General features: G+C 49.2%; 4 protein-coding genes and 1 non-coding gene across 12 annotated transcripts in view; 3 read left to right on the top strand and 2 right to left on the bottom strand.

Annotated features, from left to right (window-relative positions):
* FAM186B (family with sequence similarity 186 member B) overlaps positions 1-12,068 on the bottom strand; it is a 16,936-nt gene extending 4,868 nt beyond the window's left edge. The window contains exons 1-5 of the mRNA XM_061206663.1: positions 11,973-12,068; positions 10,928-11,153; positions 5,867-6,049; positions 2,081-3,734; positions 1,403-1,595 (exon numbers count right to left, since the gene is read on the bottom strand). Of these exons, the coding sequence (XP_061062646.1) occupies positions 1,403-1,595; positions 2,081-3,734; positions 5,867-6,049; positions 10,928-11,153; positions 11,973-12,068 (2,352 nt within the window). The remainder of the gene's footprint in view (positions 1-1,402; positions 1,596-2,080; positions 3,735-5,866; positions 6,050-10,927; positions 11,154-11,972) is intronic.
* On the top strand, positions 8,534-9,416 carry LOC133100652 (large ribosomal subunit protein eL6). The gene has a single exon (XM_061204997.1). It carries the CDS (start codon positions 8,534-8,536, stop codon positions 9,296-9,298), a length of 765 nt encoding a protein of 254 aa, XP_061060980.1. The 3' UTR covers positions 9,299-9,416.
* Positions 12,069-20,619: 8,551 nt separating the features above from the next.
* Positions 20,620-41,129, top strand: PRPF40B (pre-mRNA processing factor 40 homolog B). 4 transcript variants are annotated; one of them, XM_061206580.1, is made up of 26 exons: positions 20,643-20,699; positions 26,722-26,802; positions 27,702-27,845; positions 28,156-28,221; positions 28,911-28,938; positions 29,163-29,188; positions 29,325-29,435; positions 29,724-29,796; positions 29,926-29,950; positions 30,182-30,382; positions 30,611-30,740; positions 30,824-30,888; positions 31,428-31,592; positions 31,692-31,800; positions 32,172-32,322; positions 33,040-33,173; positions 33,843-33,957; positions 34,106-34,197; positions 38,374-38,490; positions 38,718-38,855; positions 39,064-39,159; positions 39,409-39,495; positions 39,712-39,889; positions 40,141-40,202; positions 40,316-40,459; positions 40,561-41,129. In XM_061206580.1, exons 1-26 carry the CDS (start codon positions 20,697-20,699, stop codon positions 40,651-40,653), a joined length of 2,634 nt encoding a protein of 877 aa, XP_061062563.1. In that variant the 5' UTR covers positions 20,643-20,696; the 3' UTR covers positions 40,654-41,129. The 4 variants fall into 4 exon arrangements, with proteins under 4 accessions (XP_061062564.1, XP_061062563.1, XP_061062561.1 ...); XM_061206578.1 differs by having other exon boundaries at positions 29,724-29,844; XM_061206579.1 differs by having other exon boundaries at positions 29,724-29,844; positions 40,284-40,459.
* Positions 41,130-41,417: 288 nt separating this feature from the next.
* On the bottom strand, positions 41,418-96,363 carry FMNL3 (formin like 3). 5 transcript variants are annotated; one of them, XM_061206429.1, is made up of 27 exons: positions 96,001-96,363; positions 62,914-62,997; positions 60,801-60,881; positions 60,448-60,524; positions 57,192-57,275; positions 54,275-54,427; positions 52,951-53,059; positions 52,685-52,761; positions 52,249-52,342; positions 51,091-51,165; positions 50,400-50,510; positions 49,951-50,100; positions 49,415-49,516; positions 48,145-48,424; positions 47,622-47,690; positions 47,408-47,532; positions 47,006-47,208; positions 45,993-46,227; positions 45,786-45,854; positions 45,578-45,658; positions 45,344-45,473; positions 44,564-44,724; positions 44,146-44,247; positions 43,692-43,784; positions 43,279-43,402; positions 43,028-43,144; positions 42,253-42,339 (listed from the first exon to the last, which is right to left on the bottom strand). In XM_061206429.1, exons 1-26 carry the CDS (start codon positions 96,124-96,126, stop codon positions 43,053-43,055), a joined length of 3,087 nt encoding a protein of 1,028 aa, XP_061062412.1. In that variant the 5' UTR covers positions 96,127-96,363; the 3' UTR covers positions 42,253-42,339; positions 43,028-43,052. The 5 variants fall into 5 exon arrangements, with proteins under 5 accessions (XP_061062413.1, XP_061062416.1, XP_061062412.1 ...); XM_061206431.1 differs by having other exon boundaries at positions 49,951-50,097; XM_061206430.1 differs by lacking the exon at positions 43,028-43,144 and having other exon boundaries at positions 41,418-42,339.
* On the top strand, positions 90,298-90,401 carry LOC133101792 (U6 spliceosomal RNA). Its single transcript, XR_009702691.1, has one exon. It is a non-coding gene; the product is annotated as a U6 spliceosomal RNA (small nuclear RNA).
* Positions 96,364-102,634: the final 6,271 nt, after the last annotated feature.

The raw sequence follows: 102,634 nt of genomic DNA, 5'->3' as shown, positions 1-102,634 counted from the left end.
CCCTCCAAGCCATCAGCTAGCCTCCTGTGGACCATGTCAGCACTCGTTGCTTTTCTGACCCTGGTAGCAGGGGAAAGAGTAGAGGAAACTGAAGGCAGACCTTAGAGAATAAAAATAGGTCAAACCCAATGGATTAGGACTCCGAATGACTTTGGACTCTCAACAGCAACACCAAAACCTAGAAGGCAATGAATGAGCAGTGCCTTCAAAATTGTGAGGGAAAATGAATTCTAACCTAGACTTCTGTATCCAGGCAAACTGTCAATTAAGAGTCAAGGGTAAGGGGACTTTCCTGGTGGTGCAGTGGTTAAGAATCTGCCTGCTGGGCTTCCCTGGTGGCGCAGTGGTTGAGAATCTGCCTGCCAATGCAGGGGACACGGGTTTGAGCCCTGGTCTGGGAGGATCCCACATGCCGCAGAGCAACTAGGCCCGTGAGCCACAACTACTGAGCCTGCGCGTCTGGAGCCTGTGCTCCGCAACAAGAGAGGCCGCAATAGTGAGAGGCCTGTGCACCGCGATGAAGAGTGGCCCCCGCTTGCCGCAACTAGAGAAAGCCCTTGCACAGAAACGAAGACCCAACGCAGCCAAAAATAAATAAATAAAAAAATAAAAATAAATTTAAATTACACTATTAAAAAATAAAAAAAAAAAAGAATCCACCTGCCAATGCAGGGGACACAGGTTCAAGCCCTGGTCTGGGAAGATCCCACATGCCGCGGAGCAACTAAGCCCATGCACCACAACTACTGAAGCCCACGTGCCTAGAGCCCGTGCTCCATAACAAGAGAAGCCACCACAATGAGAAGCCCGCGCACCGCGACGAAGAGCAGTCCCCGCTCGCTGCTACTAGAGAAAGCCCGTGCACAGCAACGAAGACCCAATGCAGCCAAAAAGAAAAAAAAAAGTTCTACCTCGTAACAACAAAAACAAAGCACATTAAAAAAAAAAAAAAAGAGAGAAAGTAGGGGAGCTGTCCCCAGAGAGAAGCAAAGGGAGTCGCCAGCACGAGGGTGAAGAAGACAGCTGTGACCAAGCCTGGAGAGCAACCAGATCAGACAAGAGCAGGACAGGGAGACCCACAGGGGAGGGAGAATCTGAGCACAGAGTCGGGACTGCAGGCTCCAACTACCTCCCCTCCAGAAGAAGCTTTCTTGTCCAGCTCCTTTAGAGGGTCCCTCCCTCTCTTGCTCTCCCCATATATGGAGATTGGAAAACTGGCCTTCCTTACACTCAGGCTGTCTCCTGCCTTCCCCTCTTCCTGGTTCAGAGGCTTTAATCTGCTCTCTTATTTCCCAACTGCTCCCCCGTGCCCAGGTACACCCCACAGCCCCATGGCTCCACCCTGGCCCCATCCCTGCTGGCTGTGCTGACCCCTGAGAAGGTCGCCGGGTGGGAGGCCCACCTTGGGGAACATGGTCACCATGCTGCTCAGGCACTCTCGGCGCTTCTCCTCCAGGTCCTTCTGCTTGTCTGTCCAGGCCTGCAGCTGGAGGTTCTGCAGGCGGTCGATGTTTTCCAGGAAGAAGTAGAGGTTCTGGTCCTTGTAGGCAGCCCCAGCTTCTCGCACAACTTGTACGTGGTTGATCACTTCTTGTCTGGGAAGAGAAGGAAGTGATTTAGTGGGTGAAGGAGCCTCCTCCTGCCCCCAACTCTCTGTTAACCGAGATGACTCTGTGTCTGTGAGAGCTGGGGAAAACAGGGAGCAGAGAAGCAGGAGGTGATGTCAGGTGAGGAGGCTCGGGCTGGGCTGGAAACAGGAATAGAAAGTAAGGCAAATGGGGGAGTGTGTTAGGCGGGTTACGGACAGGGCAGTAGGAAGACAGGAAAAAAGGCTTACAGGAAAACTCACTAGAGGGAGAGCAGTGTGTAAGTGCTTGACCTCCCACACCTTCAGGGCTGCCCAAGGCTCCGAGGTCAGGTGTCCTTCGCAGGTACCCTCCCTCAGGGGAACCTTGTCCAGGCCTGGGGTGATTCTCCCCATCCCACTTGCCCCACGCTCCTCCTTTCTCACTGGGTTCTGGCTCTGCCCATATATTGCAGCGGTGTGGGTGGGTGCGGGTGGGTGCCAGGGAGGACCTACCGGAGGCTCTGGAAATGTCTGTAGAGGATGTACTTATGGCACAGGCACCACAGCTTGAGCGCGTTCGGCTCCACGGCGGTGGTGGTGAGCTCCCGCACCTTGTTGCGCAGGTGGTGGGGCAGCCCCAGCTGATCCTCCTCAGTCAGGAGCCGCAGGTTCTTCCTCTGGGCCTCCACGTCCATGTGGTATACCTTCTCCTTCAGAGTTACTGGGGATATATGCAAAGGGGGCTGGGTCACCTTTCGGAGGGATGTCCCCATGACAGGAAGGGAGGCCGTCTTCTTGGGCTTTGTGGGAACACAGCGAGCCCGTGGTTTCTGAGTAAACTCGGCAGAACTCATGGTCCTCTGGTTTCTGGGGGCAGGCTGCTGGGTCTTAGGGGACCTGGGCAAGTGTGGCCTCCTGCCTTGGTAAGCAGATTGGGCCCGGCTTGGGGGAGGAGCCAGTGATGCCTCCTCCAAGTCCCTCCATCGACTGGTGGGCATGAAGCCCATTCTCTCCACGTCCTCTCCTGTCTGCTCCGGCCCCCTCCACGGGCCCCCGTGCTCCTGGTCCAATCTCTGCTGCCGCCCGCTTGCTGCCTCCCCCTGCTGCCACTGCCGCCGCTTCTCCCGCTCCAGCAGGGCCCACTTCTCTTGCCACTGCAGCCACATCTCCTCCTCCTCCAGCCACTGCTGCCTTCGCCTCTCCCAGCTGAGTTCCTCTTCCCAGTGCTCTGGCTTGCTCTCCAAGGCCACCTTCCTAGAGCTCTCTGGGGACAGCTCCTTCTGAAAATGGGACTTCATCTGGAGTCCTTCCTTCTCCTGGGTCACTTCCTGGAAGAAGTCCTTCTGGTCTTTGACTTTGTGGCCTGGGCTTTCTGCTGACGGTCTTTCCCATTTCTTAGGAAACTTGTGATCCATGGAGGATGGCAACACAGGCTGAAGATTTTCAGTGTCCTTGCTGCTGTACACATCTGCAATCCTTGAATGCATGGTCATGGTGGAAAGTGGTTGACATGTGGAAGGCCTAGCACTACTATCCCAGGCCATGGCCAGGGGACTTGGGGAGAGTGGTGAAAACTGCTCCTCCTTCTTGGGTTCCTGTTGGGTTTCCTCTATGACTGTTTCTTTCTTTGGGAGGGCCTCTTTCGTGGCAGGGGCTGGGGAGTCAACCAAGGTCTTGACTGAGTATTCTGCCTGACCTCTAGCAGACTGAGCCTTCTTCAGCTGGAACTCTAAAGCATGCTTCATCAGGAGAAGGTCATGGTACTTTCCCCCTAGAATTTCTACCTGCTTTAGAAGGGCATCTCTCTTACTCTTGAGGACTTGGAGGGACTTCTGGAAGTACAGCCTCTGGCTGCTGAGTTCTTTGGTCATCTCTATTTTCAGGTGCCTGTATTTGGCCTCCAGGCTTCTGTTCTCCTTGTGCTGGAGCATCAAGGCCTTGTTGAGGTTCTCGACCACAGCAGACATGTACCTGATGGCCCGAACCTCCCCCTGGTTGAACATCGTGGAGTCCAGGAGTTCCTGCAGCATGAACTTCACCTCGGAGACCCTAATGCAGGTAGTGTGCTTGTCCTGGAGCATCTGTTCTGGGCTCAGTGGCTGAGGGCAGGATATCACTTTCTGTGGGCTTTGTTCCTGCCAGCCCTGCCAGAAGGTGCGTTTGGACACTAGGAGAGGTGGAGAGAACAGAGGCAATAAACTCGCATGGATCCAAGGATTATACTGATTCTCCATACCCTGCTTAGCCAAATTCCTATCCAACCTTCTTAGGGCTTTGGCAATAAGGAGCTGGGGCATTATATGAGGCCAGGGGAGATACTGTCAGGAGAGATCTCTGCTGGGCTCAGAGCTTGCTCAGAGCTTACCTGTCAGGGTCTGTCAGCTCCACAGCACCTGCAGGACCCAGAGGGGTCTGGACCTATTCGATCCAGTTCAACCCAATTCAACACACTCCTGATCCTCCATATTTCCCTGGAGTAGAGTGATTTTTCTAATCATGCTACTTCCCAGTCTCAATATCTCTGTTTGGCTACCCATTGCCAACTATCTAAATTCTGGAAGCCCATCTGGCACTTAGACTCTAGATCACCTGCGAAGTTGTATTTCCCTTTCCTGTTACCACTGGACTGTGTTTGTAGAGAATTTATCACATGGTCCTGCAATGGTTCACATTCTTTTATAATGACTAATGTCTTTTTCCATTTTGGGGCTCATGAACTCCTTTGATACTTTGATGAGAGCAGGAAAATGTACATAAACACCAATTGTGCACTTTGTGTTCAAACCCATTCATATGCAGACTTCAGCTCCTCAGGGATGGTCCATGGTCATAGTTGTATCCCCTTGGATCTACCATGTGTAGAGCTGCTGGAGTGATTATCTTGGAGCATCCATTCATTTCTCATTCAGTGAACATCACTGGCAGACAAAACACTGGCTAACTTTGGATGAGGGGCTAAAGGAAATATGGAAATTAAATGACACTGAAATCAAGCTAGCATTTAGCTAATACTGTCAGGCCACATGCTCTAACGGTTCAGAGCATGGATTCTAGAGTCAGATAACTCGGGCTTGAATCCCATCCTTACCACTTGCTTTAGGCAAGTTTCCTAACTTCTCAGCACCTCTATTTCTGAAAAATGGGGATAATCATAGTATTTACTTCATGGGACGTAAGTAGATTATGCATGTTTAGTACCAAGCACTGTACCAGGCACCTAGAAAGTGCTCAATAACTAATCCCTAAAAAAATGAGTAAGACACAGCCTTTGCCCTCCAGAAATTTATAACCTAGCAAGGAAATAAATCAAGTAAACAAATAACTATATTTCAAGACATAATATGACAAGGATAGTAGGAGAGATTGTCTCCTTCTCCTCCACCTTTCCTTGCTTCCTCCCTCTCCCAGCTATCGACCTTGCTTGACTGGTAAGGAACCTGGCCATGAAAATCAATGGTAAAATGATAATGTTAGCTCTTGTTTATTAAGCCCTGAGTGTGTGTTCTAAGCACGGTGCCAGATGCCTCACACCACGTGGAACCCTGTAAAGTAGGCAATGCTCTCCTCACTTTGCATATGAGGAAAGTGAGGTTCAGAGAGATGAAGTAACTTGCCCAAAGTCACACAGCTAGAAATTGGGATTCAAACTCAGGTTTGTCTGACTCCGAAGCCCACGCTCTTGAGTAAGATTAAGAAGCCAGAAAACCTATGCGTGGGGCCTAGGTTTGCCACAGGCTTTCCTTGTGGATCCTTCTCTTCTCTGAGCTTCAATGTTCTCATCTACAAAATGTGGCAGTTAGATAATCTCAGGCCCCTTCTAGTGCTGAGAGGAGTAATATTTCAAGGTTGAGTCATGTTGTTGACTGGCTACTTCTGGAGTAGCCACAATCGAGAAGGTTCTAGAAGGGCCTCCAGATGAGTCTCACCAGACTTCTTGGCTCTGCATCTGGGTTTGGTTTAAGGAAAGGATGTTCCTCTAGCTCTAGCTATAAACTCCACCCTTTCTGACCTTCCAGCCTTGTTCCCCAGAACCTGCACGAGGCTGCAGCTCCAGGGAGCACCAACGAGGACCTGTCTCCACATCACACCTTCCTTCAGCCCTGAGGGACAGCCCAGAACTGCTCACTTCTCAGCTTGGGTCCACCACCCCAACCTCTTACTACTGACCATCCATCTCAGCTAAAGCTTTTGTTATGGAGGAGAATCAGAAAGACTCCCATAGACCCTGGTGTGTGACTTCTTTCCTTGAGATGGCATCCACCCCACCCAGCTCCCCTGCCAGGTGCTCCTGGAACCTACTTTGTGCCCCTTTCCTTTGTCCTTCAATGAGAGTGGAGCAGAGGGAAATGAGAGACTCGATGCCTCCTTTGGTGGCGATGAGGGAGAGAGGTAACACCTTCTCCATCACCTCGATCCATTCATCCAGGGCTTCCTCTTCCTCCTCACTCTTCCTGTTCCTGATCTCGTAGGTCAGACTGTCACCTGGAGAGAGAGTGGGAGATGCAGGCTGAGAATAGTCTGTCCTCTAGGGAGCCCCAAATAGCCCTATAGCACAGGGGTTACACCAGCAGGCTTTGAGGTTGGATTGGTTTAAACCTCTTGTTAGCTGTATGATGTTGAGCAAGTCACTTATTCCCCTGAGCCTTAGTATCCTTGCCAAAAAAGGGTTGGGTATGGATTAAATGAGATAATACAAGTGAAATGATTAACATGAGACCTGCCATGTAGAAAATATGCATAGACATAAAACAGCACTGTTGTACTACAAGGCCAGGAATGTGCCTATCTTGTTATTGCTCTATCCTCATTGCCTAGTCCAATATCTGGACAATTAAATGAATTAACTGCAGTCAACAGCCCTGCTTAGTTCTTGGGGGCAGCTGAAGGACCACTGAACCGAGAGCTCCTCAGGGGCAGGGCAGTGTGAGTAGGGGTAGGGCATATCCCTATACCATCTTCCTCCAACACTGCAGCATCCACCATACCTCACACCAGACTGAGGTCTCCTGATTGGATAACTCTGATCTTAACAGGGGTAGCATCTGACTCCAGGGCTGCATGCAGCTGGTCCACACCCAAATGGCTATACCAGTTGCTTACAGCTGGCATCAGTGCTGTTTGGCTCAGTATCCATTCAGTACTTTGAATATCACCCTTGAGTCCCTCTATAAAACAGCTAGTGTGCTCCACAAAAAACAATTAGAACTAATAAACAAATTCAATAAAGTTACAGGATCCAAAATCAACACATAAAAGTCAGTTGCATTTCTACATGCTAACAATTAACTATCCAAAAAAGAAATAAAGAAAACAATCCCATTTACAATAGCATCAAACCAATAAAATACTTAGGAATAAATTTAACAAGGGAGGTGAAGGATCTCTACAGTGAAAACCATAAGACATTAATGAAAGAAATTAAAGAAGACACGTGTAAATGGAAAGATAACCCATGTTCATGGATCAGAAGAATTAATATTGTTAAAATGTCTATACTACCCAAAGTCATCCATAGAGTCAGTGCAATACCTATCAAAATCTCAATGGCATTTTCCACAGAACTAGGAAGAACAATCCTGAAATTCATACGGAACCACAAAAGACCCCAAATAGCCAAAGCATTCTTGAGAAAGAAAAACAAAGCTGGAGGCATCACACTACCTGATTTTAAGCTATATTACAAAGCTATAGTAAACAAAACACTATAGCACTGGCATATAAACGGACACATAGATAAATGGGCCAGAATCAAGAGCTCAGAAATAAACCCATGCATATATGGTCAGCTAATATTTGACAAGGGAGCCAAGAACACTCAATGGGGAAAGGATAATCTCTTCAATAAGTGGTGCTGGTAAACCTGTACATTTACATGCAAAAAAATGAAATTGGACTCCTATCTTATACCACTCACAAAAATTAACTCTAAATTAATTAAAAACTTAAATACAAGTCCAGAAACCATAAAACTCCTAAAAGAAAACATAGGGGAAAAGCTTCTTGATATTGGTCTTGGCAATGATTTTTTTGGGATATGACACCAAAAGCAAAGGCAACAAAAGCAAAAATAAATAAGTGGAACTACATCAAATTAAAAAGTTTCTGCACAGTAAAAGAAATGATCATCAAAGTGAAAAGCCTCAACCTACAGAACGGGAGAAAATACATGCAAACCATGTATTTAATAAGGAGTTAATATCCAAAATCTATAAGGAACTCACACAACTTAATAGCAAAAAAACAAATAATCCGATTAAAAAATGGGCAAAGGATATGAATAGACATTTTTCTAAAGAAGATATACAAATGGCCAACAGGTATATGAAAAGGTGTTCAACATCACTAATCATCAGGGAAATGCAAATCAAAGCCACAACGAGATAGTACCTCAGACCTGTTGGGATGGCTATTATGTATAAAAGACGAGATAACAAGCAATGGTGAGGACCTGAAGAAAAGGGGACCCTTGTGCACTGTTGGTGGGAATGTAAATTGGTATAACCATTTTGGAAACCAGTATGGAGGTTCCTCAAAAAATTAAAACTAGAATTACCATATAGTCTAGCAATCCCACTTCTGGGTATATATCCATAGGAAACAAAATCACTGTCTCCAAGAGATTTCTGCATGCCCATGTTCACTGAAGCATTATTTACAACAGTCAAGACATGGAAACAACCTAAGTGTCAGTCAGTGGATGAATGGATAGAGAAAATGTAGTATATATAATGAAATACAGATAGATAGTCCCCAACTTATGATGGTTTAACTTATGATTTATTGACTTTACAATGATGCGAAAGTGATACACATTCAGTAGAAGTCATACTTCGAATTTTCAATTTTGATCTTTTCCCATGCTAGTGATATATGGTACAATACTCTCTCATGATGCTAGGCAGTAACAGTAAGCTACAGCTCTAAGTGGCCACAAAATCACAGGGGTACTTTTTCCCATCTTGCAAGATGGCGGGTGAAAAGGCTGAGAAGCCAGATACTAAGGAGAAAAAACCTGAAGCCAAGAAGGCTGATGCTGGTGGCAAGGCTAAAAAGGTGAAGCAGGTTAAGAAGGGGAAGCCCCACTGCAGCCGAAACCCTGTCCTGGTCAGAGGAATTGGCAGATATTCCCGATCGGCTATGTATTCCAGAAAGGCCTTGTACAAGAGGAAGTATTCAGCAGCTAAATCCAAGGTTGAAAAGAAAAAGAAGGTGAAGGTTCTTGCTACTGTCACAAAACCAGTTGATGGTGACAAGAATGGTGGTACCCGGGTGGTTAAACTTCGCAAAATGCCTAGGTATTATCCTACTGAAGATGTGCCTCGAAAGCTGTTGAGTCACGGCAAAAAACCCTTCAGTAAGCATGTGAGAAAACTGCGCGCTAGCATCACTCCTGGGACCATTCTGATTATCCTCACTGGGCGCCACAGAGGCAAGAGGGTCATTTTCCTGAAGCAGCTGAGCAGTGGCTTGCTACTTGTGACTGGGCCTCTGTCCCTCAATCGAGTTCCTCTGCGGAGAACACACCAGAAATTTGTCATTGCCACTTCCACCAAAATTGATATCAGTGGTGTGAAAATCCCAGAACATCTCACTGATGCTTATTTCAAGAAGAAGAAACTGCGTAAGCCCAGGCACCAGGAAGGTGAGATCTTTGACACAGAGAGAGAGAAATACGAGATTACAGAGCAGCGGAAGGTTGATCAGAAAGCTGTGGACTCACAAATTCTGTGAAGAATCAAAGCTGTTCCTCAGCTCCAGGGCTACCTCCGCTCTGTGTTTGCTCTTACAAACGGAATTTATCCTCACAAAGTAGTGTTCTAAACTTCTTACAAAGAACCTAATTAAATAATTCCGGTCCAAAAAAAAAAAAAAAAAAATCACAGGGGTAAACAACGGATACACTTACAACCATCTGTATACATACAGCCATTCTGTTTTTCACTTTCAGTATAGTCTTCAATAAATTACATGAGATATTAAATACTTTATTATAAAATAGGCTTTGTGTTAGATGTTCTTGCCCAACTGTAGGCTAATGCAAGTGTTCTGAACACATTTAAGGTAGGCTAGGCTAAGCTGTGATGTTTGGTAGGTTAGGTGTATTAAACACATTTTCAATTTACGGTATTTTCAACTTATGATAGGGTTATTGGGACATAACCCCATCATAAGCTAAGGAAGATCTATATTATTAAGTCATAACACAGAAGGAAATCCTGCCATTTGCAACAACATGAATGGACCCTGAGGGTATTACACTAAGTGAAATAAGTCAGACAGAGAAAGAAAGACAAATACTGTACGATCTCACTTATATGTGGAATCTCAAAAAAGTTGAACTCACAGAAACAGAGAGTAAATTGGTGGTTATCAGAGGCTGGGAGGTGAGAGAAATGGGGAAATGTTGGTCAAAGGGTACAAACTTTCAATTATAAGATGAATAAGTTCTGGAGATCTAATGTACAGCATGGTGACTACAGTTAATAATACTGTATTGTATACAGGCATACCTCATTTTATTGCGCTTTGCTTTATTGTTGTTTACAAATACTGCATTTTTTAAAAATTGAAAGTTTGTGCAAACCCTGCATTGTCAGATGATGGTTAGCACTTTTTAGCGATAAAGTATATTTAATGTACATTGTTTTCTTAGACATAATGCTATTGCACACTTAACAGACTACAGTAGAGTATAAGTATAACTTTTACATGTACTGGGAAGCCAAAAAATTCACATGATTCACTTTATTGTGGTGGTCCAGAACTGAACCTGCAATATCCAAGGTATGCCTATATTTGAAATTTGCTAAGAGAGTAGATCTTAAATATTCTCACCACACACACAACAAAGGGTGACTATGTGAGGTGATATGTTATTGTGATAATCATTTCACTATATACATATATATGTTTATATATAAAATAATCACATGTACACTTTAAATTTACACAATGTTGTTTGTCAATTATATCTCAATAAAGCTGGAAAAATAAAAAATAAAACAGCTAGTGTGAGTTTGCATTTAGGTTCTACCTTACTAAAAAATGAGATGTAATAATGAACCCATGACTTAGGCTTCATCACATATGCACCTAATATCACAATCTACTATGTTTTGGACAATGACATGTTTGCCTCTCTAGGGAATAGAGGTGATATGCTACGACATGAGTGGGACAATGTTTCACTGGAGAGGCGCTGCGATGTGTCTTTTGCGCCTTCTGCACCCACCACCCTGCACTCCCCTCCCAGCAAATGCCGACCTAGGGTAGGGGAAAGGAGGAGGCTGAGTGAGCTGGGACCAGTGTCCTGGGGGGAAGGCACCCGCCCTCAGGACTGCACCCACCCTGCAAACTCACCCCAGTCACCTAGCCAGTGGAGAATTTCATACAAGTGCTTCTCTTTAGTCTTAGCATCATTGGAGAATGAGGAAATTTTCTCCAGCAAGATGAATCTCTTCTTGCCCTTTTGCTCTGTCTGGTGAGATTTTGCCTTTTTTTTGAAATCATATCCTAATTCTTCCTGGAAGCGGTTGATGACACAGTTGACATTGTCCAAGATGTCTGAGAGCTGGGAAGAAATATCCTATATAGGAGGCAGCAGATTGTAGTGTTTTGGGGTGTGGACTCTGGCGCCAGATGCCATGTCCTAGTAGTGTGACCTTAGACAGTCAGTTAATTTCTTGGGGCCTCAGTTTTCTTATTTGTAAAGTGGAGATAATTATAGTACCTCTGTCACGGGGTTTTTGTAAAGATTAAATGAACCAGTATTTGTAAAGCACTTAGAACAGCGCGTGGCACATAAAATAAGTGTTAGCTCTAATTACTGTCATTTTGATTATTAAGACCAGCTCAGGGAGAGAATACTAAAAATCCACAGCGAACATTTCTTCAGAATTTCAGAATTTGCTGGGGACTTCTGGACATCTCTCCTCACAAGGATCCAGAGGCCACAGACTAGAAAAATGAGGCCCCAAGAAACCCTCAGGATCAGAGGCTCCCGTTAAAAAAATGCACAGAGGCTCATGTGCAGGGTGATTTGAATCTTTGGCCATTTCCCTGTGAGTTTCTAGGGCTCAGCTTGGGGCACTCTGACAGGTTGCCAAGAACAGACCCCAATCATGAACTCTGGGCCCCTCCTCCTGCCCTGGTAGGACCCACCACGATGTGTCTCAGGGACAACCTAGGGCTTCCCTGTGGGCTGTCTGCTTCCTGGGCCCATCCCTGCCTCGGGGGCGGTTTGATTCCAGCTCACCCTCCACTAATCTGTCCACAAACCCAGCTTGCTGAGGATCCCAGGACCCCTGAGGGCCCAGAGCTGGAATCTTACCCAAATCTGGGCTCAGTCCCCAGCCTCCACGTCAGACCCCAACAGAAGGGTGACACCCTCATCTCAAGGGGTTACCTCCTGAGCCCGAGTTAGTTGGGCAGCCTCAATTCTTGAGATGATGGCTTTCACCGACGCAGGGGTCACCAACAGTGGGGGTTCGTCTTTCCCCATTTGTGATCACTCTGTCAATCACAAAGATGTCCTGTGTCTCTGGTACAGGGGCCTGGACACACGATGTTGGCTGCTTGGGGGTTAAGGACTCCAGGGCAGCTCCTGAGTACCCTCTTCCTAGCCACAGCTCCCTGTAACTGCCAGACATCACGTTCCAACTGACCTTCTTTTCTCCAGTGACATCATCAGGTTGATTGGAAGAATGACTCCCTGTCATCTATCTGCTTGATTATCTAGCTTTTTAATCCATCACCTAATATATATTAACTTGACCTGTTGCTTTTTAAAACTCATTAAATGTTATGCTCCCAAACTAAATATCAACGGCTAAAAGTAGGAAACAGCAATTAGAAAAAGTTCGTTTCCCAAAGAACTTTTAATTTAAAAAAAATTACAGCCAATCAATAACTAATGGGAATATATTTCAATTTGCACCAGGGGTCAGGGCTTAACCAACACTGTCACTGAAGGTAATCATCAGTGCCAGAGGCCTTTTTAAAACAAATGATTAAAATGGACATCATTGTATGCGCAGGACTAGAACTTTGCCTGGTATATAGTAGGCACTTAATAAACATTTGTTGAATTAATGAATATGTAAGTAAAAATACATATATGTGCAAATTATTCTTCCATGTTACTGAAACATTTAACAGATAAGGAATTAAACATTATAAGTTCAGTTCTTAGCAGTGCCATAGCCACTTAACAACTTGTCACCTGACACCCACCTGTCTTTTACATACTATCATTCATTCACTTATTCAAAGTTAATTCTTTCATTGCCTCATTTACTCAACGAACACTTATTGGTGACGTTCTATGTTCCAGGCATGGGCCTAGATGCTAGAAATACAAAAAAGAGTGAGACCTAGTTCTGTCTTTGAGGCAGTCACACCCTGGTTTATGGATATCTGTCTATCTATACATCTGGCACTGGATGGTCCTTTAATCCCTTATGATTTCAGAGCATGTTGTAGGTTACAAATAACTTATTTATCCTTACAAACATGTAGAGCCAGCTGAGGCTCAGAGTTATGAGACTTATCTAAAGTTACAGAGCTGGGAAGTACAGAGTCAGGACTTCAACCTGCTTTTCTGATTCCCAATCTGGGGTCCTTTCCCCTTTTTTCCCTTTCTCTCCCTCCGCACTTCTTCTTTCTTTTACACATAATCATACTGATAATTAGATCACAAATAGGTACTTCCCTGGTGGTCCAGTGGTTAAATCTGCCTTCCAATGCAGGGAATGTGGGTTCAATCCCTGGGCAGGGAACTAAGATGCCACATGCCGCGGGACATCTAAGCTGGCGAGCTCTAGAGCCCACGTACCACAACTAGAGAGCCCGCGTACCGCAATTACTGAGCCCGCGCACTCTGGAGCCTGTGTGCCACAACTAGAGAGAAGCCCGTGCACCACAACGAAGAGCCTGTGTGCCGCAACAAAAGATCCCACATGCCGCAGCTAAGACCTGATGCAGCCAAATAAATAAATTTTTTAAAACTCATACATTTATTTAAAAAATTAGATCACAAATAAATGATCTAAACAAGCCAATTAAAAGATAGATTATAAGATTCAATTAAGAAAAACCCAATACTCAACTATGTTCTGTCTACAAGAAACACACTTTAAATAAAAAGATACATATACATTAAAAGATGGAAAGAAATAAACCATGCTAATACTAATCAAAAGAAAGCTAGAGTGGCTATATTAATTTCAGATTTTAGAACAAGAAAGATTAGCAAAGATAAAAAGGGAGGGATATTCCATAATGATAAAGGTGTTAACTAATAAAGGTGACATAATCTTATATATATATATGAACCTAATAACATAGCTTCGAAATACATGAAGTGAAAAACTTATAGAAGTGAAAGGAGAAATGGATAAATCCACAATTAGAGTTAGAGATTTCAACACTTTTCTTTCAGGAATTGGAAAAAGTAGGAAAAAAAAAAAAAGTAAGGATATAGAGGTTTTGAAAAACACTATCAACCAGCTTGACTCAATAGACATTTATAGAACATCTCACCCAACAACAGCAGGATGCATTATTTCTAAATGCATATGGAATAATAATCTGGACCATAAAACAAATATCAATAAACTTAAGAAGATTAGAATCATATAAAATATGTTCTCTGATCACAACGGAATTAAACTATAAGTCAATAATTGAGAGATATCTGGGAAAATTCCCAAATATTTGTAAATTAAACAACACATTTCTATATAATCCATGAATCAAAGCAGAAATGACAAGGAAAATTATGAAATTTTGAACTGAGTGAAAATGAAAACATGACATATCAAGATTTGTAGGATGCTGCCAAAGCAGTGCTTAGAGGAAGAAACTAGATAAGGAAGAACAGAGAAACTCAAGCAGAAGGAAATAATACGGTTAAGAATAAAATAAATAAAACAGAAAACAAACAAAAATGGAGAAAAATCAATGCAATTACCAAAACCCGGTTTTTTGAAAAGATTAATAAATTGATAAAGCTCTAGCCAGCTTTTACCAGGGGAAAAAAAAGAGAAGACACAATTTACAAACATCAGGAATAACAAGGGGACACCATTACAGACTCTACAGTGGGAATAATAAGAGAGTATTATGAAAAACCGTTATGCCAATAAACTTGGTGAATTAGACAAATTCCTTTAATAAATACAATCTATTAAAGCTCAATAAAAAAGAAAACCTGGGGCTTCCCTGGTGGCGCAGTGGTTGAGAATCTGTCTGCCAATGCAGGAGACACGGGTTCGAGCCCTGGTCTGGGAAGATCCCACATGCCGCAGAGCAACTAGGCCTGTGAGCCACAATTACTGAGCCTGCTCATCTGGAGCCTGTGCTCCGCAACAAGAGAGGCCACGATAGTGAGAGGCCCGCGCACCGCGATGAAGAGTGGCCCCCACTTGCCGCAACTGGAGAAAGCCCTCGCACAGAAACGAAGACCCAACACAGCCAGAAATATAAAAATAAATAAATTTTAAAAATTGAAAAAAAAAAAAGAAAACCTGAAAAGCCCTCAATCAACTAAAGATATTAAATTAATAATTAAAAACCTTTCCTTCAAGGAAACTCCAGCCCCAGACAGCTTTATTGGTAAATTTTTTGCCAAACATTTAAGGAAAACATAATACAACTCTACATAAACTCTTTGAGAAAACTGAACAGTATGGAACACTTCTCAAATCATTTTATTCGGTTAGCATTACCTTGCTACAAAAACCAGACAAAATATTACAAGAAAAACACAGACATAACATAGACATAAAAGAAAATAAAATGGAAGCTGCTGACAGGAAAAAAAATTATCTGCAAAACATGTATTTGATAAAGGACTTGTATCCAGAATATATAAAGAACCACTATAACTCCATTACAAGAAGGAAAACAATCCAATTTTTAAATGGGTAGAGGATTTGAATAGACACATCACTAAAGAAGATATTCAAATGGTAAATTAGCACATGAAAAGATTCTCAACGTCATTAGGGAAACAAAACCACGATTTTTTTTTTTTAATAAATTTATTTATTTTATTTATTTATTTTTGGCTGTGTTGGGTCTTCGTTTCTGTGCGCAGGCTTTCTCTAGTTGCGGCGAGCGGGGACTACTCTTCATCGCGGTGCGCGGGCTTCTCATTGTCGCGGCCTCTCTTGTTGTGGAGCACAGGCTCTACACGCGCAGGCTCAGTAGTTGTGGCTCACGGGCTTAGCTGCTCCGTGGCATGTGAGATCTTCCCAGACCAGGGCTCGAACCCGTGTCCTCTGCATTGGCAGGCAGATTCTTGGCAGTCCCTCCAAGACTGTGGAGGGATTGTGGGCAGACAGTGCAAGGGGCTGGAAGTTAGGAGGGTATAAGGAAATAACTCTCTTTTCTCAGGTGGTAAGTCTTCTCTATTTTCCTTCCCTTTACCCTTGGGGCTGGGATGCTCCCTCCTCCAAGCCCCTCTCCCATGCAGTTCAGGCCAGTAGCAGCACCTTCACCACAGTTCAAGGGTCACACTAGTTGATCACTAGCCCAGAAGAGATGTTTCTAAACCTTTTTTTAAAAAGCAGCTAATCCCCTTTTGCAAGCAAAGCCTTCTGTAGAACCTCACTATCTAAAACAGATAAAAGCAATGTCTTATTAGAATACATTTGTAAGTTCAACTTCATGATATCTCTGTATTATAAAATCATTCGATGTCAACAAGCTTGTTTTGACAAACCCAAAAATTTGATATGTAGGACATTTGAGTGTATATATTTTTAAACTACTGTTTTAAAAATATTTAAAATAATTTTAAAGTTTCTGGGTAAAAATGGTAGATTGAACACACGTATCTAATTTTGTTCTACTAAAAATATACTAAAACTATAGCAAAGGGATTTTTTTAAGGCATAAGTGCACAAAGACATGGAAACAGGAGAGGAGACGAGCAAAATACTTTAGGAAGCTGTTAAGCATATGGATGAGTGGTTGCTGACAGACTAGAGAAGGATGAATCCTAAGGCAGAAGTGGGGCAACCATACGGCAAATGGAATTAGTTGTGCCAGATTGCTGACCACCCCAAGAAGGAAGGCCTAAAGATGTGACATCAGAGGTTCCCTGCAGTGAAGCTCTTGGAGACAAGCCCCACCCATGTACCTCAGCCCACAGAGCACAAACACTTCTCACTGGGATTTTGGTAACCCATCCTTAAATGTGAGCCGACAACCAGGGATTATAAGACCTTCAAGCAAAGAATCTAACATGAAAGAGATCAAAACCACAGAAAAAGAAATTTAGAGAAAACAGTGATTATGCAAGAGAAGAAAACTTAAACCATCATTAATAGTGTCAGAGATAAGCTATTGCAACTTTGAAACAAAATAAGATGCTATAAAAAGGAATAGCTGGAGAACAAAAATAAAGTGAGAGTAATAAAAGTCTTTAAAATATTGAAAAACTCAGTAGAAGAATAGGAAGATAAACGTTGAGGACATCTCCCAAAGACAAAGTAAAAAAGATGAAAAGTAGGAGAGAAAAACAAGAAATGAGAAGGACCAGTCCAGCAGATCCATCATCTGAATTATAGGAGTTCCAAAAAAGAAATAAGAAAGAAAATGGAAGCGAAGAAATCACTAATGGGATGATTCAAGATTATTTCCCAGAAGTTAGGGGCACTCAGTGCCCAGCACTACAAATAGCTTCTCTAAGACATATCACTGCCATTTTAGAACACTGGAGACAAGGAGAGGTTCAGAGAGGGGGAAAAGTCACTTACAAAGGATAAGGAGTTAAAAGAGTTCAGACATCTCAAGAGCAATGACCAAAGCTAGAAGGTCATGTTGCAATGCCGTCATAATTCCAAAGAAATTCAAGTCCCAGCGAAACAATGGATCGTGTCAGAATAGAATAATGGTAATGTCAAACATGCAAAGTTTGAAAACAATTTACCTCCTCCTTTCTGAGGAAGCTTCTGGAAGATGGTCTCCTCCAAAAAGAGGGAATAAGTCAAGAAAGAGAAAGATATGGAAACTGGCAAATAAAAGATCCAGCAAAGGAGAAAGGCAAAGAAAATGCCCAGCGATGAGAAAGGAGATAGTAGGTTGCAGATGTGTGTGTTGGGGGGGGGGATAAACTCAGACTGGTGTTGGTCAGAAGTCTCTAGCAGAGATGTCCTCAAGAAGATGAAGTTGATAGAATATCTCCTGTGTCTAGATATTCTGAGAAGGGATTTAGGCAACTGGGGGAAGATTTTGAGATAAATACATAGAAAACTAAACAAATGAAAAACCAAGGTAATTATTAATTCCAGGAAAAATAAAAAGTGCAGGAAAGGAAGAATAATCAAAGTTTTCTACATGGCTCAACTCTGAATAGCATATGCAGTCACAGTGTTGTGAGAACTGAAAATTGAACTAACAAAAAGGAGCAAATTAAATTTGGTAGATAGGAGATGAGAATAAGGTATAAGCACTGGGAAGAGAGGCAGGGAAGAGTTCAATCCTCAAATCTGCCCCTATTACTTGTGAGGGCTGGGGCAGACTACAGATGGAGACTCTCATACACTACATATCTTAATGTTACAAATTAAGGTAACACACTGTTAAATAAAATACCTCTAAACCAACTTCACAAAAATACTTTCATAAGGACCTACCTAAAAGGCCAGGTTCTAAATTAGAATTTTTGGACTCCCCAGAGTTCTACAGTAGAAAATAGCAGCCCCTAGCCCCTGGCTCTTGCCTGACCCCATTCCTTTCTGCCCTTGCTTCTGTCCTGCAATGAGCGAGCCTTACACAGGGTCCTGTGGACACCCCAGCTTGTGCTCACTCCTCTTGCTGTGCATAGCTGCCCCTTGGCTACCCCTCAGGCCTAGGGATGCCCACACTATCAGCAAGGTCTCCCTGGGGAGGAAAGATCCAAGGAAGAAGCTGGTGCAGGCCCAGGAAGCAAGCTGGGCAGGGAATTCCAGGGTCCCAGGTATTCAGAATATCACCTATAAGGTGGGAAGTGGGCTTTGGATGGACATATCCCCTCGGACTCCTCACCCCGAGGGGAGGGACACAGCTGGAGGAGGGCCAGAGATATGAAGGTAAATGCCAAAAGAAACAGTTGAAAAGAGCTGAATATGGCTGCCTCCCAGGAGGGAGAGAGAATGGAGGCAGGGCTCTTCTGTTTTTCTTAACAAATCTTATATAATTATTTGATTCTTTAAAATAATTATATAAGATTTAAATATAGACACACAGGTGTCTATGTGTTCTAAAAAATACCTCATTAAAAAAAGAAAAACTGGGCTTCCCTGGTGGCACGGTGGTTAAGATCTGTCTGCCAATGCAGGGGATGTGGGTTTGAGCCCTGGTCCAGGAAGATCCCACATGCCGCGAGGCAACTAAGCCCATGCGCCACAACTACTGAGCCTGCGCTCTAGAGCCTGTGAGCCATAACTACTGAGCCCACGTGCCGCAACTACTGAAGCCCGCGCGGCTAGAGCCCATGCTCCACAACGAGAAGCCACCGCAATGAGAAGCCCGCGCACTGCGACGAAGAGTAGCCCCCGCTCGCCACAAATAGAGAAAGCCCACGCACAGCAACGAAGACCCAACACAGCCAAAAATAAAAATAAATAAGTAAATTTTAAAAAAAAACTGTAAAAATAAAATGTGACTGATAAGTTTATGGAACTTCTGAACCACTTCTGCTGTGCCTAGAGGTCTCAATAATAATGTTCGAAAACAACAGGACTAGGCCCTCATTTGAGGCCATCTAGGTATTACAATGAAAACCAGATGAAGTTTGGGAATTCCCTGGTGGTCCAGCGGTTAGGACTCCACCCTTCCACTACAGGCGGCATGGGTTCCATCCCTGGTTGGGGAGCTAAGATCCCCCCAAGTCACACGGCGCTGCCAAAATCAAAAACAAAACACCCACATGAAGTTTCTCTCTACGGCGGCCCCAAGAATGAGTCTCTCTTCCTTTCCTCCCATTTGTCACCTTTAGTTTAGGACTTCTACTTCGTGTTGGTTGTTTTCCTACCTCTCCCCTGCTAGACTCTAAGCGCCCTGGAATTGGACCCAGGTGAGACTTCTTTGTATCTTCAGGACCTAGCACAGTACCAAGCACGGAGCACAGGCTCAATTAAGTGTTGATAAATAAAGGAAAAAAGAAACACCTTTACCCGGGCCTTGGACAGAAGGTGCTCGACCTTTCTGCACCCGTATGCCTGGAGCTCTATAAGTTACTAGCCCTGAGACGTTCAGCAGTCATTAAATAGCTTTAGGTTATAATTCCCTTACCTATACAACATAACATTTATCTCACATCTTTATTCCTAAAATAAATTGGGCCCCTCGCCTCACGATTTCACAGCTTGGTGGGAGCCAAATCTCAAAAGAAGTAACTTTGGGGTCACGTAAGAAGCACTTGTACGCCGCACAAGGGCAGGAGTTTCCCGGGATCTGTCTGCTTTTTTTCCCCACTGCTATTTGCCCAGTGCCTGGAACACTTCCTGGCACATAACAGGTGCTCAGTAGTTGCTGAATGAGTGAATTAGTTAAAGTGCTAAAAATAACTACGCATCGAACCAAAACAACGCTCTGTGAAGTGCAAAGATATCCCTACATTCGGAATGAATACTTGGGTCCAGCCTCTGGTCCTGGGAGCGAGCGCGTGGGATCCAGCCGCTCCGCGCGCCCTTGCAGTCGAGCCGCGAAGGCGGAGAAGCGGCGGGAAGAGGTCTGGAGGCGGCCGGCGGGAAGGGTGGGAAGGGCGGGAAGGCAGGAGAGTCCCGGGCGCGCGCTGAGGGGTCGGGACCCAAGCTCAGGCCGCGAACCGCAGCCTAGCGTCGGCCCTCCGGCCGTCACTCACAGCGCGGAGCGGGCGTGCCCCGCGCCCCGCCCCCGGTAGGCGGACCCCGGACCAGGAGGCGCAGGGGCGGGGCCTTGCTCTCCGCGCCGGGGGCGGGGCCGGGCCGGGGCTCTCTGGGCCGGTGGAGGACCCGGCTGGTCGGCGGGAGCGACCGGAGCCCCGGCCACCAGGGCGTGCGACCCCCACTGGCCCCGCCTTCCCGGCTGCGGCCGGCCAATCAGAGCGGCTTTTACTGGTGGGTGGGCCGAGCCGGCCCAGCTGCTCGGAGGCTCTGGCATGGTAACGTCCCCGCGCGGGTGTGGAGGGGCCCGGGTCGGTCCCACAGCGCCCCCGGCGGCCCGGGCCGGGGCCGGGGGGACGGGGAGGCCGCCGGGGGTACCCGGGACCCCGGGGCAGAGCTAGGGGAATGAGGGGTTAGGGAGAGAAGCCAGGGACGGGGGAGGGGGCGGGGATTTGGGGGAGAAGGGGCGGGGGAGGCCATGATGGAGGATGGCGGAGGGTGGGGGTGTTGAGGGGAACTAGGGTTGCGGGACTGGGTGAGGAGGAGGAAGGGATGATGCGAAGAGTGCGTTTGTGGAAAAAGGTCGAGAAAGAAGAGGGGGCGAGAGATGTGGGAACCGGTGGACTAGGGGAAAGCTGGGGGCCACAGTTTCCCCTCCTGGAATATTTGGCGTGCGACATGCCCCTTACCCAGACTCAGTGCTTGAACCCTTTGGAAGCCCTGGGTGCCCCATAAGATCTCTTGGAGACCCCCTCTTTCATTTCCCCGCATTGTCTCCTGAGGTGAGGAGGGGGCATTGTTTCCTGAGGAAAGAGAGGCTTCCGGCCCCCACGCAGTGCTGGACAGTCCAAGAAATGGGAGAGCAGAGGCCTCTTGGTCCCAATCCTGGCTCTGCCGTCAACAAACTCTGTAACAGCTCTGTGTGACCTTGGGCAAGTCACTACCTTTCTTTGGACCTCAGATTTACTATCGATTAAAAAAAAAAAAAAAAAAAAAAGGAAGATGCATGGGAATGATATCCCAGATCTCTTTCTGCTCCAAAATGGGGTGGTTCTTGAGAGAGTTCAGGAGAATGGGTTCTAGGATGTGGGGAAGCAAAAGAAAGGAGGACGAAGATGGAGGCTAGGCCTTCAGCTGGGGCTGCAGAAAATCCCCAGGGATGTGGGGGGATGGTAGGCACAAAGCATGGCTGGGGCAGGCTAGCCAGCGCCTCTGGAATCCTGTTGGAGGGATGGAAGAACTCTCAGTAGAGGAGGGGTTGAGACCTAACCCAAGAAAGATGAAGACCAAAAGTAACATTCTGTTCATCAGAAGGAGAGTGATGAGATGGCAGGATCAGAGAGAAGCAATGGAAGATATTTTCTAGTATCTTTGGGGAACAGGAGGAATAATGAGGCTGGTACAGGGGAGTGGGAACTAGAATGGTCTCGAAAACAGGGAGGGAGAGGCTGGTGCTGTTTGGGGCAGCTGAAGAAGGGCAGCAGGTAGATATTAGAGCACAGGGTAATCAGCTGGTCTCTCAGCCTCCATGATACTTTTCTTTTTGATGATGGCTACCTCTTTCTGAGAGGTGTGCCTCCCAGCCTTCATTTTCCAGCACAAATCCCTTCAGGGAGTGAGTCAGACCTGGCCAACCTTGGGATCCCCTGGCTGTCTCAGGATTTCAGGATTGTGTGAGGACTGGGGTAAAAAAGAAAAGAGGGGAATGAATTTGAATGTGAGAAATACCTGTGGCACTATCATCCTTGCTGGGAGGCCGCTTTGTGGAGTAGTTGAAAGGACAGGCTTTGGGGTCAGACTGCTTGGATTCCAAACTTGCCTCTGCCATTTAATCTCTTGGAACCTTGGTCAAGTTACTTGATCTCTCTGAACCTCAGTTTCTTTATCTGTAAAATGGGGATAATAACCTCTAATATAGTTGCAAGGATTAAATGAGTGTTTGGCATGGTATCTGGCTCATAATAAGCACTCAGTAAATGTTATTTTTCCCTCTTTCCATTCTCTTCCTTCTGTCTCTCCAGTCTTCTCCTTTTGTTTTTTCTTCTGAATCTTCAGTTCTGAGATGCCCCTCGGATGTGGAGGCTGAGAAAAAACTGATTGTATCTGTCGGGGCTGGGGGTGGGGGGGGTGGGAAAAAAAAAAAAAATCCTTCAACTGGCCCAGGTGAACACGATGATCAGATGATCAGTTATCTCTTCACTGTCTGTCCCCAGCCTACAAATGTGTTTTTGTTCCAGGGAAGACACATGATCTGCTTCTCTTTCAGCCCCCTTTCCTATATCCCTCTCTCACACAAGTTACGTCTTCAGATTCTCACACAGAAGTATAATAAGACCTGAAGTTGTATAGGCACTGCAGCAAGTGAGATAGGGGTAGGGGTGTTTCAGGAAAGAAAGCATACACGTTGCACAGGGGAGGCTTAGGGAAGGGAGGGCTTTGGAAGTTCCATAGTAATTTATGTTCATTCCATTGCTGTGTCCTCTCTGGGGAACTGTCCAAAACAGGCTAGTGTCTGGATCCTGGCCAGGGGTCTCCATTCCAAGTTAAAGATGGTCATATACAGTTAGTTCTTAAAATTGTTTGGGTTTTCCCGTGCCAGTATTTGGTTCTAGTTCACTTTCCTCAGCCACACAGAGCTCTGCCAAACTGCCTCTCTCTCACATCACGGTCAGCTTTTACCCAGAGAATTTATACAAATATACCTGGGTACATGTGCACACACATACACATATGTCTGTTTTAGGATATTCCAGTATGCAAAAATAAGTTTAGGGGTGAGTCTGCATCTTGTCACAGCACTTTGTGTGCAGGGCCCTGACTAGACACTTCAGAGGAGGCTTAAAAGGAGAAAACACAATCCCTAAATGTAGGGAAATCCCCACCTGAGTAGGGAGACAGGCAGTCCCATGTGAAACACCCAGCAGACATCCGCAGAGTAGCATGTCACTCTGTGCAAAGTAGTGTAGCATTTATCCTGAGGGGACACAGGTAGGAGTGTGTGTATGTGTGGAGGATAGTCATAAAGGTAACCTGAAGGAGGTGACTATTGGATCATCTTGAACAAAATAAGAGACAAAGAATAAAAGAAACACATGGAGTAATCTAACAGTTTCTGTGCAAAGAGGAGGAGGGGAGCCATTGAGTCAGGGTGAGCCAAGGAGAGTGTGGGATGGGTCTTGTTTAAAGGCTTTGAATGAGATGAGATGAGAGATTCTGTAGGGTGGGCAATAGGGACCCACCACTGGTTTTCAAGCAAGAAAATGTTGGAACCTTCCTGGTTTAACCACATGGGTCTCAGGGGATATGCTAGAGTGAAGAAAACAGACCTGCTTCCTGTGGTAAGGACTGTGCTTTTAAGGGAGTAGGGCTAGAGGGCAGATTGGATCCAGCCCTGGGACCAATTAATCCCCCTTAGTTTTTTATCTGAAAAAAGAGGACTGCCTAGGGTGGTTGCCAGCGTCCTCTCCAGCTCTGACATTCTGTGTTCCCTGAATAACTGCTAGACCTTAAGATGGCTTTGTTTTGTGGGACTTGCCAAGACCAGTCAGTAAGTCAAGAAATAATAGCACATACTGTGTGCCAATAGGGGGTGGTGAGGAAAATACAACGGGCATAGGATATTGGAGTAAGCAAAACCAGAGGCCCTGCCCCTTAGAGTTTTCAGCCTAGTGGAGGTGTCAGATACTTCATTGATTCTAAGACTCACATTTTAACATTTCTGAAGTCAAGATGCATCTTAAAATCAGTGGAGTATCATAATTTAATTGGCAGCATTTGTTTTTTATTAGTGCCACATAAAATAAGAATACAATCAGAATTGTACAAATAACTGTAAAATTCCAGTGGATAATTGCTGAAGGGGGAGGTAACATGGTGTCTGAGTGTGTAAAAGAGGGCTCTGACTAGTCTGCTGGGTTGGAGAAAGGCATTCCTGAAGAAATGATGACTGCCAGATGTGAAGGATATGTAGGCGAGTTGTGTGGGGTTGGAAGGAAGCTTGCCCCAGGCAGAGGTGGATGTCTGAGGTGGGAGGATTGAGAGAAGGAGCTCAGCATGGGTGAAGTAGGCAAGGCAGTTGGGGAGCCAATGTGCCACAGCCTCCCAGACCCATTAAAGGGTTTTAAGCAGGGGAGTAACGTGCGTGGCCTGAGGTTGGAGTGGGTGTCTGGAGACCAGTCAAGAGGCCACTGAAGTAGGTCAGATGAAAAAAGAGGGTGGTAGGGGTGAAGGAGGAAACGGAGAGAAATAGGTGGATTCAAGAAATCTTTAGGAGGTAAAATTAACAGGACTTACTGATGTAGTGACAAGAAAGAAGGAGGTGTGGTGAGTGACTCACAGATTTCTGTCTTGGACAACTGTATAAATGGTGGCACCAGTCTCTGAGATGGGTGACCCTGGAGCCTGGGAGGACCCAAAGATGGTTATGTAGCATCTGGGAGGTTAGAGAGGATCCTAAGGCAGCTTGGGTGGGAAAGCGTGGCACAGAGAATTAGATTTCCTCCCGTGTTGATTGGTTTCTGACTTCCACGTGGAAGAAAGTTTCAGGGGGCAAGAGCAGGTCTGAATACAGGGCTTAGAGTATGTGAACCCTGAGAAAAGGTGATCCAAATTGGAGTAGTTTGAGTTACCCTTCTCTTCTTAGGACAAGATGGGTGGGAAGAGAGGAAGGACAGATATTGATAAAAGTAGAGATTAGAAGCATTTTTAAATGCTGAGCCTTCATACCATAGGGATAATTGGGAAAGTAGGGAAATTGGGCAGCAGTGAGCCGGCTCCCACCTTTCTATGGGACTCCTCCCTACCACCCCCCACCTTCCAAGCAAAGAGGAGGAAGGGCAGAGCCTTTTAGCTGCATCTCTGTGCCCTAGTTTACTTTAAAAAATTTTTTGAAAGGGTAAATATAGTCATATTCAAAGTTACAAAAGGGCAAACAGAATTCTCCTTTCCACCTGTGTCCCCATTCTCATTTCTTGTGTGTCATCTTTTGTCTCCCATTTTTATACAAGTAATAAAACTTTGCTGCACTTTGCTTTTTTTTCCCCCCACTTGTTTATGTATCTTAGAGATTATTCCCTATCAAGACAATGAGCCTCTTCATTCTTTTTTATGACTGCATAGTATTCCATTTTATGTTTGTGTAAAATTCCACAGTTCCTTGCTGATATTTACGCTATTATAGTCTTCTGGTTTTACAAATAATGTGGATCTGAAAACCTTGTACACACATGTAGGGCTATATCTATAGGATGAATTTTTAGAATCGGAAGGTTCTATATGAAGAGGATTTGTTCCTTCATTTGTTCATTCATTCACTTAATATTTGTTGAGTACCCATTATGTGCCAGACACTGTGGCAGATACCAGGAATCCAGCTTTCAACAAGTCAGATACGATCTCTGCCCTCATGGAATGTTATTATTCTCTGGTAAGGGGAAACATATCCAAGCAAACATAATAATTACAAAATTGTATATGTAAGGAAACTAAAAAGGGGATCAGAATAAATTGGAAGTGCTTTAAATGGAGTCAGGAAGGCTTTTTAGAGCATGTGATATTTAGGCTGAGAACTAAGTGGGGTGATGTGGCTAGCCATTAGGTGTAGGATAGGGAGACCTAGGCTGTTCAAAGCTTCATGCACTGGGACATGAGCTCAGAATCTGTAGGGGAGGTGATGGCCACTGAGTGGGGGTGCTGGGGAGTAAAGCTAAAGAGAAGAGGGAGGGAATGGGAATGGAAGATATCAGAGTGAGTGAGTGACTAAAGATGAGGCCAATTAGGGGAGGGGGCTGGTAGTAAAGAGAGTTAGGGAAACTAGTACTTAGGAAGGACTAGTGACTATGTTTAGAGACCTTTGGGTTGAGTCTCTGTACTGGGTGAATTCAGGTAGGCGAACAGGAAAGAAGCCACTTCCTCCCTGAGTACTTTGGGAATGAGAGACCTCTGTTTGCCTGGTTTAAGGGAAGCACAGCCTTGCCCACAGGCAGGAGGGTGGGGGAAAAGCCTTGGGAAGAGCCCATCTGTGCCTGTAGTAGAGCCTCCTCCATCTTTTCTTGGCTTTGGCAAAGTGGAAACTTCCAAAATAAAGATGACATTGAAGGAGCTCAGCCAGCTGGCTCTGAGCTAGCAGAAGAGAGAGCAGAGCTACCCAGGGCTCAGAGCTGGGGGCGGGCAGGAAAATGGGCTTGGAGACCCTTCCTCTGAACTTTTGCTCGTTTTTCATCCTCACCCCTCTGCTTCCCTTCTGCAAAAGCCCATCTCTTTGCCCATCCTGGGTCCTATGACTTTTCTCTCCCTCAACAGTCGGTTCCCGATTCTGGTCCCCGGCCCCCAGCAGCGCCTGCCCCCTTCCCACCGGGGCCCCCCATGATGCCACCACCCTTCGTAAGTTTTATGTCTTTCCCTGGGCTTGGCTTTTCCAGCCTGCACCCCCAACTCCCTAGTCCCTAGCACTGCTGCATCGCCAGTATGGTTTTTGTGTAATGCCCCCTTCTGTTGCCCTTGGATGAGGGATGGTTTTGCTTGGGCATCCGGGTGGGAGGAGCTGCTTTTAAGCTCTCAGTCCATAAAGTTGACAGTTCTCCCTTTGTCTTTTTGTCCTTGGGACACACAGGGGCTGGGGAAAGGAGAAGTGGATGGGAAAAGACCCCTTTAGTGTGAGGGCAGGGTGGGGCTGTCTTTCTCTTTCACTGCTCCTTGTCTATATTCTTTTTTTTTTTTTTTTTTTTTTTTGGCCGTGCCTCACGGCTTGTGGGATCTCAGTTTCCCGACCAGGGATTGAACCCGCACCCTCAGCAGTGAAAGTGCCGAGTCCTAACCACTGGATTGTCAGGGAATTCCCCTTGTCTGTATTCTTTATACAAAAAAGTAAGGCCGGAATAGCAACTGGTGGTCATCAAACTTGGGAAAAAGAGGTAGGAGGCAGGGGACTGGGGGATTTGGGACTGGACACCTGCCTCTGGCCCTGCATCTGAAAGGCCTCTTTGGGGACAGTCATTGAAGCAGTGGAGCCTTCCAGTTGCAGTCTGGTGGCAGTTCCACCTCCCTTTTCCCTCTCCCTTCCCTGCCTCAAGAAGCTGCGTGCTTCCTGTTATACCCAGAGGGACCCCCTGTTATCAGTCTCAGTGGTGAGGAGGGCGGCGGTTTCATGCCTCTCAAACCGAAACCTTGGAATTGTCTCAGAGCCAGGGTGGAGGGTTGGGGTGGGAGCCGAGTGGCTCTTTCCTGACAGGTGCAAAGCAGTGTCTTCTCTGCTCAGGATCTCTTCCTTTCCTCATTTTCAGATGCCTCCTCCAGGAATCCCCCCACCTTTTCCTCCAATGGGGCTCCCCCCGATGAGTCAGAGACCACCGGCCATCCCCCCCATGCCACCTGGCATCATGCCCCCAATGCTTCCACCAATAGGGGCGCCACCACCACTCACACAGGTAATCCTCTCCCCTGTACCAGGGCCTCAGAAAACCCTTGTCATTTTAGTTGCGGGTAGAGGTGAGAGTGGATATCTGGATTTGAGAAGCTGGGGTGGGGAGGGAGGGAACGTGGGGCCAGGCCCGGGTGGATTTGTCTGCTGAATGGCTGGAGGACACTCTGAGGCTCAGCTAAGAGCCCAGAGCCTGGGGATTGCCTGCAGAGGTGCCCATGTGAGGGTCACAGCCCCGACAGGATCTCTCAGAACCCTTCACAGCCTGTGCTTACCTTCACCTCGGTAGCTGGTTTTTGTCTTCTTTGTATCCATAGATACCAGGAATGGTACCACCCATGATGCCAGGAATGCTGATGCCAGCGGTGCCCGTCACCGCAGCGGTAAGCACTGGGGGACAGGAAGTAGGTTCTGCCCTGCAGCCCAGTGGGCCTGACTTGGAGAACAGGGACATGGCTTCCATTCTTTCCCTCTTCTCATCGCATCCGCCCTCGGCCCAGCTGCACTCCCCACACTGAGTCCTCCTCTCCAGTCCAGCCATGTACTCAGCTCTTCTAGTTTCTCACTCTTCCCCAAAGCCACGTACATTCTCTCTTTTTACTCCCCCTGCTATGCCCAGCTCCCATAAGGAAACACACTCATGCCAGACACTGCTTACCCTCACAGAGTTAGCACTGTGGACACTTGAATACAATTTCGTCTTCATCTTCTGTGTCTCTGGAGGAAGCAGCAGTACCTGGGGATCTCTCTGTACCTTCTTATGCTGTTGTTCAGTGTAGTAGAGTCTGGGTAGGATGTGGCATTTGGTATTCACTGTGGAAAAGATGGGCCACGGAGGTTTACTCAACAAAATACTCTCACTTGAAAACGAAGAAAGGAGCTGCTGTGCAGTTTCCCTCTGGGGTCTTAGAGCCATGGCCCCAGAGGGCAGGGGAAGCCTGTTAGGGAGCAGAGATCCCTGGGAGCAGGATACTTGGATCCTGGCCTGGCCTGCTTCTTCATCCCCCATGGCCTGGGTCTTGGGGGCCACTGGGCTTGGCCCCAACCCTTCCCCCTCCTCTTTCTTCGGCAGACGGCTCCAGGTGCGGACACCGCCAGCTGTGAGTCTTCTGGGGGTCTGTTCCCCCCAGGCTCGGAGGTTGGGGGGTAGAGGGGACCATGGACTAGAGCCCACCCCGGATCATGCCTGTTGGGATGCCAGGGATCCTGGGATGTTGATGGGACCAGGGGATATTTATTGGGGATGGAATAAGGGAGGAATAGATGGGGATCAGATAGGGGTTGGAGCAAGGACTTAATATGTTTCCTTTGGCTTCTTTTCTAGCTGCTGTGGCTGGGACGGGCCCTCCGGTGAGTTCTTTCAGCTCAGGGGTCTCTGGGTAGAAAGGCTGAAAAGGGGTGCTAATCGTTAAATTTTTGGGGTGAGGAGAAGAAGCTTTGGGAAAGGGGCCTTGACCACCATTCTGTGCACCCTCCCCTCCCCCAGAGGGCCCTGTGGAGTGAGCATGTGGCCCCTGATGGGCGCATCTACTACTACAATGCTGACGACAAGCAGTCCGTGTGGGAGAAGCCCAGCGTGCTCAAGTCCAAGGCAGAGGTCCTGAGTGGGGCTTTCTGTCCCTTCCTTTCAGCTGCCCTGACCCTTCCACGTCCTTGGCTTCCCCTGAGTCTCTAACCATACACGTGGTTCCTCTGATCCCAAGATTCCTGACCATTCCCCGACCTCCCTAGGATCTCAGGAAGTCCACCTTCCCCCATGTTGAGCCAGGCCAGGTGGTCGCTAGACACTCCTGTGTCCCCTACTCACTGGGTCCCCTTAGCTCCCCCAACTGTGGCTGGAAGGTATGCCCAGCCCACTGATGTTCCCTGGCCCATCCTCTTACAGCTCCTGCTATCCCAGTGTCCCTGGAAAGAGTACAAGTCGGACACAGGCAAACCTTACTACTATAACAACCAGAGTAAGGAGTCCCGCTGGACCCGGCCCAAGGACCTGGATGACCTGGAGGGTGAGGAGGGGGTGGGCCCAGGCAGGGGCTCTGGGTGTGGCCCTTGCTACCCTATAACCATGTTATCCTTTCCTGTTGCAGCTCTAGTCAAACAAGAGGCTGCAGGGTGAGTGACTTGCCCACCTTGCCTACCTATCCACCCGTACCTGGGGCCACCTAAGGGGTGGGAGTGGCCTCTCCCCATGATCCCTACTCTGTGGGAGGAAGAGCCAGCTCTCAGTCTCCTTGTGGAGTGGTCTGCTCTGGCCCCAGTCCTTCACAGGATAGAAAGACCAGCCAGCCCCTGACCACCTCTATCCCTGCTCTACTGGACACTGCCCTTCCGGCTCACCTGCAGGAAACGACAGCAGCCACGGACACTACAGCCTCAGCCTCCTCAGCCACAGCCTGACCCCCCACCTGTGCCGCCTGGCCCCACCTTGGTGCCCACGGGCCTCCTAGAACCTGAGCCAGGTGGGAGTGAAGATTGCGATGTGTCAGAGGCTGCCCAGCCCCTGGAGCAGGGGTTCCTGCAGCAGCCAGAGGAGGGCCCCAGCAGGTGAGGGCTGCCCCCCATGGCATTCCAGACGCTGGCCTCAGGCTCCCAGCTGGGTTCAACCCTTGACCTCTGCCAGGTTTCTCGGGAAGGGTGTGAAGATCTGGGCATGACCTCTGAGGAGCAGAAAATGGCTTCCCTGGGGAGCAAGGGGGAGTGTCCTGATCACGCAGGGCACTGAAAGCTATAGGGACTGGGGGACACTGTGGCTGAGTCCCCTTTGCCCCCCAGTTCTGCTGGACAGCATCAGCCACCACAGCAGGAGGAAGAGGAATCGAAGCCAGAACCGGAGAGGTCTGGCCTCAGTTGGAGCAATCGGGAGAAGGCAAAGCAGGCCTTCAAGGAGCTGCTGAGGGATAAGGTGCTGAGAGTGGGGCTCCCAGGGTAGGCCTGGAGGGGGCAAGAGATGGGCAGGCCCCATGACCCCCGCCTGCTCCATTCCAGGCTGTCCCCTCCAATGCTTCGTGGGAACAGGCCATGAAGATGGTGGTCACCGACCCCCGTTACAGGTAGGTCTGGGCAGGCCCTCCAGACCTTGTTCATGGGGGCAGCTGAGCCAGGGATTCCCCAGGAAACCCCAAGGGGGCCAGAGTGAGGAGAGTGATAGATTGGTGAGTGTGCTGGGAAAGAGAAGCTGGAGAGCCTCCAGGAGAAGGAGGGGAAAGGGATCTGACATGAGACATTCAATAAATGCTTGTTGAATTGAATTGATTTGAATTGAATTAATTGGGGAAACAGGGGGCTGGATAGGGCAGGGGCCTGACTGCAACTTGAGAACCCCAAAGCAAAAGGGCCCAGTGTTAGCAGTGTCTTAGAGCCCCGTCTTGTCCCCTCACTGCTTCTTACCCCTCCCCACATCCCAGAGACCTACCTGTCTTGCCGCCCTGTGCCCTTGGAGCCCCTGCAGCCTGCTGTGCCCATGCATGGACACCTCAGTTAGTTCTATGAGACCTGTCCCCAGTGTGCCATGACCCTGCTTTGTGGGCTGTGCAGTGTGGTTCAGGCTGACTCCTCTGTCCCCATCCCACTCCCACCCTGTCCACCCCAGTGCCTTGCCCAAACTGAGTGAGAAAAAGCAGGCATTCAATGCCTACAAGGCGCAGCGGGAGAAGGAGGAGAAGGAAGAGGCCCGGCTAAAAGCCAAGGAGGCCAAGCAGACCTTGCAGCATTTCTTGGAGCAGCATGAGCGCATGACCTCCACCACCCGCTACCGGTCAGGGGGCCGGGCTGGGGTGGGGCCTGGGAACCCTGAGAACCCGCGGGCCCAGTCTCTGTTCTCTGCCTGCCTACTCACAGCCCATATGCTCCACAGGCGGGCAGAACAGACCTTTGGGGAGCTGGAGGTCTGGGCTGTGGTCCCCGAGAGGGATCGAAAAGAGGTTTATGATGATGTCCTTTTCTTCCTGGCCAAGAAGGAGAAGGTAACAGTCACTGGGCTGGATCCATCAGTCACAGTCTCATCTAAGACCTTCCATGTCTTTGCTTCCTTGTGGACCCAGCCATTCACTTCTCGCTGCCCCAGGGTCCCAGCTCCTTACTCAGAAGCTGGTGTGGCACTTACACATCCCCCATTTATGCTTTGGGCCTACATCTCTGGGTGTGGGAGGACAGGAAGGTCTCTGAGGGCTTGGTGTGTAACCTGTTTCCTTCCCCTTTCCGGGGACATGAAGGCCTCGAGTCTGGCCATCCCAGAGTCCCCAAGCTGCCTGCCTTTCCCCAGGTGTTCCTCTGCCCAGGCCCACTTGAGTAGCTCTGGCCTGCCCTGCCTCACCCTGACCCTGTGGCTCCCTAGGAACAGGCCAAGCAGCTCCGGCGCCGCAACATCCAGGCCCTGAAGAGCATCCTGGATGGGATGAGTAGCGTCAACTTCCAAACCACATGGTCCCAGGCCCAGCAGTACCTCATGGATAACCCCAGCTTTGCTCAGGACCATCAGCTGCAGAGTAAGCCTGGGTCTCCACTCCTTCCTGTCCCTTCCCTTTTCCTCACTGACCCCCAGCACCAGCCTCAAACCACTCCCCTGCACCTCCTGCCCTCCTGGATATCTAGGAGTCCCCAGCACTTACTCAGTCCAGAACCTCTCTGGACTCTGGAGATCCCAGAATGCTTCAGGACACCTCCTTTCTCCCTCCAGGGTCCACTGTTGACCTGGACAATGTGTGTCCTTGGGGGAAGAGCACTGGGGTAGGAATCAGAAGACTTGGAGATGATTTTTATAGCTCATGTGAATATGGTCTTAAATTGCTTGGTAGGGTGGGCCTTAAGTGGTCACACATGTTGCAATAAGCTGCTGTTGGCCTATCATCACAGGCAGTATCTTCAGATATTCACCTTCTGAAGCTGTATCAAAGCCTGATTGATTCCCAGTCCCATAAAAAATAAAATCTCAGATCCTGAGATAACTGTTTTCGTATGATGACTTCTAGTAACCAAATTCACAAGAGCTGAATACTTCTAATTTTTTCTCATATAATCAAGGAACCCTCCTCAAGAACCATCATTCCAATAGCCTCTCCTGCAGAGTCCCCTGCTCCCCTAACCCCACCACCCTGGGTGTCCCCAACACCTACAGGGGCAGCGTCTTTGAAGCACTGGGGGTTCTGGGTCCTAGAGGGTGTCCTGCTGGTGCGGTGCCCACTGAGCCTCCTCCCTGTGGTTAGACATGGACAAGGAAGATGCGCTGATCTGCTTTGAGGAGCACATCCGTGCTTTGGAGAGGGAGGAGGAGGAGGAGCGGGAGAGGGCCCGGCTTCGGGAGCGGCGCCAGCAGCGCAAGAACCGGGAGGCCTTTCAGGTATCTTTGCTGCCCTCTGGATCAGAGCTCAGCTCTGCCCCAGACCGTCACCTCTTCACCCGTGCCCTGCCTCCTCTCGGCCAGTCCCACTGCTTTCTCTATGCCCAGCCCTGTCCCAGCTCCACAAGGCCTCTCTGTGCCTGCACTTTTGCTCCCGCTGTGTCCCCTCAACCTTGGGCTGTGCTCCTCTAGGGAGACTAGACGTATGCACCACCCAGAAACTGCCAGCAGAGAGCGCCCTACAAGCATGGCTCGCCAGCTAGGCCAAGTTTATTTCCCTTCACTGGGGAGCCAGACAGGCATAGCTAGCTTGTCCCCCAGCTTGGAGGTGGCATTGGTGTTGGTAGTGGTGGGGGTTACTTGGCTGTAACACATTTGGGAAGTTGAAACCAAGTCATGGGAAGATAATGCTGCAGGCAAGTTTCCGCTTCTTTGCCTCCCGGTCCGGCTCATTTTCATTTTAAGTCTGTCCCCTTCTGTTTTACACTCTCTGCTTTCACATTGCTCTCTGCCTCCCCATCTGTATCTCTTCATCTCTGCCTCTTGCCTGCATTTCCTCGGTCTGGGTTGTCCCTGCCTCTCTCTGCCAGCTCTTGTCTTCTTCCCCAGTCTTTGGCTCTGCCTCCCTCCCTTTCTCACTCTCCCTGTAACTGGCCTCTCCCTGCTTAGACCTTCCTGGATGAGCTGCACGAGACAGGGCAGCTGCACTCTATGTCCACCTGGATGGAGCTGTACCCAGCGGTCAGCACTGATGTCCGCTTTGCCAACATGCTGGGCCAGCCGGGTAAGGCAGCCGGGCTCCCCCTCCTCTGGCCTGGCTTTCTGCCCTGCCAGCCTCTCTGCACTCCCACTCCCTGGTCCTGTCCTCAACCCCACCCTCAAGCCTTGGGAAGCTGCCGCCCGCCAGGCCCCCCTCCCTCCCTTCCCCGCAGGCTCCACCCCTCTGGACTTATTCAAGTTCTATGTGGAGGAGTTGAAGGCACGATTCCATGATGAGAAGAAGATCATTAAGGACATCCTTAAGGTGAGGGAAGCCTGGGCCTATGGATGGAGGCAGGCTGGGTGCAGGGCAAGCTTCCAGGACAGAACTCCCCAGTAAGGCCTGTTTTGTGGGAGCATTGCAGCTCAGTTCAGGAGATAGCTACTGTGATCCTTTACTGTGCGCTGGGGACACACAAATGAATAAGATACAATTTCTGCCCATAAGGAGCTCATGGTCTAGTAGGAAGATAGACATGACAATGGCTATACAGAGGGGCAAGTGTTACTACAGAGAATGGAAAGAATTGCCATTTGAACTGCACCTCTAAGAACGAGTAGGTGGAGGAGGGTGGAGGTCCTGGGCGTAGGGTACCACAGGAGCAAAGAGGAGCAAGAAGCACAGCTAATCATAAACTCGTAGCCCACAGAAATGTTCCTTCTGCCTGTACAGAGTTTTAGAAAAATTTGAAATTTGATGCTAACATTTTAAAATCAAGAGATTACAATTAAAATCTGGATCTTCAGCGTCTCTTGGAAATTTGGATTATCTAGCAGCACTAGGCTGGTTTTGTGAGGCATTCAGTGGACTTGAGCTGAGATGCCACTGCCTTTTAGAAGGGGCCTGTCCTCCTTATCTATCCTCACTCCTCCCTATCACCTCCGTGATGTGGGAGCTAATTCACCTGCCATTTCCTATCGCACGTGCACGTTGGAGAATTCTCAATATCCATGTCTATCAAAGGGGGAAAAGTGAGTGATGGACTAAGAGAGCCCCATGTTTCAGAAAAAGATAACAAAGAGAAGCATGTTTCTTTGTGGAGGTGAAGACCATTCTCATGGGTTTGAGAGGGCAGTGTGGATAGTGGTTAGGAGCAAGACTGTGAAGGCAGACTGCAGGGGTAAAAGTCCAGCTTAACCACTTACAAATTATGTGACCTTGAGCAGATTACTTAATCTTTCTGAGCATGTTTCCTTGTCTGAAAAATGGGGAGTATTCCTTCAGACTTCACCTGATTACCAAGGGGAGCAACTTGGTACCTGAGGTGGAGAGGGTCTGAGAATAAAGCGAGGAATGTCCCACTGCACACACATTTCTTTAAAGTCCTGTGTCTTGCCTTAAAAATTCATGCAGGTGTTGCATTTTAATACCATAATACTTCTCTGTTAATATAAACTTAATATTTTAAAATTACTTACCATTAGGTAAGACGTATCATATTGTCCTGTGGCTTCCTCTGTTTCTCTGGAACCACATGCCCCAGTTGGGAAGGAGAGCCCTGCCTGTAAAATTCCTTGAATGCTAAAATAAGGAATTTGGATTTTTATCTTGTAAGTAATGGGGAGCTGGGAATGATGTGATCAGCTGATGTCTTGGAAAAGCCCAGGTGGTTGTGTAGAGCAGCGCTTGCAGCCAGAGCGCTTGTATGCTTAGGGATAGGCGTGGTAGGAGGACAGGACTCGAAGCCTCAGGATACTAGAAGTGGTAGTGGCCAGTGATCAAGATAAATTCTGAGCTTGAGTCATCCTCTTCTGACTCACCCCCAGACCGCTTTCCTGCTGTTGGGGCCATTTGCTAGAAAAATCCGGGCAGCATGGACTCAAGGCAGGGTTCGAAGCATGGGGGGTGAGTAGGGAGACCAGGCAGGAGCTGCTGCAGTGATCTAGGTGGGAGTGAGCTCGGCGGGGGCAGTGGGGATGGCCAGTGAGCAGAACTGTGATGTTCCAGTAGTTTCTGAAACTCCCTAGGTCTCCTCAGAGGGGCCTTGGGACAAGCCGGAGGGGGTGGGGGAGTGGGGGGCACTTTATGCTCCTTCCTCTATTTTCAAGTGTAACAGCTTGTTTCTCTTTGATACATCGAGGTTCTGCATAAGATTTTTATGGAAAAAAATGTTTCTGCTGTTAAAAGAGAAAGAAAGTTTAAAACCAGTAGGCTAGAGTCACGCAGAAGTAGAATTGACGGATTTTTTTGTGAAACTGAGGGAAGGAAGGAGTGAGTCGGAGATGTCAGGAGTGGATCGATGGCACCATTGGTAAGGATTAAGCAGGAAGAACAGGGCTGGAGAAAATAGGAATTCCACTTCTGGAATTATTCTCAAAAGCAACCTGGGGCAGGGAGGAATAAAGCACGTACCAAATTTTAAATAGGATAATTATATAAAGTAGAAATATCTAATCCAAGGAGAGCTAAATTTTATTGGACTCTTAACTTTTAGCCACAGAGCGGCCGGTACTGCTGACAGGCCTGTGGGAGTCCTATCCTTGCTGAGTCCTGTGTCTCCACACCTCCTGAGAAAGAATCTTCTTTAGACAGTTCCTCCTTCCTCTTTCCCGTTTTGGGCTCCTGCCTATGGAAGGCAGATGAACCCAGGGCTCCCTGAGACCACCTACCAACCAGGCAGACTGTGATGGTACCTCGCATCCCATAGGGTAGTGCAGAGTCCTGGATTTGGAGTAGCTGAAAGACAGAAGATCTGGGCCTGAGAGATCCATGGGAGTAGGGTGGGGGGCTCCCAGGAAATGAATTCTCTTGGGATCTGCTGAATTTGAAGTGTCGGCGAAATATCCAGTCTAGTATGGGTCTGAAAATCAGGAGAGAGGCGGGGAATGAGATTGCGAGGGACAGTGTAGATTGAAAAGACTAACTGCAAGTCTCAGGGGAACAAGCATATGCAAGAGAGGTGGTAAAAGAGGTCAGAGACAGGAGGGGACCCTGGAGAGGGGAGCACTGAAGAAGTGAACAGAGGACGAGAAGAGTGGGGAACAAGAAGGGGTCCTTGGAGTTGACTCTTGGGACATGAGCAACCTCTAGGAGAGCAGTGTCCATGAAGAGGGCAGAGTGAGTGCAGCACAGGCTTTAGAGTTGGGTAACTCCTGGCTGTTTATTGGTTGAGACCTCTGCAAGTTATATAATGTCTCTGAGCCTCAGTTTCCTAATCTGTAAAATGGGGATGATACACGTGCAAGGTCGTGAAATTAAATAACATTTGTAGTGTCTTGCTTATAGTAGGCTTAACAAATGTTTGTTCTCCTATGCCCTGCATTTAGAGATTTTGAAACAAAGGGAAAGAAGCAGAGGTTGTTAGCTTGAGGAAGGTGAGAGCAGGGTGGAAAGGGTGTTCCAGGTTAGGTGAGCTGTGTACTTGACGGAAGGAGCCAGTGAAGAGGTGAGACTGAAGCTTGCAGTTCCCTAAGCGAGAGAGATTGGTGTGTTTGAGGAGAAGGGCTGGAGAGCATGGGTTGAGGAAGTCCTCTTGGAAGAAGCAAGAAGAGTGCACCTCTGCCATCAGCAGGAAGGCCGGGGCAAGTTCAAGCTGAGTGGAGGAAGAGGGAGGGAACCTGGGCCCGTGCCCCAGACCTCGCACGCCAGTGGCTCCGCTTTCCACTGAGTCAATCTTGGGCCAAGTGAGAGAACTCCGAAGCCTCTGCTTCACTGGGGTGTTTTGAGGCTTAGGTGAGGAGCACAGCGCCAGGTCTGTGTGTGGTGTTTTTAATAGTGTTTCAGGAGTTGTACACCTGATGGCCTCTATTTTTCCCGTGGATGAAGTGATCTGTGTGGGTGTAGTGCTCAAAAGTAGGGGCTTTGTTGTTAGAAAGACCTGAGGTAGAATTCTCGTTCAGCCGTATATTAGCCCTGAAGACCTTGGGCAATTGCTCTAGTTCCTCCACACCTTGGTTTCTTCTTCTGCATAAAATTAGGATACTAGGACTTGTGCTTAAATTCAGATACATGCGGATTAAGTGAGATAGTGTGTGTGAAACACTCAGCACGGTACCTGGTACCTAGTAAGCACTCAATAAATATAGCCAAAGGGTGGGACCTGCAGATGCTGGAATGCAAGGAACTTACTGAGCAGCAGGAGGACCCAGCAGGGGCTCAAGCTTTAAGCCAAAGGGACAAAGAATTAATTGTGAGAAACACAGGCATCAATCACACAGGGAACACACACACCCTGCACACCCGCCCCTGTGATCCAACCCCAAACCCCCGCCTCCAGTTCCCTGTGACAACCAAGCCAAGGGTGGGCATGGGAGTCTTAATTATCAGATGGTGAGGACTTGGACGACTTGGTCTCCAAGTGCATCCCGTTCCTGTGGATCCCTTCCGGGGGAGGGGGCTACTTGAGCATCCTATAGTCTGACCCTTGCCTGCCCTGGAGGCCAGCCAGCTTCAGGTTCAGGCCTGTGGTGCCCCCTGCTTCATGCGCTGCTGTGCCCACAGGACCGGGGCTTCTGCGTGGAGGTGAACACAGCCTTTGAGGACTTCGCCCACGTCATAAGCTTTGACAAGAGGGCTGCTGCGCTGGATGCAGGCAACATCAAGCTGACTTTCAATAGTGTGAGGGGCCGCGTGGGGTGGGGCTGTAGCCAGGGCTCCGTTCTCGAACTCGTCCCTCACTCTTGTTCCGTGCCTTCTCACTCACTGCCCCAGTGTGACTCTCCCCCCAGTTCAGGGAGTGATAGTAGGAGCCCAGGCTCCAACTTCCCACCTTTTAAGGTATGTCTGGGTGAGTCGGGGCGCCCACCCTCCTGGGTGACGCTGTTCTGTGTCCTGTCTGCCCTCAGCTGCTGGAGAAAGCAGAGGCACGGGAGAGAGAGCGGGAGAAGGAGGAGGCACGAAGGCTGCGGCGCAGAGAAGCTGCCTTTCGAAGCATGCTGAGGCAGGCTGTGCCTGCTGTGGAGCTGGGCACTGCCTGGGAAGAGGTCAGGACTGCAGCCTGGCACCAAACACCACCCCCTCAGTCCTGAGGGCAGCGGTGCTTCTCCACCACCGGGGGCCCACCCCAGTCATAGCACAGCTCGGGGCCAGCTTCGGCTCCCTTCCTTCCTCTGCCCCAGCCCTGCCCTGTGCTCATGGCGGCATCCATGCTGTGCTGGGGCTGGTCTGATCAGCAGTGCTCTCCTGTTCAAGGTCCGTGAGCGCTTTGTGTGCGACTCAGCCTTTGAGCAGATCACCCTGGAGTCGGAGCGGATCCGGCTCTTCCGGGAGTTCCTGCAGGTACTGGAGGTGAGGCAGAGCTTCTTGTCCTCTGCATCTGCCCCAGGCTCTTGAACACCTGAGGCTAGCTTAACAGAAGCCTCGGTAACCTCTTATCACCAGGGCTCTCCTTTCCCGGACAACTAAGGAAGGGGAGGTCTTAGGGTACCCTGGATAGACCTAAGGCCCTAGCCTCAGAAGAGGAGGCAAAACCGTATTGTAGAATGCAGGGTCCTTCCTGGGGCTAACCTTCCTCACCGCTCCCTCTGCCTCCACCAGACTGAATGCCAGCACCTCCACAGCAAAGGCCGGAAACATGGCAGAAAGGGCAAGAAGCACCATCACAAGCGTTCCCACTCGCCCTCAGTGAGTTGGCGGGTAGAAAGGATGTGGGGTGAGGCTGGATTGTCTGGGGGAAATAAGAGCCACTTTTCTTGCTTTTCCCCTACATCACCTCCCCTGGAGGAAGATTTGAGGATTCCTTTGGCCCTGGATTCTCCTCTCTGTCCCCAGTTCCCATACTTGAGGGCCTCTGGAGCCCAGGTAACCTCTGTGCTGACACGTATCTGCCGATCTCCCCAGGGCTCTGAGTCAGAAGATGAGGAGCTGCCCCCACCATCTCTCCGGCCCCCCAGGCGGAGGCGGCAGAACCCCTCGGAGTCAGGCTCTGAGCCCTCTTCCTCACTTGATTCTGTTGAAAGTGGGGGTGCTGCCCTTGGGGGACGGGGTTCCCCATCCTCCCGCCTTCTCCTTGGATCAGGTAAGCTGTTGGGAGCTGAAGAGGAGGCCTTCGGGGAGCCCCACCCTCTGAGGGTAGAGTGGATTGGGAGGGCTGCACCTGTCGGAGAGTAAGGAGAACTTCCCGTCCCTGCCCAGGCAGGAAACGGAGAGAAGGAAGGAAAACCGGACTGAGACTTCCTCAGACAGGTCCCTGTCTGTGAAGAATGAGCAGAGAAAAGGATGAGGCCTCCCTTCTCCCATGGGACTTAGTGGGGATTTTTCTGCCTCCAGATCATGGCCTTCGGAAAGTCAAGAAACCAAAGAAGAGAACTAAGAAGAGAAGACACAAGTCGGTGCGTAGAGAAGGAACTTCCGTCCAAGGCCCTGCTATTTTATGAGATGTCTTCACCCGCCTCCTGGGCTGTTCTCCACAGGAACTGAGGAGGCGGGCTCTGGGCTCTTACAGAACAGTCCTGAGAGCGAGACAGACCCTGAGGAGAAAGCGGGCAAGGAGAGTGATGAGAAAGAACCAGAGCAGGACAAGGACAGGGACCTCCGGCGGGCAGAGCTCCCTAACCGCTCCGCAGGCTTTGGAATCAAGAAGGAGAAGGTGAGAGGCAGGCACCCGGCCCCAGCCCAGTCAGCGCTGTGCCCAGGCCTCGGCAGCCCTCGGGGGGAAGCTGTGGGTGAGCTGTGCCTTTGCTCCACCAGACGGGCTGGGACACGTCAGAAAGCGAGCTGAGCGAGGGTGAGCTGGAAAGACGGCGGCGGACGCTCCTGCAGCAGCTGGATGACCACCAGTGACCTGATGAGGCACCGTGCCTCGGGTCTGTGTGAGGCTGTGGCCTAGTTTACCCTCGCTGTCTGCCCCAGACTTCTTCCTTAGTTGAGTCTGTGTCCGCTTTTCCTCAAGTAGCCCCAACCCCAACACACCATCGCCAGCACCTCCCAAGGCTGCTCGCGGTGTTCAAGGGTCCTCCCAGCTTCCCGGACAGCTAGTGCGGTCCTTGCCCTCAGCCCCAGACCAGCGATTGGTGGTGAATGCCATGTGGGTGGGTGGTGCCAGTAGATAAAATGTGAGAAGGGGCCCCCAGGAAGAGTGACAGGCTGGTGGACACAGCCTGGGTGGCAGAGGGTGGGGACCTTACCCTCTAGCATCAGTACCTGCTCCCGCCTGCCCGGGCCCTTGGGGCACCACCACTCCTTCCTCCAGCCCCGGGGCCCAGTGTATGTGTGTTTCGTTTTGGTTTTGTTTTTGTTTTTTAAATAACAATATTTATAACGTCGCCAGTGGCTCTTTTGTCTTCTCCATGTGCTTGCACTGGGGCCGGCTGGGGCCGGACAGGTGCCCGCATGGCCAGCAGGGGGCACTGGTGCCTCACGGCAGGCCTGCCTCCCTTTGTGTGGCTGGAGCCCATCTAGCCAAGGTTCTCCTTCTCCAGGCTTCCGCACTCACCTCCCCCAAGCGTGGCAGCTCTGCCCAGCCTCCTTTCTATCCCCGTGGCTTGGGTCAGCCTAAACGGCCAGCTTAGCCCCCCACACTCAGAAAGAGGAGACAGAGTCAGGCCTGGTATTTCAAGCCTTTGTTGAGAGAAGGAAAGTCTGGAGTTTATGTACAAGAGAGAAGGAAGTGGTACATGTACAAAAAGGAGTGGGCCCCTGTATTCCCTCCCAGGGGCCGAGAAGAAACCGGCAGGGGACGGAGAAAATAGCTAAGACCGACATGACCCCGCCCCTGCCAACAAAACCTAGCTGAGGGAAGGAGGTGAGGACGTTCTTGGCACACCCTTTCTCTAGGCAGAGAAAACTAGTCCTCTGCCCACCTCGGCATGGATAGTCAGCCTAGAACGCAAAGGGCCAAGGGCAGGGAGCATGGCGTCTCTCCTCTCCCCTTATCACTAGGGCACACGGCCCAGGCTTAGGAGAGCCTTGCTCCTGGTAAAAGACGATCTGAGACTGGCAGGGCCTCAGGGCTCCCTAAGCTTGGATACTTCTAGATCGCAGCTGACCATCGGGATGCAAAAAGTAAGGGGGAAAAAAGAAGGGAAAATTGCTTTCTCCTCTCGTCCCTCTGGCTCTAGTGATGGTGGGCCTAGGTGCCCATACATAGCCTAAAGCTGGAAATGGTTTTCTCCAGCCCTGAGCTGACCCTTGAGGAAATAATGATGTTGAAGACCTTGGGAGCAAAGTGCAGTACTGGAGGCACCAGGGAAGTGCCAGGCCCTGAAAGACCTAGTGCCCACAGTGGCGGCAGGCAAGATGCAGCTTTGAGAGCTAGGGTGGACACTGGGTTGAGAGCAGCATAGCCCTCTGCTGGGCCCTTGGCCAGTTCCAGGGCTTCAGGTCCACTGGTTGGACTTGAAGGACTCAGGGTTGAAGTGCTTCTGCCTCCAAGAAGGTCTTAGTGGGGGCCTGGAGCCCGAGGCGGGCCAGCGGGCGGTGCGGCACTCCTGGCTTGGTGGCAAACGACAAGGGGCTGGTGGTGGAGGCCTGTAGGGGAAACAGAGGCCTGTGAACAGGCAGGGAGGCTGGGCCAGGCCCACCTTCTGAGGGCCTAGCCACACAGGCAGGCCCAGCGAAGAGCCAGCCGTGAGGTCGATGAGGGAGAAGATTAAAGAGAGACTGGAGGGGATGGTCAGGGAGATTTCTGGGGTGGGCTCTGCACGTTCAGAAGATCAGGTGGGGGTACTAGAGGCCACTGGGGAGTGACAGAAACAAGGTGGACTCAGCAAGATCTAGAAGCTAGGAAGAGACCCCAGGCAGTTTGGATATAAGGAAACAGGTCAAGGGTCATCTGATGCCCCTGGGCAGAAGCCACTGCCAGAGCTCTTACAGGAGGCAAGGACAAATGATACCTGGGCCCAGGACCAGAGACTCTGCCTCAGTGATCAGCGGCGGCACGCCTGGTCCTGCCTGTTTTGGCAACTCCCTACCCCTTGGGTCTTAGTTGAAGCCAGACAGCATTAGTGGGAGAGAGAACCACTTCCCTGAGGGCACATGCAGGGGATAAGCCATGCTTCTCAGAGCATGGGGCATGCAAGGGAAGGAGTATGTGTCCCCATCGCCACGAGGCTGCCAGAGAATGGTTCCAAGTCATGCAGGAGAGGAGGCACCTGTGGGACCCAGCAGGAGTCCTGGGAGGTGGGCATGCAGAGAGGGCAGCTGTGGTGCCCAGTACCTGTCAAGGGCCCCAGCCTTGGGGGTTAACAGTTTGACTCATCATGATGGGCTGCATCACAGAAGAAGCGTGAGCCCCGCTTGGCAGTACGGGCCGTGAAAGGGACACTCTTCAGCACTGTGGCCCAGGAGAGAGACACAGTGGTCAGGCCCCATGGGGGTGGGGTGGGAGGAGGAGGGCCCAAAGGGCTATGGTTGGGGTTTGGGAGCTGGGACCAGTGGCCAGGCACCAGGGACGGAAAAGGGCCCCACCTGTGATGATGTCCTCAATGGTACCATCCTTCCCCTCGTAAACAGGCCGGTGCTCCTTGGCCTGGCGCCGCCTCAACTCTGCAATTAGCTCCTGCTGTTGCCACTTGTTCCGCTGGGATGGGGTCTAGAGCCGAGCATTTGAAGGGAAAGGGAGTCACCGCTAACGTACCACGGGGCTGGTTCCTGCCCCGAGATGCAGTCTGAGGATGCCCTTGATTGTGCTCGCCAGCCCAGCCCCCATCATTGCCTAGGAATCCCCTCCCATAGCCCCCCTCTCCATCCCTTTGGACTCCATCATCAGGCCCTCTGGGTGGTCTGTGGGCTCCAGTTCTCCATCTTCTCTCCAGCTCTCTGCTCCACCCCTCCTAATCCTTTGCCGTGTTTTCCAGGCCCCAGTTCTTGGTCCCACCCACCTTGGCATCCAGTTTCTTGGCTTCCTGAGCCAGCTGCTTCTCCCGCATTACCTCCTCCTGCTTCTTGCGGGCTTCGTTCTCTTGTTCTGCTTCCTAAGAACCATGAAAGATGGGGGCGGGGTGTGTGTGTGTGTATGTGTGTGGCTCACACGGGCTGTGAGCTGTGAGGGGAGGGGCTGACACTGAGGGTGGAGAGTGGGTGTCGGTGGGACCAGCAACCCCAGGTGGCCACTCTCTGGAGGGGCACTTCCTGCCCCAAACAATGACAGGAAGGGCCTGGGCCCCCACCCTGCCCACCAGTTCACAGCTAAGAGGCCTGTGGCCAGCTTCCATCGCTCCCTCGCAGGACTCAGAGGAGGAGACGGAAAAGGCCCAAGCTTGAAGCCCAGCCCTCTCTCCCCCTACCAGTTTTCTCTCAGCCAAACTCCTCTTTAAAAGCCTCTCTTCTGCTCACCTTGTAAGAACGAATGAATCGGACAAATACTGGGAAGAATACAGAAGGAGGCGTGGTCTTGGGACTCTCACCGAAGTAGCGCACAACAGCATTGTAGGCCTCCTGGGGAGGGGGTGGGCAGAAGGGGTCAGCCCAGCGGGGAAGGAGAAGCCCGGCTCCCAGCAGGGGCAGGAGGCCCACAGGAAGCCGCAGCCCCCCACAGCCCCTGTGGGAGGGCAAAGAACTAGGGGCTCGCCAAGCCCCCTGGAGTGTGTCTCCAGAGGCAGCTGCCTGCCACCCCCAGCGCCCCCTCTCCCCCACGATCAGCCAGCCAGCTGCTTGACGAAAGTTCTTTGACCCAAGAACCAGAACTAAGCCCGCCAGAGGCGCACGGCACCTTGGCCCCAGCCTCTCCCACCCACCTCCACCCTGTGCTCACCTCAGCTGTCTTGGCATCGCGCTGGAGCTTGTCCAGTTTGCCTTCGTTGGTGCTAAGGAAGTTGCGCAGGACGCTGTTGTCATGTATGCTGCACTCCCGCCGAATCAGCTCCATGCCCCGGCCCAGCTCCTTCACGTCTAGCAGCACGTTCTCCAGGGACACTGTTGTCACCAGAGCCCGGGCTGAGGACTACAGCAAGCTCCAGCCCTCCCGCTCAGCATGGGAGCCCCACTTCCAGAGCTACCAGCGTGGACAGAGAGGGGCGAACCAAGCTAGCCAAGCTCTCACAGGGGCAAGGAAAAGGAAAAGAGGCCGCGGGCTCCTGACCCCGAAGGTAGCAAGGGAAGGTGAGCCGCAGACTGCTGGGCTCCAAAACAGAGCTGCCCCAGGCCTGCCCCAGTTTCACGAGGGGGCCAAATATAACAGCCACCCTAGGTCTGTGGGGGGGCTTCATGGGTTTTCTAAGCACTTCACATACATCACAGAGACACAGGCTCTGGGGCCAGCTTGGGGGAGTTGGCAGTGAAGAGCCACCGCTGCCTTTCCCTTCCAGCTCCCACAGCACCCAAGTGGAAAGGGCTGGGTGGGGCCTGGTGCCTGTAGGAAGGCTCCCTCTGGGGTGGCCCCTGCCCATGGCCCCAGCGGAAAACTTTGAAGTGGTCAGAAAAAAGAAAACAAAAGCAAGAAAGAAAGGCACCCAAGTGCTCCCCCTCCTCATAGCTTCCAGGGATTGTCCTGAGCTGGACACAAGGCAGGCTTGCTGGGCCAGGCTCCCCTCACCTGCTGCAGCTTTCTCCACAAAGTGCAGCTCATGCCAGAAGTTAGCCAGGTCTGGGTATTTCTCCTTTACCGTCAGGGCGATGAAATGCAGCAGTGTCATCTTCCTGTCAGTGGACTTGGTGTCCAGCAGCTGGTAGAGGGGGACAGGGGTCAGTGCAAGAGGGCTGAACACCCTGGCTCCACAGCCGCTGCCCCCTCCAGCTTCCTGGCCACTTGCTGTCCCCACCATCTTACCAGATCCAGGCTCTGGAGCTTGAAGCCATACACAGCGCCCCGCTTGCTGCTGTTCATGTAGTTCCCCAGGGCAAGTATGATCTGTCCAAAAGAGGCACGGGAGGAACTCAGGGCAAGACCTGAGGGCTCCTTCCTCCTCTCTGTATAGCGCCAGGCCCCCACCCAGGACCTGGGAACCCCCGGCACCTCCATCCCAACCTCTCCCCACCTCCAACATCTGCTTCAGCTTCTGTGAGGACTTGACGGAAGCAGAGGCTGCAATGATGGCATTGAGTTGCTGGAAGGCAAGATGAATAGCTGAGTGGCCCCATGCCGGGATGCGGCAAAGTCAGGGAGGGGCTGGCAGGGGAGGCGACCAGCAGGTAAAGGGCAGAGGGGCGGCCGCAGACAACCATGATACAGGTGGGGGCCGTACCGGCGTGAGCATCTGCAGGTTGTCCTGGAAGTTGCCCAGGAAGGCCATGCCAGCCATTCGCTGGGTCAGCCGCTCCACCTTGCTGAAGAGCAGCATGAAGCGGTCCTCGGCCGCCAGCTCCTCCAGGGGCTGCCGCTCCCGCTCGTATTGCCGCAGCAGCTTCACCTCAGCCTCTGTGGGCAGGAAGCGCATCAGGCACTCCACGAAGTCCACGGGTAGTGTCTGGAGGTCAAACCTGTGTAGGAGGGAGGGACCACCTCAGGTCTTGCCTTTGCCCACATTATCTGTCATCCCTTCATTTTTCAGCTCCTATAAGGACGGAGGGTGGGGTCTTGAGCAGCACACAGCCAGAGGCAGAGGACTCACTGTCTCACCTCCAGTAACTCCAGGACTGGTGTTACTCAGCACCAGTAGCAATCCTAGGGTCACATTCCATGCCCTGTTTAAGAGCCCTTCGATGTCTTCCCTCTGCAACTAGGGAGAAGTCTTAACACCTGGACGTGGCTTAGGAGGCCCAGCCTGCAAGACTTCCACTCGCCTCTCTACTCTGTCTCTCCTACTCCCCTCCTTACACTAAAGCCAGAGTCAATTTTCAGTACCCAGGGCACCATGCCTCTCCCTCCAGGCCCTGACCTGGAGTTCATATACATCCTTCAGGTCGCAAGTGAGACATCACCTCCTCCAGGAAGCCTTCCCTGATCACCAAGCTCAGCTACCTGGCCCTCCCTGTTCTCCCAAAGCTGCCTGTACCCCCACTACCTTGGTGTTGTCACCCAGTGTTACTGGACTGTTCCCATTAGACTGGGAGCTCCTTGAATGAAGGTCTGGGCTTACTCCCCAGCACCTCACACAGTACCTGGCACACAGCACAGATGCAGTAAGTTCTGGCCAAGCCACTGGATGACTGAGGGAGTTCTGTCAATGGACTCCAAGGAAGGCTAGGATCCTAGGTGGAGATCCTAGGTGGGTTACCAACTAGCTGGGGACCAGGGCAAGGTCAGTGGGAGCCTCACGTGTGGATGGCCCTGCAGATCTCCTCAGCTGAGCGGCCAGCCTTGCGGAGCGTGATGGCCAGGTTCTTGGCACGATTGGCTTCCAGTAGGGTCACCTTGCTGGCAGCCTTTTGTGCTGTCTTGTTCTTGGAGCAGATGAGGTCAAGGGCAGGGCCCTGGGCTTTTGTCTTGAACAGTTCTTCAAACTTGTCCAGATCCAGGTCCTGGCAGGAGTTGATGAGAAGGGAAAATGCTGTGGCCTCATCCTACAAGAGGACCCCCTGGCAGCACACCAGCATCAGCTCAGCTCTGGTACATGGAGGGCTGAGTCTGAGGGCTCTTCCAAAGCCAAGAGATCTACCTTAAAGGGCAACCTGGTCCCCAGCTCCCAACCCCAGCCCTGAGGGCCCCAGGCCCTGCTACCTCCAAGATCTTCTCATCATCAAGTTCGCTAAAGACAGTGCCGCTGATCTGGTTGGGTTTCAGTGCGGTCCAGTTGAAGACAGGCAGCCGGAACTTGGTCTTGATAGGTTTCTTAATGCGAATGGCTAATTTGGAAGGAGGATCAGTGAGGCAGGAGCCAAGGACACACTCCCTCGGTCCCACTAGCGCTGCCCAGAGCCCTCGGGACACTCACCTGACAGGCCTACTGTCAACACCACAGAGGGAGCAGCGCCGGGGAGAGGTGGGGCTGGGGGACACTTGTCTGGGAAAAGAAGAAATAGCACAGTGACCCAGGGGCCAAGAGACTCCCCTCTGTCCGCCCTACCTGTCCTTAAAGACTATCAGAGAAGGAGGCTGCATGAACTCCCTGCCCAAGTGGCTCCCAGGGGTCCTAACTGACGGGGCAGGTCGTGCTGTCTCTGACCCACTCTCTCCTGCTTTGGTCTAAGCCCTCTCCTTGGATGTCTTCAGAGGAATCAGGAGCGGCATCTTTACACTCCTTAAAACAGATCCACATCTGCTCGTAGACATCCCTTCCCTAGTAACCTGAGCCTCCCTCGGATTCTAACCCTCCCTCAGCCTGTCCCACCTGACTTTACATCCTTCCAGCCACATCCCCAGTTTCTCCCTGTGGAGATGCTGCTGACTGGGCTTTTGGTCTGGCCCCACAATAAGGCTGCACCTCTTGCCTTTTACCAGGTAAGGGTCCTGCTTACCTGGTAACGGGGGAGGTGGAGGGGGCAAGGGAGGAGCCGGCGGCGGAGGCAGAGGTAGGGCCTCCTCGGGGGGCGGGGCCGGAGCCAGGAGGTCCAGGTCGGAGGGGGGCATGCCCTCATTCAGTTCCTCAGGGCCCACCCGGGCCAGGGCCTCGCTGCCCACTGACTCTCGGTCCCGGGCGGTGGGCTCCAAGTGGCATCGGCGCTGGAAGGCCTCCTCCTTCTCTTTAATGAGCCGCCGCAGGGTGTGTACCTGGTGGCTCGTGTTCTCGTAAGTCTCCTATTGGGCAGATAGCACCATTAAGAAAAGAGCACCTGAAGGCGCAGCAGGCGATGCTCCTGGGAGTGAGACTTCCTACCCAAGGGTCTCTGGGAGGGTGCTCAGAGGCAGAGAGCGGCAGAAACCCAGGGAAAACTGGAATGCAGCAGAACAAAAGAGGGGGGGGCGGAAGAGCAAGCCTGCTTGGCTGGCACCCTGCAGTGTCCTTCCTCACTGCTCCAGCCCAGTCTCACTGGTCCCTCAAGGCCCAGGTAGAAGGCTGCCCTTGTGAAACTCTCCTTGACCCACCAGCAGCCTGCTATGGCAGCTCTCAGCCCTCTGTGCCTCAGTCCTGCTCTCATTTCATTTGGTTTGTACAGTCGCTCAATTGGAAGCCCCCTACAGACAAGACCCTGCCTTAGCCACCTCTGTATCCTCCATACTCCCAATTCAGTGCTTCAGACTCTTAGCAGGGGCTTGGCAGATATGTACTGAGCTCAACACAGCCAGCATAATTGTATTCCTGTGGAAGAAGAGATGGGTTGGGGCATGATTTTATAACTAACAAAAAGTTAGGTGAGGGACAGAGAAGACACTGAAATGTGAGGAGGCCCTGCTCTCCAATTTGGGATACCTGGTGGATATCCTAATAAACAGCCCCAAGTACCTGGGCTATTCTGAGCCTGTTCATTACGCTGGGCTGGGGAAGCACGTGGAGGTGCGGGTGAGGGAGAAGCAAGGGGGTGGGCTGGCAGGAGGAGACAGGGACTCCAGAGGTGCCCCACCTGCTCCCACCCTCCTGTGTGTGTGTCTGGCCCACTCTGGCTCCAGCTTCCCTCTCCAGCTAAAACATGGGGTGAAATCATCAGCCCACCCTCATTTGAGTGCCTCAGGGGTGAATTAATATCTGGATTCTCGAGGACTTGACATGACTCAGGAACGAAAAGCAAGATCCCCAGGCCCCAGCACCCAGTACCAGTCAGGGGCTCCCTTCCCCACATAACCTGGTACCTTGATGCTCTCGAGTTCCTTCTCCCGCTGCAGCAGCTGCTTCTCTAGCTCTGCCACACGCATCATGTTCTCATTCTCTAGGTCCAGAAGCTTCTCTGTGAGCTGCAGGATGAGAAGGGCAGGTTTGGGGATGGTCCTAAAGTCTGGGCACTCAGTACAGTCTGAACCCCAGGCAGGACCCAGGCCCGACCCCTCCACCCAGGGCCCCAAAGGCAGCTTGGCCCAGTGGCTTCTCTATGTCACTACTGTGGGCCCAGGGTCTGAGACCACATGAAATAGTACAAGGCAAATGGCCACATCTGCCTCTCTCGAGCCTGAGGCCACCTCACACCCAGTCCTGAGGTCAGTGTGTGTTCCACCGCGGATGAACTAGTGCCTCAGCCAGAGCATGCGCTAGAGAGCCCCAGTGGATTCTGAGGCTTCCCTGAGGCTCAATCGGGAGGTAAGTAGGTCAGCTCAGGATTCCTGGGACTCAGATGTCCCCACTCTCTCCCCACCCTCAACAGTGGTTCTGGCAGCAAAGGAGGACCACCTACATGGGACACATGCTCCTCCAGCTCTTCCACCTTCTCCAGGGCCACATTCTTGGTCTCGGCATCCTCCAGCAAACCCCCCACATCAAACACGTTGTCCAGGTATGCCTGGATCTGCACCTGCAGCTTCTCGCTCTCTGTGTGCCTTGACTTCTGGGGAAAAGCAGAGAGAGTAGTAGTTGGGGGAGCCTCCTCATCAGCCTCCATGAGCCCTTCCTAGAGCCTAGGACCCAGGGAGCTCCTACTGTAGCCGTGTCAGATTCTCGCCCTGTGGAGCTGACTGACTGAAGAGCCCTCTGCGCAAAGGCCAGAGTCCCAGGTCACAGAAGACAGGCCGGGTGCCAGGAGCATCCGTGACTAGCCTCTTGTAAAAGAAAAACTCCTTGTGATACAGCTAAGCTGGTCCTCTTCCCCGAAGCGCCTCACCCCGGGAGGACTCCAGCCCAGCTCACCTGCAGGAACTCCTCCAGCCCCAGCTTTGTAAACTCATACTGCAGGTGGACCCGGAAGTTCATATCCTCCACCGAGTGCACCACGATGTTGATAAACTGCATGCAGGCCACCTGGGGAAGGGGCAGCCCAGAGGGGCAGAGAGAGCCGAGACATGGAGGGGAGGCGGCTGTTAGAGCCAGCATCATCAGGTGGATAATCAAAAGGAGTAAAAAAGGTAAGTCTTTCAGGGAGCAATAAGAGAATTTTAACTTAAAAAACGTCAAACTTAATATTCATTTTATGAAGACAAGTAAATTACATGAGAAATAGGTGTAAATGAAGATTTGGCTGATTTCCTTTGCACACCAGCAGGTATTCCTTGAGACAACCCTACTAGCTGTATACCCTAGACTGAAGGGAAGCGAAGCTAGAGGAAAAGCTGGGGAAGAGGAAAGCAGCTCAGAAAGGATCCAAATCAGGGACAGTACGGCCACACAAAGGGGGAAAGGAGGTAGACCCAAGACAGAAATTGTCCTGGAGTTTCTCAAAGCTTTCTGGGGTGAGTGAGTGAGTGGACAAGGAGCATTTCCTGAGTAGAGAACCACTCGAGGTCCTACACAGAACATCAAAGTACGCTGTCGGCCCAGCCCCCGTTCTCAAGGAGTAGGCGGCCCTGCTGGGCATGCACCTGACCCAGGACCAGCTCCTCACCATGAAGTCGATGTTGCTGTCCTCATTCCGGAAATACTCCATCAGCTTCTCAAAGCGGTGCAGCTCCTTGCATACCTGAACAAGCAAACTTTCTCAGTAACAGGATCTGTCCCATGCAGAACCCAAGCCCCTGAGTCCTGGTTCCCAGGAACATCCAGCAAAGGGACTGGTTCAGACCAAGTGTAACCACAATTCTTTCTATGTAACGGGTCACTTGGGACATGACAGAAGAAAGCCTGGGACCTGGCATCTGCTCTGGGTCCCTGAGGGAGCTCAGTAAAGCGTGGGCCCTTAGTCTGGGCTCTGGGTGCCTCTGAGGGTAGGCCAAGAAGAAACACAGGGGTCTGGTGTTGCCAAGCTATTGAAGGAAAGAGGGAGGGTGGAGGAAGGTTGGAGGCCATGGCCGAGGCAGGAGGCTGAAGTCCTAGTGGGGACGCAGGAGAGAGGCCTGGGTGCAGGAAAGCCTCTATGCTGAGAGGGGTCCAGAGACTCCTCTGAGCCTCTGGCTTCAAGGAGGAAAAGCCATTTCCTGGCTTGAACAATGGATGCTAGGGAAGAGGTCCAAAAAGGAGGAAGAGGTGGGACCAGCAGCTGCAGCTGTACGTCGAGGAATCCTATGTTCAAGCAGATGGGGGTTTCAAAGCCAGGCCCAGAGTCTGGGGAATTCCAAGTCGGAGCTCCCTCTCCCCTCACCAACGACAGCCAACACCCCAGGAGGATCCCTGCTTGCCTTCTCCTCCCACTACAAATATAACTGCCTCGGGTTCTACCAGTGGGTTCACTGCCTCAGAACGACCTGGGGAGCCTGTTAAAGCACAGATGGCCAGGCCTCCCAGGGGTCTGTGCATTTAACACAGGCTCTTCAGGTATTCTGCTGCACAGCAGGTTAGAACTGCTGGACTATAGCCCTCAAGTGAGGGCATCCTTCGCTGGCCGATCAGGAGCTTTCCTGACACAAGATCTAGTAAGACTGAAGTTTGGGTTTTGGTTTAAAAAAGCAGGGGGCAGACTACCTAGGTAAAAGCACTAGGCTGTTAAAATCCCTAGGATGTGTGAGATCACAGGAAAGGGCGCTTACCTACCTGGCTCACACCTCCTCCCCGCCAAACACACACACACACACGCACGCACGCACGCGCGCGGGTATAGGAAACTGACCTCTTTGAAATTGTCAAAGGCAGCAAGAATGATTTCGTGACCTCCCCGTACCAAACACACGGCTGCCAGGAGCTCTAAGACAAGTGCTTTGGTCCTAAGGGGTGGAGAATGAAGATTAACACCCTAGCCCCTGACCCTGGCCACCACACAGCTCACTTCCACAACTGGGTGAGTCCTTTCAAGAGAGTAGAGACAGCCTCGGTGGTGAGGGAGAGGGTGGGTTTGGGAAAGAAGGCAGGGGAAGGCAGGCCTTCTCCCTCCCTAAGCTGTGCAGACCAGAGGAGAGCAGAACACTCCTCCTCCAGCAGAGGTGAGGGCCCAAACCAAGGCGCTGACCTAGGCCACAGGACCTGAGGCCAGGCAGGACTTCTTGGCAGGGACAAGTACAGCCCAGTTCTCCAGAGTCCTGGGCAGAGCGGGGAGGAAAGGAACTCACCTTGGATTCTTGTTGTTGAGGCTGAGCGCAATCTCATTGACAGCGTGAGGGTGGGACATGACCAGGTTGAATCCATACTGTAGCAAGGGGAAAGGACAGAAGGAGGGGAGACCGTGACGCTGGGGAAGGCAGATCCCAGCCGGAGCTCCCTGACTGCAGGCCCACCAGCAAACTTGTCTTTTACAAGCTGGTGCCTTCCTAGCTCTCCTGGTGTGGGAGATGAGGCAGAAGAGGCAGAGCACCCGTGGCTAGTGCTGTCGCCTTACCTGATAGTTCATGATGGCTCTGAGACAAAGGATACAGACGTGGACGTCATCCTTCTGGCTCACCAGGCGGGAGTTCTTCAGCGCCCTGCGCCCAGGGAGAGTGCTATACCTGGGGGAGAGGGGCTGCTGGTGAAGGGTCTAGAAGCACTTGCCATCACCCAGACAGCAGGCTGCCCCTCAGCAGCAGAAGAAAAGGGGGATGGAGGACCTTGCACCAGCAGCCCAGAGAGATGCAGGGGGTGCAGGTGCAGGGGGCAGGGCGCTCCACTGTTTTCACCTCCCTGGAACAGGTCTTTGTCAGTTAACTATCCAGGATCCCAGCATTACAACCAGTGCCCAAACCATCCTGAGCCCAGATGTCCTCCAAAATACAACACGAGGTGTGTAGGCCTTCCTAGACCTCAAGATGGGTCCAGGAGACATTCATTTGAGCCATCCTTCCTCTTCCTTCTAGTCACTGCATCTTTAACACATTCCCTGGGGCAGGGGCATATTAGCTCCCATCCCACGTCTATGTCCTAGAAAAGACAGAGCAGACCCCAAAGGCTATAGAAGGGCTAGGGACTACATCTGACTTTGCCCCTAGTGATGTTCCATGGAAAAAAAAGGAAACACAAGTGGTATCTGCTCGTGCATGACTAGAATGGGCAAAACCCAAAGAAGACTAGGAGAAAAGCATGGCTGAGAGACAGAGGCCATGGAAAGGGCCATAGGACCCAAAGGAAAGCCTCCCTCTGTAGGAGGGGCTCTCAGAAATCATCCGGTCCGTCCACCTGCCTCCGGGCAGGATGGCTCTTCAGATACTACAGACAAATGAACACGCTGCAGCCTTGGAGGAAAAAAAAAGGCCTAAAGGAAGAAGTGAAGGGAAGGTGAGCAGCAGCAGGTTGGGTGGGAGCTGGTCTCTGGGCAGCTGACGGGGCTGCGTGCAGAGCAGAGGGAAACAGACATGAGGGCAGGTGCTGGACCAGCTAGTGAAGACTAAGGAGCTGGGTGAGGACAAGCCCTGCCCAGAGGCCTGGAGGAACGGCAGAGTGAGAATGGTGAACGGAGGGGCCCCCAGAGACGGGGAGAGGAGAGGGGAGGGCTGGAACCCCAGATGGGGTGGGCACAGCCGAGGGTGATGTACTTACCCAGGACAGATCGCTGGGCAGAGTCAAGGAGACAGAGAGGACAGACCAGAGACAGACTGGCAGGCAGAGGGCAAGAGAGCTGAGCCTGGAAGCAAGAGTGAAGGGAGGAGCATGAGCACTCACCGCTGTCACCCAAGACCTGGACGGGGACGAGGGTGGGAGGCAGGCGGGCAGAGCGAGAGCACACATACCGGAGCACAGACTGGCGCGCAGAGCGAGCGAGGCTGTTGGTGAAGGGGGCTGACAGGGCGCTGGGTGGCTGCAGGTCCTCGATGGACCTGCTCCAGGACCGGAGCTTGTCAAATGCACCATCGTCACCACTCTCCAGAGCCTCAAAGTCAAACCTGGAGCAGGAAAGGACACAAGCGCACACACAGGAGAAATTCAGTGCCAAGCCGCCTGGCGAGCCCACCCCCGCCCTTTAGACGTCTAGGGCAACAAGAAGCAAGGGCAGCAGAAGAGAAAGCGGAATTGGGCAGCAGAGACCCAACCCTGGTCAGGAGGGCTGAGTAGGGCAGAGTAGTCACCGGCAGCAACCAGGAGGGGGATCTGAGGAGATGCGGGTGCTGACCGAGGCCAGCCGCTGCCCCCCACTGGCCTCCAGGAGTCACCTCCCCAAGGGCCCGAAGGGACGCGGGGAGTTGGCAGTCTTTCTGCACTCCCAGCCATAGAGGGGACATCTCAGAGAAGCTGCCGCTCCCCTTGGAGAATCCGCCCTGCAGAGCAGTGGTGGGGAACAGGCCAACTGAAGGGATTACTAGGGGGCAAATGGCAGCAGCCAAAGGGGCCTCTCAGTGCCCTGAGGGTGGGACCCGGGTGGCTCTGGACTAGGTTCACGAGGCCAGGTCTAAGTGGAAGGGAATGGGGGTCCCGAGAAACCCAGAGTGGGACAGGCCTCTATGTTCAGGAAAAGCACCATGGTCTCATCCTAGCACTGGGTTTTAATGACCGGGTTTTCTTTCCATGGTTCTACTTGAGGCTTCTAGGTTTTTCTGGTTTAGAGGCTCCTTGGGCTTCAGCTTCCCTCGGGGAAGAAATCACAGGTCGAGGGTGTGAACCGGGGTCCTTAGTCCCCACAGGAGTTGGGATGGTTTCTATGTCACTTCCTGCTTCTGGGACCAGACATCTCCCACCATCAGCAGTTCGGGAGTGTAGCCAGGGCAAGGAGGACAGCTCAAGATCACAAACCCACAAGGCCTTCTCCTTTACATATCCCCACATCGGGGTCTACCCCCTCTGAGAAACAAGCCCCACTCCTCTCTCCTGTCCTCTTCCCCCAGTAGGTCACCCAGGACTGAGCAAGCATTTCCTACAGGCTCTTCCCCCAAGGAGCCTTCTGCTCAGACATGCACAGCCCCAGGGTCAAAGGCACAGAGGCCGAGGCTTTCTGAAATAGGAAGCGGTATCTGCAGATGCCTGAGTGTTCCCAAGGAAGCAGGAGCAGACTTCAGGATCCTGACGATCAGATGCTTCACGGGGCTCTCAAGCAGACATCAGAGGAGTCTCCCGGACAGGGAAACCACTTGCCAGTGGTTTCCCTCCGTGAATAATAGTATTCCCCAGAGCTGGGATGTGCAGTTTACAGGTAAGTGTCTTCACTCAAACTCTACTTGGCTTCGCTCTTTTCCCCTCAACCCTTCCCAAAACACACACTCTTACCTCACCTGCTCCGAGTCTTTCTTTTAAAAACACAGTCAAAGGTACTGCTGTGGACACTACAATACTGAGGTTCCAGTGTATTTTGGTTTCAAGCAGCTGGAATTTGTTTGCTTTTGAAACAAGATATGCTTATTTGGAAAAATAATCTACATCTTTTGCTATAAAAGCTCTGAATTTAAAAAAAACTCGCTTCAGCAAATGTTTTTCATTTCTTTCTATAAAAAGAGTGAGTTTCTTTTAAGGGATAGGAGGATCATGAGGCTTGACTTCTGTAGGGACGGGAATGGGGAGTGGGCCACTCTTGGTTTTAACAGGGGATGACCTGGAAAAAATGACAAAGGCCAAACCTAGGAGAGGCATTAGTTCGAAATCCTAAGGAGATGAGGGTGAAAACCTGCTGAGGAAGGAGAACAGCCCAGGGGCAAAGACAGTAGCAAGAAAAGTGGAAGTCGAGGCTGGGGCTGAGTCCCAGAACTGAGGAGTTCCCCAGGACGCGGGACTTTCAGCGCTAACACTCGGGAAAGTCACGGGCAAACCGGGATGATCAGTCACCCGAGGGCTGACGTAAGCCTTGGGTCTAAGTCTGAATGTGTTGGCCACGCCATGAACGATCAATATAATCCCTCTTTCCATATATTTAGGTAATTATGGTAGGGAACAACACCTTAAATAATAACAATTAACAAATAAAAAGCGGCTACCACAGTATAGACTATGTTCCAAATACTACAACTGCTTTACACACATTATCATCTAATCCTTATGGCAACCCTGGAATATGGATCTCCTCTTACATAAGAGGCCCTTAGCAAACTTGCCTGAGGTCACACAGACAGTAAAGGACAGAAGAGACTCACACTCAGCTTTGGGCTTTGTCTTAACTCGAAAGCCCTTGTTCCTTCCACTACCCCACACTGCTTTCTCCTCTGCGCTAATTCACTTCCAGCTGCCTCCAAACCCCCCCACCTGCTTGAAAAAGGCTCCTGAATGCTTCACTTTCAGTCTGCGTCAAAGGTCATGCTCACTGCTCCTGGGGAGACTTGGAGTATCCCTCTCACAACTGGAGACCCAAAGTTGCTTCTTGAAGACTTAGCTCTCCCAAAGAAAACGAATCCCACAGGGCATCTCTCCCAGAAGCCAGGACATTTCCTTGGACGGCTCCCAGCATGGAGTCTGGATCCTTTGGGCTCGGATTCTGAGCTCCCTTTCCACATCTCTCCTCCTGCTCCCCAAAATGCACCTTCTACTCCAGCCACCTGGCATTCTTCACTGATCTCAGACAGCCCCTTGGCCGCCTGTCCACTCCCACGCTGCTGCCTGGGCCCTCCCCTCCTGCCTGGGGTTCCCATTCCCATCTTCACTACTGCAAGCTCACCCTTCCTCGTCAAAGCAGAATGGAACCATGTCCTTCCTCACCGTTCCCCAACCCTAGTCCCAGGTGGTACTCACATGACGGAACATTGGGCAAATGACAGGTAATCCACCAGCACGTCCAGGCCTTTGTTTTCATCATTCAGAAACTCCCGCACCCACCTACAGATAAAGGAAACATAGTGGAGGGGTCTGCTAAAGTGGATTGAGGGGGAGGAGGAAAAGGTGTCTCTGACAAAACGACACCCCCTCCTGGATCCTCTGGAACTCAGCACCAGGCTGGGAGAATTCTGAAGATCAAAGCCTGTGGCAGACCCAGCCATGGTCACGTCACCGGCCTGGACCGCCCCTAGGTGGGAGAGCCAGGGATGAGGAAAGGTACAGGCCTTCCAACACCATGTTAGCCAAACCAGCTTTCAGGAGCCCCCTCCTCAAGGGCTAGGGCCCCACTCAATCATTTTCTAGGTCTCTGGTGTCCAGCACGTGGCTGGGCGCACCGTCCTGATGCCACGTTCCTGGGAGGAATTGAGGGTTAGACAGAGCATTTACTGTAGCCCTTGTGCAGAGCTGTTTCTGACAGAAGCCAGCAGGTCCCCGACTTGACCGAAGTCTCAGTTAAAAGACAGGCAGGGAGGGTCAAAGAGAGTCTGGAACAGAGGCATATTGGGCCAAAAGGCTCTCCACCAAGTTCAAGGAAAGGTATTTTGGGAAGTAGTGAGCAGAGGGATGCGTGGGACTTCAGTGTTTTGTCAGGGTGAGTCTGGCAGAATAGGAAAAGGATGCGGGGACAGTCAGGAACTCAAGTAACCCCAGAATGGCTCTGGCCACTAAGAGGGTGAACCAGGGAGGCAGGAGGGAAGACAACTAGGCACCCTAAAGACAGTGGACCGGGGCATTTTCACCCTTCTGCCTTCAGGCCTTTTGAACTCAGACATCCCTGGAAGGAAAGTCAGGAGCGAGTCCCAGGACTGTTACAGGACAGGCTCATTCTCGTCCTATAGATATACAGGACCCAGAGAGACATAAAACTCTCAGGATGAACCCTGACTCTCCTGTGCTCTGTTCCCTCTGAGCGTCCAGGTGTCCTTCTAGGCCAGCTGCGCCAAACAGCCCTGCAAGGCCGCTTCTCCCCCACAGCTGGAACACCAGCGCCATGTTTGATGGCCCCACCCCGGGCTACAGAGAGAGGCCGGGCCAGAGCACCAGGCCCGGCTCAGATCTGGCAGCAGGCTCTGGCTGAGGCTGACTGACACCGGAGCTGCCTGAAGTTAGCTTCCTCTCTGGGGGCCGACAGGCCTCCCGTTTCCTGTCTGTCTGCGCTCCAGCTCCCCACCCCCTTCTCATTTCCTGTCTGAGTCTACACTGCTATTTTCGGGATCTTGACACTTTGAGGAGAGGTTAAAGGGCACTTAGGCAAGGCCGCAAAACCAATACAAACCAGGGAGAGGAGGAGCAGGAGAGGCTCTGGAATCCTACTTCCCAGCCCGCCCACTCCAGGCCCGAGCTCCCATCTCTGCAGGCCTGGGGCTGATCAGGCTGCTGCCGAAGCAAGACCCTCCTCTCCCTACCTTGCCCTGGGCTCCTACTGCCCTGAAGCACCCACACCCCAGCCTGACAGCCTGACAAACTCTTCCTGCCCCAGAATCCGGGACGGATCCGGGCCCTCCCACATAACTCTCCCAGAGAAGCCACAATCCGGATGACAGGAGCTCCTAAAATGCCAGACACTAAGCTGCTCCTGGGAACCAAGGACCAGGTCCAGACCTCTAGCTTGTGTGCCAACTGCCAAGAGGCCTGGGCCTGGGAACCATGCTGCTCTGGCCCCAGCTCCTGGCCAATGGCCAGGGCGGATGGCACCAGGTAGAAGGGGCAGGCAGAGGGTACTGCCCCGCACCGCTCTGTGGCCCTCTCCTGAGAAAAGCAGACCCCCATCCTCACGTAGCAGGACTTAATAAGGAAGACAGGAGGGCCTGAGAGAGAGGGATGTGGGGAGGGGTAAAGGCCCTGTGGAGCAATGCAGGGTGGTAGACGGTGTCTGGAGCTGCCATCTGTGTCACTCTTGCTCTCTCACGTGGGGTAGCTGATGAGGCTTCTGCAGTTTTTCCTTTGCTTCTGAGGAGCTTCACCAAATAAAGGTGAAGGCTTAGTTACACATTTCCAAGCAGGTCAGTTCTCAATGTCTGGTTCACAGATGAGGTGTGAAAGCCAACTCTGGCCATCAAGCACAGCTACTGAGGCCAGGAACTGTCCCTTTCCTGTTCTTTCCTGTGCCATTTCCCCTACAACTGTTGCTGAGGCAGCTGGCTGCATACAGGTAGCCTCCATAAGAACCCCAGGCAGCCTCAGCCGTGGGAGGGGACAGGAGGGGAAGGCATATGATGTCATTTTGCTCTTTCTACCCCTGCTCTCAGGAAGCCCAGGACCCTGGGGCTGGAACCTGCCCAGAAACCTCCACCCCGACCCCAGGCTCGACTTCTCACTTGTGTAAGCTCTCAATGTTCATGCCAGGCCCCTCAGTCAGGCCTGTAGCCCTGCCTGCAGTTCTCCATCAGGTGTCCCTCACTGTCCTTTGTGTACATACATACACACACACACACACACACTCTCTCTCTCTCTCTCTCTCTCACTTTCACTATATTTACTCTGGCTGGTTACGGTTTTATAAAACTGAGACCACAGCCGTCTTTCACTGTATCTCACGCATTAGTCCTCTGTCTGTTCAGCAGGTCCCGGTTCCCCACTTCTCTGGCAAAAAAGACTCATGTAGTTTCTAGGGGCCCAGTCAATGGGTTGGCAGTACCCTGGTCAGTGAATACGGAAGATGTTCAGCTCCTGGCCTCCACTGCCATAGATCTTCCCTGGTACTTCAGGAAGCTGCTTCTGCTCATGAACTAAACTTGTCTTATAATCAAGCAAATAATCTTCCGGGCACCAAACAGTCCATGAACTAGGTCTCGGCTACCCAATGCAGCAACTCCCCCATCCCCAGCCTTCTCTGGGCCTCCCCAGCCTTCTCTGGGCCTCCCCTGGCCCAGCCCCAGGCCACAGGCAGACTCCAGTCTCAGCTGCTGTGGGAATGTCTTCCACTCAAAGCCACAGGCTGAGGACCCCAGGAGAGGCCCCAAGCTTGCCAGCAGCATCCAGTCAGCAGCTGGCAGAGCTGAGGGGGAGAAGAGCCAGAAAAGGAACAGTCTGAAGCTCTCTGGGGAAATAAAAGCCATTCAAGAGGCAAATCTGCCCCATGGCAGGGAGATGAAACAGGCAAACTATCCTCAGTGGACACCAGGTCCTAAGAGGCCAGGTGAAAAGGCTCTGATGGTCAAATCTGACTCACCCAATGTGGTTGGTACGAAGTGAGATCTCCAGCTCTCTCAGTACTTTGGTTGACTCCTGCACTCTTCTCCTGAACTTCTGTAAACATGGAATTTTCTGTCACTGATGGAGGTCCCCAAGCCAACTTTACAATACAAGCAAAAGGGGTAGAAAAGGAAAGGGAAGGCGTACAAGAGGGCAGTTATAGTCCTGCCCTCTGTTACTAGCCAGCCACTCCAGGGCCATGGCCTCAAAACACAGAAACCCAACTCCCATTGCTCAGAAGCAGTCCCAACCCAAGTCAAACGGTCTGCCCCTAAACCCCACAGGACTGTAAAGGGCAGCAAAACGGGGCCTCCCTGCCTCGCACTTCACCTTCCGAGTTACGCTGGGGTCCAAGAAGCTCTGGAGTTTCTGGATGTAAGTGTGGGGAGGATTCTTCACCTGGAATCGTTCCTGTAAGGGAAACACGTGTGTGTACACAGACACCCAAGGTTCTGAGGGGAGTGTTGAGGAAGTAGGGCACTCACAGTGTTTGATGTGAGGGGACGCCTAAAGTTATCACCTGGCCCTTAACATCACCCAAACCATAGGTTCCCCTTCTTGACTTATCCTCAGCTACTTCTCATCTGTTGCCATCTTCTCCTCCTTCAATTAGTACTCCCTGAGCCTAAAATATTTTTCTACGTTAAAAATTATTTTAAGAGCCTGCTGCTTGCTAAGAAGATGCGGGGATTACGTAGCTCTAAACAGCACCCAAAATAAAGACATGATTGGGAAATGTTGTTCACTTCCTAGCCAGCTAATGGACAGGGGTTAGGAAGGCGAAGGGGAGGGGAGCTAGGCCTTGGAGAAGCCAATTTTCTCAGCCCTGAGCCCAGACTTGGGACTGGACTGGTTTTGCTGTGTTAACACAGCTCAGGAGTGCAAACAGACTTTCTGCTCCTTGCCCAGGTCCCAGGCCCCAACAATCCAAGCAACCCCAAATGCTGCAGGCTGTTTTTAGCAAGATCACTGCTCCATCCCCTTCCACACAGGGCACAGGCTCCCCATTGTGGCCCAGCCCCCTCATCTGACCCAAGGGAAAACTCTTAAGCATTCTGGTCCTGTAAGGGCCTCCACAACGGAGATATCTGAAGAGTTAGGGGCTGGAGAGGGTCCAGGAGAATGATATAATGTTAGGAAACAGAACCTAAAAACAAATGAAAGAAAAAAAGGAAAGGTTTGAGAAAGAGCTGACATTATGTGACCTAGAAAAGACTGAGAGATTATCAATTAAAGAAACTCAGTACCAAAGGGCTACTGTTCTCCAAACCCCAGGTAGGTGCTCACCGAGCTCACCAACTCCTCTTAATGCAGAACTCAAGGAAGTGGGCCTTCCCTGGAGGAGTGACCTGGACTAGGTTCTCTGAAGCATGATTCTACCTTAGGTCAAGCAGCATGACTTGGGAAGCAGAGGAATAGTTAGCACAGATGGAGTTGGCGGCTTGAGCCCTGGCTCCATCACCTACCAGTGAAAGGCGAGTTACTAAGCCTCAGGTTCTGCTTCTATAAAATGTAACAGTGCCTTCCTCAGAGGGTTTTTGTGAGGATTAAATACTTCTATATATGTGTGTGTGTGTGTGTGTGTGTGTGTGTATATATATATATATATAAAGTGCTTGGTCCATAATAAGTACTCAATAAATGTTAGCTATTGTGATTTTGTTCAGGGCTTGAAAAAAATTATGTTTATGACAAAACTCCATCAGAAAGTGCTGGGTAAACAGACTGCCTACACTCTGTGCCAGGTGCTTCCATACCTCCCAAGAGGTAAGGAACTAAAAGCCAACTCTCCAGCAGTGCAGACAGGCCTGTCTGAGTTCAGAAACTCATGACTTGTGATCTTCAAACGTGTGCAGGGGAAAGAGCAAGGCCACGGGCATTAGTTCTTGATTCTGAGCTAAGTGATAATCTCTATTTTCTCTTCTGGCTCTAAACACTTTCATGTAGGGAGAGCTTCCAATCCTCATGTTCTGAGATTTGGGAACAGGAGACTAGAGGACTGGGGCTTCTCATGCCTAGAGGCCTGTAAATAATGGGGAAAATCCTGCTATTTGCCAGGTCTGGAGCAGAGTGAGAGAAAAATGGTGCTTTGGATTTCCCAGCCAGGGACAGCCCTCACCCTGGGGAAAGGCAGAAACAAGCTCTGCTGGGAAAAACACCAAACTCCTCCACAGCAGACCCTATACCTCAGACCTACACAAACCTCCTCGAGGCTGCTGCTCACTGGGAAGAAATCAAGACAGTGCTTTGTGGCAGCTATTGGCCTACCAGCCCTGTCTCTGTTAGGAGAGGCATTTTGGAACAGGAAGTAAGCATGGACTGAGGCCACGCCCAGGCCAGGGTTCCTCAAGGAACCCCAGAGCTGCAGTCAATGCCCACGGTCCTGCTGCCTCGTCCAGCTCAAGACACACCCCCACTTCCGGACCCACCGCAAACCCCGTACCTGGTCACAGATCAGATCCCACTTCTTCTCGTTGTCATACTGCCGAAGGAGCCGGGCTTTGTCAGGAGGCAGGTTCATGGAGCTCTGAGGAGAGAACCTGAGTCAACAGGGCTGACGGGCTTCCCTCAGGCCTGGTCCCTCAGGCTTCACCCTGACACTCTGTGGCTGATAAGGAAGGCTCGGAGAGGCATGACCATCCTCCTGCTTCCCCTTCATATTTGCTTCAGCTTGGTTGAGCAATGTTTTCCAAACCACAGGTCGTGGAATCAATTTAGTCAGTCAAGAGTAACTTTATTTTAAATGAAAATGAACAGATTGGTTATCAGGGGGTTGGGGGGGAGGGATAAACTGGGAGATTGGGACTGACATATACACACTATTATACATAAAATAGATAACTAGTAAGAACTGGCTGTATAGCACAGGGAACTCTACTCAATACTCTGTAATGGCCTATATGGGAAAAGAATTAAAAAAAAAAAAAGAGTGGATATATGTGTATTTATAACTGATTCACTTTGCTGTACACCTGAAACTAACACGACATTGTAAATCAACTATACTCCAATATAAATTATTTCTAAATAAAATTAAATTTTAAAAAAGAAAATGAACAGATTAAAATAGAATAGGATTGAAGATACCAGAATTCATTGCAAGTAGGAAGTATAAATAATGTTTCATGGACTTCCCTGGTGGCACAGTGGTTAAGAATCCACCTGCCAGTGGAGGGGACGCAGGTTCGATCCCTGGTCCAGGAAGATCCCACATGCTGCGGAGCAACTAAGCCCGTGTGCCACAACTACTGAGCCTGTGCTCTAGAGCCTGCGAGCCACAACTACTGAAGCCTGTGTGCTCTAGGGCCTGCGTACTGCAACTACTGAGCCCGAGTGCTGCAACTACTGAAGCTCGCGCGCCTAGAAGCCCATGCTCCAAGAGAAGCCACCACAATGAGAAGCCCGCGCACTGCAACAAAGAGTAGCCCCCGCTCACCGCAACCAGAGAAAAGCCCCACGTGCAGCAACGAAGACCCAACACAGCCAAAAATAGATAAATAAAATAAGTTTCATGAAGTTTTGTTTCTTTTTATATGTTATGTATACACATACACACACACACACACACACACACACACACACAGATCACGCTGTAAAATGTGTTTCTTAACACGGGACCGGGCAAAAAAGTTTGAAAGCTACCAGTCTAAACTGACAACCTTCAATCGATTTTCCCCCACGGTCTGAGAGCTGAGCGGGCTTCCTGCACCACGTATGCCCACGGGTGAATCCTGAGCCACCCACAGCCTGTGCAGATGCCACAAGTCTACCCCTTTCCCTCATATCAGGATACAAGTGAATGAGTAGAACATTAACATAAAGGTAACTGCTCAAATTTTTAAGGAAATAATTTACAAAATTTCAGGACTTTAATTATTAGTATCAATTACTTATGACACAGCTCCCAATTATTTAAGACACAGTAAAGTGTCCCAACCCCTCGTTGAGACACTCTAACCTAGAGTACAGGACAGACCAGAAGTCATTTTATTTTGTTCACTACTGTTTGCTGAGTGAATAAATGAATACAAGTGTAAGTGAGTAAAAGCCAAGGCATCCATGGGCGAGCTCCACCCAGACCAGCAGCCCTACCTTCCCCTTTTTACCCCCGTCCAGCCAAGGCCCTCCTCTAACCAGTCGGGCGGCTGCCTTGGTGGCAGGTCACAGCCCTTGCCTCCAAAGGCAGATCACTCACCTGCACCCCACCCCCAACTCCTGAATCAGATATGATCTCCTACCTGAAGTTATCAGAGCTGTCTGATGACCCACGTGACTGCCCACAAATCCGGCCTCTTCCCCCAGCACACTCAGGCCACCTGGAAGGTCTTCCTCTCATCTTTCTCTCCTTTACCTACTGCTCCAAGTTCAGCTCTTAACTCCCGGGTAAACGAAGCGTGACCACTTGGTTTACCTCTGCCCACTCCTTGACATCCTCATCCCTGGGAACATGAATCGTGCGCACCCGGGATCCCAAGGAGTCACACAGGCCCTGCATTATTCCAAAAGCAGCAGGAGTATCCTGGGAGTGGGGCCTCCATTTTCTAAGAAACTGAAAGAAAATCCTTAAACATCATTTATTTCTGTTACATGTATCTATTTATTATGCATTTATTTACATACAATTAAGCCAGTTGTATGTTCATCTAGCTCCTAAAGGACTGTGTCTATTCATACGATCTCCAACCCCCAATAATGTCTAACCCTGTGACAGGCACTGAGTGGAGAGTAAGTTGATGGTAAACCTATGGTTAAGATGTCCCGGTTCTGAGCTCTGGGCCCAGCTCCTTGCTGGAAACAGGGTCACTATGGTTCAAAAAAGGAAGTAGTGTTGGCATCTCTGCTCAGTGTTTAGAAGTGGAAGAACTTAGGAATACAGAAGAGGTTAAGAGAAGAAAAGAAGGGGAAGAGACCACTACTTCACACCTCTCCCCATGGTTTCTGCTGCCCTGTTAACCTGCCTGAGCTTCCGCAGGCAAGAGGGGCTAACCGAATCCTCCCGACTGCCGATGTAGCAGGGATGGCCGGACGGGCAAATACAACCCCAGATGTTCTCTCTGGAATTACTTTGCTAAGGGCCAATCTCAGCATATCTCTGTGGATAACAGGACAGGAGCAGGAGGCCACAACAGAACAGGGACCCAAAGATCAAAGGTGGCCCAGAGCAAGTTCTCCCACCTAACCAGGGCCAGGCTGCTGCCAGCTGAGCCCAAGTGAGACCAGGCCCGGTTCTGGCTCTGTGTGTGTCCAGAGATGACTTCACTGTCATCTGCTCCTTTCTCCCAAGTCTGTGCCGTGAAGATAGAAAACAGTTGGATGTCTCCCTTGGAAGAACGCGACCGGGCCGGGGGCAGGAGCTTGTCGCTACAGTGGCAGACATCACATCCCGTCTACACCAACTTCCTCCCTCAGCCACCCACTGTCAGCTGCTGTGGCCTCACACTTCCCCACCAGGCGAACTGGTGAGAAAACGTCCCCCCAGGGCTTCAAAGATGAAGCAGAGTCACCACCTTTGGGAACCCTAGCCTAAGAGCATGGAGGAGGAACCTCAGGGACCTGGCCAAACTTTAGATGTCCAGGAGAGAGGGACACCAGTGTATGGAAATGGGTGGCAGAAGCATGAATCAGCTCCGACCACAGGCCCACATCCTCCAGTCCAGAGTTCTGGGTGGCACTTTCTGGACAGTGATGGTGGTCTTCTCTGCTCCTTTGGGGCCGAAGTGTGATGGGGAAGGAGGTGGGTGGGGGAATTCCCCAGCCTCCAACACTCACAAGAAGTCCATCACTGACTGGGGGGTGGGAGCCACTGGCTAGGGGGCAGGACCAGGGCCTGGCAGTTCTCCGCCTGCCAGACCAGGGCATCGGGGCTTCTGCCTCCACCAGAAAACGTGCGTGAGGCCAGCAGGGCTCAACGTCCTGAGGAAGGGCAGCTTCCTGAGTTCCGGGGACAGCCAGGGAGCAAATCTGACACGGTTCCTTCTGGTCTCGGTCAGAGGTTTGTTTCCTTGACATTTTCCTGCCGTGGTTCCGCAGAGGCCTCAGGCTCTCTTGAGGCAGAAGCTGGGCTGAGTTCTTGCTAACTCCTCTCTGAGATCCTTGCTGAACAGAAAGGAGGTTCAGCTGTCTCGGAGCAGGGGGCACTGAAGGAGGAATCAGAGAGCCCAAGATCAACTTCGGGCTCTTCAGAGTCACAGAACCTCAGTGAGCTCGTCCATAAGATGGAGACAATCTCACGACTTCACAGGGTTTTATGAGGATTAAATGATAAATACTTTGGGTCCGTATGTGTCTGGAACACACAGTTCCCTCCCCGCTCTTCCTAGAAACCTTGAGTAATGTTCTGACATCCCAAGGACCTGCCCTCTTGCTCCTGGCTTGTCCCTCTATCTCTGCCTCTGTCCCTCCTCCCTCAGCACTGCTTCTCCACACTCTCGGGACAGAGCAATCCCTTACCCCTCCTTTGATCCCTCTCTGGTTTCCTCTAAGCCTAGGAGGCAATGAAATACCACCATCCTTGGGGAGGGAAGGGGAGACCCCAGGGAGATGGGAAGAGAGGGGGAAGAGGAACTCAGACTGAAAGCAACTCTGGGACTGATTCCTAAATCAGAGGGAACCAGCCAGAAGTCTAATAATAAAAACCTACAACAGGAAGAAGCAGAAAGGGGTGGATCTGATGCTTCTCCAGCAAGGCCGCTCCGGTTTACTGCCAGTTTGAGGCCAGGCAGAGTGCCCTGCTCAGGGGCCAACCCCTTCCTGGGCTCTGTGGGAGGAAAAGGGCCCAGTCCCCCCAGCAAGGCTTCCTTACTCCCCACCGGACCCCTGTTGGCCCCAGAGAAGCAGAGGAGGAGGGAGGTGGCTCTGGTCGCAGAGGTTCCTTTCCCTTTCCTGCTCTGCACCCCCGGTCAGTTGGCCCCTCCTCGTTTCCTTCCCACTGCAGGGGAAGGGAAATGCCGGTAGGGTTGGAGTTTCCTTCAAAGCTGTGGCTCCTGTGCTGGGACTCACCCCTGCCTCTGTCAGTCTCCGTGGGCCAGGCCTGGGGAAAACCCAACAAACAGAAATAAGAACCACCCAAAATTCCCAGCTGCTTCTATTGGTCCCAGTCAATCATGATAAGTCTCAGGAATAGAGACAAAAATGGCATAGCTCCTCTGAGGAGAGGGAGAGAGATGTCTGAAACTTTCCTGTGAAGGGGATTCTGGAGGCTTGAGGGAAGGCAGGCAAGGGCTGTCTATTTTGAGCAAATACAGAATGCGAGTTGGTGGTTTTCTTGATGTTTTCCCTCTCAGAACCACCTCCCCACCAAGTCCCCTACGGCTGGCCACTTCTCCCCAGTGTGGTAGCCCCAGCCGCCAGGCTCAGCCCACGGGGGTGGGGAGCCCTGGGAAGCTGAGTCCAGAACTTCCCCAGAGATGAAATGAGGCACTGTCCCGGGCACTACATGCTGCTGAGCCCCAGCTCCGGGTCACAGCGGCCAGCAAAGCCTCTCGGGCATCCACAGATCAGCCCATTATACAGATGGCAGAGGAGAATGCGGTGAGGTCCCAGCTTTGGGAGTCCAGGAGACTGCTGTAGGAGCAGCTGGAGCCCTGCGTTCCCGCCCTGTGTTCCTGCCAGGATCCCCTCACATCTCTTGCCCCCAAGTCAATGGCGAAACAGGCAACACTGGGCACAAAGGGCCATGTCCAGCCACCAAAAGGACAGAGTGTTAGGAGTGGCCCGGCCTACTCTCCACGTGTCTCTCCTGGTGGGCAGTAGACGCAGCTGTGGCCAGCTGGGCACTGCTCCCAAAGGGCAAGAGCCCAAGGAGGTGGGAGGTACCAGCCCCTGCTGCCTCAGCCCCCTTGGCGGCCACAGCCAGACCTGCCAGCCCTGCGCAGTAGCAGCTCCCAGACAATGAGAGTTATTTTCAGCCAGCGCTTTAACACAAGCCAGCTGGCCAGTGTGCAGGGCGGGAGTCCTCCTCCACCCAGCCGGCCCAGACGGCAGGCCCAGCCTGTTGCTTACGCTGCTGCCGCCTCTGCGTCACTGTTTGTTTATCTCGTTGTTTCAGCACAGCTCCTCCTAACTGCCCCCCAGAAGTACAATCCTGGCAAAAGGAAACCAAAAAAATCAGAGAGTTTGATCAAAGGTCCAAGAGCTAAAATTAAGAAGGTCCAGACATGGGAAGCACAGCAGTCCCTGCAAACGCCCACACCTTCCCCCAGCCCCGTGACTGGCGGGAGTAGTGCAGGGGAGGGAGCAGACCAGGTCGGTGGCCAGGTCTCACTGCAGCTCCCACAGACCGAGCCCAAGCCTGGCTTTGCTGCCAACCTGGGAGACGAAGCTCAGGACGGCTCTCCTCACCTGCCTCCCTCCCATCCTTCTTTTCAGAGCTCAGGTTTGGAGAAGATAACTTGAGACAGAGTCTGGAATGAGCCTGAGCCAACTGGGAAAGGCTCTGGGAGAAGAACTGTATCCTGTAGCAGAAAGGAAATCACAAGAACAGTTCATGACACTTGGCTGGAGGAAGAGGTAGCCCTGCCCGTGACAGAGTGGGATGAACACTTCAAGAATAGGAAGGGGTGGACAGCAGCAGTCACCTCCCTGGACTCGAGGCTTCCTGCCCTGGTGCTACCAAACCCCACAGCCTCAATGGTGCAGCTCCCCCTCCCTCCTCACCTCCCGCCATCTGCAGACCCATGCACAGGGGCTCATGGGTGTGACACAGCTCTAGCCACACGCACGGTTTCCTCAAGGCCTAAGCTACCCTACTAGACTTATGGGAAAGTTGCTAGGGTACCTTATGACAAAAGACATCAGAAAAGTGGGTGCTCCTTGACTTAAGTGTCTGTAATGGCTTAGGTCTGGCTTTCTGGTTTTGTTTACTTCAAGCTATCACTTTGGGGACAAGCTGCCAGGGAAAAGCCAGCTTTCAGAGCCCTGTCTGGAGAACGTGCTTCTGTGGTCACTGATGACTCTATAACCAGAAATGACTTGTTGAGCAGTTACGGGCCAAGTCCCTGAGCAGCCTGGAGGAAAAAGAGATGGATTCGCCAGATGTCTCAGGCTGAGCTCTGCAACTCACACCAGGGAAGTCGGGTAAAGGAGAGGTCCTAGAAGGCCAGCATCAATCAAAGAGGTGGCTTTATCCAAACACAACTATACCACCCGAGGCCTCTTCTTCACCCTGGAACACTCCTGCGTCGGCTCCTGAGCAGGCACAGGAAGTTGGCCATGTCCCCAGTGTCAGCAAAGCCCCCCAGCTCTACCCTCTGCCACACTGTCGGCCTCACACCTGACATCAGGTAACCTTGGCAGGTAACCTGGCCCTAAGGACACCTTTCTGGCCTACTCAATCAAGAAGCACACAGCCTCAGATAGAAGAACTTTTGTTAGCTAGGGGCCCCAAGCCCCAGCTTGAAAAGTCACTGCCACAGCAACTTGATCTATCTGCTGGCTCCTCAGCCCCTCCTCGCGGTTAGCCAGACCCACACAGTCCCCAGTTACGCAGAATGGAAACTATTCTGCTGGGGGCAGCTGGCTTTCCAAAGCTAAGGAGTCTTGGGGCAGAGCCTCACATTATCCCGGTAGCCAACCAAAGTCGACCCTTCTCTTCATGACATTCTGCCCTCCCGCCAGGGGAGCCCTAATAGGCAGCGCTACCTCACAGAGGACACAACATTTCTGGGGTAACATCCTACAAAAGGCATCTTCTTCTCTCTCCTCAGACCACAGCCCATTACCACTAGGACCCAGGGCGTGTCCTTCCCAGGGTCTCTCATCCATACCTTCCCTTCCCTTCCATTCCCACTGCCACCATCGGATAGGCCCTTGTTGTTCACTCCTGACCTTCTGGGATAACCTTCTAGCTGGCATCCCTACTTCCAAACTGCATATGGATGAAATTTCTAAACTTCCTAGCACATAAGATAAATCATGTTTCTTTTCAGTTCAGAAATCTTCTCTGACTCCTTACCATTTACACAAGAAAACCTAAACTCCTTGGCCTACTGTTCTTAGCATCTTAAATAAGAAAGAGCTTCACAGGTAAGATTCTCCCTGGGTTGGCCCCAGCATCTCTGACCAGCTCATTCTCTCCTGGACTCTCTCTTGGAACAGCCACTCTTGCCATAGGATTTGCTTGTAACTGACGTTTCCCCAATCTTCTGAATCCCTACCTATTACTACCTGACTCAAAATCCAACTCTGTGACTACCCAACACAGCTCAGTCCCTCTTCTGAGCCCCAAAGCATAACCATATGTGAAGAATGATATGGCAGAGACCTGCTTGTTATCCCCAACCTCTTCTCACCTTTCTTATTAATGAACCTCCAATGTTCAGATGAGCACTTAGCAATCCAGAATTAATATATTTCTATAAACAACAAGGTCCTACTGTATAGCACAGGGAACTGTATTCAATATCTTGGGATAAACCATAATGGAAAATAATATAAAAAAGAATGTATGTATGTGTATAAGTGAGTCACTTTGCTGTACAGCAGAAATTAACACAATATTGTAAATCAACTATACTTGAACTTAAAAAATAAATTTAAAAAATTAAAAGAATTAATATATTTCTCATCTTCCCTAGCATTCAGGTGTGGCTATGTGACCACGTGGGATGCAAGTAGAAGCAGTGTGTACAACTTCTGAGAAGTATCATTAAAGGGAGGGAGTATACCCTTCTTTTCTCCTTCCTCCTTCCAGCTGGTTGGAATGCAGAGGTAATGGCTGGAACTTCAGCAGCTATTCTGGACCATGAGGTGACCTTGGAAGTGAAATCCAGATGAGTGAAGCAAAGAGGAAAAAAACAGCTGGTCACTGATACCATGGATCTTAACACAAATTGAATGAAGTCATATAGTGTCTTTTCATGTGTGTATTTCCTTTATTTACAACTAGAACATGAACTCCTGGAGGGTAGGGGTCATGCCTTATCCTTCTTTGAATCATGTGCAGGTGCTTAATAAATAACTAATTGATCCTGCTACTACCTCTCCCATCACCAAGTCCCTGGTTCAGTCCCTGGTTATTCCTGGAGGGGATTATCCAAATTCTTACAATTGTCCTTGCTATTTCTGGTCCCTCTCCTATAATCTGCCTTATGTGCTACAGCCCAAATCACTTTCCTTAATGCTGCTTCTCCCTCAGCAAACTCCCACTTCTCATTCTGAGTTTCAACTCTGTCCTTCAGTTCACGCCATAAATCTAAGACACTCCCCTGACTCATCTTCTAACCAGACTCATCTTCTTAAAGCCCGCTAGACCACAAGCTCCTGAGCACAGGGACCATCATCACCAGCTTGTTTATCACTGTAGTAGGTGCTCAATAAATTTTGGGCAAATTGAATTTCCCCATACATATACTCCTCTTTTTCCTGCCCCTAAGATATCTACTCTACATTATCCTCAGAGATCATCTCCTTCCCAATTGCCAGCCATGCCCCACATCCAATTCACAACATCCAAGCCCACCTTCTCTAGCAAATCTTTCATAAGTGAGACTGGTAAGGTCTACACTCGCCCCCTAACAGCGTCTCCTCACATTTACTAACGCCTTTAAAATATGTTCATGGAGTTGTAATTTATAGCTAATGTCTCTTCACCTTTTCTTGGGTGTTCAATAAATATCCTATCACAAATCTCACAGAGTGGTTAAAGCACGGAATGAGGAGCCACACTGCCCTGGTATGAATCTTGGTTCCACCACTTACTAGTGTGGCCTTGGGAGACTTATTTAATCTCTATGAGCCTCAGTTTCCTCATCTATAAAATGGAGGTAGAAATAATACTTACTTCATAGGGTTGCTATGATGATTAAAGTTAATATATGTAAAGCATTTAAGTCAGAAGTAGGTAGTAAACATTACACATAAAGCTAGCTATGTTTTTTTTGGGGGGGTGGGGTTTGGATTTCTTATTCAACAATTAGCTGGAAAATAACAATATGCCAATCACTAAGCTAGGAGCTGGGGATATAAAAATAAATAGGACAGGATCCTTACATTCAGGAAGTTTATATCCAGAGGGAAAGGTAGACAAGCAAACCACGGATGAGTGCATACAGCACAGCTGTGAAACAGGTGCACATGGCACTGTAGGATCCCAAGGATGCAAAATCTAATAGAAGAGTCGAGTAAGGCTTCCTGGAAGAAATGCTATAGGATTTAGTCTTAAAACGTCAAGCCGGAGGAAGGCAGGAAAAGCAATGAAGCAGGGGAAGATGGTGATATGCTAGGCAAGGACATAGCAATTTCAAGTACACAGACACACAAAACACCATAAAAAGTCTGGGAGTCCCTGATTTACAATAATGGAATAAAAGTATATATGAGGAAATTACAGCAGGCAGGGAACAGCCAGATGACACAAGGTCTAGGGAACTAAGGTAAGTAGGTGGGCGTGAGTAGGATAATAATGATACTACTATTAAAATGATAAAATAATGACAAAAGCTAACATTTATTGACAAAACTTTGATAAGAACTCTATATGAGGGACATCCCTGGTGGTCCAGTGGTTAAGAATCTGTCTTGCAATGCAGGGGACGCTAGTTCGATCCCTGGTCAGGGAACTGAGATCCCACATGCTGCGGGGCTACTGAGCCCTCGTGTCACAACTAGCGAGCCCTCACGCCACAACTAATGAGGCTGCGTGCCGCAGCTAGAGAGAAGCCCTTGCACTGCCATCAAGAGCCCACGCACCGCAACAAAAGATCCGACATGCCACAACTAAGACCTGATGCAGCCCCAAAATAAATAAATCTTAAAAAAAAAAAGGAAGAACTTTATACGATTATCTCATTTAATTCTCACAAGAACCCTAAGAAGTTGGGACTAACATCATTCCTATTTTACAGGTGAGGAAACAAAGGCTTCGAAAGGCAGGCCGTGGAACTTACCCAGGGTCACACAGCCAGTATGCGATAGAGCTGAGATTTGAATCCAGGTCTGACCCTGAGTTTGTATTCCCATACAATGCCTCTTCTGAGACAACCAATTGTTTTAGCCCTTCTCTGAACCTTTTCAAACTGCATGCATCCTTCAGGATCAATACGATCAATGTTCCTCATGAAGCCCCCTCCAAACAACCCATACCTCTGCACACTCCTTCCCCTGAACTTCTGTGGGGTTTCCTGCCCTTGCTTCCCATCCACAATTATATTCAATCATTCCTTCAATACTAGCATCTTCTAGGCATCATACACTGTGCCAACTGGAAGTCCTATTTTGCCTTGCGATAACTCTTGTATATTTACCAAAAAAGGGAAAACTATGGCTTATAAACGTCTACTCTGGGCCAAGCACTATGCTAGATCTTTTAATTATAAGATTTCACAAAAAAAATTACTGCATGCTCATATGACTACTCACATTCTGTATTATTTCCTGAACTAGACTGTAAGCTTTGTGAGGGCATAGACTTTCCTTGACCACACCTGTTCCTAGAGAAGGATGTCTGACACACAGAAAAAGCTTAATAGATGCTGTGAGCTGCCTGTGTGGATGGCAGAGGCCGGCTGGGGGCAGCACTCCATCTCACCCAGTGTACCAGCTGGGGGCCCGGCTTGGGCTTTCTAGGAGTCTCATAAACCCAGGAGCTTATCATCAAAACATAAAACTTAATGAATCCCTTCCTACATCCAGACTACATGTGGGAGGGGCATGACTCCTGCTTTATGCCCCAGCATGGGCTCACATCTGTCATCAGTCATATCAGCTGGGGAGAGGCACTACAAGTCCTTCGTCTCTCCTTGCTTTTTCAATTGCTCTCAAATGGAGGTCCATCTCAGTGCCTCAGTGCTCCTCTCCTCTCTGGGGAGGAATCGTAAAGACCCCAGTCTGCTCTTGATCCACAAGCCACCCTCCCAACATTGTCCCTCCTCATGACTTTAAGGCCAGAGCTCGACACAGAGGTTATGACTGCCCACACCCTACCCCATCTTTGAATGCCCCAGCTTTTTTACATCTCATTTGATTGTCCAGCTAGAAAAACACCTCTTTGGAAGTAGCCTTCTGAGAGTTCCCACCCCAGAGAGACCCTAAATCTTGTCTGCTTCTCTCAATGTCTGGTGTCCTAGGTGCCATATTCACTCAGGGCCACAGATGGGGAGGAAAACATTACTGAGCGTCTCTTATATGCCAGGCACTTTTCTCACAAAATCTCACTTACTGTTCTTAATAACCAGTGGAGGTAAGTGGTATTATGCCTGTTTAACTGGTGAGAGAATTAAGAATCTGAGACCAACTGGCTCAAAGTCATACAGAAAGTGGCAGAACCCAGATTCAAACCCAGATATGTGGCCTCCAATAGAACTTTTGCCAGGGCATGGCTTTTTCCACCCTACCCTGCCATCTCCTTACAAAGAAATCAAATCTCCATTTCTAACTTGGGAAGGTCCACCTGTATTTGTCTGACTGGCTTTGGTTGATCATTAAATGGTGCCTCCCTGTCCAGCAAGACTGGGTGAAACTAGCTGAACGAGGTATGTGTGCCGAACACCTGAAGTTCAAGGCTTCTGTCTCAGAGTAAGAGGGACACCGTGCAGAGCAAAAAGACAAGGGAACTCCCCTCTTGGACACCACAAGGTGACAATTCCCTCATACTTGAACGGCATTTTAAACATTCAGAGAGCTATAAATAACAGCATGGGCTTTGGAACAGAGAGGACCTAGATTTGAATCCTGGTACTTTTCATGAGACAGTGGGAAAGTTACTAGCCTTCTCTGAATCTCAGTTTCTTCATCTATAAAATGTGAATCATAATCTCTACCTCCTATAAGAATTAAGTGAAGGGGCGAAAGAATGAAAAGGAGTTTGCACAGTGCCTGGCCCAGGAGAAGGGCTCTATAAATGGTAACTGGGAGGAGCTACTCCAAGGAGTTGCAGGTGACTCAAAGACAGCTTCTAAGCACATACGTAAAATATAATTTCACAGTACTTTAAAATGCATAGAAGAGAGAGTATATACATGTAGCTGAAGAGTATAGGTTAAATATATTTATTTATACGCTTATTAATTCTCTAGGTTAGAGCAGTTGCACACACGCCCCTCCGAAAGGTAAGACTGCAAACACCAACAGCCACCCAGAGGATTCACAGGAAAGCTGGGACCAGAATCTGGGGGGACAGAATTGAGGCACTGACTAACTAAGGTGCTCTGCTGAGTGATCTGGGACAATTCCTCTAACCTTTGGGATGAGATTTTGCAAAGAAAGTTGTTTTTCATGTTCCGCCTTATCTCAAGTCCCTCACCTCCCCGTTGTCTCCCAACTTCTGCAGGTTAAACCTGCCGTCTGCAAACCTGAGGTTTGATCTACCACAAATCTCTGTTTTCGGCCCCCTCAGCTAACTACTCTTCTCAACAACTGTTTCTCTCCTTGTGACCTTGCATAAGTCTCAGGAGTTGTCCCTCCCAGTCCCTGAAGGGCTGTGCTGTCTGTGGGAATATAGAGAGAGGCATGAGAATGTTTTGGCCCCAAATTTTATTTGACCCGTAGACACCAATGACTCTCAAATATGCATTTCTATCTCAAACTAGAAATCTGGGTATCATCCTGAATTCCTCCCTTTTCCCTTATCTCTACCTTTCCAATGTCAAATCTAATCCATCATTCAGTCCCCAAATTTAATCTTTTAAACTATTTATTGAGTCTGTCCTATCATCTCCACCATGCAAACCAGCTCTGGTTCAGGCTCCCAGCATCATCACCACACTATAAAGCCTCCCACTCGGCTGCCCACCTCCAATTCTGATTCCCCTCCCATGGCCGCCACACTGACCCACTCACACCTCAAAATCTGACCATGCCACTCTCCAACAAAAAGCATGATGTATGGTCCATCCACATGGCATTCAAAGCCCTCCTTACTACTCTAGCCATCCCCACCCCGCCACCACTGTCTGCCTTACACCTTACACTCCAAGAGCCCCGAGCAGCTGCAGGAGGATTCTCTGAATACATCACTCTGTCTCACCCTGATGCCGCCACTCTACCTGCTTTCTCTTCCACACTTTTCTCCAACTCCTAATTATCCCTTTAGGCAGCAGAGATTTCCTCCTACAGGCAGTATTCCCCAAGCCCTTCCCTGTGCTCCCCAGATGCTCCTGCATGTTTACACCATTGTGCTTCCCAAGCTGAAGACTGCAATTAGACGTTTAATGTGTTTGTCTTCCCCTCCAGACTGAACTCCTAGGGGCAGACACTGTCTCAGTCATCTTTATTTCTCTGGCACTTAACACAATCCTAAGTGCTCAATAAGTGCTTGCTGAGCGAATGAACACCGTGCTGCACTCGGGAGTCTCTGAGGGCTGGTATTGCATCCCTCTCCCTTCCTTGTCTCCAGGCGAGGAAGATGACACCTGCGCCATTCTCAGTTCGCAGCCTCCAGAGGCCCTCCAGAGTCCTGAGTAAATTTTCACCTCGCCATAGGATAAGGCTGGAATAACCTTTCTGCCCTCTCACCTCCAAGACAGTCAGAAGCAGCTAGTAGTGCTTTTACAACATTATGACACCATTTGACATTTCCCTACAGGCATCTGTAGGCAACAAGTACTGGATGGTTTCTTTACAATTCTTAGAGGGAATCAACTGAGAAGCCAAATGCCACCCAATACTGTCTGGCTGGTTACCCTTCAATTCCTGAGGTTTTGCTCACAACTTTTAACAAGGGTATTCTGGGTAAATGACAGATAAACGCTTTGGGAGCTCACCAGGCCCTGCTGCCCCGTAAAAGCATAAGAGATTCTTAATTCCTTACATACGATGCCAGCGGTAATTAGCCAAGCCCAAAGGGAGCAATTGATAGTTGCTATTGCACTCTCAATCTGGAAATCATGCCAGATGCATCAGAAAATAATCTGTAGACGTGAGCACTTTACAAGGGACTCACCAAGTGCCCTGACTGCCAAGGGCCTGAGGATAATGAGTGTTTGTGCGATGCTGATTCTGCTGAGCAGCAAGTAAAAACAAAATAACCACAACCATTAACAAGAAGTCTGTCCAAAGTAAGGGGCCCAAGCATACTCTGGACACAGAAGGTTCAAACTAAGATGCTCTTTCCCACTTAGCTATCTTTCGTCCATCAATTCTAGAACATTGTCTGGGCCTCACTCTGAGGCTGGTTTTGAGGGGAAGGGAGTCTGTGATCCCTTCAATCTGCAAATGAACCCACATAACAGTGGCCACCACCACCCCAGAGTTCAATACAGTCCCAGGAGCAGAGGTCTGGACCTCAGTAGCCCTATGTTGGCTATTCTGGCCTTGGTAAGTTCCCCAGTCCAGAAGACTCTTAAAGGTCGATCCTTCCATGGCTGTACTAGAGACGAAATGTGCTAAAGGATAGGCCAAGGGCTACGTTAGTTCCTGGAGATCCTAAGGCCCGTGCAGAGGTCATGACAAGGCCAACATGGAGTAGGAAAGCAAGGTGACTAATATGTGGTGTGCAATTTAGTGATTTTACAACTTTGAGGTACACAGAACCAGTCTCTTACCCATCAATAATAATCCATATTTCTTGAATATTTTCGCTGGACTCCTTAATACCAGACCCCTGACTTTAAGAGGTTAGTGGTCTTAGAATATTTCAACTTAAAATTTATTGAGCACCCACTATGCCAGACACTGCCCTGGATCCTTTATATGTGTTATTTAATCCTCACCAAATCCCTAGAAGTCAAGTATTCTTATCCTGATTATACAGATAAAGAAAATGAGGCTTGGGCTTCCCTGGTGGCGCAGCGGTTAAGAATCCGCCTGCCAGTGCAGGGGACACAGGTTCGAGCCCTGGTCCGGGAAGGTCCCACATGCCGCGGAGCAACTAAGCCTGTGAGCCACAACTACTGAGCCTGCGCTCTGGAGCCCGTGCACCGCAACAAGAGAAGCCACCGCAATGTAGAGTAGCCCCCGCTCGCCGCAACTAGAGAAAGCCCACCTGCAGCAACAAAGACCCAACGCAGCCAAAAATAAATAAATTTAAAAAACAAAACAAAACAAAAAAAGAAAAAAAATAGAAAACGAGGCTTGAGGAAGTTACACCACTGGCCCAAGGTCACAGAACTAATAAATGGCAGAGCCGGGATTCAGATCCAAATCCACTGAGCCCCAAAGCCCCTGAAAGAGGCCTGGTGAGCAGCAGTCACAGGCAGAAGGAACCCCTGCACTCCTTGCAGCTTCCCAGGCCAGACTTCTTAGTCCTCCTCTAGCCAAGAACACACGGTGACTTCAGGAAATCTTGAGAGGATCAGGCTTGAGGAGCCCTGGAAAGACAAGTATCTATTTACAGTTAATCAGCACCCTGCCCAGCCCTGCAGACAGTTCTGACAAGTGGAGCCGGGAAGAGGCAACCACAGGCTCTGACTGGGCCCACCTGGGCTAGGAACCAGCCAGGCCCCCCAGTGAGCACGGACCTAACCCTGCCCTGCTCAGAGAGCCCCTGTCCTGGGGGACTCTCGGGAGCTGGGGTCCAGAGTCCACAGAAAGTTGTCTTCACTATTTCACTTTTCTCCTGTACTTCAACCCCTCAAACTGCCACTTCATTAAAATAGTGCCCCTCTTACTCTCCACCCCTTTACCTTCTTTTTCTTCATGGCACTTATCCCTACTCAACATTCTATGACAGACCTGTATATGTGTTTATTGTTGTCCCCAACAAAAACGTGAACTCTGTGGGGCAAGTCCCTTTGTCTCTTTTGTTCACTATGGGATTCCTAATGTCTAAAACACAGAGTAAACACTCAATACATTTGTGTTGAATGAATAAATGAGTGATCACTCAATCAAACATTTAAAAACTCTACTTCCCTCCAAGTGGGTTATATGAGAGGCAAGACTGAATAATGCCAACCTCCCAGGAAGCGCCATCAAACCTGTTGTTGGACCCTAATTTCCCTTCGAAATATCTCCCTAAAGCTCACCCCCAGGCCCCAAAACCCTAACTCACTGCAGAGAAGGTACTCAAGGGAGAAAATGGAGCAGCGCTTAGGGAGGAGACACATTTCTCCTCCAGTTAAATACAGCCCAGGACCCCTGCAAATTAAAAGCTCCCTCTTTACTGAATCCACTCAGCTTTAGTTATAGGTCACACTTTTTATTTTTGTAACCAGCCAACCCACCAAATTATAGGCTCAGACCATGGACAGGCACGCCAAACACTGGGGCCAGCCTAGCAGAGGCACTGCCCTTTCTGGCCTGAGGAGGGTATAGGAAGGAGGGCTGAACACCAGTCAAACCTGAAAGAGCAGAGGGCATGATCACTCTGCTGGGCAGAGTTGACTGAGGAGCCCGGTCTCACTCAGGCCAACATGGTGCCCAGAGGGAAGCCAGATTCCAGGGCTCTCCACACGGCAGACACAGTGAACTCTTAACACTATAAAGCAGATCGGGTCACTCCCCAAACTCCTTATCAAGGCTGATAAGGTTCCATAACCTGAGCCCTGCTCACCTTTCTTCTGCCTTCCCCGACGTCTCTTTAGCATCCCTGCTGACCAATCTGGCATTCCTTCAGTTCCTCGAATGTGCAAAGTTCTTTCCCGTCCCAAGGTTTACTCTCTCTTCCTAGAAAACCTCTCACCCAGATCTTTACACATGGCTATGAGGATGAATCGGGGGTGGGGGGCAGGAAGGTGGAGCTGGGTCTGCAAGACTGGAGTAGAGAGACCACTAAGGAGTCTACTACAACGGACCAGGCAAGAGATGAGGATCCTCTACCCCAGCAGGTGGGGCTCCTGGCTGTCCTTCATATATCTGGCTAATTCTTCCTCTTTAATCCCCTCCCACACTGCTCTGGCCTTCAGTCTCCTCTCTCCTGATCCACACCTGTCCCCTGTAAGACCTGACAAAGTCCATGTCTTCCTGAGAGCACTGCCTGATTCGCAGTCCCACGCCACGCTAATCCTTCCCTAACCCTCTAGTCCTTCTGTGCTTGGAGCTGTGTGGCACCTCATCACTTCATGATCTCACTTGGTCTTCACAAAAACATGTGATTGGGCAAGACAAATATCTCCATGTTATGGATAAAATAACTGAGGCACATAGAGAGCCTCACAGATAACCTGAGGACACACACTTGTTTTAATTCTCTAGTTGTTCAAAGTACAGTTCTATTTTGTCTCTCCAACTTGCACTATCTTCTATTTCTTTGGTATTCTCCAAAGCACTCGAGAAAGTGCTGTATATACAGTAGGCACCTAAGACCTGTTTCCTTAATAAATCAAGAAAGGAAGGAAAATGAAATGAAAGTAGAAAGTCTCTCAGAGATTCCAAGGCTGCCTCTGGCCTTCATTTAGAGGGGAGCCTTGGTTATACTCTCTCGTAACAACCTGTTCTTTGCCTCCCGAGGACATATAACTTGTAGTTAAGTATTTATTTGTTTAATATCTGCATTCCCATAAACTCCATGAAGGCAGAGGTGATATTTTTCACCACTGTATACCCAGTGCTATCATTGGCACACAGTAAATAAAAAAGGAAATACTTGTTGAATAGTGAAAGTCCTAGTGGGATAGCTGGGATTCAAACCCAAGTCTGGCTGACTCCAAAGCCCAAATCTTCCCACCACACCTCTTAGCAAAGGAAGACTTGTTCTACTTTCCCTGTATTCTGCCGTAATGTACACAATCCCCACCAAAGCAGTACTGAAGGCGGGCGGGGGCGGGGGGACGGGGGGGGGGGGTACGGGGGATGGGGGGTGGGGGCGGGTGGTGACCCTGGAAAGAGAAGGAGATTGTGGTTAAGGATGTGGGTTTTGGAGTCAAACTGCTTGGATTCAAATTCTGACGTCACCACCTACTAGCTGTGTGATCCCAGGTGAGCTATTTAACCTTCCTGGACCTCCATTTCCTCATCTATAAAACGGAGATAATTATAACTACTTCATAGTTATGGTGATTAAATGAGATAATGTGTATAAAGAGCTTTGCCAGATGCTTGGCATACCATTAGCATGCAATGAACATCAGCTGTGAAAATGATTAACTATCCATATTTCTGGGAGACAAGAATCTAGAGAACATAGTTTCCTTGGGGGTTGGGGCTGCTGAACTGACTTAACTTTGAGAAGCTTAGCTGCAGTGAAGCCCAGAGCTCGTTTATTCTCTTTGCTGACTTCACCTGCTAAACTGAGGCTGGAGGTGCAGCTTTCACTAGCTTAGAAATGAAACAGGCTAAAAATATACAACTTGGCTGTATCTGGGAGACCAAGGTTGGGCCTACATTTAAGAATTTAAAATATAGCCTTAGGGCATAAGGGCATCTCTTAGGATTTTCTACTATGAAAACTAGTGCCAAGCTCAGTACAGGGCAGGGAATGACCTCACTGGTGTCCTTTCTCCCTGCTGCTCTCTTCTTTTGGGTCAGCGCAGAGAGTAAGAGAGAGGAGCTTTCTTTTTTGCAATAAAAGTTGAGTCCTCCTCCCCTATTTTTATTCCTCCTTTTCCCTTAAAGGAGGAACAAATACATGGGTACATAGTGTTAAAAAATTAATCAACTCAAAAGCTTATAGAATAAAAAAGGAGTCACTGTTCGGCCCCCAACCCTATCCATCCCCCTCCGTAGGTCACCACAGGGACTAACAGCTTGGTGTTGACTGTTCCAGGCCTTTTTTCTAAACATTTACATACAAACATGTGGCTTTATAAAGCATTATATATACTCTTCTTTTAATTCCTTTTTTAGACGATTATATTTATACATACACACACACACACACATCTTCGAGATTCCCATCAGCCGCAACCATTTATTGAGTGCCTAGCCGGTGCCGGGTATTTGGCTGGACAGTGATAAGCAGACAGAAAGTCTCCACCCTCATGGAGTCAATAGTCTGGGGAGACAGATAATAAGCAAGTAATTAAACAAATAATTTTAGAATGGAAAATAATACAAAAGCAGTTAATAGGATGCTAAGAGAATAATAAAGAAGAGAGGCCTCTCTGAGAGGTGGCATTATTAAAACTGAGCCCTGAAGCACAAACTAGATTGAGCCATTTGAAGATCCAGGGACAAGGCATTCCAGGAGAGGAAACAGCTTGTGCAAAGGCCCTGAGACAAGAAAGGAACTTGTCCTGAACTAAAGGAAGGGTAATGTGGAGGTTGGCAATCAGGAGGGTGAGTAAGGTTAAAGAAGTCAGCAGGAGCCAAGTAATGCAGTCTTAAGGGCCAAGGCCAGGAGTTTGCTTTTTTTTTTTTAGTGCAAAAGGAAGCCATTAAAGATTTCTAGGTAGGAAAATGATGCTATTTGACTTATATTTTAAATTTGGCTGTTTTGTAGAGAATGGCTGGGAGAATGGAGAAAGGAGCAGTAGAGGAAATTGGGAAGCCAATTGTTTGGATGTAATACAAGCCAGAGTTGACATCGGCTTGGACTGAGGCAGTGGCAGTAGAGAAGAGAGAATGGGTAGATCTGAGACATATTTTGGAGATGGAATTGGCAAGAGTGCTAGACTGAGTATGGAGAAGGAAGAAGGAAAAATTAAGGATAACTCCCAGTAGTTGCCTGGAGTAACCAGATGAATGGAAGAGAAACAGATATGGACAAGAAATGGACAATCAGGTTTTTCCCAGGTGTTTACTGTTAAACAATGCAGCCCTGAGGATCCTTTCCATGCACCTTCGTGCCCATGTATAAACAGTTCTGTAGGACAGTTTCCTGGAAGTGAGATGACCAAGTTAAAGGGTATGCACATTTGAAACTGGTAGACCCTATAAAATGTCTTCTAAAATGTCTGTACCAAATTACACTACCACTAATGGTGTATTAATGTACCACTAATGACAACCATAGACATTGTCAATCTTTAAAAATTTGTCCAGATGATTAGTATAAAAGTGTATCATTGAAATGTTCATTTCCTTGATTTCTAATGAGGTTAACAGTTTTTTATTTAACTTTTCATTATATAACTGACATATAAATACATTCTCCTTGTAAGAAATGTTAACATTATAGATAAAGCTAAATTGCCTTTGACTTTCCTGTTCCTCTTATTATGATTCCTTCCCTACATTTCAGAGGTAATCATTGTTATTAGATTTACTTGTATTCTTCCAGAAATTTTTCTAGGCATTTTAAAATATATATATATAATCAAGTACTAAGCATCTTTTAGAAGTTGTGGACTTCCCTGGTGGCACAGTGGTTAAGAATCCACCTGCCAATGCAGGGGACATGGGTTCGATCCCTGGTCCAGGAAGATCCCACGTGCCGCGGAGCAGCTAAGCCTGTGAGCCACAACTACTGAGCCCACACGCCACAACTACTGAAGCCTGCGAGCTGCAACTACTGAAGCCCGCACGCCTAGAGCCCGTGCTCCGCAACAAGAAGCCACCGCAGTGAGAAGCCTGCACACTGCAACGAAGAGTAGCCCCCGCTCACCACAACTAGAGAAAGCCTGTATGTAGCAACAAAGACCCAACACAGCCAAAAAAAAAAAAGCTGTATTTCTAGCAGTCCTTTTAGCATTAACAAAAAATCTAACCAAAAATTTTTACTTAAGGCCTCTCTAAGTGATATCTAAGCTGAGGCCTTCTCAAGGTTACTTAACCCCTCTGAGCCCTGTTTTCATCACCTGTAAAACAGAAATAAAAACCATATTCAAAAAGATACATGCACCCCAGTGTTCACTGCAACACTATTTACAATAGCCAAGGCATGGAGACACCCTAAATGTCCATCAACGGAGGAATGGATAAAGAAGATGTGGTACATATATACAATGGAATACTACTCAGCCATAGAAAGGAACGAAATAGTGCTATTTGCAGAGATGTGAATAGACCTAGAGACTGTCATACAGAGCGAAATAAGTCAGAAAGAGAAAAATATCGTATAATATCACTTATATGTGGAATCTAGAAAAATGGTAAAGATGAAAAATTGCAAAGCAGAAATAGAGACACAGATGTAGAAAACAAACTTCTGTGTACCAAGGGGGTAAGGGGGAGTGGGATGAATTGGGAGATTGGGATTTACATATATACACTAGTATGTATAAAATAGATAACTAATGAGAACCTACTGTATAGCACAGGAAACTCTACTCAATGCTCTGTGGTGACCAAAATGGGAAGGAAATCTAAAAAACAGGGGATATATGTATATGTATAACTGATTCACTTTGCTGTACAGCAGAAACACAACACTGTAAAGCAACTAGACTCCAATAAAAATTAATTTAAAAAAGTAAAATAACTGCCTTATAGTATTGTTGTCAAGTTTAATGAGATAATACATGTAAAAGCATGTGGCATATACCCGACAAATGTTGAATTCTCTTTCCTTAACCTATACAAGTTAAATCTAGGCATTTGGTGGAGACCAGAAACTGAGCCATTCCTATAAGGATGAGATGGGAGACTCCACTCAGAAAAAAACAACATTTTTAATGTTGTTCTGAAAAAAACTTTTTTCATAATAAAGCCCCCAAAAGATCTGAATTTTTCTTCAAAAATTTTGGTATGAAATATTCTGAGCAGTCAAAAAAAGTATAGGTAATTTTTGTTTGTTCGTTTGTTTGTAAGGTAGAAAGCAAAAGGATTTAAGCATAGAAGTAACTGCTAGAGACTGGATGTCCAAGTCCTCTTTAAGGCACACCCTGGGAAGCCACAACTGCCTGGATTTTCCCAGAGACCTTAGGCCTGCTGGAGAGAGTTGTGGCTTTGGGCAGATAGTACCTCAAAACATAGGATATGACCTAACCTTTGAGCTTCACTGCAAGGATGCCACTGGTTCCCCTGGCTTGTCAAAGTACATCCTGTCATCCCTACCTGGATGTTCCTGGAGGTTGAGGGTCTGGCTCAAAGGGGAAGACCTCACCATAAAGTATCCTTAGTCAAAGTTAAATTAAGGCATCGGGCTTCCCTGGTGGTGCAGTGGTTAAGAATCTGCCTGCCAATGCAGGGGACACAGGTTCGAGCCCTGGTCCGGGAGGATCCCACATGCCGCGAAGCAGCTAAGCCCGTGCACCACAACTACTGAGTCTGTGCTCTAGAGCGAGCCACAACTACTGAAGCCCACACGCCTAGAGCCCATGCTCCGCATTAAGAGAAGCCACCACAATGAGAAGACTGAGCACCGCAACGAAGAGCACCCCCCGCTCGCCGCAACTAGAGAAAGCCCTCGTGCAGAAACAAAGACCCAACTCAGCCAAAAATAAATAAATGAATAAATAAATAAATTTATTAAAAAATAAATAAATAAATAAATAGATTAAGCATCATCAGAAAATCTACAAACAACAAATGCTGGAGAGGGTGTGGAGAAAAGGGAACCCTCTTGCACTGTTGGTGGGAATGTAAATTGATACAGCCATTATGGAGAACAGTATGCAGGTTCCTTAAAAAACTAAAACTGGAATTACCATATGACCCAGCAATCCCACTACTGGGCATATACCCAGAGAAAACCATAATTCAAAAAGACACATGCACCCCAATGTTCACTGCAGCACTATTTACAATAGCCAGGTCATGGAAGCAACCTAAATGCCCATCGACAGACGAATGGATAAAGAAGATGTGGTACATATATACAATGGAACATTACTCAGCCATAAAAAGGAACGAAATTGGGTCATTTGTAGAAACGTGGATGGATCTAGAGACTGTCATACACAGTGAAGTAAGTCAGAAAGAGAAAAACAAATATCGTATATTAACGCATATATGTGGAATATAGAAAAATGGTACAGATGAACCGGTGTGCAATGCAGAAATAGAGACACAGATGTAGAGAACAAACGTATGGACACCAAGGGGGGAAGCGGGGCGGGGCAGGGTGGGGGGGATGAATTGGGAGATTAGGATTAACATATATACACTAATATGTATAAAATAGATAACTAATAAGAACCTGCTGTATAAAAAATAAATTAATTAAATTAAATTTTTTTTAAAAAGTTAAATTAAGATGTCCAAGGGCCAGAGTATCTCCCTCTGAATGGCAGTCAACCAAGTTTCAACAAGCTCTCTTTTTTGGAACCACCAACAGAGGCATCATTTTATCTGAACTGATAGCCCTTTTGTAAGGGCTCCATTCCCCTTACAAAAATACTGAGTACTGTTTGTGTCAAGGAGCTCCTGCAGTGGCTTCTCCTCGCCCAGCTCTCCCTTCCCATTCCTCTAGGCTCAAAGCCAGGGATTCCCAAGCAGATCCAAGAACGGGTTTTAAACCCCCAAAGGACTGTATGTGTGCACAGAATTAGGGGTCACAAGTTTAATCAGATTTTCAAAAGAGTCTTTTACTCAAAAGATCCAGAAGCACTGTTCAAAAAGCTCTCAAACATATTCCCAACCTAAAAGAACGTTTACCCTGGCTTGAGGAGCTAATGGGGTTAGTAAAGGTCAGCAGTGAAGTGTGTATTCCCCAAACTGCTCCTTGACAAGTTTTAGCGTACAGCCCACAGTACAGAAGGAACCAGGGAATCAGTCCTTAAACCTACAGACAGAGGTAATAAAAAGATGGAGGTCCACCTCTTGCTTGGAGGTGTAATAGGAAATGGGAAAACCAAGAAAGCACCAAAAACTGTTGCTCTGCCTTTACTTTTACTGCTCTTAATGCTTCATCCCCAACTGGGACATAAGACAACGGAGGTACAGAAGAAAATCCAGGGACTTTCCTGGTGGCACAGTGGTTAAGAATCCACCTGCCAATGCAGGGGACATGGGTTCGAGCCCTGGTCCAGGAAGATCCCACATGCCGCGGAGCAGCTAAGCCCGTGCGCCACAACTACTGAGCCTGCGCTCTAGAGCCTGTGAGCCACAACTACTGAGCCCACGTGCCACAACTACTGAAGCCCGCACGCCTAGAGCCTGTGCTCCACAACAAGAGAAGCCACTGCAATGAGAAGGCCGTGCATTGCAACAAAGAGTAGCCCCCGCTCGTCGCAACTAGAGAAAGCCCGCACGCAGCAACAGACCCAATGCAGCCAAAAATAAATAAATAAATTTATAAAACAAAAAAAAGAAAATCCAAAAAAGAGGGGATATATGTATACGTATAGCTGATTCACCTTGCTGTACAGTAGAAACTAACACAACATTGTAAAGCAACTATACTCCAATAAAAATTAAAAAAAAAAAAACAAAAAACACGGGGCTTCCCTGGTGGCACAGTGGTTAAGAATCCGCCTGCCAATGCAAGGGACATGGGTTCGAGCCCTGGTCCAGGAAGATCCCACATGCCGCGGAGCAACTAAGCCCGTGCACCACAACTACTGAGCCTGCGCTCTAGAGCCTGTGAGCCACAACTACTGAGCCCACGTGCCACAACTACTGAAGCCCGCACGCCTAGAGCCTGTGCTCCACAACAAGAGAAGCCACTGCAATGAGAAGTCCACGCACTGCAACGAAGGGTAGCCCCCGCTCGCCGCAACTAGAGAAAGCCCGCGCACAGCAACGAAGACCCAATGCAGCCAAAAATAAATAAATAAATAAATTTTTAAAAAACAGAGTTATCCAAAAAAAAAACAGACAACAGAGGTACAGATTAGTAGAAGATAATTCTCAGCAGAAGCGCTATCAGCATTTTGGGTAAGATCGTTCTTTACTGTGTGGGACTGACCCAAACGTCGTAGGATGGTTAACATCCCCAGCCCTTGGGCACTAAATGTCAGAAGCAACTCCCCCCTCCCCACTCCAAGTCAGTGTGATAACCAAAAATCCTCACTTGCCAAAAGCTCCCTTCTGGGACAGTACCTCCCCCAGCTGAAAACCACTTTAACTGATGGGAATAGGGGTGGTATACAGTGGGTAATGTATATGCCACAAACATTAAATTGTAGAACCTTTATAAACTATTTTCATTACGTTGTCTACTTTAAACATCTTCAAAACCCTGTAAAGTAGGTTTTATCATCACCAATTTCATAAGGATGAAACTGGCTCAGAAAAGTTACAGACTTTGCCTAAGGTCATCAGCTGGGGGGAAAGAAAAAAAAAAAAAAGCCTATCAAGCTGGACCAGAACCCAAGTCTTCTGATTCCAAAACTGATGTTTTTTCTTTCAAAACATCCTAAGCCTGCAAGAGTCTCAAACCAGCTACTTCCTTCCAGGACAGCTTTTTTTTTAAGGTTTCACAGGAAATACTGGGAAGATCTAGGGACTGGCTCTCCAGCTCCCTGCAAGGAAGCTGGTAAAAACTGAGCGGAAACTAACTCTGCTCTAAACTGTAGCTAGTCCTTAAAACAAGATAACCATCTCCAAAAGTACCCAAACACAAGGCTCATGCCCAGCTCTTAGAGATGGGATGAGCAATTGGAGGAGGGCTATGACACTCTCTAGTCTAGATCTGAGTAGAAATGAGCAAGCAGGGGAAGAAGAGAGTATATTCCTTCCCCGTTAATGTTTTTAGGGACCCAGAGGCAGGACCACCAGCCCATCCAGCCCTGTCAATAACCTGAGTGAGGGTGAGAAGGTGGTAAAAGAGATGGGGAGGGAACGAGGAAAGAGATGAGGACAAGAATTGAACCATCGCGAGCATACAACAGCCTAAATCCTTCCTCTACTTGCAAAATTTGTCACATAAATAATTCTGATATGCCCTCGTGGTTCTGAACATTGTTTAGAACACCCTTCAAGTACCTCAAAGTACTTTATAAACTGAGAAGAGTATGCATATTAGTAAAGGGGGTGGGGGAAACTGCTCCGCCAAAACCCTGTCCAGGTCCTCCCCTACCCACCACACAAACTTCCAACCCACAACTTCGTTGTAAAGTGATGGAAGACAGAAAGCATAAGAGATTCTGGAAAGAGAATTCTGAAAGATGAAAACAGAAGAAGTAGAGAGGAGTGTGGGAGGCACAGACAGAGTATTTCAAGGACAGAGAGGCAGCCTAATACCTTTGTATCTTTCTTGGGGGACTCACTCTCCCATGGAAGGAAAACAAGATAGAAAAATGTGGCTGTGCTGAGGGAGGCGGAGAGACTGGAAATGGGAACTCAGGGATTCTAGCTGCCTAGTTCATCTCTATTCTGGAAGCCTCTTCTTCATGGATGACAACCTCGAAACCCTTCAGTTCCCATGTGGTGCTATTCAAAGAGGGGGCCCTAGAGTACCCAGCAAGGAGCAGGGGGCAGGGGCTGTGTAGAGACAGCACCCTCTCTTATCTTCAAAGAAAAAGGTCCTTCCTCTTCTCTGAAGTGCATTTCCGAACTGGAATGAACCCCCGGCCTTTCCCTGGCGCTGCTTCAGCTCAGCGCAGACTTAGGAGAAACATTCCCCAGAATGGAGGTGACCAGCCTGGCTGAGCAGATAACACGCTGACTTCAGGCCGCCAGCGCTGCTGTCCCCTGGGCCGACTACAGTCAGCTCTGGGGCAGATTCTTTGGTCTCGACCACGGAACTGGGGCCCTGGCTCCGACCAGCCTTCCCAGGCAACCCCAGGGGCAGGGGAGGATCTGTGGTCTCATTTCCTCTCCACCTTGGCTTCTTTTTTCACTTCATTGAAGATTAGCTATTTCCACCACGACCAGTTCCTGTTCTAACCAGCTGCAGCGGTTGTTTCCCCACAGACAGAGCTATGAAGCACTGGTGTGGCTGCCACCTGGACTGTTCCAGCTGCAGAAACAGACCCAATAAGTCCTGAGCTAAAGGGCTTTTTCATCCCAGATAAAATAGCAGGGAGAAGAAATTAAGGGGCAGGAAGCAATTCCAAGAACTCTCCAGTGGATACACTGTTATCCATTTCATTATTATTTTAATCTAACATAATAGTTATATATGCTCTTTCATATATGAAAAATATTTTATAATGAACAAGTGTGGAAACATATACATTTATTACATAGAAATATGTATGTATAATAAATCCCCAGCAGAGAGCTAAGAACACATAAAAAGGATGGCCAAGTGCTCGCTTCGGCAGCACATATACTAAAATTGGAACGATACAGAGATTAGCAGGGCGCCTGCGCAAGGATGATACGCAAATTCGTGACGCGTTCCATATTTTTAAAGATGTTAAAAAAAAAGATGGCCAAAACACTTATGATGAAATGTTAAAAGAAATACAAATTAAAACAAAATACCATTGCTCACTAATTAAACTGGCAAAGGTGTTCAAAGTTAAACCATTCAGTAATGGTTAGCTTATGAAGAAAGGGAGACACACTATCAGTGGAAAAGACAACTGGTACAACTTTTTTAGAAGGCATACTTCTCAAAGGCCTTTAAAAGCAATTTATCCCAAGGAAATAATCAGAGATGCACACAAATATTTATGCACAGAAAATTCATCACAGTGTTAATTATAGTAGCAAAAAGCAGAGACAGAGAGAAATATAAGGCAGTAATAAAATATATAAGTACATCAAAATGTTAATAGTAAATGGAGAGATTACAGGTTATTTTAATGCTCTTCTTTATACTTTTCCATATGTTTTATACTTTTCATACTTTTTACTTCTAAATTTGCTTAATAAATATGTCTTATTTTCATAATCAGGAGAAAAGAAGCTATCTTCAATCCTCCAACCTCCCTTTAAGGACACTCACATGAATTACTCTCTTTTTAAAAAAACATTTGGAAATATGTATTTAGGACCTTAAAAACATTATATCCTACAAGCTAGGAAGTTCAATTTTGGGTTTCTATCCCAAGGAAAACTCTAACTATTGAAAAGGTACACCAAGATGTTCATCACAGCATTGTTTATGATGGCAAACAGAGGCAAACAACCTAAATGTCCAACAATAGGAGGAGAGTTAAGTAAACAATGGTACATTCACTTGATAGACCATTGTACAAGCATTTAAAAATGTTTACAGTGACTATTCTGGGAAAACTAATGAAATAACAAAAGCAAAAAAAAAAAAAAAAAAGCCATGTTGGATAAATATGTGTGTGTGTATACATACACACACACACACACACACACACACACACACACACACACACGATACTATCACAACATTGTACAAAACCCTGTGCAGAAGGCTTCCCTGGTGGCGCAGTGGTTGAGAATCTGCCTGCCAATGCAGGGGACACGGGTTCAAGCCCTGGTCTGGGAAGAGCCCACATGCTGTGGAGCAACTAAGCCCATGTGCCACAACTACTGAGCCTGCGCTCTAGAGCCCGCAAGCCACAACTGCTGAAGCCCGTGCGCCTAGAGCTTGTGCTCTGCAACAAGAGAAGCCACCGCAATGAGAAGCCCACGCACTGCAACAAAGAGTAGCCCCTGCTCTCCGCAACTAGAGAAAGCCCACGCGCAGCAACAAAGACCCAACGCAGCCAAAAATAAATAAATAAAATTAATTAATTAAAAAAAAAACCCTATGCAGAGACAAAAACATGAAAAGTTTTAAAACACATTGTCTCCATTTGCTAAAGGAATGGAGAAAATATGGACTTTTTCCTTCAACCTAAATCTTCAATCTTTTCTTCTTTCTAAATTGCCCAAACTTGTTTTTAGAGAATGAATATTACTTTAAGAGAAAAAAGGAAAAAAGCTGAGTTTCCCTTTGAGCCATGAAAACATTCCCAAATCACAAGGAGTCCACTGCATCAGTTCCATCTCCCTCCCACCTACCCCTACACCTCCCCAATCTAAAGCAGGGTCATATGGGAAAGTCAAGGAATGAGGTTTCTCTGTGCCCTAGGGTCTTCTCAGTGGGGTCTCTAAACAAGGGGGTTGCTCTGACAGCTGTCAAGGGCCCTTACCCTCCCCCAAGTCCTATCCCAGCCTGAACTAATTCACCACAATCCCCAGGGCTGGGAAAAACATTTCCACCATGGCGATTTGGAACTTGATATTTAGTCCAAGTTTTTCCCAGCCCCTTTCTATGTCAAAGGAGGCCTCTCAAAGCCTCTTGACAACTAGCACCCAGGCCAGCTTAGCTCCCACATCAATGCTACACTTATAGCAAAACCCCAAGTCATCAGTCTTCACCAGGGAAATGTGAAAGGAGGGGCCACGGCAGGGACAGCCTGTCACACAGCCCCACCCTCATGCCCTGAGAGCCTCCTCTTGAGGGATATCCAGGGCTTTTTCTGGCATTAGAACCTTTAGACTTCGTTTCAAATCTGTAGTAAGCCAGTAAACAGAAAAATCAGGGTGCAAACACAGCAAAGGCAGACAGCTATCCTTTTAAAGCCATTAAAGCCCTCTGCCTCCCCTCTCTATCTAAGGAAAGGCCAGTACTGGCCAGCATACTAGCTTCTGAGCAACTAAGGTAGTAGACTAGTCAGGACCAAAACACAGAGGGGGGCTTTACTGGACCAGAGATCGGCTCTCATCCTGGTATTAATAAAGAGGAGCTCCAATAACTGACCATCCTAAACTTCTCAGTCCTCAACAGAATAGGGGCTGCTGCCAAGACAGGGGGTAAGGAAGGATCCCAAGGAAACAGTGTAACACAGCAGCTTCACAACCTTTTTAATATCAGGGCACACCTAGAAAATACTATTTGCACAGTACACAGGGTAAATGGTGGAAGCTGATCCAGCCAGACGGGACCAGTCTGGGACCTGAGCTGCTGCCAGGGCTGAGGGGATCAGTATCCCAGCATACCAGTAGGAAAGCCCTGGATTAGGGCACTGGGCTGGGGTAGGACTATGTCCTGCACAAATCACCTCATGGCTTCAGACCTCGAGTTCTCCAACCTCGGCTGACAGGCTGTGGGTCAGATCATGTGTCTGCACCAGAAAGCTGGGAGCCTGTGGTCTTGACTCAGCAATGATACAACTTCCCCAGCCAGGGTGCTTTTCAGGGGGGGTTTCCATAGATACATTGGGACTGGGGAAGCCCTCCATGTGACAGCAGCAGCATATCCTGAGTCTGGCTATACAGAATGGGGTAACTGGTTTCATCAGATCTCTGAACTTAAAATACCTTTTTGGGAATACAAGTGATCTCAGATCTGAGTCACTGCTGAGAGTTACACATTTAAAAACTACCATTTACCAAGCATACAGTAGATGCCAGACTCTGCTAACTAAGTACTTAACTTCTAGTTTCATTAAATTCACACAATAACCTCATGTGGCAAATACTATTATTATCCTCATTTATAAGAGGAAACTGGGACTCAAAGAGATTAAGTAACTTGATTGAGGTCAAACACTTTTCTAACTGGAGACTGTGAGGAGCCAGTATTTGAGCCCACTTTGACTTGAAAATCCATATGCTTAACCAGGACACCAGTACCTCACTTCAGCAAAAGCAACAAACAGCTTGTCCATAAACCAAATCAATCTGGGGAAGAAAATGGTGTAAAAGGAACAACCTGTCTGACTCTTTTACACAATCAAGAAAAGAAACTAATCTATACTGAGTACCTACTGGGTGCCAAGCACCTTATATACACACCTCACTTAATTCTCAAAATCCCACCAGGATGGGAATCATTAGCCTCATTGTACAGATGAGTAAATCTAGGCTCAGAGAGGTTAAGACGATTGCTAAGACAGAGCTCCTGCTTTTTCTACTGTACTATGCTTCTCCTGACTGTCAGGAAATATATCTGACCCTGTTCCAGGGTCAAACATCCAATAGCCAGTACTGTTCCCAAAGGATAGTGGAAAGGACATGTTTTAGGAACAGAGGAAAGAGGGATCTTTAAGAGTCCCTAGCAAAAAACTCAAATCCCCAAGAAAGCATGATTTCCCTGTGTTGGAAAACTGAAGTAAAATCTCCTCCTTTCCTAAGACAGCTAACTAGCCCTGGCCTGCCCTGTTCCAACTCCCCATCAGCAGCGGCTCAGGCACACAGTAACAAGACCAAAACAAAAGCCACGAGGAAACAAATCAAAACTTTATGCTGAAAGTTAGGCTTGAAAGTGGGTGGTACGGTCCCCGGTTTGACCTAGGCTCTCTGGCTAGTAATCAGGATACCATACGCATTTTGTAATATTAAGCCATTAATCTGCCAACTAAACAAATGTGTCAACCAAACTCCGGTGAGGACATGACCAACTCTGGTTCTGAGCTCTCACAACACACAGCCGGGTAGCCCCTACCTAAGGCAGCCCCCTACCCAGTCCACCTCTGAACATCCCTTTTTCTCCAATTTCTGTAGCTACCTCATGCCACTCCATGGGGGTTTTCACACCCCCACTGGAGGGCAGATTCCCTCCCACTCTTTTCCCCCAACAGTTGAGCTCTTGTTTGCAAGGGCATCAAGTCCCAGGCTCTCCTCAGCCTCTGAGATGGCCACAGCACATTAGTAATCACTGACTCACCCCATCCCCCTGAGGATGCTGCGAGAAATGCAGAGGGCCACAAGACATGTGGCCCAGATCCCTTCGGCCCTTCACAGAGCTGATGGGCAGATAGGTGCCAGCTTCCCCTTGGAACCCCGTGAACCCTCTCTGATCTGGCTATGGTGCCAGTGGGGTGATGTCAGGCTCTGCACCATCGGAGAGGCCAGGATCTCTAGACAGCTTCACTGGTGCCAACAGATCTAATCTTCCTATTCCAAAGCAGATGAAATCCAATAAGGCTGCTAAGTCACAACTTAACCCTCCTCACAGGCAAAGGCAAAGTCAGCCCTTCAGGCCATAGTAACAATAACGGCAGCATTAACACTGCCTCTTAGAGAGTTCTTTGAGGAACTGGGAACTATTTCCCCAAGTTTCTCTAAGATTTACCTCTGTTAGCAAACGTTCCTTCACCTAGCTCACTTTCTTTCTCCAAAACTTCATTTTTAGCTCCGACATATTCTCTGCCTCCATCTCAGTGATACCAGCTCAGATGCTCTCTGTCCACAGAGCCACCGACATCAATGTCCAGTTCCCACATCAAAGAAGAATCCCAAAGTCAGCTCTAAAAACTCATCCATACAGATCATTTAGGAACCTACAGAAAGACTAAAAAGAAGCACAGGCAAAAAATACAAACCAGCCACTAGGGCTTAACATAAAAGGGGTGGGGGGGGGAGGCAGGATGGTTTGTGTATTGTTTCAATTGGAAAAATACACTAGTGAAATGGCTTATCCACATGTTCAGCTCTTTTAGGCAAACCCACTGTAACTTTGCAGGATGCCTGCAGGCCGTTCTGAAAATAAGTAGAATGGCATCACTCTTTATTCCACCCCCTTCACGAGCTGCCAGTCCCCCTCCATTCCCCCTCCTCTCCCCCAAACATCTGGTCTGGGCTGGGAGTAGGACCCACTCCCTGGAAAGCCTCCATGTTAACACGAGAGGCGGTCTCCCCAGTCAGAGAACCCGGACTTAGGCTGGGGAGTGGACCGGCCCTGAGCTTCTGAATTCCCCCCGCACCAGCCAGAGGTTTAGGAATGAGAATCCTAGGGACCTGCGGAGACTGTCAGGGAAGTGAGGAGAAGTGCGAAGGGCGGCAGAAGGGGGAGGGCAGAGGAAGAAGTCTGGATCCTGGGGCGGTCCCGGGCTGGGGACCCCTCCTCCTAAGTGTCCAGCGGTTGAGGCGTCGGTCGGGAGGTCCCCGACGGGGCTGCTCAGAGGTTCCTGGGAAGGCGCTGGGGGCCGAGACCCATCGGGGGCCCTGACTGAAGGGGTGGGCCGGACCAAGGAACCCACCCGGGGCGCTGGGACCTGCGGGGCGGTAGGAGGGGGAAGGGACTAGGCTCAGCTCTCACCAGCACCAAGGCGAACCTCTCTTCCAGCTCACAGGGCTCAGGCATCGGCATTTTGCCGGGCGGCGGCAGCAGCGAGACAGAGGGAGGCTCGCCCTGGCCGCCCTCGGCGCTCTCCAGGTTGCCCATAGCGGCGGGGCCCCCTCGGGGGCCTCAGCCCCCCACCTCCACGCCCGGGGGTCTTTGGCGCGGCCGTTCGGACCCGACTCCTCCCTCAGCGCCGGCTACCCCAGTCCCGACTCCTTCGCCGGGTCGGGGGCTCCTCGGGGTCCGGCAGGAGGCGGCGCAGCGGACAGCGGCACCGAAGCGACAGGAACCACGGCCACGGCTCTAGCTCACACCCGCCGCCTCGCCGCTCTCGGCGCGCCGCCCCGGCGCTGCCCCTCCCCGCCCCCCGCGTTCTTTCCCTCCCCTCCCCACCTCGCTTCCTCCCACCCACTCCCGGCCGGGACTCCCGCTTCCCCCCCGAGCGCCGACTGCCGCCGCGCGCCTCGCGCCCCATTCATGCAGGCCCCGCCTCTCGCCCACGGGCCTCTCGGGCGGCCCGCCCCGCCCTGCCCCCGCCTGCGCCCGATTGACTGCCGCAACTGCCAATCACAGCGCCTCCAGCCCCCGGCTGCCTCGCGCCTGGCGCTTGGCGCGCCCTGGCGGCCCTGGTGCGTATCTAATCACTGCAGTTGCTGAGGGCGTGAGGTGTCGACTTGGACGCGGGAAACGGCCCTTTTCCAGAACAGCTCATAATGTGTACAAATAAGTAAGATATAGGGTACAGTGTGAAAAGATAACGACAAAAGAAGTAGAAACAACTAGGATGCTCAGAAGTGGGAGAGAGACCACATCTGTTAAAGAGTCATGGTAAGGGAGATCATATTTGAACCGGGCATTTAGGGACAGGGAATACCTTAACTGACAGAGACAGGTGAAAAGGCATTTAGGAGGAGAGGACCTTACCAACGTTCAGGGGTTGATCTAGTTGGAGGTGAAAATGGAGGGGCAGGAGAAGAATGCTGTTCTGGACTAGGTCTGCTGGGTGGGTCATCATTTGTGATGTGATGGACATCTGTTGTTTCTGCCGGCCAAATCTACATCCCTCTTCTTCAAGTGATAGCGCCCCATTTCCTTTTAGGGAACTACATTCCCCTGTTCTCAGTCTACGTAGAGCTGAACTTCACCGCCATCCCAGGAAGCCCCATGACCCAGGCCTGGCCAGTCACAGCATTTTCTTGCTCTACCTTTAGAGACTGTTTTGGGGATTGACACTTGACCCAAGCCAGAATATAAAACTCATTTCTAAGGCTTTCACTGGAATAATCAGGAAAGAGGCACTCTCTTCCCATTAAGGCTGCTGAATTGTGAGAATGTAAATCTGGAGCTGCTGGTAGCCATCATGCCATTACCCGTAACACCTCAAGCCTGTTTGAGAATGAAGTCAATGCAGAGGAGAGCGAAGCTAAGAGATAGAGAGTTCTAATAGCATGCTGAGAACCTGACTCCAACCATTTTCATTCATTTATTCAACAAATATTTACTGAAAAGTTCATTATAGGTCAGATACTGTTTTAGGCATTGAAGATACATCTGTGAACAAAAAAAGGTATACAGGGAATTCCCTGGTGGCCCAGTGGTTGGGACTCTGTACTTCCACTGCTGGGGGCCTGGGTTTGATCCCTGGTTGGGGAACTAGGATCCTGCAAGCCGCGCTGCACGGCCGAAGGAAAAAAAAAGAAAAGAAAAAAAAAACGCATACATCTTGCTCTCTTGGAATTTACATTCTGGGTAGGAGAAGAGATAAACAATAAACTAAATAAGTAAAATGTACAGATGTTAGTGATCCATGTTAATAAAAATAAAATTGAAAGGGGATAGAGGTGGAAGGGGGTTACAATTTTAAATAGGACGATCAGAGCAGACCTCACTATTAAGATAACATTTAGATAAAGATCTGAAGAAAGTGAGGAATTAAGCCATGTGACTATCTGGAGGAAGAATGATCCAAACAGAGGGAATGACGGGTACATACTATGCCTGATGTGTTAGAGGAACAGAAAGGAGGCCAATGTGGCTGGAGTGCATTGAGCAAGGGAAAGAGTAGTAAAAGATGAGGTCAGAAAGGTAACGAGAAGCCATATTGTGCAGGGCATTGTAGGCTGTTGCAATGACTTTGGTTTTTCTCTAAGTAGGATCAGTAGCCATTGGAAGATTTTGAGCAGAGGAGTGACATGATCTAACTTATGTTTTAAAGGATCTTCTGGCTCTTGCATGGAAAATAAACTGAATAGAGGCATGGGCAGGAAGACCAGTTAGGTTAGGTGAGAGATGATGGTGGTTTGGAGTGAGGTGGTAGCTGTACAGGTAGAGAGAAATGGTCAGATTTTCAATGGATTGAAAGTAGAGCCAATAGAATTATTTGACAGTTTGGAATGTGGAGGGCGAATGAAAGTTAACTCCAAAGCATTTGACCTGAGCAACTGGGAGAGTGGAGTTTTCATTAACTGAAATGGAGAAAGATTGTGGGAGGAGTAGATTTGGTGAGAGACAGCCAGAAAGGGAAGATCAGGAACAGTGTTTTGGCCATGTTGAGCTTGATTTGCTGATTGGACATCCAAGTAGAGTTAGCCACTAGGCATTTGGATATGTATGAGACTGGAGATCCAGGCTGGCAATATCAATTTAAAAATCATCAGGGGGTACTTCCCTGGTGGCGCAGTGGTTAAGAATCTGCCTGCCAATGCAGGGGCACGGATTCGATCCCTGGTCCAGGAAGATCCCACATGCCGCGGAGCAACTAAGCCCATGAGCCACAACTACTGAAGCCTGTGAGCCTAGAGACCATGCTCTGCAACAAGAGAAGCCACCACGATGAGAAGCCCGCGCACCACAACGAAGAGTAGCCCTCGCTCACCGCAACTAGAGAAAGCCTGCACGCAGCAATGAAGACCCAACGCAGCCAAAAGTCAATAAACTTATAAAAATTATTAGGACACTTCCTTGGTGGCGCAGTGGTTAAGACTCTGAGCTCCCAATGCAGTGGGCCCGGGTTCGATCCCTGGTCAGGGAACTAGATCCCACATGCCGCAGAGCAACTGAGAGTTTGCATGCCACAACTGAGCCCGCCTACTGCAACTAAGGCCCAGCACAAACGCCCCCCCCAAAAAAAAAATTGCTTAAAAATAAAAATCATCAGCATATTGATGCAATTTAAAGCTGGTAGATTCTACTTTTTTGTAAGTCAGTCTGAGTTAGGTTTCTATTGTTTACAACCAAAAAGTGAAGTCCCTGTCTTTGCAAACCATTAAAACTCCCGAAAAGCTCAGCCTCCTCCAGTCAGTTGGACAAATCAATTAACTCACATCTTATCCCCTCTCCTCCTCCCCCCCACCCCAAACACACTTTCCCAATTGCTGTAGCAGACTCTTCTAGGGCAGATGAGTTATAGCACAACTGAAGACTTCCACTAGACAAAAAATTTAGAATTCAAGAGAGGAAATAACTCATCAGTCATTTATTATGGATTCTCAAGGAACATGTAGCAGAAAGGAGACTTGAGGGTAAACAGCAATGTATTCACTTTGGTGCAGTTTCTTGATCCCAAACCTTTTATTTTGTTTTTATTTGATCACCAAATATACATACTCTAGGGTCTTCTGGAGTCTGCTAGATTACTTCTTTCATTGTTAACTCTCTGCTCACCCACCTTCAAAGCTTTCTTACTTTATACAGATAAAGCCAAAACTTAATCTGGTCTTCAATGATCTGTATCATCTCCAAACCCCAATGCCTCTTCAATCTACTTTTCCTATCTTACCTGGCTCTAATATTCAGAAACCCTTTGCTTCAGCTGGAAAGGTCCATCTCCTAACATTAGCTGTGCATTCTTATGTCTTCAGCTTTGTTCTAGACAGAATAATGGCTCCCCAAAGTACCACATCCTAATCCCCAGAACCTGTGAATATGTTATTTTATGTGGCAAAAGGGACTTTGCAGATAAGATTAAGTTAAGGATCTTGAGATGAGAAGATTATCCTGGATTATCTGGGTGGGCTCAATGTAGCCACAAGGGTCCTTAAAGGGGGAGGCAGGAGGGTCAGAATGAGAGAAGGAGATGTGACAACAGAAGCAGAGGTTAGAGTGATGCAGGGTCACTAGCCAAAGAATGCAGCAGCCTCTAGAAACTGGAAAAGGTAAGGAAGCAGATTCTCCCCTAGAGCTCTTAGAAGGAACACAGCCCTAACACTTTAATTTTAGCCCTGTAGGACCTGTTTTCAGACTTCTAACCTCTAGAACTGTAAGATAATAAATCTGTATTGTTTTAACCCACTAAGTTTGTGGTAATTTGTTAGAACAGCAATAGGAAACACATACACTCCTGCTGTGTCCCTGATCTGGATTTCTGCTTTCTTCTGTGCAGCCTATTCAAATCCACCCCCACCCCAGGTTCAGCATAATCTTTGGTATTTAAGAAAATGCAACAAACTCTATTGGATGCTTATCACATGCAAAGCATCTGGCTAAATACCAGTAGATAAAGAAGGCAAGATACAAAGATGAGTGAGAGACTCCCCCTTCCCCACTTCAAAAGAGCTCAGAGTCTGGAGCAGAGGAGGTAAGGTAGAGAGGAGGAGGAGTATGGACGAAGTTTGAAGGCACCAGATAGGATAATTGGTGTTATTTTAGTGGATACCAGCTTTTAAATCCCATCCTGGATTTCTCCCAGATTTAAATGATCATAATTCTTATTTTCTCTACTTTTCATTTGGAACTTAATTCAGTGATATTACTGAGAGTCTACTACATGCAAGACACTGGGCTAGGTGCCATGGAGGATACCTGATAAATAACTTGTGGTTCCTCTACTGCCTTTTGTTGTTTAATTTTTTTGTGTATGTCTTGTCTGGGCTGTGGGGTTTTTTGGTTTGTTTATGTAAGACATGCGTATTCAGTACCTGCTTTGTTTCAAGTACAAAAGAAGATTCAGTGATGAATAAGTGTCTTTCTTTCAGGTTCTCAGAATCTAGTAGGAAAGACTCTGAAAATAGTGTTTACAAAACAATGTGATAAGTTTTGTAATAGAAGGGTGTGCAAAGTGCTGCTGCTTCAGGGAGCAGATGACATTTGATCCAGGGCTGAAGGATAAATAGAGGTGCCAGTGGAAAAAGTGAGACAGTGTGAATGAGAAGGTGATGGAAGGAGGGGTGATCAGGAAGGGGAAAAGGCATTTCAGGAAGGAGGAACCATACAGGTGAAAACGGAGAACTGTGAAAAGAGTACAGAATGTCTGAGCAAGGGTAAGAATTTCATTGAGGCTGGGGCATAGGGTATGTAGTGGGAGGACAGGAGACAAAGCTAGAAAGGCATGGGAATCAAGTTTAGAGGAGTCTCATGCTCAGCTGAGTCTTTTATGCTGTAGATAGTCCTGTGTCCTAGTCAGTTTTTAAGTATACTCTTTGGAAGGATTCCTTTAGCAGCATTTGAGAATACAGAGAGGTCTGCAGAGATGATATGGAGAAGACAAGGGCCTGAACAGAATCAGGACAGGGGATGAAGAGAAGTAAAACAGGCTGGGGGGGGGGGGGGCGTGTGCGGGGAGGGGAGAGGCAGAGATTACATTAGTCTGCTCAGGCTGCTGTAGTAAAATACCAGAGACTGGGTGTCTTAAACAACAGAGATTTATTTTCTCACAGTCTTGGAGGCTAGAAATCCAAGATCAAGGTGCCATCAGGGTTGGTTTCTGGTGAGACCTCTCTTCCTGGCTTGTAGGTGTCTGCCTTCTCGCTGTGCCCTCACCTGGGCTTTCCTCTGTACTCATATGGAGAGAGGGCTCTAGTGTCTCTTCTCTTCTTAATAAAGACACCGTCCTGTCGGATTAGCACCCCACCTTTATGACCTCCTTTAACCTTAATTGCCTCCTTAAAGGCCCTGTCACCAAATACAGTCACATTGTCCATGTACAAATTTGGGGAGGACACAATTCAGTCTATAACAGAGATATACCTGCGATAGAATCAACAAGACTTAGGTACCTATTTGATAATAGTGACTAATATTTTTATAGTGCTTTATAATTTACATTTTTTTTCACATCCACTATCTGGTTTGACCTTCACAACACTGTGGGAGGGAGATACTATCATTATCCTCATTGCATAGATGAGTAAACATACTAAAAGAAGTTAAATAATATGTCCAAGACCTTATAGCTAGTAAGTAGAGACCCTGGCACTGAACCTGGCTGTGGATTCAGAATCCCATGCCATTCTGATTCTCTTGTGAGAAGTGAGGGGGTAAAGAGGACTGAAAAGTTGAGGCCAGCTTGAGGTTGCCTTACCCTTCGTCTCTAGGGAAGCCCAGAATCTCTCTTAGGTCAACTGCTTCCACCCCCTTACTCAAAACGCTTTCAAACTCCTGCCTCCGCCTGCTCTCTCCCCATCTAGGAAGCGCCTACATTATCCCCAGCCGCCTCCTCTAAGGTCTTTAGAGACACACATCTGCTCTCTCCTTCTCTCTCCTGGGGAGGTATGTGTGTGTGTGTGTGTGTGTGTGTGTGTGTGTGTGTGTGTGTGTGTGGAGGGGATGTGAATACAGAAATTTAAAACTTTTTCATAATAACTTAAACTGTTATTGATAGAAGGATCTTCCC

Source organism: Eubalaena glacialis, chromosome 11 (assembly GCF_028564815.1).
Source record: "Eubalaena glacialis isolate mEubGla1 chromosome 11, mEubGla1.1.hap2.+ XY, whole genome shotgun sequence".
Taxonomy (NCBI): Eukaryota; Metazoa; Chordata; class Mammalia; order Artiodactyla; family Balaenidae; genus Eubalaena; species Eubalaena glacialis.
The sequence above is the reverse complement of the archived record's forward strand: the minus strand, read 5'-3'. Positions and strand labels throughout refer to the sequence as shown.

Bases quoted from the DNA above. Each gene is read 5' to 3' on its own strand.
- FMNL3 (XM_061206429.1), bottom strand. From the start codon at position 96,126: ATGGGCAACCTGGAGAGCGCCGAGGGCGGCCAGGGCGAGCCTCCCTCT. The intron at 43,785-44,145 runs GTGAGCAGAAGA...CATGGTTCTTAG, and splicing joins GATTCATTCGTTCTTACAAG to GAAGCAGAACAAGAGAACGA. The intron at 43,403-43,691 runs GTGGGTGGGACC...GCTCGGCTCTAG, and splicing joins CCAAGAAACTGGATGCCAAG to ACCCCATCCCAGCGGAACAA.
- LOC133100652 (XM_061204997.1), top strand. From the start codon at position 8,534: ATGGCGGGTGAAAAGGCTGAGAAGCCAGATACTAAGGAGAAAAAACCT.
- PRPF40B (XM_061206578.1), top strand. The intron at 29,845-29,925 runs GTGAGGAGGGGG...TTCCTGTTGCAG, and splicing joins GGACCTGGATGACCTGGAGG to CTCTAGTCAAACAAGAGGCT. The intron at 33,174-33,842 runs GTATCTTTGCTG...CTCCCTGCTTAG, and splicing joins AGAACCGGGAGGCCTTTCAG to ACCTTCCTGGATGAGCTGCA.